At 44.9% G+C, this 144,179-nt stretch overlaps 2 protein-coding genes across 4 annotated transcripts; both read left to right on the top strand.

Moving 5' to 3' along the window:
• The first annotated feature begins 66,066 nt into the window (after positions 1–66,066).
• On the top strand, positions 66,067–77,978 carry ASNSD1 (asparagine synthetase domain containing 1). Of its 3 annotated transcripts, none has more exons than XM_054971631.1 (7): positions 66,067–66,192; positions 67,217–67,423; positions 70,808–70,861; positions 72,048–72,119; positions 73,542–75,094; positions 76,220–76,401; positions 76,881–77,978. In XM_054971631.1, the coding sequence occupies exons 5-7, from the start codon at positions 73,637–73,639 to the stop codon at positions 77,164–77,166; spliced, it is 1,926 nt and encodes a 641-aa protein (XP_054827606.1). In that variant the 5' UTR covers positions 66,067–66,192; positions 67,217–67,423; positions 70,808–70,861; positions 72,048–72,119; positions 73,542–73,636; the 3' UTR covers positions 77,167–77,978. The 3 variants fall into 3 exon arrangements, with proteins under 3 accessions (XP_054827606.1, XP_054827604.1, XP_054827605.1); XM_054971629.1 differs by having other exon boundaries at positions 72,044–72,119; XM_054971630.1 differs by lacking the exon at positions 66,067–66,192 and adding an exon at positions 66,252–66,293 and having other exon boundaries at positions 72,044–72,119.
• A 3,241-nt stretch (positions 77,979–81,219) lies between these two features.
• ANKAR (ankyrin and armadillo repeat containing) lies at positions 81,220–143,299 on the top strand. The gene is made up of 22 exons (XM_054970134.1): positions 81,220–81,817; positions 83,944–84,381; positions 86,853–87,016; positions 88,413–88,528; positions 89,534–89,711; positions 91,688–91,907; positions 100,814–101,015; positions 102,143–102,351; positions 105,728–105,832; positions 109,423–109,667; positions 112,262–112,430; positions 116,353–116,594; positions 116,814–116,967; positions 117,074–117,235; positions 120,048–120,154; positions 122,691–122,813; positions 124,763–124,921; positions 127,350–127,467; positions 129,934–130,043; positions 135,691–135,887; positions 141,448–141,494; positions 143,055–143,299. Exons 1-22 carry the CDS (start codon positions 81,220–81,222, stop codon positions 143,297–143,299), a joined length of 4,308 nt encoding a protein of 1,435 aa, XP_054826109.1.
• The last annotated feature ends 880 nt before the right edge of the window (positions 143,300–144,179 follow it).

Genomic DNA, 144,179 nt, shown 5'->3' with positions numbered 1-144,179 from the left:
GAACAGAGTACAATGAAAGAAGAAACATTAAATGTGTGTGAGTGCGTGTTAATCTGAGAGACTTTAGCAGTACCAGAGTGAAGAAGGGAGCCGTGGCTCGCGAAAGCTCACACCCTGCCACAAATTTTGTTAGTCTTGTAGTGCTACTGGACTCTTGCTTTTTTCTACAGTTACAGACTAACACAGCTACCCACCTTGAGACACTTTAGTTACTCCAGAACATAGCAAAGGTAGGTGGCATAAAGAGTGAGTAGCAGACCCCAAAATTCCCTAACACCCAGAGTCTTACACAGGGATACTCAAGTGAAAGGTCTGACACTTGTTCTCTCATTGTGGATACACCTGCACTGCTAGGGAGACAGAGTGCACTTGAATAGAAGACCACACAGAAAGGAAGTCACTTGAGTGTCCCTGATGTCTTGTGTAGAGAAACTCTTTGAAGGGGAGGTAGCCATTCTAGGAACAACAGCGATGCATTTCGTACCATTGGGTTGAACTCCCTTCCCTGCACCAATCCATATGCAAAAGAACCTCATCAGGATACAGTGAAGCCTCCCTCCATTAGCATTTCACACTGTGGGAAACTCTTACAGGATGACTCAGCCCAAACCCACCTTCCTGAGTAGATATAAATTACCTACCAACAACATCTCCACACTGTGACACTGAGAGATCTCTGTCTTTTGGTGCTACACCTCTGAAGATGCCAGCCACAGCTGCTGGCGAAACGTCAGGAACTACAATGCCAAGACCACGGCAATACAGCCCGGAAAACCCACAACAACCATCGTTCTCCGGCCGTGAAAGCCTTCGACAATACATATTGTATTTTGCTCAGTGAATGTTTTAATTGCCAATGATATTTATTCACTTACACTTTTTAATCCAGCTTGGGTCTCAGTGAGAAATTAGTATTATAATAATCCAGAAAAAGGTCATTGTGGACAGGGGCGGAGCAAGGGTTTACCTCGCTCACGGCCGGCCGGCCGGGCGCCCCCACGCACGCACGAGCGCGCGCGCGCACCGGCCTGCATGATGACGTCACGCGTGACGTTATCACGGGAGCGCACGCGCCGCCGCCGGCCCGATTGCTGCGGCAGGCGGCCTCCGAGCTCTCCCGCTCGGTTGCCTGCGCCGCCGCAGATGCCTGCCCGCGGTGGCTGTGCCTGGCCAGGGGCTTGTGCTGGCGGCGGCGGCGGCGCGGGGTGGGAGGGATAGGAGGCTGGTGCTTTGTGGCGCGCACTCCCACCCACTGAACCTCCTCCGGCGCTCCCTCCGGCATCCCGCGCTTGCGGCCACCGCCTACCTGGCCTCAATAGGCCCGCCGCCCCTGATTGTGGAGAGAAATCAGGCATGGGGTGGAGAGATTAGATAAAACTTGTTTTCCCTCCCTTTCCCACCAGCGCTCAAAGGCACCCAATGAAGTTGATGGTCAGTAGATTCAAGACGGACTAAAGCACTTTGTTACTGAACAAGGAGTTCATTTCATTGCGGGATTCACTGCCTGCTGATGGAATAGTGGTCACCGGGGCTTTTTTTCAGCTGGAACGTGGTGGAACGGAGTTCCGGCACCTCTTGAAAATGGTCACATGGCTGGTGGCCCCGCCCCCTGATCTCCAGACAGAGGGGAGTTTAGATTGCCCTACATGCTGCTCCAGCGGTGCAGAGGGCAATCTAAACTCCCCTCTGTCTGGAGATCAGGGGGCGGGGCCACCAGCCATGTGACCATTTTCTCCGAGGGCAACCCACTTAGTTCCACCACCTCTTTTCCCAGAAAAGAAGCCCTGGTAGTCACCAACATAAATGGCTTTCCAAAGGAGATTAATGGAAGAGAGGACCACTGATGACTGTGGTGGCTCAAGGAAACTCCACGTCCAGGGTCATCAAGCATCTAAATGCTGCTGCTAGGAGGCAACGTCAAGGGAAGGCCTGTACGCTCTGTTGTTGGCTCAGCTGGTTGGCTGCTGTGACAGGAGGTTGAATTAGATGGACTGCTGGTCTGATGCAGCAGGAAGCCTCTAATGTTCTTATGATCAGGCAAGCTTTTAGAGTTCCCTGGGCCTCTTTATCAGGACGGATGTCCAGTACCAAAAAACTAAAACAATAAGGGGGGGAGTAAAGAAAAAGATGCTTCAGGGCATGACGGAGAAGCCCACACGTTTTGCATGCAGAGTTTATGATGTCGACAACAAATTATTACTTGTTGAAAATATAGACGCTAGCAGCTAATCAGATCCTTCAAAACACTATTCCCTTGTGAGGCAGGGAGCTGAAGAAAAGCATATAAACCAAGCTGGAGATTAACTTTAAGTTAGAAAGATGGACTATAAATAAAATAAACAGTAGAAGCCACATTAGATAGCATTACCAAGGGATGGGAAGGGCAAATAACTGTAGAGGATCATTTCCAGTTGTAGAATGCCTTTTCTTGTAGATGGCTTCGCTGGTCTATTGGGGGGAAAAAGCTAAAAACGACCACAATGTAAAACTGTTTTTATTAGGAACAACCCAGTTGTCACAAAGTTGCAAGCAATGAGGGTTGCAAGCAATGAGTTGGGGGCGTTGAAAACTTGTGCATTCAGTTATGGCAAAGTTCCACACAGACATCTCATCTTTTCACTTATATCCTTCTCCAGAAATGTCTTATTCCCCTGGAGAAGAATTCTGCTGATTTGAATTTCCCACCGGGACTGTCTAGACCAGAGGCCCCAGTTGATGCCCGTAGGTGCCATTGGCCACCAACATCTTTGCTGGTGACTGCCAAGTGTTTTTAGGAAGTGGGCAGGGCCAGGTGAGGCTTTTGTTTGGCTAAGCTTCTGATTGGCCGTTGGAGATTTGATTGGCTGTGCAGATTTTTAAAAACGTTGCTTTGGCAGCAGCTGCCACAAGGATGAGCATGCTTCGAATACTTAACATCAGAGTCGTTCAGCCCTCTTAACTTTGTATTGAATGGTGGCGGCAGTGATCACTGAAGGTCCTTCTCATGGTTTTCAGCAGTCACTCCTGATCAGTTGACTCTTCTCCCTTATGAGAGGTCCTGTGGTGCTGGCAGTGTTGTAGGGTCTGCTCGGCTTTGACCTGGGCCACAGCAACAGCAGATGTAGGGCCAAGCTACACATGACGAATGACACTTGAACAGCAAGTGTATTTCTCCCTGTTCACTTGCCCTCCACTCAATCCACTTGCCGTTCAAGTGTCATTCGTCATGTGTAGCTTGGCCCGTAGGCCAGACTCATTGTCATGGTAGTTGCAGGGCAGATCCAAGCAGAGGGGGGCATGCGGCCCTGCTAGCACTGCAGTTTCTTTCAGGGCTGCCAGAGAAGAAATGGCCTACAGTTAAATGCTAGATCTCACCAAGGCTCAGTTTTGGAGTCTAGTCATCAGGAGTAAGGGAAACAACAATGAAGAAAAATGTTCCTCTAAGCACAGGGAAAGCGTCCTGACTATTGAGGAACAGCTACTTGTTCCACCCGTTCAGGTTTTGGAACTAGGCCTTCCAGTCAGAGGGCAGCCTTCCTTTATAAAGAAAGGGCACACTGGCCAAGCTGTGTGAGAATTTCTGTCAGCCACAAATGGGGCAAGATGTCGTGAGTTGGGAGTTTTCATTTCCTGGCTGGCAGGGCTTTTTTTCTGGGAAAAGAGGTGGTGGAACTCAGTGGGTTGCCCTTGGAGAAAATGGTCACATGGCTGGTGGCCCCGTCCCCTGATCTCCAGACAGAGGGGAGTTTAGATTGCCCTCCATGATGCAGCGCAGAGGGCAATCTAAACTCCCCTCTGTCTGGAGATCAGGGGGCGGGGCCACCAGCCATGTGACCATTTTCAAGAGGTTCCAGAACTCCGTTCCACCGCATTCCAGCTGAAAAAAAGCCCTGCTGGCTAGCATAGTTAGTGTCAGAACTGTGGCTAGATAATGTACTCATTCCAGACTACCTCCTGCAATCAGACAACAGTCCATTGTTTCCAAAAGGATTTTACTGGAGAAATAGTTCATTATAGTCCACTGGCCTGAATGCAATATTCAGGATGGTACATATACATTGTTACCAATGACAGGCAAAGCATAAGGTACAGAGTAACAGATCACAGCAGGCCCAACCTCCCCCCATAGTTCTCAAAACAACCCCTTTGAAGTCGGAAGAGTGGGAATCTCCCAAGGCCGGTTCTTGGTGGAACATCGGTAGCCAAAACAATCCTTTGCTGCGAGATAGCTGCCTGGGAACCTTGGCACCTGGAAGAGAGCACTTAAACACTGAAAGGATTAAAGATGGAGTCGGTTAAGCAAAGGCATATAAGAGGCATATGAGAAAGCAGTCTGGACCTGACAGTTAGCTCCTGAAAAAATGGGAAGTCGTGAAATAGTGGCCAGATTGTTTTCTTATTCTACAAGATACACAACAAACATGGCAGGCCGGGTACAATTGATAGAACCAGCATATTTATTGCTTGTGGCTAAAGGCCATACAATCAAGCAAGTAAAACACGTAAGCAAAACATAAACACCAAGCAATAAAGCTATGATGTTAAAAACACATAAAAATACATTAACACACACGAGCACTTTCATTATACATAGATGAAGGAGTCTCAATCATTAAGCACAACTTGAACCCTAATTTTCTTAGCTGCCAGGGCAAATTGTGCTATTCTATAAGACGTGTGTAGATCCAGGATGAAAGAATCAATGTTTCTAAAGATTTCACTAAAAATTTATTTCTGGGCTCTGTATACAAAGGGCAGAACAAAATATAGCGTGGGAGGTCTTCAGAGACAAGCTCCACAAATACCGAAACGGGCATTGATTGGTATTTGTGTGTAACGACCGTCTAGAATGGCTGAGGCATGGTTTGAAGCCCCAGAGAAGTTAAAGCCATTCTAAGACTAGGAAAGGAGGTTTGGAGCAGAGAGTTGTACTTCCATCCAATGCTGCACCCATCTTCAGGATCTAGTCTTGCATTTGAGACCAGGCAAGGGGGCACCCCGAAAGTCATCCACCAGGGAATAACGATGGAGGATATTGTTCGACAGTGGAGTGGATGGCATCTGAAGGCAACAGTGCATTGCTTAAGAGCAGATGAGCAGAGAGGTTCCTTTGCTTTCTCCAGAATCTAAATAAGGCCAAGTGCGAACAGGCTCTGATAGAAGGTAACTCAAGTTCAGCCCACACAAAAGCTGTTGGGAGTGCCACGAGGGAAAGCTAGAATCCTCTTTAAAAAGAGGTTTTGAATTGGTTCCAGGGACAAGCTCTGTTAGAATTTCTGTCAGCCCCAAATGAGGCAAGATGCCTTGAGTTGGGAGTTTTCATTTCCTGGCCAGCATAGTTAGCTTCTAATAAAGTGGGAAGTCGTGAAAGAGTGGCCAGGCTGTTTTCTTATTCTGCAAGATACACAGCAAACATGGCAGGCTGGGTATGATTTACATTTCCTGCAACACTGGAGACCAAGTAGAGTAAGTATTACAGTTGTCAGCTCCAGGTTGGGAAATTCCTGGAGATTTGGGGGAGTGGAACCTGGAGAGGGAAGGATTGGGGTAAAATGCCATAGAGCCCACTGTCCATAGAAGCCATTTTCTCTGGGAGAACTGGAGATCAGTTGTAATTCCAGGAGCTCTCTAGCCACCACCTAGAGTTTAACAACCCTAGTAGACAGGGCTTTTTTTCTGGGAAAAGAGGTGGTGGAACTCAGTGGGTTGCCCTCAGAGAAAATGGTCACATGGGTTGTGGCCCCGCCCCCTGATCTCCAGACAGAGGGGAGTTGAGATTGCCCTACATGCTGCTCTAGCGGAGCGGAGGGCAATCTCAACTCCCCTCTGTCTGGAGATCAGGGGGCGGGGCCACCAGCCATGTGTCCATTTTCAAGAGGTTCCGGAACTCCGTTCCACCGCGTTCCAACTGAAAAAAAGCCCTGCTAGTAGATATAGTTCAAGCAAAGAAAGAGAAACTAATTTCAAGGTAGGTCAAGACAAAACAGAAAAGATCACAGGGTGTGAGTTATGAAAGAATAAGTATGATTCTTGCTTAATTTGAGTGTTTTCCTGGATGCCCACTCTAAGAATCATTCAGGATCTCATTAAATTAAGGGCAGGAAGGAGGAGCAGCTGGTATTTCAGGAAATCCTTCAGGGTGTCCTTTGTTCATTTCTTATTGAACAGATTCCTGACAATTCAGAAGACAGCGTTTGATTAACCCGTTCTCTATCATTCCTGAGTAGTCATATTTATATAAATTCGTAATCTTTACCGTTGAAGTTAGGCTACAATGAGGAAAAAATACATTGCCACTGTAGAAAGGACAGACATATACATTATTACATCATGTGGTGCTTGAAAAGGAATGCTTTATCACAGCAACCTTGCATGAAAATATTGAGAGAGACAATTTACCAGAGTCTTGAGGCCCCTTACTAGTTGCGAGTTCATGACCAAGATATGATTAGTTCCAGATTTTTTTTCCTTTCATGACCAATGTGTGGGATGGGATCATGTGCCGGGTTAAAAGTTAGCATAGAGCCCAGAGATGCAAGGCATAAGGCATCTTACAATACAACCCTATGCCGAGATGCTGTACACTAAACCAATCAAAATCTATGGACTTAGACTGGAGTAACTGCATAGGATTGCATACTTTGAGCCATGACTCTACAATCAGGAACTTACTCACTTACTTTATTTATACCCTGCGTTTGCTTCCAAGTGGGGACCCAAAACATCTTACATCATTCTCCTTGATTGGTCGAAGGTCACTTAGTAAGTTTCCATGGCAGAGCAGGGATTCGAACTTGGGTCTCCCGGATCCTAGTAGAACACTCTAACCAGGGCTTTTTTTCAGCAGGAACGCGGTGGAATGGAGTTTCGGAACCTCTTGAAAATGGTCACATGGCTGGTGGCCCCGCCCCCTGATCTCCAGACAGAGGGGAATTGAGATTGCCTTCCGCGCCGCCAAGCAATCTAAGCTCCCCTCTGTCTGGAGATCAGGGGGCAGGGCCACCAGCCATGTGACCATTTTCTCCGAGGGCAACCCACTGAGTTCCACCACGTCTTTTCCCAGAAAAAAAGCCCAGACTCTAACCACTACACCACACTGGCTTTTGTTGTTAAGTCACAGCCAACGTATGGTCACCCGGTAGGGTTTTCAAGGCAAGAGATATTCAGAGGTGGTTTGTCATTGCTTTCCTCTGTGCAGCAACCCTGGACTTCCTTGGTGTTCTCCAGCCAAGAAAGTTTGGAAGAAAGTTCCACGGGAAATCCAGTGTATGGTAGGCTGCAAACTACCAGAAAATCATAGAATCTTTCAAATAAACCTCCTAAATGGACCATGCTCCATACATTCACAGAATATTTCTTGATTTCTTCACTGCTGCAAAATGTTGTGTAAGAAAAAATGTTTTTTGACCATCAAATCTTGTATTCAGAAGGTACGGCAGATAACAAAGATGTCAAAAATGACTGAATGAATTAATACAGACATGAATGAATTAATACAGACAGAGATACAGACATACTAAAAAGAACTTTATTTTTAAGAATGCTGGAAACCCATCTATGGTTTTTTAAATTGATTTATCTGACTGTGCAATGTTTTTGTAATTATTGCAATATTTTATATTAATGCGACTGAGCATCTTTTATGTCTTTAGTCACATATTTTCTTTCCCTCTTTTAGAGAATTAGAAGCAAGCATAAATAAAATGACTGTACATTACTTTAGACCAGGGCTTTTTTTCTGGGAAAAGAGGTGGTGGAACTCAGTGGGTTGCCAGCACAGGGGACAACTCTTGGCGGAAGGTGGTGCCCCTGGTACCATATGTGTGCGTGCAAAGTGCACACATGCTCCCAGGGCTAATGACATCACTTTGGGTCAGCTGGAACAAGGGGGGTTTAAAAAGTTTAAATTACCTTTGGTGAAAATGTTCACGACTTGTGGCCCCGCCCCCGGATCTCCAGACAGAGGGAGTTTAGATTGCCCTCCGCACCGGTGGCACGGAGGGCAATCTAAACTCCCCTCTGTCTGGAGATCCGGGGGCGGGGCCACCAGCCATGTGACCATTTTCAAGAGGTGCCAAAATGCCATTCCACCATATTCCAGCTGAAAAAAAGCCCTGCTTTAGACATAGATGTATAAAGTATAATTGTTAATTTTTTTTAATCATGGCTGATTCCGCACACGTTGGATGATGCACTTTCAATGCACTTTATCAATCGTTTGAGGTGGATTTTTTGTTCCGCACATGAAAAAGTCCGTTGCAAATGATCTATAAAGAGGATTGGAAGTGCATTATCCAACGTGTGTGGAATCACTCATTGTGGCCCATGAGTGTTTCCATTTGCTTTTTGCATCCCTCCTTGAAATAAAAAAATTATGGCACTTAAAAAGAAAAGACAATGTGAAATGCGCTATCAAGCATCCATTCCAATTAACTTTTCAATGTTCTGGCAAATAACAATGTCAGATACAACATTATATTTGAACTTGATAATAGTGCTCAGGTGACATCATTTGTTGTAGGGCATATTCTGTGCAATTTGTTATGTAGGCCATTGCCAGAGGCTAGCATACCAAACTGCAGACCAGTAATTTACTCAGTTGTGGATACTCGGGTTTAAAATATTTCTGGCATTAATGCGATGCCCACATTTTGAATCTGTGAGTCACACAGGTTGTCCTTCCTGAATTTAAACATCAGTAAGAACGCCAATAATATAACAATTGACTCCATTAATACTGATGTCAAATGGATGGAGTGAGATATATTACATACAAGCGCCTTCTCCCAGAGATGGGGATCAAATTCAAGAATGCTCATATCTTACTATTTGACAGTTTCCAAAACCAGACACATTTCTTGCATCAATACTTGTGTTTTATGCTTCAAATGGAAAATTGGTATATATCCCTACTATATAGATACTTTCCCCCAGGGCTTTTTTTCAGCGGGAATGCGGGGGAACGGAGTTCTGGCACCTCTTGAAAATGGTCACATGGCTGGTGGCCCCGCCCCCTGATCTCCAGACAGAGGGGAGTTGAGATTGCCCTCCGCGCCGCTGGCCATGTGACCATTTTTGCCGAGGGTGATTTAAACTTTAAAAACACTCCTCCCTTGTTCCAGCTGACCCAAAGTGACATCATTGTACAATCCCAGAAGCGTGCATGCGCATGTGGTACCGGGGACACCATCTCCTGCCAGGAGTTGCCCCCTGTGCTGGCAACCCACTGAGTTCCACCACCTCTTTTCCCAGAAAAAAACCCTGCTTTCCCCCCTTCCCCCCTTTTTATTTTAGTTTTTCATCCACTCTTCTGTTTTTCTTAATTTCTTTGATTCTTTTTTTCTTTTCTCTTTCTTTCTCTGTTTTTTTTAATTGTATGTTATATAAATACGTTGGAAATTTTAATAAAAGATTTTAAAAAAACAAGCAGAACTGCAATCCTGTTAATATATCCTCCAGTGTGACCAACAATCATATAGAAAGAGTGTTTTCAAGACCAAACTGCTAACCATACTAACAAAGTAGTCTGTAGTAATGATTAGATTAAAGGATGATTTACTGGTCCTTCAGTGAATAATATTCTATGAATTTCATCACAGGCTATGGGTATGATCCATTGATAAGCTGCACAAATGCTCTTCCCACCCCCAAACCAGTAGAGGTAGCTAAGCCCAGGCATAACTGTAAACTGGGATATTGCACAGCCTAGATGTTTGGCAACTTTGGTGTTGTTTTTGGTCATCAATCAGAGGAGCCACAACAGTTCTTGGCCCATTAATCCCTGACTCTCCTTCTCTGCTTCTCGGAGCTCTACATTTACAGTGTCTGACCAGCAGTTGTCATAACCTTTGCTACAGCAAACCTTGAGAAGAGATGTGCAACTGTACTAGCAGCCCAACAGTGCATACAGCTAGCAAGGGGTTAGATGTTTAGATTGGCACCCATGGTGTGTGTGTGAGAGAGAGAGAGAGGCAGGTGATCTTACCATAGTGCAAGCAGTTGGGGCTCTCTCCATGATTTCCTTACAAACAGCAAAATACTTCTGCTGGTCTCCGTATCTTAGGTTGCAGTCCTAAGCATGCCTCTACTCATAAGTAAATCCCATTGAAGTCAGTGCAAGAAAACATGTTCCCGATTGGTGCACAGGCAATGACAGCGCAGTGGAGGCTATACCAGAACACTCTTGATCTTTTGTATCGGAGGGATTGGGTGGTGCAGCGCTAAGCAGACTTGCGCCTTTCAAAGCCCGTTGACTTCAGTGGACCTAGAAGACTGTAACTCTGTTTTGGACTGCAGCTGTGAAAAACGGCAGATTTAGTGATATGATTTCTGTGTGTGTTTAATATAACATGCAAAACAATGAAATGGAACGACGTTAGAGCGACCCTCAACTTCTTTCAATTCCACCGTGCTGCACATTATACTTCCAATGTGGGCACCTGTGCACCCTGTTCCATGAGAATGTATACAGTCTTGCTTGGGGGGTAGACTCGGTTCTCTTCCTGGATAGCCACCAAGTGGTTTTATTGGGGATGTTTGACTGTGGGGCCAAAGTGGATGTCAAGCCACAAGTCAGGTTTCCCAAATGTTCTGGGACCCAATTCAGCTTGAGAACATTAGGTTATGACTGTCTGACAAATGGGTCAGGGAACCCTGACTCTACTTGTGTCTAAATTTGTCCTTGAGTTACACAATGATTAAACAAAGCTATTTCTTGGCTCCTGACTGACAAAAACAAAACCAAACAAATGGGAGAATAATCCAGTGTTCTCTGTGGCATCTTTGTGGGATGTGAGGTGGCCTGCTTCCTATAGTGATTATATGGTTTTGATCTGCATGTAAAACATTTCCCAAAATTCAGCATCTAAGCATTAACTACTGAGGAACTACACAATTTTAAAGTTGACAATGAGGACATTGAAATTGTTCAAGACTTTCTATTCCTTGGCTCAGTCATCAACCAAGAGGTAGACTGCAATGAAGAAATTAGAAGAAGATTGAGACTTGGAAGGGCAGCTGTGAAGGAACTAGAAAAGATCCTGAAAGATAAAGATGTCTATCTGGGGGCCAAGATCAAGATAATCCAAACTATGGTATTCCCCATTACTATGTATGGATGTGAAAGTTGGACAGTGAAGAAAGCTGACAGGAAGAAAACTGATTCATTTGAAATGTGGTGCTGGAGGAGAGTTTTGTGGATACCATGGATGGCCCAAAAGACAAATAAGTGGGTCCTAGATCAAGTCAAGCCTGAATTCTCCCTAGAAGCTAAAATGACAAAAATGAAGCTATCGTACTTTGGTCACATCATGAGAAGACAAGATTCTCTGGAAAAGTTAATAATGCTAGGAAAAGTGGGAGGCAGTAGGAAAAGAGGAAGACCTAAAATGAGATGGCTGGACTCAATAAAAGAAGCCACGTCCTCCAGTTTGCAGGATCTGAGCAAGGCTGTTAATGGTAGGATGTACTGGAGGTCTTTCATTCATAGGGTCGCCATAGGTGGGGTGACTTGACGGCACATCACACAAGCATCAACTGTCTGCATTGCTCCGTATGTCTGGAAATTATGCAGTCACATATGGGAACTGGAGCTACAAGCATTCCAGTGAAGGTGTTCAGGGAGCTTCCTTCATAATTTCACCATTGGCCAACGTAAGCATCATTAAGTATCATTGGCCAACTTAAGCATCGCTGCCCACATTGTATTTTCACTGCAGTTCTTTTCTGGAGATTATTTTCTAATGAGTACATCAACCACTGACAGCACGTTCCCTTTCTGACAGATCATATCAAATGGGGTAGGCAGACTATGGTTTAACTGACCCATTTCTAAGAGATACAGTAACTATTTTAGTGCCCACATGCTATACTATTTCTCAAGTTCTTCTTGTGCATTGTGCGTATTTCAGTTACCTATCCCTCCAACTGGATCTTAGCCTTGGATGTAGCTAGAACCAGGGCTTTTTTTCAGCTGGAACGCGGTGGAACAGAGTTCCAGAACCTCTTGAAAATGGTCACATGGCCGGTGGCTCTGCCCCCTGATCTCCAGACAGAGAGGAGTTTAGATTGCCCTCTGCGCCGCTGCAGTGGCGCGGAGGGCAATCTAAACTCCCCTCTGTCTGGAGATCAGGGGGCGGGGCCACCAGCCATGTGTCCATTTTCACAGAGGGCAATTTAAAATTTTAAAAACTCCCCCCTTGTTCCAGCTGACCCAAAATGACGTCATTGGCCTTGGGAGCATGCGTGCACTTTGCACGTGCACATGTGGTAACAGGGGCACCACCTCCCGCCAAGAGTTGCCCCCTGTGCTGGCAACCCACTGAGTTCCACCACCTCTTTTCCCAGAAAAAAAAGCCCTGGCTAGAACTATAGGGGAACCACTGCTGGATAGGACCAAGAAAGTCATTCAAGATACCTTTGCACAGGGCTAGCTTGGTCCTAGAACTAGACATGCTGCAAAGGCAGTTTAGAGGCCTAGAACAGAACAGCCTCGGAGAGGAACATACAAAAATAGAGTTACACAGTTGTATTGTCATGTGTATATTAAAAGAGCCATCTAACTCATATCAATATATACGTACCAAGGGCCAGGTGCAGGGAGTATATGAAAATGGCAGAAATGTCTAACTTCAGAGAAGCTGGCAAGATTATAGATGTATTGGTAGAGGGCCAAAAGATATTCAAATGTATGAGAAACTTGTAATCACTAATTCTACATAGACTTTGTTAAGACAAGAAATAGCAAGAATGAATTAACTATTGTTATATCTTTAAAGAAGATGTTTCAAATAGGGATAACTTGTTTGGCGTATGAAGTCATAAGATAATATGTTCGCCAAGAATCTGAGTCTTTGAAGCGGCTATTGTTAAGAGAGGATTCTGAAACCCTATAAATATGGCAGGCTAACTTGAATGAGAACTTCTAAGAAAGGGCTGCTTGCCTGTGGCCTTCGTATCTTTGAGTAAGATACTTTTGGACTCATGTAATTTATCTCCTTTAATGACCTATGGAGATAATGAACAGTATGATTTTCTGTTGAGTAAGTTGATATAAGACTACTGAATAATTATTTTGTAATAATAAAGACTTAAAATGGAAGCAGGGACTCCATAATTGTATGACTTGCGTACAATACCCAATAACAAACCTAAAACATTGGCCGTTTTCACACTACTTACTTGCTTCCGGAACATCGCGAAACGTAGTGCAAAAACCGCGGAAGATAGCGTCTTCTCGTGAGAGTTTTGCACAATGTCGCGCAAAACTCTCGCGAGAAGACGCTATCGTCCGCAATTTTTGTGCTACGTTTCGCAATGTTCCGGAAGCAAGTAAGTAGTGTGAAAACGGCCATTATCTGTTGTGAACCTCTAGCAAGGGTATATGATTTGATATAGGAAAGCTAATTAGATGCTCAAGGCTTCTTAACTGCACGCCTATGTCTTAATCAGACCTAACTAGAGTCATCCAGACCACTTGATTGCAAGTAGGGTTCTGGACCAGTCAGTGGTTCTGATTTCAGGCCCATCCCCTTCCTCCAAAAGCAAGACCCCTCCATTTTGATGTACAGAGAAAGGGGAGGGATCTTCAACCAGAAGTCTTAGAAGTCGTAACTGCCCTCCCCAACTGGCAACCTGGAGACAAAATTGTCCACGGAAGTTATCAGCACAGTCCTAAGCAGAGTTACATCATGGACTTCAATGGACTTAGAAGGGTGTAACTAGGGTTGCACTATAAATGTGGCTGCCCTGTTACTGAGCTGCCATTTTCCTTCGTATGAGTCTGTGGAATGGTTGCATTGATTTTGTACTGAGAAAGAGTCATAGAAATAATGAATTATTTAATTTAATTTATTGAGAGCTTTTATGTATCCCTCCAGGACCCTAGTGTGTGGATGTGCCATCAAGTCTCAATCAACTGATGGCAACCCCAGCAGGGCAAGTGAGGGCCAGAGGTGGTTTTCCATTGCCTTCCTCTGCAGAATCTTCCTTCCCCCACTCAAATACTGACCCTGCTTAGCTTCTGACATCTGACGAGATTGGGCTATACCATTCCACCTTCCCTCCCACAGGACCTTAATAACAATCAATATAATATTATTTTATTTATTTAATTTTTACCCCACCTTGGTTGTTTCTACATGACTTAACTGGCCTCTGGAGCATTGCGCAAAGCATGCAGAAGATAGCATCTTCTCGCGCGAAATTGCGCCAGGAAAACGCTATCATCTGGGAGTTTTCTGCGACATCGCGTCTTCCTGGTGCGATTTCACTTGAGAAGACGCTATCTTCTATGTGTTTTACACAACGCTCCGGAGGCTGGTAAGTCGTGTGGAAACGGCCCTTTCTTCCCAACAAGGACCAGAAGCAGCTTATGTTGTCTTCCTCTCCTCCATTTTATCCACACACCAACCCTGAGGGCTAGGTTAGGCTGTGTCTGCATGACTGGCCCAAAGTCCCTCAGAAAGCTTCCGTGGACTAGTGGGTGTTCGAGCCTGGGTCTCCCAGATTCTAGTCCGAGACTTCAACCACTTCACCACACTGGCCCTCACATTATGCACAAATAATCCCCTGTTAAATTAATTAAAACACATAATTAAAATCAGATAATTATATCATTACAACAGTTAAGCCAGAGACGATTCAAGCTCCCCCATCAGCTCCTTTAATTTGTTCTGTCCAGGGCTTTTTTTCAGCTGCAACGCGGTGGAAGGGAGTTCCAGAACCGCTTGAAAATGGTCACATGGCTGGTGGCCCCTCCCCCTGATCTCCAGACAGAGGGGAGTCCAGATTGCCCTCCGCACCGCTCGAGGGCTGTCATGGTCCAGTCTGGGCTCAGTGAGAGTGAGGACTCCTCTTCTGGAGGAGAGGGGCTTTGTGTAGCCAGCCAGGACTCCTCAGGAGAAGAGGAGCTCCATGTAGCCAGCCCTGACTCAGCAGAGGCTGGTAATCAGGAGCCACAGCTGCTGGCTAATTGGAGCCTACAGCCAGCAGCTGAAGCAGAGCCATCAGTACTCTCCAGCCCCAGCACCACAGGGGAAGCTCAGCCAGGGACTTCCACAGGGAAAGCCCAGCCAGGGGCTTCCACCCCCCCAGGTTCGCCCACTCATAAAGAACACCGCAGACAAAGGCTGAGGCTGGAACTGCAGGAGAGACGGCGCAGTGCTCGTCTCCTGAGCCGACGCCAGCTGCTGGAGAGTGACGATGAGCAGCATCAGGATGGAGCCCCAGCAGCTGGCTGAAAACCACACCTGGCTATAAAAGCCAGTCAGGAGTGACAGCCAGGCGTGGAAGCAATGTGTCTACTGCCTGCAACCGCTCTGTGTTCTGTGGACCTTGCCTGTGCCTGCTTTTGGACCCGACACTATCGGTAACTGACCTTGGACTGTGCCTGACCTTCCTCTTGGACTCTGGACTCACTTCTGGCATTAGCTCATGCTCTGACCACTGCTTTGACTTGGCTTTTGGCTCCTGAAACTCCCCCTGGACTTGGTGTTGAGGTTTGGACTTGAACCACCCTGCTTGGGCTGGCCCAGCCCACGACAAGGGCAATCTAAACTCCCCTCTGTCTGGAGATGAGGGGGCGGGGCCACCAGCCATGTGACCATTTTCAAGAGGTTCCGGAACTCCGTTCCACCACGTTCCAGCTGAAAAAAAGCCCTGGTCTCACCAGAAGTCCACAAGAGTAGGCTCCTATGTCACCCCTTCCAGGATGCTGTTCCACAGACAAGGCCCTGTGTCATTACTGACACTATCCTTGAGAGTGAGGGGCCTGTTAGGAAGCCCTCTTATGAGGAGAGAAATTGCCACATGGGTTCATAAAAATATTTTAGGTCCACTCTAATGATGACCTCTGCAGTGTCTTATTTTCTCTGATTTCTGCAGGCATTCCATTCTTCTGGCCTTCTGGTCTTCTCAGAATACAGATTTTGTCCCTGTATTTGAATATGTATATTACTTTACTATTTTAGATACCATTTTCCTATGGACATGTTTGCAGATATACACTGTCTCCTAATGTTGTCTGTGTGTGCCGTTATCAGAGCAGCTTAGTCAGTGCAGCTAGGCATGTGAATGTGTGCTGATAATAAACTTACACAGAGCCTGTTTACTTTAGTTAAGAAAATAAGTGGCCTTTTATTTTAGGAACTCGATTTAGAATAGGACAGAAAAGAGATAGAATCTAAGCTAATCAATCTAAGCTATCGTGTAGCCAATCTTCAGGTGGTAGTTGGAGATTTCCTGGAATTACATTTGATCTCCAGGCTACAGAGATCATTTCCCCTGGAGAAAAAGGGCCTCTTTGAGGGTATACTCAAAAGAATTATACCCAGATGAGGTCCTTCCCCTCCCCAAACCCCATTGTCTCCAGGCTCCATCCTCAAAATCTCCAGGAATTTCCCAACTTGGAGCTGGCAATCCTACTAAGCTGGGATGCTTACATGTGCTCATTTGGCCAGTTTGGTGTAGTGGTTAAGAATGGCAGGACTCCAGTCTAGAGAACCGGGTTTGATTCCCCAGTCCTCTGCTTGAAGCCAGCTTGGTGACCTAGGGTCAGTCACAGCTCTCTGAGCCCCACCCACCTCACAGAGTGATTGTTGTGAGGATAATAATAACACAATGGTTGTTGTGGATTTTCCGGGCTGTATAGCCGTGGTCTTGGGACCAAGACCACGGCTATACAGCCCAGAAAATCCACAACAACCATTGTTCTCCGGCCATGAAAGCCTTCAACAATACATCAATAATAACACACTTTGTAAGCCGCTCTGAGTGGGCATTAAGTTGTTCTGTAGGGCGGTATATAAATCAAATGTTGTTGTTGTTGGGGTGGAAGAGACAGGAAACACAAAATCTGGACCTCCGAATTCACCCATTGCTCCCTTGACTGCGCACTAGTGTTTCCATGCATTCAGACCCAGCATCTGGGGCACCAAAGAATGTTGCAGAGCTCGCCACATATTAAACAATCGTTTTGTAGGCAGCAAAATCAGGGGAGTGGGGAAAATTGGGGTCCATTTTGATGTATCGTGCCAACACGTGGACCAGTTTGATGTGGAAGCAGGAAATGTGGTGAGCATTTGTAGCCGACACTTGCCCCTGGACTTTAGTTCCTATAGGGGAAAGAATGTGATTCTGCCATCAATGGCCTTATTCCTGCTACTTGCTGCTGCTAGGGCTGCCAGATCTGGAACATTCCTGTAGATTTAGGGTTACAGCCTGGGGCGGGGGGTAGTGCCATGTCCGTCACCCATCCATGCCATTATTTCCAGCTGATGTGTTGCTATGAACCAGTGTTTTGTGCTGAACCACTGTTCTATGCTGTGTCTTGATATCATATTGCTGACACCATAACTTGCCTTGTATTCACAGGCCTTCTGTATCCAGGGTGTCTTATCTCTTGTGCTTTGAAGCTCTGTGTCTCTGAACTTGCAAACCTGCTAGTTCTCAGGGGGAAGAAGAATACACGTTTCATCCTTAATCTGTTGCCTCTCTCCTGTCTAGACGAAGCAGGTAAACTATTTAGGGAGTTCTCAGGACTGGTTCACGCCAAAAGTTATTTTTTCCTGTTGGGAGCGGGGGGGATGAGTGCTTGGGACCTATATGAGCCATAGTTTACAGAACTTGTTATTCCTGTCAACTTTTTGAGGAAAACATAACTTTTGGCGCGAACCAGTCCTGAGAATTCCCTAAATAGTTTACATGCTTTGTCTAGACAGGAGAGAGGCAACAGATTAAGGGTGAACCGCTGTATTCTTCTTCCCCCTGAGAACTAGCAGGTTTGAAAGGTCAGAGACACTGAGCTTCAAAGCACAAGAGATAAGACACCCTGGATACAGCAGGTCTGTGAATACAAGGCAAGTTATGTCGTCAGTAATATGATATCAAGGCACAGCATAGAACAATGGTTCAGCACAAAACACTGGTTCATAGCAACACATCAGCTGGAAATAATGGCATGGATGGGTGACAGACATGACAGCTAGATTTTGGGGAGAGCCTTAGCAAGGTATAATGCCACAGAGTCCACCCTCCGAAGCTGTAATTTTCTCTAGGGGAACTGATGTCTGGAGTCCCAGAATCTGTTGTAATTCTGGGAGAATGCCAGACCCTGCCCGGAGGTTGACAACCCTACTTCCTCCTCTCGGTGAAATAAGCAGAACTATGCCGCTTTCAGCCCATTGAAGTCAGTGGGCTTAGAATGGTTTAACTGTGTTAACTGCCACTCCATTCCTCCTTCCTGCTCCTCCACCTCTTTGTTTAACCTTTTTGTTGAATCCACACTTTATTGTAGCCCCCATACCTCAGTGGTATGTTAGCTGCTGCCTTTGAGAAACCTTCTAGAGCAAAACATATTGCTATCCACCTGCCCACTAATCCTATGAAGAATTAAAGACAGTCTAAACCCGTTTAAAACTAGATTAGTCTGCATAGGATTGTACCAGTAGATTTTGAAAAATTGCCATGTCAACACAGTGCATTCTTTGTCAACTCATTGGAAATATTTTTACGGAAGCACCCCTAGTTGCCGGGTCATTTGTTCATATTATGTTCTGTATAATTTGCAACTGATTTTGTGTCTGAGAATAAGTCGGAATAGCTGGAAGTTATACAAGATGAACTTCCTGTTTTGCTAAACACTACTTAGGCTGAGAAATCTTGCAACCATCATTTGCACAATATTCGAAGGCCACAACATCAGATGACAGGGTGGATCCGTGTGTGATAGCTCCAGGGCTTTCATTGTACGTCCGACCACAAGCATGCAAAAGAAGCTGAGAAGTCATCCCAAAGTTTACAAGTGAGAGAACTCTCCTGAGTAGAACACACCATTTGACTTGATGTATTGTCGAAGGCTTTCACGGCCGGAGAACGATGGTTGTTGTGGGTTTGTAAAACGATGGAACCTTCGGTGTATGATAGGAATTGAATTGCTTGACTTCATGTATATTGTGGCCTGAGGAAAGATATGTTGGTCTGAAACGAGCGAAGAGGAAATTTGCCGGCTCGTGCTCGTTGCCACTTACCTTCTTTAGCGCTGTCTTCTCTTGACAACGCTACTAATTTACAACAGATATTTTCACGGCTCAATTCTCAACAGCTGTGAAGCTTGCTACTACTCAACAACGCCGGAGAATTATTACAATACGGCTGGACTTTGAAAAGTATTATCATACTGATTGTGGACTTTTCACCAATATTTCACTTTGTATTACTTTGGTAGTGAATATACACAATTATAATTGAATTTAGACTCTTTAGTGCCTTGGTTCACTTCCTTTTTTTCTTGATGCGGATCTTCAGAGGTGTAGCACCAAAAGACAGAGATCTCTCAGTGTCACTGAGAGATCTCTGTCTTTCGGTGCTACACCTCTGAAGATGCCAGCCACAGCTGCTGGCGAAACGTCAGGAACTACAATGCCAAGACCACGGCAATACAGCCCGGAAAACCCACAACAACCATCACACCATTTGACTGTTTGAGTCAAAAAAACTGTAACGCATATCGGTGTTTTGTCATGGTTTGGTTCCGATCAGTCAATCCTTTTGATTATAATATCCTAAAAATCACTAGGGCCCCATCTGTGAAAGCAAAGGTCTTGCTTTCAGCGGCAACAAAGCAGCCACACAAGTGCTGGGTGCGCATGTTCCCTTGTCAGCCCTAATTCTTTCTGCGTTATCCCCCTCTAGATCTGATGAAGAGCTTTCGTAGGAAGTTTCACTAATTGGTCCCTGCTATTGAACAATAGCACAATAATAACCATCTATTGCCACGACCTACTAGTTGCCACGACCTACTGAATTACCTGCTTTTTGGTGTACAGCCAGTTTGTTATAGTGGTTAAGAGAGGCAGGACTTTAATCTGGAGAACCGGGTTTGATTCCTCCCTCCTCCGCTTGAAGCCAACTGGGTGACCTTGGGTCAGTCACAGCTTCTCAGAGCTCTCTCAGCCCCACCCACCTCACAGGGTGATTGTTGTGGGGATAATAACAACACATTTTGTAAGCTGCTCTGAGTGGGTGTTAAGTTGTCCCGGAGGGCAGTGTATAAATCAAAGGTTGTTGTTGTTGTTGTTTTATTCTTTAAAAAAGCCCCAAAGCTGTTCATTCAGAGGAATTGGCTAGCGACAACAGATCATTATAACATTACTGCAATATTGTACAAGGACAATTACCATTTTGTTAAAGCCCTAAAAAATCATCTGCTGGAGCAGCAGGGAAAACAGTGGTCACGAAGGGCTGATGGCAGGAAAATGGTACTGGGGTGAGGATGCCTGTGGAGCAAGTAAGGCTGCCAACTTCCAGGTGAGGCCTGGAAATCTCCTGGAATTACAGAGATCAGTTCCCCTAGAGAAAATGGCTGCTTCGGAGGGTAGACTATATGGCATTATACCCCACTGAGGTACCTCCCCTCCCCAAATCCTGCCCTCCCCAGAGTCCACCCAAATATCCAGGAATTTCCCAGCCCAGAGTTGGCATCCCTAATCTTTCCAGTTCAAGTCTAACATTCTTCCCAATACATCACATTGTTATACCTAGGGGTGACATTCCTCAACCTGGGGCAGGGGATCCCCTGCTCCCACTCTCCATCCCCTGCCCCCACTTACCTGACCAGCAGGGTAGTATGGGGGGGCATGCTTCCCAGGCCACACCCCTGGGCAGCACAGCATGCCATCAGTGGCCTGATTCAGGCCAAATCGCACCTGATTTGGCCCCCTGGTGAGAGCATTAGCACTCCCAAGCCACCCCTTGACCTGCGCGATGACATCATTTCCAGGAAGTGACATCATTGCGCCAGCTGGGAGCACGTGCATGCACGCACAGCAAGGTAAGTGCCGGACCCCTGATCTCCCACCGGGAGAGTCGGGGGACCTGGTGACCCTAGTTATACCTACCCAGGAGTTGACGTTGCATGAATGCAAATCATAGTTGGTGACTCCACTAGAATGTCAAACTCTGGTTTGAGTTCAAGCAGAAGTCATTCATTAACTTTGACCATACAAGCAGAAGTTGGAGGGCAGGATAGGACTCAGCTGTGGAATTCTTATGAAGGTTGTTTGCTATAAACAAAATATGAAGAAACATGGCAGTGCATTTTTAAACACCTAGATTTAACCTAATAAATGACATCATCTTTTGTGACACAAACACCCAGAGAAACAAAATCAGCGTCCCAGGTAGGAAAGCAACAAACAATGACATGTTTATTGAGTGATCCCCCAGATGGGAACCAAACACCTGGCAAATCCTATCTCTTTGGTACCATCCTATGGATTTTCACTTAAGCAGGACTGCTTATCTTTTCTGTTGTTCTCTTATTCATGGGATAAAAGCCATGTGCCACAAAACCAGAGTTCCCAGCAGCCAGCAAAACTCCCTTGGAATCCCTGTTTAATTCTTGAGCCTGTATTAGTCAAGGTTGGCTTTAAAAACAAGTAACGTTTCTTTCCATTCTCTACATATGTCAGAACTGTATCATAACAGACACAAAACACTTAGAAAATGTGATGAATCTTTCTTTATTCTTTATTGGTTGGATCAACTTCAAAGTCATTGTGACCTCCTGTTCCATTCATATCAAACAACAATATAGTTGTTTTTCCAGTTCATCACATGTTCAAGATCTTATTTCACAGCCTTATCATCTGATATCTTATTCATATTTTTGGTCATAACTTGTGCAATATGATTGGGCCAACCAATACAAATTATAGTTCTTGTTGCAATTCTGTTTTCACTCTCCCTAGGCATTTTTTATATATATGGCTTGCATATGAAACCATAAAAGAGCCAGTGTGGTAAAGTTGTTAGAGTGTCAGAGCCAAGCTACAAGTGACGCCTTACACAGGTTGGACACTTGCCAGCTTACCTCAAGTTTTGATGGAAAATGTAGGCGTCCTGGTTTTACAGCTTGGCTCTCCATTACAACTGCAAGACCAGGATGCCTACATTTCCCATCAGAACTTGAGGGAAGCTGACAAGTGTCCAACCTGTGTCAGGCATCACTTGTAGCTTGGCTTTCAGACTAAGATCTTGAAGAACCAGGTTTGAATCCCCACTGGGCCATGAAAGCTTGCTGGGTCAGTCACGTATTCTCATCCTAACCTACCTCACAAGGTTGTTAAGGAGATGAAATGGAGGAGAGAACTATGGCCATTTCCACACAGTTGGTCATTCCCACCCTGTTCCCACTTATTGTGTGTTTTATTGAGTTGCTCTGAAAACTCAGCCTCCACACACACTCCCCCAAAGTGCTTACCTTGCACTCTGAGGTCTCAGGACTGCCTCCACAGTTCGTACAAAAAGCAATTTGGGAGGTGAGATTGGGCACTTTTGTCATAGCTGTCCGCCTCTCTTTCAATTTATTTTTTACTCTGCACATGCGCGATCGCATGCTGAGACGTTTGGGGGGCGTATTTGCACAGTGATCTGAGGATTCCTCAGAGAGCTTTAACCAATCACATGCCAAAGAACGCAGAAGATATGCTCCGTCAACCCACAGCAAAAGAAAATACCAGAGAAAATGCAGTCCCAGAAAAAACACCTAAACACGCTAGGAAAACAGCCTGCAAATGTTTTGCAAACTGAGATGTGTGGAACCCTGGGGAAAAGCCACCAGAATTCTGTGGGTGGGCCGTGCCTATAAGGATGTGTGGAAACAACCTATGTAAGCCACCTTGGTTTCCTGTTGGGGAGAAAAGTGGGGTATAAATGAAGTACATAAATAAATACCATATTTTGGATATTTTTAAGGCTGCAGGAGAAAGACTAAACCGTACTTCATAAGCAAAGCCCAACAACTCCATTTTTCATCAAAACCCCATACTCATTGCGATGACAGCACCTCTGCTACTCCAAATCTGCATAAAATTAAAGTGCTAGCCAAAGCAGTAGTTTCCAAAACATTTTATTTAATTCAGTTAGGTGTGGTGATGGTGACAAAGAACGCATATGTACATGCGCATATATTCAGCATGACAGCAGACATAAAAACAGATTCTTGTTTGCTGAAAAATACAGAGTGCATCTGATTTTTTAAAGTCCCGAGGGGCCAACTTTTAATTTGAACCCTGTTTGGTCTTTGAAAGGAACTTTTTGCTTACCGATTTAGCAGGAGGAACCTAGATATAGTGGTGCGATGCCGAGAGGGCTAGGTTAGAACAAGGGAGAGCCAAATTCAAATCCTGCCCAACCCTGAAATAAATAGGGTGAACTTGGGCCACAGAGCCAATTCTCTGTCTATTCATGTTTGCCATGCTCTGCTTCCAAAGAGCTCGAGTCAAATGGTTCTCCTATTCCTCTTCTTATTTCCTCTCATTCTAACCCTACTGCACGAGCAGAGTTGGGGATGTATTGTTACTCCTTGGAAGAAGGAGGGGATACAATTGTAACAAATAGTGTTCTGTTTCATTCAAGAAGGAAAGAATAGAAAGCTAACATTGCAGTCCTAAGAAGAGTTACTCCACTCTAAGCCCATTGAAGTCAATGGTCTGAGACTGGAATAAATCTTTTTGGGATTGCACTGTAATTCTATGAATTGCAGAAGGGGCCCAATGCAGAAACTGCTTATTTGAGTATGGCTGCACTGGTGAAAACATGTGGATTGTGGTTATTATTGGATATTGCTATTGGACTGGAATAATATAAGTATTGGGGTTTGTGTATTTGCATAAGCTTCTCTCAGGTCTCTTCGCTTTATGGTTGTTGCCGTAATTTTATCAGGACTGATGTTGATTTTTCATTCATTTCCAGGAGACTTTTCCATATTGCCGTCTTTGTGAGGGACGACCTGAACAAAAAAATTATTTTCATTGGAAGAAATATGTAAACTGTAAATAAGAGTTGATATATTATATAACTCCCTCAGAATGGCCTTTAGACGTACGCAAGGACCAGCCTCATGTGATATGAACAACTTTCCATTTACTATAAATGTGTTGATACTTGGAGCATCTGTACATGCTGGAAACAATATGGAAACTGCTTTCTTCACTTACCACTTCACATACCACAGTTCTCCTTTTTTGGCTTCAAGAGGAACTACACAGGAAATGTTAATGTTCATCACTGATGACTGTCTCATTCGGGTCTAAGTAAGGTTGGCAACCTCCACGTGGGGCCTAGAGAAGAGATCTCCCAGAATACTAACAGATCCCCAGACGACAGAGTTCAGTTCCCCTGCTTTGGAGGGTGGACTTCATGGCATTATAACTTGCCCGAGACGGTGCCACTTTGCCTAGGCTTGCCAACTACCAGGTGGGGCAATCTTTTTGTCCCGCTGGATGGTTTGAAGGACTTGTATTTCCATAACTGTGATATTAGATGTATTCAGGGCTTTTTTTCAGCTGGAACGCGGTGGAATGGTGTTCCGGAACCTCTTGAAAATGGTCACATGGCTGGTGGCCCCGCCCCCTGATCTCCAGACAGAGGGGAGTTTAGACTGACCTGAGCGGCACGGAGGGCAATCTAAACTCCCCTCTGTCTGGAGATCAGGGGGCGGGGCCACCAGCCATGTGACCATTTTCTCCGAGGGCAACCCACTGAGTTCCACCACCTCTTTTCCCAGAAAAAAAGCCCTGGATGTATTTATTGACTATTGTGCTGAGAGGAGATGTTTATGTGAAGTATAGTATTTATTGTTATTTATGAGTGGGTATTTATTAGATCTCACAATTGAGAACTTTTGCACTTTATAAACGATTTATTGTATCTATACTGAATTCGATGTGAATCATTGTTTTCCCACGGGGGATTCTTATCCTATTTTCCTGGTTCTGTTTACCCGTGGGGGCTTCTTTAGACGCATGTAACCTCCAGGTCACATGTATCTAACTGCAAAAATACACAACTTCCCATCCATACAGCATCCAAAGGCATTTTGATTGCAGTATTTCCAGAAAGAGAGGACCAAACCATGTTTGCAAAAGATTTCAGCAAAGGAGGGGGGGAGTCACAAAAGCAGGATTAATAGAGGATGATGTTATGTGGATGCACCACGTTAAGGAACAGCACCACGTTAAGGAAGCAGAGGCACAGCAAAACGTCCATGTGGAAATAGCATGTTTTATCTTACCCCGGAGTTCCATCCATGCCAGGCAGTATTGGCATTGGCAACCCAAAGCTAGCCTTCCAACTCACTGGAAGGCTGGGCCTCCAGCTAGATTCTTACTCTGTCGCTCAGCTAGTTGGCTCACCTTCTGCCTGCTGTGCGTCTGCTTTCTGGTGAGTGGCGGGAGGGAGGGAGGTCTCATCTTGTCACAAGGGTAGCATATGATAAACAACTCAAATGCTGGAGGTTGAGCAATTGGCATCTAAATGACTGGTTATGGCAGAGACAGTACATTTATGTGGAGAATTCCAGAGGAAGAGCAATGTCGTTTAATAGCAGCAATATTAAACAGGCACACAGAGGACATTTACGAGGGTACCTTTGTTACAAATAAACACGTTGGTTGTTGTATGGCTGCTTTTTGCTGAGTGGAAAAGTGGTTCCAGTGTGGCATGGAGAGCCAGTGTGGTATATTGGTTTGAACATTGGACAAACGTGTAGGAAACCCAGGTTCAACTCCCTACTCTGCCACGGAAGCTCACGGGGTGACCTTGGGCCAGTCATGCACATTACACTCCATCTATCTCACAGGGTTGTTGTAAAAATGGAGACGTGAATCATGTAAGCTGATAGATAGATAGATAGATAGATAGATAGATAGATAGATAGATAGATAGATAGATAGATAGATAGATAGATAGATAGATAGATAGATAGATAGATAGATAGATAGATAGATAGATAGATAGATAGATAGATAGATAGATAGATGTCAACAAACTGTCACTAACAGAAACAAGCAGATGTTTTGCTGCCAAATAACTACAATCAGGGCTTTTTTCTGGGAAAAGAGGTGGTGGAACTCAGTGGGTTGCTTTTGGAGAAAATGGTCACATGGCTGGTGGTCCCGCCCCCTGATCTCCAGACAGAGGGGAATTGAGATTGCCCTCTGCACCGCTGGAGCAGCATGTAGGGCAATCTAAACTCCCCTCTGTCTGGAGATCAGGGGGCGGGGCCACCAGCCATGTGACCATTTTCAAGAGGTTCTGGAACTCCGTTCCACAGCGTTCCAGCTGAAAAAAAGCCCTGACTACAATAATCATTTTGCAAGTGGGCGCTTTTATTAAGACATCCTGAGATGTAACATGAATGAGAACATGCCGTCCTTCAGATTCCATTAAACTTTCCTTAGAATGCTGATGGGAGTCCAGGTGCACTTTATTTTTAATTTTTTAAAAAATGTTGTTTATTCCACCTCACTGCAGTTTGTTGCCTCAAGGGCATAATTGTTTCATAGCCCTGAGCAATACAAAGCACGTTAAAAGGCCCAATGCTGAAAGCCTTTTTCTTCATGAGTGCTTCTATACAAGCAATAGGAATATTTTCAGGATTTTGAGTGGGACTTTAAAAATAGCTGGCAAGGTTGGAATCTGCATTGCAAAAACAGAGACGCTGTCATTCCCTTCTTGCATCCAGCTTTATTTTAAATAAAGAGAGACAACTGTCTACTTTTAAATACTAATTAATTTGTTCAGGGTCTTGTGTGCTAATCAAAACTTGATTTCAAGCTCTTCTTTTGTCAATAAATTAGGAAGGCCAGCTGCTCTGTATAGTAAGGGGTATTGTCCTTTCCCTTCTCAAGGGAAGGCCAGGGCTAGCTAGTCTACCTCTTAGACAGAGCTGATGCTTTACAGAGCACCAAACTCAAATAATAATTATAAACACCTTGTGACTTCCTGTCAGATTCCTTTGAGCACTACAACTGAGGTGCTGCTAACACTGCCTGAGTAGCAGATCTCACATGCCATTCCAAGTAACACCTGCATCTTTGAGTCTCTCTACACAAGACATCTTACACAGGGATGCTCAAGTGTAGGGAGATGCAATGTTAGCCGAGAAGCGTAGTTTAAAAAGACAGAACCTGAAGAGATCGCTCCTCAGAGGGTTTGTCTATTTTTTGTTTGTCTCCCTGAAAGGGAGGTGAAATTGACAGGGCCTTCCCTTTGGGGAGGTGAAGATGAAATTAGCAAATGCTCTGAGGAGTGATCTCCACTGGCTTTGTCTTTTTACACTACACTTATCGGCTAACATTGCATCTCCTAGTCCCTACACTTGAGCATCCCGGTATAAGATGTCTTGTATAGAGAGACTCTTTGACCCAATGGGTTCAGTGGACCATATGGTTAAGTGACACATAGAACAAGATGAGTTGGATATCCTGACACTGACAGAAAGTGCAAACAGTTAGTTAGTTAGTTAGTTAGTTAGTTAGTTAGTTAGTTAGTTAGTTAGTTAGTTAGTTAGTTAGTTAGTTAGTTTAATCCTGCTTTTCTCCTCAGCTGAGATTCAAAGTGGGTTACAAAGAATACAAACAAATGTCAATAAAAGACAGCATAAAAACAAAAAGTACGCAAAACACCCTGCACTGGTTGTTAGGGTTGCCATCTTCTAGATGGGGCCTGGAGATCTCCCAGATTTACAACTGATCTACAGAGATCAGTTCCCTCAGAGAAAATGGCTGCTTTGAAAGGTGGACTCTATGGAATCAAATTCTTGCTGATTTTCCTCCCCTCCCCAAGCCCTGTTCCCCAGGCTCCACCCCCAATTTTCCAGGAATTTCCCAACCTGGAGTTGGCCACCTCAGCTGACATCCAATGGTGTCATTTAATTCCAAGGTGAAGGTCTGTGAGGCATAGGGTTGCCAGCCTCCAGGTGGTGGCTGGAGATCTCCCAGAATTACAACTGATCTCCAGGTGACAGAGATCAGTTCACCTGGAGAAAATGCTGCTTTAGAGGGTGGACTTTATGGCATTATACCATTCTGAGGCCCCTCCCCAAACTCCACCCTCTCCAGCCTCCACCCCCAAATCTCCAGAAACTTCCATGCCTGGATCGGGCAACTCTACGTGAGCCAAAGGCCAAATGCCCTTAGGTTCTTGCCTTTCACTTGAGCACTTGGCCATACCCAGGATTTCGATACCTGCAGAAGGAGAAAGAAACAGCCTGGATGTTACAAGCTGGCAGCCATCTTCCCACAATTCTCTCTCCAGATGAAGCAATATAGAAACATAGAGTAATGAGACCTGGAGTTCTCCCAGAATTACAACTGATCTCCAGAGTTCGGAAACCATTTTCCCTGGGGGAAACTGCTGCTCTAGAAGGTGGACTTTATGGTTTTACATCCCTCCTTTCCCCAAACTCCATCATCCCAAGACTTCACCCCCATGTCTCTCTGGGAATTTCCCAATCCGGTGCTGGCAACCCCGGATACAACAGCTGCATCTGTCTCATATTGAGTGAAAGGAGAAGGGCTTTTTTTCTGGGAAAAGAGCTGGTGGAACTCAGTGGGTTGCCATCAAGGAAAATGGTCACATGGCTGTTGGCCCCGCCCCCTGATCTCCAGACAGAGGGGAGTTGAGATTGCCCTCCTGCATTCTGTCTTCTTGTGATTTATGCCCCCTTCTCTCTCTTTCCCCCTCCTCTTCTGTATCTGCCCAGTTTTTGATCAGGCATCTGATGAAGAGAACTCGATTCTCGAAAGCTTGTGCTATAATAAAATTGGTTAGTCTTAAAGGTGCTACTGGACTCTTTTTGATTTTCCTCCCTCACTGGAAATTCACCTCTGTCTTCCAGGTGTCCTTCCTGCACTAAGGCCCGTCCCAGGTTAAGAACTTGATATTTTAATTCCACCCATCCCACAAGGCACTCATGGCGTTCTACAGAGCTGTTCCCTAATCCATTTTATCTTCACAATAGCCATGTCAGGGATGCTGAAAGAGAATGACTGGCTGAAGGTCATTCAGTGAGCATCCACAGCTCTACGGTGCTTTGAATCTGGGACTCCCTGGGGCGATGCAACTCCCTAACCATTACCCTACACTACTTCTCAAGATTCAAGAGGCATAAATTCCAGTTGTTGTTTCTGGTTAAAGGTAGGTATAAACAAGCATTCCACTCCTGGTTATCTCCTTCCAGGGGTAAAAGAGAGCCTGCCATTATTGGTAATCTTCAGCATGTAATCCTTCTCATTTTCCTTGGGGATTAAAAAAATAAATACTTATTTCATTATTTTATGCAGATTAAATTAAACTTACTTCCTGAGATTTTCTTGATCTTGAGGGAGGTTCACAGGATGAATACTGTCCAGGAAAAAGATCACCATTGTTTTCTTCCAGTGGAAGAAAGTGGGTTTTGGAGGGTTTGGGGGAGGGTACCAGTGATTTGATTTAACTGAGGCTTTTCTTGGCTATACTTTCTGCATTTTTAATGTTGTGATTGTATTGTATTCTTGAGGACCGGTGGGTTGATGAGGTAGAGTATAAGTATTTCAAAATACGTTGAGTTTTGGATCTCTTTTAGAACAAAAATAACTAGTGGTTTGAAAGCTCCTTTGGAACTAGCCCGGTGTTGGATTTTTTTAATGATACATGAGGCCTAGTTGACATTTCACTACCCAAAGGCACTGTTTGATTTCCTTACAGTTCCACAAGAACAGCTCAGCCCAAGTTACCAGCCTGGCCTATGACATAGATAGATGTCAATTGTTCCGTGAGTTGTGCATAGACCTGCTAATTAGCTAGTATATTCTCCAAACCAGATATAACAATCTGCTTTGTGCTGCCTGACTGTGGTGTTTATCTACCTTGTCATTACCTGTAGGGCTGTCCAAAAGAGGACGCTGCTATTAGCCTGGCCAGCCAGCAACACAACTGACTGATGAAATATTTAATGCTCCTTGACCCCTATTGAGCTGTAATTAATTTTACACATGTGCACTCTCACCCCCAAAGTGCTGTTTATATCCAGCAAAGTATGGGCAAAGACAACTAGAGTTGCCAACAGGTCTGGATAAACATGTTGTAACCCTTTAATAGAGAGTTAACAAAATGCTATTTACTAAGGGCCAAGCTACAAGTGACGAATGACACTTGAACGGCAAGTGGATTGAGTGGAGCGCAAGTGAACAGGGATAAATACACTTGCCGTTCAAGTGTCATTCGTCACTTGTAGCTTCACCCTAAGTCAGGGGTCCCTGACCTTTTTGAGCCTGCTGTCATTTTGAATTAGGGTTGCCAGGCCCCCTCAACCTCCCGGTAGGGGGATAAGGGCCTGGCACTTACTGTGGGGGAGAGGGGGTGCGCGTGCGCAAAGTGCCCCCCCCACAAACACAATAACATCACTTCAGGAGTGATGTCATTGCACGGCCCCTGGGAGTGCGCCCACGCTCCGCAGGGGCTCAAAAGGGGCCTGATCTGTGCCAAAACGCTCCTGCGCTCCGCAGCGCCCAAAACCGGGCCCGTTTTCCACGGATCGGGCCTGTTTTGAGGCGCTGCGGAGTGCAGGAGCGCTCCTATGCTCCGCAGCACCTCAAAACGGGCCCAATCCATGGCAAAACGGGCCTGAAATGAGCCCGATTTCGGCCAAAACGGGTCCATTTTGAAGCACTGCGGAGCGCAGGAGCACTCCCACACTCTGCAGCGGCCCCGATCAGGGCCAAAATAGGCCAGATCCCAGCGGCTGCTGCGCACGGGAGCATGCAGCGCCACGGGGGAGAGCTCACAGAAGGTGCATGCCCCCCACTGGTTAGGTAAGTGGGGGCGGGGTGTGGGGAGTGGTGGTGGGGGATCCCCCACTGGGGGTCTGGCATCCCTATTTGGAATTCTGACACAGGGTGGTGGGTGCAGTCACAAACTGGTTGCCACAAAATGGCTGCTGCAGGAGGAGGAGCCAGCCACAAAATGGCTGTTGCAATGTACCTTAAATCACACACTGAAAATCCTTGTGCTGTGGTAGCTGCTGCTACAAAAGCAATGTTTTAAAAAATCTTCACAGCCAATCAAATCTCCAAGAGCCAATAAGAAGCCTGCTGGGCAACAGCCCCATCTGGCCCTGTCCACTTCCTAAAAACACAGGGCAGATGTCAGGAAAGCTGTTGGCAGGCTCTCTGGCACCCATAGGCACTATGTTGGGGACCCCTGTACTAAGCGATGCTATTTACCTTCATGCCGTGGAAAACTATTGTCTTTTTCTGCACATTAAGCCTCTCTCTAAGGGACAGGACATTTTTCTCCACGAGGTTTCTGGAGGAGGTTGCCTTTTTAGAATTGCTATGAAGACGAAACTGCTTAAGTGCATGGGGGTCCCCCCCCATTGCAATAGCAGCCATTGAGGGCTCCTTGATCTAATCAGGAGCTTAAGAAAAGTTAACCACTTAACCAGCTCAGCTAATGGAACTATCATCCGGGAACATGTGCGATCCTTTTTGAAAGACACGAAAGGAACTCTGGCTTGCAAGCAACAGGTAGGGTTAGGGTTAGAAGCATGTGATGCAGCAGCATTATTGAAATGCAGCAGGTCTGGGTCTCACCCGTATTTGAATACAAGGCTTTCTAGGAGCCCTGTGCATTGGTTTTCCGAAATGTTAAAAATAAAGTTAATAACTAGTGGGACAGAGATCCTTCCTCACGGATGCATTCTAGTTTTCCTGACATCCTTCTAAGCAGTCACAAAGAGGCTAATGCTGCTGGTCTCTGGGCGAGAATTCCCGGAAAGCAGGGCCAGAGGAGATCAGGGACTTTACCTTGCCACTTTACGCTTACAACTATATAAAAACTATATAAAAATGATTTATATACAATAGTTGCTATATATCTTCCCCTAGACCTTGGGTTTCTGTTTTGGTTACAGGCTTTTGTTCAGGGTGGCTTTGTTGTGGTAGGCCGCTCCCGATCCCAGCTGGGTAAAGACAGGGGTCTGGCTTTGCCCCCTCTCTGCTCCTGATCTCAGCTGGGTAAAGCCGGAAGGCAAGCATTGCCACCTGCTCTGCTCCTGATCCCGGCTGGGTGAAGATGGAGGGCAGGCATTGCAACCTGCTTCGCACCTGATTCCAGCTGGGTGAAGACAGGGAGTGGGCATTGTCACCTGCTCCCCTCCTGCTCCCAGCTGGGTGAAGGGCAGGCGGGCATTGCCACCTGCTCCGCTCCTGATCCCAGCTATGTGAAGGTGGGGGGCAGGCATTGCTGCCTGTTCCATGCCTGATCCCGGTCTGTGCTTCCCTCCGTGATGCACTCTTTGGAGGTCTGGCTGCCTTGTTTGGGCTTCCCTCCACAGCAGCGCCCTCTGGTGGCGCACCAGGATAGTAAGTGAGTTGTCTTGAATACGCTTAGCCTTTTATATAGCAGGATATTATGGCTTAGATCCCCTGGAGTTTTTCCATGGGCAGAAGGATTTAGGCTTCTGGAGTGCAACTTTCTCATTTTCTTCATCCTGCAACAGCCTAAAATGCACCTCCCTCCAATTCCTATTCCTAGGGGGTCCCCGTCAGAAACAAGATTTGAGGTGTCATTTCAGGCTTCTGCGGGGAGGGTAAGGCAAGGTTTTTTGGTTTGGGGGGGGGGTGTTACTTGGTTTTGTAGTATAATAGCATAGTACCCGAGCATCACAAAGGTGTTTGAATAAAGCGAAGCATGTTGATGCTGAAAACTGATGAAGTGAATTTCAAAATGTAACATTTATTGAAGAGATTTTAAAAGGAAAAGATGGCAGTGCAATAAATAAAGTGAAAAATATGTACAACTGGGTTTTTTCTACTGAAGGACCTCTTTGTAGACCACATTGGTGGTTTTCCCCTCAGGTGCTAGGATCACCAGGCTGCTGGGTGAGCTCACTTTGGGACAGGCCAGGTAGAACAGCCCATGTGAGAAGCAGTCCTCCCTCAAGGCAATTCCTGCCACCTTCAGTATCTGCTCCCGGGACTTGTTGCTCGTCATAGCTAAGCAGGCCTTGAGGGGAACTGCAGTCTCTTGAACTTGAAAAGGTCATCAGATGGTATGAATGGTAAGCGTGGAATGAACACCGACTCTCCCCCCGCCCCCGCCCCGAGCACTGCCGGTGAACAATGTGGCCTTGATGACATTCCTGTGGAGGGCTTTCACTCACAGTCTGGTGCCATTGCAGAGTTTGGGTGGGCTGAGGTTCTGGAGCAGCATCACTGGAGCCCCCACTTTGAGGAGAAGCTTGTGGGCTGGGAAGCCAGTAGGGCTGAGCATGTTGAGGAACTCCACAGGGTAGTGGACTGCATCATCCATTTGCACCACTGAGTTCACAGATCTGTACTCCATTTCTACCCCTTCAAGAGAGTTAAGTTGTGTTTTATTAATGATGGCAGCCTTGTCATTCTTGGGGGTCAGAATGGCACGCTTGCACAGCCAGTCCAAGGACTTCTCCATGATAGTGACGATATCAGGGTATATCGTGGCTGTTGGGTCTGCTGGGGTCTTCGCTACTGTGCCCAGGCCTGCAGGGACCTTTCCCTTGGATTCGGGATCCTCTCCATTCCCTATTTTTAGTAGGAGTTCAGAGAATTCCCCAGCAGACACCTCGCCTCTCAAGTGGACCCTCATGTTCTTTCTTAGTGAGAGTTTCCTGATGAGGGGCCACAGATACGATGCCTTGACACACATGGTAACCTCATCAGCTCAAGTTCCCCTTGGACTACTGGCAGAGTCTGCCAGAAGTCTCCAGCCAGCAGCACGGTGACTCCCCCCATTACTCTCTCGTTGCCCCTGACATCTTTGAGGGTTATGCTCAGTACCTCAAAACACCCCTTGTGCGCCATGGTGCTCTCATCCCAAACAATGAGCTTACAGTTCCACAGCACTTGGGCCATGTTGCTTTGTTTTGAGATGCTGAACAGGGGTGTTTCTGCATGGATGAGGTTAAGAGGCAGCTTGAAGGTAGCGAAGGATCATATGCCATGCCTGAGTGAGCCTTGACCTTCCATGGAAGTGAGCGCCTCTCTAGTCGTCTTCCAGGATTGCTTTGCTCATAGAGAGACTCTGCGTCTCTGTCACCTCGGGGTGATCTTGCTGGTACTTGGCCACTGCTGCTGGAGTAGGATGTGTGTATTTCTTTGCTGCATCTCTAAGTTGCTTCCTTCTTTTAGCATCGGTGTATCTTGCATGACGTCTGCCAGAAGGCTTCATGGTGGCAGTAAGGGGTGATGGCTGCAAGAGGTGTGAGGTGGAGTTGGACTGAAGGAGGGGTGGAGTGGTGGGCACTTCAGCAGGTTCACGCGAGAGGTTCACATTGACATGGCCCCTAGAAAGGTCGTCCACCATCTCCTCATGAACATTTAAAAACTTAGTTGCCATACTGACTTTTATATGAAATTCCTATTCAGGAGTCTTGTACTGTCTTTCTTCAACTGTCTGCAGTTTCCTCAGACCAATTTTGGTGGGGGGGGGGGGGAGTGTGAGCAGGCAGGAGCCTGCCAGCCACACAGGAAAGCCAGGCTCTACAGGGAGACTGGCAACCCTAGAGGGGAAGACTGGGAGGAGGACACATTCAATAACTCCCAACAGCAACTGCATACTGTTTAGAATGTTGGGGTGATGACCAATCAGGCCGCATATGTAAATGACCTCAGGGAAGAGTGGCCAAGTTGGCAGTTGTCAGGGGGGGGAGCAGCCTGCCAGCCACACAGGGAAGCTGTATCCCTATGGGAAAACACATTTGACCCCTTTTTACCCTCTTAGGGAGCGAATTTCTTAAAATCTCTTCTTAGTGAGTCTTTACACCATGAAAAGAATGTTCTCCCCAAATTTCACGTTTCTGGGTCCAGGGGTTTGGGCTGGGCATTGATGAGTCAGTCAGGATGGCAGGCTTGTCGTAGGGCCAACTTCGATGAACTCAGAGGCTTGATGAGAGTCATTCCATGGGGGAGTGTGCTAGAAGGAAAAGGAGCGAGTGAAGGGTGGGCCATTCTCAAACATGAGCTTTTGCAAGCTCAAGCCTTCACTATCCCAGCAAGACGGAAACATGGTAAGGGCTCCAAGAAACCGATGTGGATGCACAGAGAGCTCCAGAATAAGCTAAGGGAGAAAAAGGACATGTTCAGGAAATGGAGAGAAGGACAGACCTCTAAAGAGGAGTATATGAGGGTTACTAGGTACTGCAGATCAGCCATGAGAGGCCAAAGCTCAGTACGAGCTGGGTCTGGCCAGGAGGGCTCGCTACAATAAGAAAAACTTCTACAGATATGTGAGAAGCAAACACAAGGTAAAAGAGGCAATTGGACCACTGTTGGGAGTAGATGGAGAAACTCTGATGCAGGACAGAGAAAAAGCAGACAGGCTTAATGACTTTTTTGCCTCTGTTTTCTCCCTGAAGAACTCAGGCACATCTAGAGATAGTAGAAAATGTGGCAGGACACCTGACTGGCTAATTGACATTGACAGAGAGGTAGTGGAGAGGCATCTGGCTGCACTGGATGAATACAAATCCCCTGGGCCGGATGGGGTGCACCCAAGAGTGCTGAAAGAACTTTCCAGAGAACTTGCAAAACCCCTGTCCATCATCTTCAAGGCCTCCTGGAGGACTGGGGATGTGCCACAAGATTGGAGAAGAGCGAATGTTATCCCAATCTTTAAGAAAGGGAGGAAGGATGACCCGGGAAACTACAGGCCGGTCAGTCTGACTTCGGTTGCTGTGAAGATATTAGAACAGATTTTGAAGGGATCAATCTGTAAGCATCTGAAGGACCGCTCAGTGATCCGGGGAAGTCAGCATGGTTTTGTTCCTAACAGATCCTGCCAGACCAACCTGGTTTCCTTCTTTGATCGAGTGACCAGCTTACTGGATCGGGAGAACTCTGTTGACGTGATTTATCTGGATTTCAGTAAAGCTTTTGATAAGGTCCCCCATGACATTCTGATGGGCAAACTGGAAGACTGTGGAGTAGACTATAGGACAGTTCGGTGGATAGGGAACTGGTTGGAGGACCGCACTCAAAGAGTGGTGGTCAACGGCGTTTCATCAGATTGGAGGGAGGTGTCCAGTGGGGTGCCGCAGGGCTCGGTTTTGGGCCCGGTACTTTTCAATATTTTTATCAATGATCTGGATGAAGGAGTGGAAGGGCTGCTCATTAAATTTGCTGATGATACCAAATTGGGAGCGGTAGCAAACACCCAAGAAGATAGAATTAAAATTCAACAAGACCTGAATACTCTGGAGAAGTGGGCAGCTGTGAATAGGATGCAATTCAACAAAGACAAGTGCACAGTATTACATCTGGGCCACAAAAATGAGAAGCACAAATACTGGATGGGGGATACACTTCTGGGCAGTAGTATATGTGAAAGGGATCTTGGGGTAAGAGTGGACTGTAAACTGAATATGAGCAGTCAGTGTGATGCGGTGGCAAAAAAGGCTAATTCAATCTTGGGTTGTATCAAAGGGGCCATAGCATCGAAATCGCAGGAGGTCATAGCCCCTCTCTATACTGCCTTGGTCAGGCCACACCTGGAGTATTGTGTGCAGTTCTGGAGGCCTCACTTCAAAAAGGATGTGGACAAAATCGAGAGGGTGCAGAGGAGAGCGACGAGGATGATCAGGAGTCTGGAGACTGAGCCTTACAAGGAAAGGCTGAGGGCCTTGGGAATGTTTAGTTTGGAGAAGAGGAGGTTGAGGGGGGACATGATTGCTCTCTTTAAATATTTGAAAGGCTGTCATTTGGAGGAGGGCAAGGAGCTGTTGGCAGCAGAGGGTAGGACGCGAAGCAATGGGCTAAAACTACATGCACAAAGGTACCGACTGGATATTAGGAAAAACTTTTTCACCGTCAGAGTAGTTCAAAAGTGGAATCAGCTGCCTAGGGAGGTGGTGAGCTCCCCCTCACTGGCAGTTTTCAAGAAGAGGCTGGATGAATACTTGTCAGAGATGCTTTAGGCTGATCCTGCACTGGGCAGGGGGTTGGACTAGATGGTCTGTATGGCCCCTTCCAACTCTATGATTCTAGGATTCTAGGATTCTAGGATACTTGTCTTTCTATTATATTATATTATATTATATTATATTATATTATATTATATTATATTATATTATATTATATTATATTATATTGCATTGCATTGCATTGCATTGCATTGCATTGCATTGCATTGCATTGCAATAAGTAGATTAACTTGTTACCACCAATCACAGATGTTGTGCTTATCTTGTCTATTTTTGCATGGAAATGTCTAGAAACGACCCATTTCCCAGCATTTTAACCTCACTGTTCACAATAGACTGAGCTCAACATGCCTGTTTTGGTTTTATTGTACTCATTTAAGATGGTGCAGCATTCATAAGGATAATCATGCCTGGAAAATCTCTGCCAAGTGATTCTGCTGAATGTATCCCTCGGCCAAAGTTCCCAAGAATGTGCATGTAGGACTGCAGAATTAATTTCTCCATATTTTAATTTCTTCACCCACAAACTACAATATAAGGAATAATGAAGGCATTAATATTTGTGCCTAAGTGATGCCTACAACAATTAACTATGTTTTAAAGATTGCGACTACCCATCCACAGCTATATAAAACATATAATAGAGCCAAAGGGGTATGAGATAAGTTCTTCCACAGACATCGAGATACGCAGGCACACCGTAATTTGAGCTGCTATTAAGCAGTTAGTTGTCATTTAGAAATTACTGATACATAGACAGTATCCGTCAGTCAGGTGGATTATTATAGGGTTGGTCCTAAAAGGGAAGGGACTGTTCCAGAGCGGTTAGAGGAAAGGGAGGAAATTAATGAATGATGCAACTTTGCACTTCTGGATGGATTTGCATTGGCAGCCAGTCGGAATTAGTGGGGAAATCAGTTGAGAAAATATTTTCTCTTATAATTATATGTTGCTTTAAGCTTTGTGTTTGCTTGAGGTTAAATGCATGACAGAGTCTTGGCTTGAAGTCTGGCATGCTGGATGTAGAATTACCTGATAAACACCCCCTGTTTATCACCCTCAGCCACATGCGAAGGAAGACAGGCTGGAGAACAGCAAAACCACGCACGTGAATAAACCATAAACAAATGTGTCTTCCCAGTGAGTAAAATGACACGTATGTTTTGCAGAGATCAAACTACTGCTTGTTCCAGCATTCCACACACTTTTCATAAGCAGAAACTGCAGGTTGCTACATCGGTTCATGGGAAAAATTATATTGCTGCCTTTGGACATTTAATAAGAGCGTCTTTGGTTTCATAAAGGTAACTCTTCAGCTCTAGGAGCCAACAATTTTAAGCAAATAAATGGTTTGTTTTAATGGGTGATATTTTGGAACTTAGCAATATAAAATTGTTCAGCTTTAGTTTAGCTAAAGTCCCAGTGAGTCAGGAAACAAAGACACTAAGAGGGTGAGCCTAAGCAGTTTTCCTCAAAAGCAAGGCCCATTTTATACAATGGGCCTTATTCCCAGGTAAATATTGTTAGAATTGCAGTGCTATAAGAATCTTTCTAGTGGAATTGGACATCACTTGTACACTAACCGTTTAGGAGGGCAAAGCGAAAGTACAAAGTCATCTTAAGATTAGAAAGCAGGTAACTGTGGAAATGCCCTACCCTCTAATATTTCATATTGTCATACAAAGAATGTGCATGGGTTGAAAATCCAAGAGGATGTTTGTTCTTCAGGCTTAAAAATACACTGACAAAACATCACTGTCCTTCAATCTGTTGCCAGCATATGAAATGCATACTAGTAACATTAATGCATGTGTATTTATATGGATGTGCGTTATCGATAATATGCATCCACCCGCCTCTTTATAAATTTAACTTCTAGAGACAGAAACCCACAACCCAAGCATCTCACACTCACAACCAGGGCTTTTTTTCAGAGGGAACGCGGGGGAACGGAGTTCCGGAACCTCTTGAAAATGGTCACGTGGCTGGTGGCCCCACCCCCTGATCTCCAGACAGAGGGGAGTTGAAATTGCCCTCTGCGCCGCTCCAGCGGCGTGGAGGGCGATCTCAACTCCCCTCTGTCTGGAGATCAGGGGGCGGGGCCACCAGCCATGTGACCATTTTCTCCGAGGGCAACCCAGTGAGTTCCACCACCTCTTTCCCCAGAAAAAAAGCCCTGCTAACAACATTTTAACAAACCAAACTCAAAAGGTAAAAAGGGGACAAAATCCATTTAGCGGCGACTTGACCAAGAAAACTATGGTTTGACTTAAATTTAAAAAAGGGACAACTGGAGCACAAATGATTCAGAGTGTAGGAGGTAACGGAAGGGAGAGAAGAGGGAGGATAAGAAAGGTGGTTCAAGGAAAGAGCAGGTAGGAGGCTAGGGCCCTCCTTTCCCACCCTGAAACTCCTGGGCTGATACTGGGAATTGTACAAGAAATACAAGCCACAGCAGTGAAATGTGTTGGTCATAATCCAACCAAGAGTTCAGCATGACCATTGAAAGCATTGCTTGGATTTTAACAGTCCATTTGCATATCTGCCCCACTGTCCTTTCCCCCTGCAGCCCCCTGTGACCTTGAAAAGGTGGCGCTGAACTTTAGTGGGACCCTCCTCGACAAGATGCTGCATAACACAGGCTGCGGCTATAAAGCAGGGGATTCGGGGGAAAGCGCTTTTTGAACTAGCAGCGCAGTAGCACAACGGGGGGCTATTTGGAAATTTCTTCTTCCTTACTGACTTTCCCCTTGTTTCCTGGCATTTTGCCCAGGAGGGGCTTCCTGCCCTCGGAGTTAGTTTGGAGGTGGGTGGGTTACAGAAGGCTGAGAAACGAAGGAGAAAGGTCCACCTTTGGAAACTTCTTAGCTTGCCTATGGTAAGATCTCGTCTGCTGGACTTGGGCATGCTTAAATGTGCAGGATTGTGGCCACTGCTCATTGGCCAACCTCAGTAGCCAAAGGCAGGCTTACCCAGTATTCACTATGGAAAATCTTGTGGACCGATTTAGTGCAGTACAACAGGACCTGGTTTCATGTACGGTTTGAAAAATGCCAGTGATATAGTACATGGTTGTTGTAGACCGCACAGTAGTACATATTATAGTTTATGGCTGTTCCACACATCCTTAAAGGAACAGCCCACTCACTGAACACTGTCAGCTTTCCCCGTTCACTCCACACGTCTCCGATTTCAAAACGGTAGCAGGCTGTTTGGCTTTCGGTTTTTTGGCCATGTGGAAATGGCCTATATTACTTGGAGGGACCCTAAGATTTTCCAGGTTAATTCAAATCAGTATGTGAAATTCAGCTCTCCTATTACATCGCTAGTCCTGCCACAACTGTGGCCGCTTCCACATGGCAACAACTCTGTGTTTATTTCTCATTGCTTCTGCAAATTAGTGATAAAACATCCACGTGCAAGGCCTTAAACACTGACTTTCCTCATCGTTTTAACTTTCCCGTCCTCAGGCTGAATATAGAGCACCAAACCACAGTTGTGAGGGAGCCGATAGCAACTGAGAAGGAAGTCTCCTTCACCCCCACTCTTACATTGGTTGCTTTTTAATGTCAAAGAAAACATCAACCAATCTGTCCATGAATATTGCATATAGTTTGCATATAGCTTTTTGATCTCCTAGATATCCTTCCAATCTATAGGCATCCTGTTTCTATTACACTGAGCTTGACATGTTCAGTAAGGATGTTTGTGAATATTCCGTGACATCACAGCACCTCAACTAATTGCAACTAATTTTAGCCTTATACATATGTGTAGTAACAGAATATTATATTATTATTTTGTTATGCTCTTTCAGTCATTTTCCAATCTGTAAAAGCAAACACTTAAAAGAGCATACAATTTAAACCGGCACTCTGAATAATCAAATTAATTATACAAAACGCATTTCATTTCCTCACTGCACGTGAAGCATAATAATATTTGATACAGTAAAGGAAATGCCAAAAGAATGGTCAGCAAGGTCAGAATACCAAATGTCCCGTAAGGATCAGTCAATGGTGTTAAGGACAGCAGGGAGATGGAGGAGAACGAAATGAAATCATTATGACAAGAAACATTAAGAAACGAAAGAAAAGTGTACTATTGAACCAGAACAGCAAAGATGGGAAGTGGACTGGAATGGACTGAAAAAGCACCGAAAGATAGAGGAAGGAAGGTCCTGGGAATATCAAGAAAGAGGAAGAAGGCATTTAGGAGGTTTGGCCTAATGACAGGCCAAGGGACACTCAACCGGGCACTGCCCAAAGTATAATCCACTGACTCACTGGGGTTGCCTTGAGAGACTCACTCATCTTTCTCCTGCTATTAAATTTTGTAAACAAATGTACTTACCCAGCCAAATTCACATCATCTCAGCTTCCTAGAATCCTGCTTGTAAAGCTCATTTTGGTTGAGAGTTGAAATTCACTCAGGATAGCGGAGTAACACAGCCCCTGGCCCCAGTACTCACCGAGGGCCGAAGTTTGCGGGCTGCTGGTGAGGGGGACAAGGTGCAGCCACCATCTCCTTCTCCAGCTGGTCCTTCATGGGCAGCTCCCGCAGCCAGTACAGCAAGCCATGAAATTCAAATTCTGACCAGCCAATCAGTGCTTGGCTGGCCAGGATTGGGGGGGGGGTCACTGGTTGCCAGACATGAGGGGCAAGGTTTCCTCTCAGGTCCACTGGCCAGCTACTTAAGGAGGGGCCAGCCAGGCTGAGCAGCAGCTTGGCTCTTACCGGCTTCACTCAGGATAGTGGAGTATCACAGTTCTTTCAGTTCATTGGCACCATATATACATACGTGAGTAAAATAATCCATGAGCGCTGACTAGACATAAACACGAACCACAAAAAAAAGAACCATGGGGTTCGTGGTTTGTGGCGTTTTCACGAACCAGGAACCCCACGAACTGGGGCAAGTTCATGAACCAGTTCATGGTTCATGGTTCGTGGGGTTTAAATGCCCCTTTCCGGCTGCTTAGCAGTGGGAGGTAAAGGGGCATTTGATAGTTTAAAGGGCCCTTTCCTGCAAGCGGCAGGTCCCTTTAAAAGCCTCATAGCCCACAAGCCCCAGTCCCCCACCCCTCCAGCCCCAGCCCCCCACTTACCTTGGCTCTGCTGCTGGGGTGGTGGAGGCCACAGCCCAGCAGCAGCGGCTCCAGCCTTTTCTGCCGCCCTGCAGACCCGTGGCCGCCTCCTCCTCCTCCAGCGAGGGGTGGGAAGGCCCTTTTCGGCCTCCTCCGCCGTTGCGTGGGACTACAGGGTGGTGGAGGAGGCCAAAAAGGACCTTCCCACCCCTCAAATGGCCACCGCAGATCCCCCCTGCCGCCTGCCAGCTGATAGTTTAAAGGGACCTGCTGCGGCAGGAAAAGTTTAAATGGCCATTTCCCTGCCGCTCCAAGTGGTGGGGAAATGGCCATTTAAACTGCCCCTTTCCCTGCCACTTTGCAGCGGCACGGAAAGGGGCATTGCCCTTTAAAACGAACCAAATGGAACCAGTAGACCAATTCCGTGGAAGTTCATGGAAATGAGCTTCCACGAACCACTGGTTCACGACCCATGAACCGGGTTGGTTGGTGGGGTTTTTTGGTTCGTATTCAGGTTCGTGCCCATCTCTAGCACTGACCTTGTGAGGAGTATTTTGTGCTATGCAAAGTGCATCCTGCTTTACCCTTATCATTTCCCCAAATTGTGAAACTGTCTCCTGCAAACCATTCATCCATGCCAATGTTAAGTCAGAGGTTTATGGTCATGAGTTAACTCAGGATTGTAACAGATCTAATGTTGTAACTGGTAGGTACATTTCTGGTTGGTTCCATAGCTTTTGGAATCACTTTCGTTTTCTCCCTCTCACAGCATAACCCTGCAGCTGGCAGGGCTGAGGACAATCTCTCCTGTTGATGTTCTTTGAACTGACCTTGGGTGTCTGAAATGTTGCAGCTCTCAGTATCTTGTCCAACTAGTTTATGAACTCCAAATATGTTTCCCAGACTGCTTCTGAACGTGGTTTAGGAGGGAGGGGGTTGTTTGAGTATATAGTTCAGTAACTGCTTTGAAACTTATTCCTTTTTACTTTCATATACTCCTATGGACCTGTGTATGTAGGAAAAGGCTGATTTTCTGAATAAAATTCATTTAACCAAGGACCTGCGTCTTGCTGAAATGATCCAGGATTCTACCTGCCATATCCTGTCATCCATCGTCTGACACCCTTTGAATGTGTTTACTTAGGGCTGAATTCATCATTGCACTAAAGATCTGACACATGAAGGCCCCTCTCAAATCTAGGTGGTGCACGCCAGACTATTTTAAGGACTGTACTCTCGATCTCTTGACATGAACTAGATGACCTCAGCACCTTCTAACTGCCATACTCACAACTAGGGTGTTTCAAGCTTCATGAATGCTGTTTTTTGCCACTTCACTGCATATTTCTGGCTAACACAAAGATTCTAAAACTTGTGCGGATAAAGAGCAAGAACAGAAACCAGTTTACTATATGATACTATCAGGGCCTTTTTTCTGGGAAAAGAGATGATGGAACTCAGTGGGTTGCCCTCAGAGAAAACGGTCACATGGCTGGTGGCCCCACCCCCTGATCTCCAGACAGAGGCGAGTTTAGATTGACCTCCGCGCCGGGCCATCTAAACTCCCCTCTGTCTGGAGATCAGGGGGCGGGGCCACCAGCCATGTGACCATTTTCAAGAGGTTCCGGAACTCTGTTCCACCGTGTTCCAGCTGAAAAAAAGCCCTGGATACTATTACTACAAAGGTGGTGTGTTCTGCCTTGCATTCATATATGTGATAAAAACTAGAGTCTTTGTTCAAGGGTCATCTGTAATAAGCTCATGAATAGTCTTTGGGGGTTTTCAGATTTCACTATACAAAGCAGGTTTGGGCTCAGTAACCTGATTCCATCATTATACAAAAGTTAAGAATGTAATGTTACAAAAGTTAAGAATATTATTAACCGGCCAACATGGCCGTAGAACGTCCCATGTGGGAAAATCCCCTTTAAGTATTGCCTGTCACACGTAGACATTGAAGGAGACTTCCTCTCTGGATGCTCTTTGGAGGATTGTGTATAAACTCCTTTAAGTAGTAGCAGTGTACTTTGTGGGGTGAATCTTCACAAGACTGTGTATACCCATGGTAAGCATCTTTATCTAAAATGACAGCCCAAATTGACAGCAGAGAAGCAGCAGCAACAGCAACCTTTATTGGCATTACATCCATGTTAACACAAACACTTGATGCAACCAGAACTCAGTCTACAAATACACAACTCGCCTCATAGATGCAAGATACAAAAATTTAGCTACAGTTTCGATAACTTTTTTGTTCTGAGTAGTCAATAGGAAGATAACTTTACATTTATCGGATTTTCCAATTTGCTCTCTCAACAGCGGGTCAATGAGTGTGGCATGTATATCATAGTAATAAGTACAATACAAAAAAACATGTTCCAGGGTTTCTATGTCTCGCTGAGTACAAGTGCATAACCTGTTAGCATATGGCGTTTTATGGAATCTCCCATAAAGTATCGCAGAAGGTAGCACATTAAACCGAGCTAACGAATAAGCTCTGCGATAATGTGGGGCCACTAAACAGGTGAGATATTCTGCCCTATACCCATGGGGTAAAACCCCCAAAACTATATTATGCAAGATGAAAAGGAAATAAACAAATCCTCTGAGGAGCGATCTTTGCCGGCTCTGTAGAGAGGTGAAATCAACAGAGCCGTCTTTCTAAACTACGCTTACCAGCTTCTCCCTACACTTGAGCATCCCCGTGTAAGAGGTCTCATGTGGAGAGACTCTGAATCTCTCTTCTACTGTTTGTATACTGTGTGAATATTGTTGGGCTTTTTTTCAGGGGGAACGAGGGGGAACGGAGTTCTGGAACCTCTTGAAAATGGTCACATGGCTGGTGGCCCCACCCCCTGATCTCCAGACAGAGGGGAGTTAAGATTGCCCTCCGCGCCGCTCAGCGGCACAGAGGGCCATCTCAACTCCCCTCTGTCTGGAGATCAGGGGCGGGGCCACCAGCCATGTGACCATTTTCTCCGAGGGCAACCCACTGAGTTCCTCCACCTCTTTTCCCAGAAAAAAGCCCTGGTTAGATATATACTTCATTAGGTCCCTGAATACTTACATTTTAAAGAAAAAACATAGGCACCCATTCATAGATCTCCCAGTGTCACATGCAGTGTGGATCTCTTTTGACCCCAGAATCTTGTTCCTAAGAACTCACAGCCAATTCAGCCTCCTCCTCATCTGTAGTTTGTCCTTTTGCCCCATTAGGCATCACTTCAGACTTGTTTACACTTATTTCATTTATTTCTCCCCTTGCTCAGTTTGGAAAGATTCTCCTGGAGTTCTTCGTTGTCTCCTTTGAAAATCACTATTTGAAACAACTTGATATCATCCACCAACTCGGCTCCTTCATTGGTCTGTCAGCCCAGAGAATTTATGAATATCCCCTGTTTCAAAAGAGGGGCCCCATGGTTTCTGTTCCTTCCATTGTGAAAGCTGTTATTTCTTTCCTTGTCTTCTTGTTTTTAATAGCTTTTTTTCTTATACTAGGATTGTGTTGTTTGTTTAGGAACTCTTGGTGAGGGACTTTGTCAAAAGCAATCTGGGAGTTCAAATATATAAAGTCTTAATCACTCCTGTCTCTATGAGGCAAACATACATTTAACCCAGTAGGAAAAAGCAGCTTGAGGTAGGGATTTGAAACAGGTAAACAGGGCACAGAGAGAAAACTCAGAAGAAAACCCTTGAAATGCAGCATTGAAATCTAAAGGGGGAATTAATCATCTGGAATTCAGAAGAAAACTCAAAGAGGCACGGCCATATTATTCATAAGACTGACTAGGTTGAAGCCTAGGGACCCGTCAATTTTTGTGGCTGAGACACCCCCCCCACATAAATTACAATTAATTGTTTCTCTTATATAACCTCTATTAATAAGACAATTAACTGCTTCCTTATTGAAGTGGAACAAATTGTCTCTTATATTAAAACGATTATCCATAAATTATATATTTTTAATAAATAATAGAAATTGTATCCACTTCAAAATATTACAGTATTGAACAATTATACCCCCAAAATGAAAAGTTATACCCCCTGAAGAGTTCTACTTGCACAATAAAAATATTTTTAAAATTGTGAATAGAATTCTTCAGGAGACCCTTCAAATGGATATAGGGCTACATACTGCAGTCTACTACCTATTGTACCGGGGTCAGGCTGTCACCTGAAAGCCTAGGGGCCTGGCCATGGGTTAATACAGCCCCACAATGAAGTGTGGAGCCAAACGTGGCAAAAATCGCCTGTGCTAAAAAGGCCACTGGGTAGGAAGGAGGTTGGTATAACGTCACTTCTCTGATTTCCATTACTCTCTCCAATATGGCTCTTCTTTTTTTAAACTGATGTCAGAGATTTAATAAGTGCGTTTGGGTGCAAAACCTCGACTGAGACGGGTGCAACATAAACCAGAACATCCACACCAGTACAAGAAACCTGGGAGAAATATCAGGAGAAGAAAAATTGCTCTAAAATAGACAGCACTACAGAGCTTTTGATTTTCTAAGGGAATCACACATATGCAGTAAAGGGGAGGGGGCAAAGTGGAGGGAAAGCCACTGAGGCAGCATATAAACAATTACGGAGGAGTTTTCAGAGTTATATTTGCAACTGGCAGGCAACTGAGCAGGATAAACTTGCCTGATCTGACAAACACAGGACTCTTGGCCCAACCAGTTACAACGGTGCAGCAATCTGAGATTGGTTTGAAAGATAATCCACCTTTAGAGTCCTTTCAGGTCAGAGCAAAGAGCGTGAGAGTATGAGGAAAGACAGGCAGAGTTGAAAAGAGGTGGGGGAAACTCCCCTGAAACTGGAGACAGAATGGAAAGGTGAGGTTGTGAGCCCAAAAGCCACACCAGTGTTTACTATTCTGTTCTGGGAGGTTCAGCACCCTGGATGAAGGCTGTCCTGGACGGGAAGCCACAGTCAGTTTCTGTTACTTCCTTGCCAATGCTGCATATCTGGCAACTCATTCCAGCAGAAGGAGCTGATGAACCTAATTCGGAAAATAACAACCTGGCCAGGTCATTTCCACAACTGAGAAACTCTCTATGTAGGCTTGCCAAAGTCCAGGAGCGGAAATTCTTGGAGATCTGGGAGTGGAGTCTGGGAGGGGAGATATTTCAGCTGGGATGTAAAGTCATAGAATCCACAATCCACCCTCCAAAGCCACCATTTTCTCCGGAGAAACTGATCTCTGCCATCTAGGCAGAGTTGTAGTTCTGGGAGATCTCCAGACCCCTCCAGGAGGTTGGCGACCCTATTGAATGTGGCTACCCGTTTCGGCTTCTGTACGATGTTTTCCCCCATACACTTTCTAACTACAGTAGGTAATTAAGGTAATTCTAATGCCAATCAGTAAATTCCTTAGGATAAAACCCCATGCTAGCATAATTGGGAAGTGTGGTGGCAGGTCATACATGAACGCATGAAATGAAACTGCCTCATACTGAATCAAACCCAGGGCTTTTTTTCAGCTGGAACGCGGTGGAACGGAGTCCCGGAACCTCTTGAAAATGGTCACATGGCTGGTGGCCCCGCCCCCTGATCTCCAGACAGGGGGAGTTGAGATTGCCCTACATGCTGGTCCAGCGGCGTGGAGGGCAATCTCAACTCCTCTCTGTCTGGAGATCAGGGGGCGGGGCCACCAGCCATGTGACCATTTTCTCCGAGGGCAACCCACTGAGTTCCACCACCTCTTTTCCCAGAAAAAAAGCCCTGATCAAACCCATTGGTCCATCAAGGTCAGCGTTGCCTACTGAGAATGGCAGCCACTCTCCAAGGTCTCAGGGAGAGGTCTTTCACATCACCTACTACCTGGTCCCCCCCCAGTATTATTTTATTAATTTTCCATATAAATTATATAAATAAATAGTTAAACAGAAATATAAGCTATAGGTTAAGTAGTTCTTCACCAAAAAACAAAGAGAGATTCAGGTTATAAATGAATAACTGTAGCACCATAATCAGTGAGTTATACGTGATTTTTTTTTCTTTTTTTTAGCTGGGGAGGCCAGGCATCGAACCAGGGATCTTCTACATGCCAAGCAGATGTTCTGTCACTAGGCCATAGGCCATCCTGACACAGCCTGATGTCAAACCAGCATAAGGATCAGAAATGGATGGCACCAGCGTCCAGGGAAGAGCAGGGTGTAGGAAATATTCTGCAATTCCTCAAGCCTCTTCCCACACCGGGGCTCTGGTGTAAGGTTACACTTGTGGAAAAGGTTTTGTGCAACTAAATATGCTACCCTTAAGCTCAATAGGAATGGGGAAAAACACCCTGCACATGGGCGAAATAGGCAGCAGCCCATACATGGGCCTTCTCTCTGGTGGCCCCTACCCTGTGGAACGGCCTGCCTGAGGAGATCAGGGGAGCCCCTACCCTCCTAGCTTTCTGCAAACGATGCAAAACCAAATTATTCAAAAAGGGGTTTGTATTGTAGGGAGGGCGTTTCAGATGCTTCGCTAATGAGTTAAGGACCATAGACTTCACCACTATGTTGCCTTATGTTGCCTTAAATATGTGCTCCTAAGAGCTGCCTGTACTTCATGTTGGTTAATGTCAACCCTAGAATTGCTTATGTTCTGTTCCAGCATTTCTTCAACTCTGTATTGGATTCTTGCTATTGCTCTGTCTTTGTAAACTTGTGTTTATTTACCCTATGGCATTGTTTATGGAAAGGTCCTTGACACCAACTGTACTAATCTCACACTGCATAATCTGCCTTGAGTCTCAAGTGAGAAAGGTGGACTATAAATGACATACATACATACATACATACATACATACATATGCAGTGCTTTTTTTCTGGGGGTACGCAGGGGTACGCATACCCCTAAACATTTTGTGAATCTAACAGGAGAAAGTAAAAATTTTAAAATGTTGGAATTCCCGTGAAACCAACTCCAAACGTATTATTATGGATATTTATGTGATTTGTTAAGTTTTATGTAGCGTATGTTGGCAACAAAGATGTTTAGTTATATTTAAACTCACTAGGAGTGCTGTTTGTCTTACGAAAAATGGAACGTCTTTGAGCATCGAACACGCCACCGAGATCGCTGGCATAATCGGTGATCGTCAGGGTGCAGACAAATACAAGCAAGTCTTCTCTAAGCCGCTTGGAGCTCTGGTAGTTGGAATCCAGCACGGTGATTGGTCAGTTTTGTTGCTACCCCCGATGGCGGCAACCAATTTGCGTACATTTTGCGCAGAGTGTCTATACCGAAACTCTTTGGTTGTGCGCACATGTCAATATAGAGGCCCTCCTTTGAGTTTATTTAAGCCTTCAGTGTATGTAAATTCATGGTTTTTGGAAGGACGACATCTGGCGACGGACACCAAAAGCAAGCAGAGGAATCGGGAAGATGTTAGTGAACACAACCTCATGCCAATCTGGAAGTTATTTTGAGCTGCGTAATATGAGGTAATGCATGTTCTTGGTAATTTTGTCCATTGACGGCATTTATTTTTTCCGATTTGAACTATAAAATGGTGATGTTCTTGAGTCAAACTGAAAGTACCCCTAAACATTTTTTTAGGAAAAAAAATTATTGTACGTACATATGTACATACGTACCAGCCAGGCCTGCAGCTAACATCAGCTCCCTAAACACCACTGCATGAGCTCCCAGGACATGCGTATGTCAGACGATAGGGCACAATGTATGGCTACATCTCTCTGTCCTTTTGTTACACCCTTCTCAGCCTGTTAAGCATTGGCCTGGATGACCCAGAGCAGCCTGATCTCGTCAGATCTCAGAAGCTAAGCAGGGTCAGCTCTGGTCAGTATTTGGCGGGAAACCATCAAGGAAGTCCATGTCTGCTACACAGAGGCAGACAATGGAAAACCGCTTCTCTTAGAGCGGGACCACAAGTGACGCCTGACACAGGTTGGACACTAGTCAGCGTCCCTCAAATTTTGATGGGAAATGTAGGCGTCCTGGTCTTGCAGCTTGGCTCTCCGACTGCTGTCCAGTGGACTTTTCAACTGTCACTTGTCCAACATTCCGCCAAGCTGCCTACATTTCCCATCAAAACATGAGGGAAGCTGGCAAGTGTCCAACCTGTGTCAGGCGTCACTTGTGGTCCCGCTCTTAGTCTCTTGCCTTGAAAACACTACAGGGGCCACCATAAGTTGACTGTGACTTGACAGCATTTTACATTAACAAACCCATTGATTTCAAAGGACTTAGAAGGAGACAACTCTGTTTAGGATGGTATTGTTAGAATGTTTTGTACATTAGGGGTAAGAATATGGCGAATACCTCGTAATCTGTATTCTGGTTGCCTACGGATGAATTTGCATGTCCTCTTGTCTTATAGTGGCCCCTATTTTTCAACCTGTGTTGACTCATGGAAAGGGTGTACACGCCACCATCAGTGAGATCACCTTCTTCATCTTTTAAGGCCCTCTCCATAAATAGGTGTTGAGATGGTAAAATCCATACACAGTTACTTCAGAATCTCCGTTTCTCATGTACTGTATAAAACTGTTTGTATAGTTCATTTTGCAGGCATTTTCTCTGATATGACAACTCTTGAGCCTTCGTGGAAGGTCATCATTTCACATAAACATTTCCCCATGAAAATGAGATGATAGAGTCACCCCATGCAGGCATGGCTACCTCAGAATGAAAAGTATAAATCACCCACACTTCTACCACTCTCTAATCATCCAGGTGATGTGATCTAAAAGGTAGTTAACACAGACATTAAGGCATAAATCATTCATATTACAATATATTCCAGAACATTCTCCAGAAGTTCATGCCCCATCACACCTACCAAAGAATGAGAAAGCTGTCATCACTAAAGTGCATTCACACACATTTTTCCCCACCCTGATTTCACATTAAGCAGGAATTTGGCTAAAACTCACATTACACATCCACAGAAAGCTGCCTTATACTGAATCAAACTATCGGTCCATCAAGATCAGTCTAAGACTGGCACAACTCTCCAGGGTCATGTTGGTGTGGTTTGTCAATCAATAACGTTTTTGCAAACCTAAATTTCTTTACAGTTGTTGAACTCATCTTTTTTTTTAAAAGAAATTTTTATTGGATGGGTTCACATACATTCCAAAAACTTTTTACAACAAATATACCCCTTTTTGCAATATATGCTATCCCACCGCCTCCCCTTCCCCCTTTTCCATATTGACTCCCAATAGCCCTCTGACCCCTTTTCCCCTAGTAACTAAAGCTAGTCTAAGTAGCTTTTCTCCTAACATTTAAGGCAAAGTTTTGTCTTATATTTCTAATTCTCTCATACTCAATAATTATCAAGAGACCACAACTGATCTTTCACATCCCATTTCTTTTCTACATATTTTTTAAATTTACTCCAATCTTCTGCAAATTCCTTTGGATTTTGTTCTCTCAATTTCCTTGTTAATTTGTCCATTTCTGCCATGTGCAACAATTTCTGGATCCAATCTTGAATTTCTGGTAGCTCCTCCTGTCTCCAATGTTGAGCATAGAGTAGTCTTGCAGCCACCGTCATATAATATACCAAAACTCTATTACTGAACTCATCTTGGCCTGCTTTCCATGTTGTTTTCTGTAAGAAGCTGGCTGCAAAACCATACCTTCCCCTTAGGTATTGTTTAGAGTGGTGAACAGGACATAGAGTAGCCAGTCTCCACATGGGGCCTGGAGTTCTACCAGAATTACAATTGTTCTCCAGACAACAGAGATCAGCTCCCCTGGAGAAAAAGGCTGCTTTGGAGGGTGAAATATGGTGCCATACCCCCAAGCCCCACCCTCTCCAAGCTCCACCCCAAAAATCTCCAGGAATTTCCTACCCCAGAGTTGGCAACCTGAGAATCACAGATGGTTAATAATTTTTCTGACTTTTATGGTGTTCCACACTTTTCATGCTCCTAACCACCGACCACTAGATTGCCTACTCTGTACCTTTTTGCTTTGCTTTATTTCACTGATAATCTGGAAATCAATAACTGGACTTTCGTCTTTAGAAAACTCACAACCATAATACAGAAAAAGAATTGCAGTGAGAAAATCTTTTTTTAAGGCATTGTTTGATTAACTTTTGCTATGCAACCATATTAGAAAATGTGAAAGGGGTAGAACTCACACAATGTTTTCCTTTACAAGTTTTATTTAAAACAAAAAATTACAACAGACTTTTAATGTTAAATGTAGATAATAATTTGGTTTCCGAAACAGGGAGTCACTCCGCAAACTTTTTAAAATGAAGCTGTATCTCTAAGTACTTGACATTTCTTTTAGGTGACTACAAACTGTTTGGCAAAGCGCTCAGTTATTAAATTCAAGAGGATTCCTTTTATGCTACTTGGATTTGAAAATAAAACAGGTGAACAAAAACTAAAATCAAGCAGGAGTTCAGGGACAGTTTGTTTCAGGCCTACTCATTGCAAGACCTGTGTTGTTTTCCTGACAGTATAGCTCTAAAGAAATACCTCACAGGAAGACTGAGGGCCAAACTACAAGTGACACCTGACACAGGTTGGACACTTGTCAGCTTCCCTCAAGTTTGGATGGGAAATGTAGGCAGCTTGGCGGAATGTTGGACAAGTGACCGTTGAAAAGTCCACTGGACAGCAGTCGGAGAGCCAAGCTGCAAGACCAGGACGCCTACATTTCCCATCAAAACTTGAGGGAAGCAGACAAGTGTCCAACCTGTGTCATTCATCACTTGTAGCTTGGCCCTGAGTTTGTCAAAGGCTCTTGAATGTATGGAGAGTTGAAAAGTTCTCCCTTGCTCCGCTACTTCTCATCTTCTTCTGAAACTCTCTCCCTGCTTGCTATGTTTCCTGGACCCCACAAAATATGTAAGATATAAAAATGAAATATGAAGAATCTCAGAACAGCAACCCCAGATGCTATAAGTGGAGCCAAGGTTGTCTAGTGATTTCCCTTTCCATGTGCCACCTCAGAAGAATGAGAGGGAATTTTTGTGGGGAGGGAAGAATGGAAATGTGTAGGCTCAAGATAACCAGAGTACATTCTTAAACTATAGTGGATCCACATCCTTATCCTAGCCACCTCTCCACAGTGTTCAATTTACAGAAGTCCAAATTAAATGATATTTCGGGCAGGGTTAGGGAGATGGTGGCCTGGTGGCTTTCACATACATACGCTCGTACATAAAATCTCCTCCCCCATAGTTTCGGCTGACTGAGTGGTTTCAAACCACATATGCCAAAGACTCCCACAGCTCCAAACCAGGCGACCTGCCTGAGCCATGTGGGAGGAAGTTTTATGAACAACATTAATGGCTTCGGAACAGCTGTGGGAGCGGCCACTCGCACACCACCAAGTAGTATTTAAATCAGGCCTCCAGGGCACTTTATGCAGCTACTTTGGAGGAGGCCCTGTCTCACTCTCTTTCCCTCCCACTGGGTGGCTGTTTTGAATGGCTTATCTAAATTGTACATTGCAAGCAACAAATAAACGGTGGTTCCATATTGCTACCAATAATGGTTCACAACAGCAGCGATTTGGGGCGTCTGAGAAACCACACGAACTTCCTGTTTGCACCCAACTGTGTGCAAATGGTGGCGGCCATGTGATCTGGCATTGAGGTAGATTGTGAAGGGTTTGCAACTCTGGGTCTGCTCCAGTTTGGTAAAAGGTAGAGAAGAAAGCAGGGAAGAAAGGGCAGTAGAGAGAGACGGAAGCACTGGTCCCATCTAGAAGGGAGAAGGACTGTAAATATCCATTATTCTCCTTGGCAATGACTTCTTCTGTCATTTGAAACAAGTCACCTGGACATAATTCCTCCAACTGAAATGTACAGGTAAAAGACAACTTCCTCTGGAAGGGTTACTCACCTTCACTGTAAAGTGCTTTGAGATAAAATGGACAAAATGGGTGAAATCCGTTCAATAAATGAATTTTCATTCGATTTGTGGGTTGGAGTCCACAGCCTGTCTTCAGCCCTCTCAACTTCTTTGCGATTGTGTCAGTGGCCTTAAGCGGTGCAGCAGTTTAACATGCAGAAATTTAACTGTGTCCGTAACCACAGCTCAAAACTCTGTCTATATAATTTTTTAAACCTCACCCTTCCTTTACGTAAATACACATGGTTCTCTCCTCCACCAAACTAGAGTTGCCAACCTTCAGGTGGGACCTAGGGATCCCCAGTCACCCAATGGGGGCAGGGGATCCTCTGCCCCTCGTCACCATTCACCTAACTGGTGGGGGGAAAGGCAGAGGAATGGGTCTCCAAGGTGTGCTCCTGGAGCAGCACGATGACGTCACTTCCTGGGAGTGAGGTTATCGTGCGACCCCCAAGAGTGCTCCCACGCTTCACGGCGGGCTGATTTGGGCCCCAAACAGAATGAATCAGGGCCCACTTGGGGGCGAAATTGGCCGTCTTTGAGAGCGCAAGGAGCAAAGACAAAGTGAGTACCACCCCTCCCCCCCGCCAGGAGGGAAAGGGGATCTTGCAACCCTAGTGGGGCCTGGCCTTCTCCTGGAATTAAAACTGATCTCTTCTGCAGAAAAGAGCAGCTTTGGAGGGCAGACTGTATGGCAATACGTCTCTGCTGAGCTCCCTCTTCTCCCTAAACTCCACCCTATCCAGGCTCCACCCGAAATCTCCAGGAATTTCCCTGCCTGGTGTTGACAGCCCTAACCACAGTGCCCTGCTTTGCCTGCCACGGCCTAGGCCACCAACTAGGGCATGACGGGCCAGGGTGTGGTGCGGTAGGAAGGGCTTGGACACTAAGGCATGTGGAATCCTCAGTCATCATCACCCCATCTGACGCGGCCAAAGAACCAGCTGGAGGGAGAGTCGGACCTCTTCTTGGCCTTGCCGCCACCCCAGCAACCGCTTGAGCAGACTGAGGGATACGTATTTTATTTATTTATTTCATTTGTAGCCCACCTATCCCCCATCTGGGTTGATGCCAGGATGAAAGTTGTTCTGAGGGAAGGTGGAAGGGGTGGAACTTCAGCCCTGCCAACCCCACAGGCACATCTTGGGTCTCCAGCTCATCCCAAGAGGTTGCCAGGGCACCGACTGAGCTGAAAAGCGTGCTTCCCGCTTCTCCATTTGGCTTTTCCAATGCATCGCACCAGGGCGATAGACCTTCTCAGACCAATTGGGACTGCTTGGCCCTCCAAATGCCTTGGCTCCAGAGCCCTTAGGTTGGTGAGGAGTGGAGGAAGGTGGCTACTATGATGCCCTTTCCCAGGGGCTGTTTTAGCTCCCGGCTCTGCTCCAATATAAACGCACACACGAAGTGGAAATACACTGGGGATGCTCAAGTGCAGGATTTTATGTATGGTCCTCAACTCACGTGCAGGCTGTTCTTGCTCGGCGCAGGTGAATGCCACTTTCACGGGAGCTCCCTTTGTGTGACTGCATCTGCATGCGAGTCCAGAGGGCAAAGCGTCAATTCCGCTCTGTTTTTGGTGTGACAACAAGTACCGTAGGCTCCTCTGACTTGCCACTTTGTATTTCTTTGAGGTGTGAGAAATTATCAAGATCTGCATTTCAATGAATGAATGACGGGGAAACTGGGATACTTTTAGCAGTTGAGGAGGAACTGATATCGAACACATGAATGTACTCATGTGGAGCAAATGGAAGTGTGACTTTGTGTGTAAGTGCATGGGAAGTTGGAGGGGGGAAACACATGAAGTGAGCCCTAGGTACTTAGTAACGTGTATTTCCATCCATGGACACAAAGGGTAGATCCATACATTGTGTGCTACACAGTAATCATCTAGAACTGGATTTTCCTGTATGGACAAGACAATCCGATAGGCGAAAGGTTGCTGCAGAGTGAAGATCAGGGCTTTTTTTCAGCGGGAACGCGGTGGAACGGAGTTCTGGCACCTCTTGAAAATGGTCACATGGCTGGTGGCCCCGCCCCCTGATCTCCAGACAGAGGGGAGTTTTGATTGCCCTCCACGCCGCTCAGCAGTGCAGAGGGCAATCTCAACTCCCCTCTGTCTGGAGATCAGGGGGCAAGGCCACCAGCCATGTGACCATTTTCTCCGAGGACAACCCACTGAGTTCCACCACCTCTTTCCCCAGAAAAAAAGCCCTGGTGAGGATAGAGCAATATCTAACGATGTGTGAATTCAGACGCACCCTGCTTCACTCGTTGCTTTCCACTTGGTCCCCTTTTGCCACGGAATGTGTACGAGCTGCACCTTTTTGTCATGAACACAACCAGATAATAGTGACAATAACACTCATAGGTATCACAGGCGAACTGTTAGGATCCGTTTACCAGTACATCCTCTGTAAACCATGGAGGGGCTACACAGGGCAAAGTATACAAATACCTTGCATAATGGGTGAAGAAGAGCAGATTTCATTACTCTGTAACTGGAGTGGGAACTCAGATCACAATCCTTGTTGAAGGAATATGGTGTGTTGTGTGTCATCAAGTCACTTCCGACTTATGGCAACCCTATGAACAAATGTTGACCGAAACTTCCCATCGTTGACAGCCTTGCTTACAAATCTTCTTCCGTGAAATTCCAGAGGATATGTTACTCATGCAAGTGGTATCACCAGAGGGCGACAGACTCACAGGACATTACGGCTCTATCTCTGTAAAAAAAGAAATATGAAAAGGAACAGAGAAAATGGCTTGCATTCATGGCTCCCATAATGTTCAACCCGTCACGTTTTTTTTACGAACAATTCAGTTGTTAGCAGTACAGTGTAACTCTCTTCAGCACCATGACATGTAGGCTGATTCCGCACACGTTGGATAATGCACTTTCAATGCACTTTATCAATTGTTTGAGGTGGATTTTTTGTTCTGCACATGAAAAAATCCGTTCCAAAAGGTCTATAAAGAGGATTGGAAGTGCATTATCCAACATGTGCGGAATCACTTGTAGTCTGGAATGCTAAGCTTGCCCAGAGTTATACCTCTCTACAATAAGGTAGAGAGAGAGGGAGAATTAGGGCCAAGCTACTAGTGACGGATTACACTTGAATGGCAAGTGAACAGACTCACGTGTATTCCTTCCTGTTCACTTGCGTTCCACTTGCACTCCACTCGATCACATAGTGATCACGTAGGATCGAGTGGAGTGCAAGTGGAGCGCAAGTGAACAGGAAGGAATACACGTGAGTCTGTTCACTTGCCATTCAAGTGTCATTCGTCACTTGTAGCTTGGCCCTTAGTAGCGTAGCAGCAAGCAGACTATACAAATTCACAGCCACCTAAATGTAGGCCATTTTCGTCTAACAACCTCCTGTAACTTATCAACAGTTCATTTGATCATATGCATGCAGACAAGAAGGAACAAAGCATGGTTTGGGGCTGTTAGCTTATCGGGGATATTTAAGGTGTGGTGATTTATTACATCTAATCATTCATTAGGAATGCATTTATTTTCAAAACTCATTCAAACCTTCGCTCCGCACTGAGAACTTCTGGAAATATCAATAAAGGGGAAAATGACAGATGCTTAAAACAGCCACTTCTCAAGTCCAGAGTCTTTGCCACTGTTGGGGTTCGATCGCTTATCAGCAATTATTTACCAATTAATAAACACAAGTGATGTTTATTGCCGCACAGGCAAGGGATAATTACTTGAGAAATTGTACGCTATCGCCTCAGTCACCCGATGGGTAACCTTTGTCGTTTTCTGATGCAATCGAAGCAGTCAGAATAAGCTACAGGCAAGTTGTGTCTGACAGTACCTTTGATGATACTTTTGACTATGATACCAAATCAGAGACCCATGACAAAGATATAAACATAAAGGTGTCCCCACATGCGTAGGTCACAGACCCGGGCTCTAGGGATCATTTGAGTCTTTGTTTACAGACATGGCTTAACTTTAATGTCCTCATAGACAGAGAAAAATGCTTTAACCAACTTTTATTTTATTGACATAACCTGAGATGCAGATGAGAAATGGGGAGAAATAGGCCGTTCTAAATTCAGAAGCATTTTAAAAAACTTCTGAGTGTGGAGGCAGTCTGGAAAGGACAATTTGAAGCAGTTCAACCGTAGAAATTGCCTTAGAGTTGAAGAATAAAGCAGCAATACTTCATCACAAATCCCTGCTTTCCAGTTTAGAGTTGACTCCAAAAAAGATGTATTCCACATACAGTTAGTTCAAGGCAAAGGAGGATTGTGTGTCTGTTCGAAGTGTAACAGAGAAGAATAGAGGGAGAAGAGTAAAAGCAGTATTTAGGGTGGAAGGGAGCGTTGAGGGAACAGAGGGAGGCATGGGGCATTGTGGAAAGCGAGGGATAGAGGAATCAATTCGTTAAAAGCAAAGAAAGGGAGAGAAGGTGCTACGGAACAAAAGAGAGAAGATGCGGAGGTAAAGTAGGAAACAGGAGGCAGAATAGGAAAAGATGAGTCAGACCCTCCCTTTCTTGAAGAGCGAGCATATTTTTGTGGGGGAAGGAGATGTGGGTGGAAAACCTACTCAAAATGTCAGAGCCAAAGAAACATCCTTTATACCATAAATTCTGGCAGTGGCAGCCAAACAAAACTCAAAGTATTTTTGTTATTCTAAGGGAGATGCTAATCAGGCAGGAGTTGAGGTTATTCTCCTGATAAAGGGTTTAACTAGTTTTCCAGGCCATTGTGATGTTCCTGAGGACTTGGAGTGTGGAGAGTGCCGTCAAGTCATAGCTGACTTACGGCGACCCCTGGTGGGGTTTTCATGGCAAGAGACTAACAGAGGTGGTTTGCCATTGCCTGCCTCTGCAGCCCTGGTCTTCTCGGGAGGTCTCCCATCCAATTAATAACCAAGGCCAACCCTGCTTAGCTTCTGTGATCTAATGAGATCAGGCTCACCTGGGCTATCCCGGTCAGGACTCTGAGGACTGGAACGTTATGTTATTATTCTTCAAACACTGGTCATCCATCATGGCTTGGGTGTGTACAGTCACAAGGTGTGTCCTTGATTAAGACATTCACATAGGGTTGCCAGGCCCCCTCAATCTCCCAGCAGGGGACAGGGGCCTGGCACGTATGTTTAGGGAGAGGGGGTGCGCGTGCATGCGCGCGCCCCCACAGGCGCGATGACATCACGGGGGGGGCCGCAAAACACGCCTGAAACGGGCCGTTCTGCCACGGATCGGGCCTAGTTTTGAGGTGCTCCGCAGCGCCTCAAAATGGGCCCGATCTGTGGCAGAAGGGCCCATTTTGGGCACTGCGGAGTGCAGGAGCGCTCCACAGCTGCTGAAAACGGGCCTGGTTTGCCGTGGATCGGCCCCTTTTTGAGCACTGCGGCGCTCCTGCACGCTGCAGCGGCCCCAATCTGGCCAAAATGGGCCCGATCCTGGCGGCTGTGGTGCATGGGAGCGCGCTGCGCCGCAGGGGAATGTGCAAGGAAGGTGCGCACCCCCCGCTGCTCAGGTAAGTGAGGCAGGGTGGGGGGAGCAGGGGTGGGAGATCCTCCGCCCCCACCGGGGGTCTGGGATTCCTACATTCACAGCTTTCCTATGAGAACCCAACTGTCTTACCAAGATTATCCTGATCATGATAGAAGATGGAATCTCCCTATGCCCCCAGGGACCTAAGGGGGTTCTGGGGGAATCCTGGATCCCAGCAGCAAGGTAATTTATGAGTAACAAATGCTCAAAGATAGTGATCGAGAATGTAGCTGCTGCCTCTCCCATCTGACCTTGATAGACTATATCCGTGCATGCTTAGATATATTTCACTGCTGTTATACTATAGTGATCATTTACAAGTGGAATGGTTTGTCCAATTAGGAATTATTGTTACAGCACAACAACAGCATAATAATCCTGTTGAGAATATTTGTTAGTCAAGGCCGCAAAGTTGCACAGTCAGATCACAGTTAATACTTTCCAAGCCAATATACAGCAACAGATGAAACTTACTTTTATTGAAGTTGATTCACATTCACTCACCTTTTTGTAGCAGCAGAACAGAAACCAAATCTAAATAACACTATTCGCTGTTACAAGTGGTCAACTAATCCAGCTGCATGTGAGCAGTAGAATGGGTGTGTGTGTCTTGCAAGCTTGCGCCAGAGAGGTCCACATAAGCATCTTGCTTCTTGAAAGACCACAAGGAGAGAAAGAACAGGGCAGAGAAAGAGGAGTCAGAAGCTTCCATATCAGACAAAGAGAGGCATCACACAAACAAGCAGCCTGCTTCTAAGGGGAAAATAGCACCCCCTAGTGCCTAGGCGTGCTGAAACGCCTCTACTCCAACAAATCCTATGACGTGCAAATGAAGCCTTTGAAATCTCTTCCCCTGCCTAAGCAAACAGGGCTGTGGTTTTGCTCCACACCAAGTAGGAGAGTAGAGGAACTTTTAAAAAACGTATGGAAAGAATGTTATATTTATTAATCTCGTAATATAAAATGTATTTAAAACCACCATCCAGGGATCCATTTAAATATTTTGCCTCTACTGAGTCACATTTTAAGGGCCTACATCCTGAGGATATTTGAGTGCCTGAAGGAAAATATTTAAATCTTTTAAGTCTTTAACGTCTTTTAAATTTCTGTTGTCTTTTTGTTGGAGGATAAACACCTGAGTCAGTGCTTAAAATTCAAGGGAAGTGCTTCATTATGGTATTTAAAATGTATTGTCCTCTCAGAGCTGTGAAAAATCCCTTATAAATACGGTATTAAAGACAAGTTCCTTTGCTGAGATGTTTTCTTCCACTTGACTTAAGAAAATAGACTGCAGATTAGCAGTCAGCTGCTGACTCATTTGATTCCCAATTTGCCTCCAACAATATTAGCTCTATCGGCAAATCAGCTGCAGTGTCAGGCAAAGTCTATAATAATCCACACAACAACAGCCCAATCAGCCACAATAATTCCATTTGCGAATAACATTGTCAGAAAACCTCAAAGAATATAAATGGATTCATTATCGCGTTCTCCTGGATCCAGTTACAGAACCACAGCACAAAAGGTTAAGAAAATATTTATTGTTAACATTTTTGCTGTTTTGAGTGACTGTTTAAGTGAACATTAGCTGAGATCTCAGGTTTGGAAAAAAGGCTATTTTTATTTGCAACATGTCCAAAAACAAACAAAACAAACACCAGAATGAAAATCTGTAATTCTCCTTTCCTTGGCTGACTGAATTTTATGTTTTAGCTATTTGCAAAGAGTAGCTGTATTAGTTGCAGAACAAAACAAAATTCCAGTGGCACCATAAGGACTAAAAGAAATAAAAATTTTAAAAACATCATTAAGACTTTATGGTTTAGATAGAAATCCATTTTAAAAGTTGTAACAAAATATATTATATTGAATTGACCTTTAATGATGCCAAATAAAGGAAAATCTTCTCCCCAAACAATATACGTTTATATATGAGAATTCCACAATCATTGTTTTTTACATATCTCACATATATTAAACTTCAGGACAAAATTCTGCATGTGGGAAACTGATTTAAATGACAAAAAGTGTGTCTCTGTGTGTGTCTGAGAGAGAGGCAGGGTGGAATTCTGGCCAATAAATCTTTTTGTTCAGGGTAGAGAAAAATTGCACCTGCTGAAATCCACTCTGCTACCATTAACAATTTATTAATTTAAGGATCTGATTACTTGATTTATACTCTGCCTTTCTCCCAAAAACAGTTTTGAAAAGCTTTTCTCCCCAATACACGATCCCATTGTGGAATCATGGTTTGGACATACATCATTCTTCATCAAGCTCAGAGGAAATTGATTGGCCGCTGAAAGGACTGAGCACAACATTGATTGGCTGGTCCTTGTGTCAGTCACAAAGCCATCTCCTCCCACCTTCTCAGAGCAGTTTTTCCAAGGTTAAAAAAAAACACTGCAAAAAAACTTTGTAAGAAGCAGACGACAGTTTGATAAGTGCACAAGGCAGGTTATCTCACAAAGGAAGGTGGTGAGTCAGCAAAGCGAATGTTCTTTGAGGAAAGGAAGCATGTTTTACCCTCTGGACCCAAGATCTCTCCCTATCTCTGTTCACACATACAGACTCATACACATAGATACACACTCCCTTCCCATAAACAAAAAGGATTCACGTTAAGTGTTATCTGAAATACCTGAAGAAAGGTTGCTTAGTCCCCAAATCTTATCCTACTATGTAAAAGGCTAAGCGTATTCAAGACAACTCACTTCCTACCCTGGTGTGCCACCAGAGGGCGCTGCTGTGGAGGGAAGCCCAGATGAGGCAACCAGACCTCCAGAGAGCGCACCACGGTGGGGAGCCCAGGCAGGGATCAGGTGTGGAACAGGCAGCAATGCCTACCCCCTGCCTTCATACAGCTTGGATCAGGAGCGGAGCAGGTGGCAAGGCCCACCTCCCACCTTCACCCAGCTGGAATCAGGAGTGGACTAAAAGGAAGGGCACTGCCTATCGGAGGGACTACGATATATAATTTTTACAATTTTAATGTTATATAAAGTGCAAAAAGTGCTCAATAATGCAAACCATCACAATAATTCAATATATTCAGTACATATTACACACAATAAATATATTCAGAAGAGGTCTCGACAGACATTTGCCGAGAGAACTACACCAACTGGAAACCGTTTGATATAGTGATTGATGTAAGCACATGGGTGATTATCGTGGTCAAAATGAGCTTTTGAAAAAGTGTTTAGCACGAAATGGGATTATAATGCTGGCACATGCCTGGCAAGCTCCACCTCTTTTGAAAATCTCAAATACTGCCATATTTGTGATTTGAACAAAGGCTTTATTGACTTTTTATACATCTTGGTCAGAAGGTGCACTTGCTGGCCTTCCTGTAAATACTGGACAACAGAAGCACTTTTCTACATCTGCAAAAAGAAAAATAAAGAAAATACAAGATTAAAAACTGTTCAAGGATTGTAAACTTACTTTACTTGACCTTTACCAGTTATGTGTGATTGATTGTTGAACCTCTTCTGACTATATTTAGTGTTTAATATGTAATGAATGTATTTATTGAATTATTGTGATGGTTTGCATTATTGAGCACTATATATTGCAGTCCCTCCAATAGGCGGTGCCCTTCCTTTTTGGCTATATTCGGAGGAGTCCCTTATCCTGGCTCGGAATCATGAGTGGAGCATGTGGCAATGCCCACCTGCCCTTCACCCAGCTGGGCTCAGGAGCGAAGCAAGTTGCAATGCCTGCCCTCCACCTCCACCCAGCTGGAATCAGGAGTGGAGCAGGTGGCAATGCTTGCCCTCCACTTTCAACCAGCTGGGATCTGGAGCAGAGATGGGGCAATGTCCACTCCCCCGTCTTCACCCAGCTGGGATCAGGAGCGGAGCAGATGGCAATGCTCACCCTCCACTTTCACCCAGCTGGGATAAGTGGAGCAGGTGGCAAAGCCCAGCCTGCCTTCACCCAGCTGGGATCAGGTGCAGAGCAGGGGACCATGCCTGCCCTCCACCTTTACCCAGCTGCAATCAGGAGCGGAGCAATTGGAAATGCCCATCCCCTCTTCGCCCAGCTCAGATCAGGAGCAAAGCAGGTGGCAATGCCTGCTCCCCCCTTCACCTGGTCGAGATCAGGAGCAGAGCAGCTGGCAATGTCCACACCCCACCTTCACCCAGCTGGTATCAGGTGTGGAGCAGGTGGCAATGCCCGCCCCCTGCCTTCACCCAGCTGGTATCAGGAGCGCAGCAGGTGGCAATTCGCTTTGGATCAAAAGCGGGGCAGGTGACAATGCCCACCCTGCTTCACCTGGCCAGGATCCAGCAAGGAGCAGGTGACAATGCCCACCCCTTCACCCTCCTTGGATCAATAGCAGAGCATGAGGCAATGCCCACCCCCCTTCACCCAGCCTGGATCAGGTGCAGAGCAGGAGGTAATGCCCGCCCCCTGTTCAACCTGCTGGAATCAGGTGTGGAGCAGGCAGCAATGCCCCCCCCCACTTCACCCAGCCGGAATCTGGCGCAGAGTAGGAAGCAACGCCTGTCCCTTCTTCACCCAGCCAGGATCAGGAGCAGAGCAGGTGGCAATGCCCACCCCCACTCACTTGGCCGGGATCAGGTGCAGAGGAGGGGGGAATGCCTGCCTGCTTGCCCTCCCCTTTCTATATCCTGTTGTATTTTTTCCCACAACGGGCTTTGTTGCTAGTACCAGAATAAAGTAATTGTTAACCTTCTAGGTGCCTGTACAGTATTTACTGTTAGTCCTAGAACGAACTCAGCAACCCTCACACGAGGCTGGGTTCATAACAAAACCTATTTTATTGAGTAACAAACACGGGAGGTAAAACATAGTTGAAGTCCACGGAAGAGCAGCTTCAGCACAGCCTATTACGAAATGAAACGTAAGTGCAGAGTCACTGGACCATCGAAAGCAGAAGCCTGCCACGTGGCTCCCGAGCATGTTCTCCCACGCATATAATCTCATGAGTCAGGAAAGAACATTTTCAGTTTTGATTCTGCAGGCAGAACTAGACCATACCATCGTAGTAAGGTGACAGCTCTGGCAGAAGATATCTCAACTCCCCGTACGTGGTTTCTCCTGGCCCCACAGCACAAAAGCGGCACCCACTCCTGTTGCGTGTGCATCAGTGTGCAGCTTGAAAGTAAGATTTGATGTAAGAAATGGGAAAGGAAACTGAATAGGTGGGTAAAAAAGCACGGAAACTAAAAAGTGCTTGGAGAGATCTAAATGGACTGTGTACTGTACAAAGAGAGAACGAAGGAGGGTATTCGGTTATTCAGTTTTTCTATGGATTGATGTATGTATTGCAAATTTTCTGAAATATTGATCATATAATGACTATCTTGTACACGAATCTGATACTAAAAAGTTCCTTTCATTTTTATCTTTGAAAAACCTAATAAAATTTATGTTATAAAAAAAGAGAAAGATTTGAGAATCCAGTGGCACCTTAAAGACCAAGTAGATTTCCAGAGTATAAGTTTTCAAGAGCCAAAGCTCCCTTCCTCAAAGCTTTGATTCTTGAAAGTTTATACCCTGGAAAACTTGTTGGCCTTTAAAGGTGCTACTGGATTCTCGAATCTTGCTCTTCTTCTACAGACCAAGGCTGATTCCGCACCCGTTGGATAATGCACTTTCAATGCACTTTATCAATCGTTTGAGGTGGATTTTTTGTTCCGCACACAAAAAAATCCGTTCCAAATAATCTATAAAGAGGATTGGAAGTGCATTATCCAACGTGTGCGGAATCACTCCAACATGGCTATCCCCCGAAACCAGCTTGAGAGCCTCTGTCCCTCCTACGATGCCCACGAGAGGGCAGCACTCACCCATCCAAGAAATAGAAACCTCCTCTCCAAAATGCTATTGACCCACCCACCATTCCAGACGTGCATTTTGTTTTTCCAAGAGGATTTCCTGCTCTGTTCGGAATCCTTTCCCCAGACTTTCATCTCATTACACAGCTCTCTAAACTACTCCAGTTGGCCTTCCGATTAACCTGCACCTGTTGTTTGCACATCGGTTAAAAATAATAAGCGCAGAATCGTTTTTTAAATGTTTCCAAAGGGAAACGAAAGGAAGCGCTGCGCCCCCGGGGGAAATCACTCTCGGGTCTACATTATAACCAAATTTCATCGAGGCAGCGCGGGGTAGAAAGGTCTCCTCGTGTGCAAATAAGGACAATCGTGGAGGAGCCATTTCCCTGCTTGGGACGCAGTGAACTGATGGAACTTGATCCCGGAATAGATTGGGCTAGCCCCGAAGAAGCCACCGAGCCCCCTTTTTCCCTCGCCACTGCACGACCCGCGGGGGCTCCTCGAAAGGACAGGGCCCCCGACTGCACCGATGCCCCTGGGGAAAATAGGTGAAAATCGCAGGGAGTCGCGTCGGTCCAAGAAAAATGCAAAAAAAAAAAAGGTTATATATTTTGCTATTTCCATTCTATGTTCCTCCGTGCTGGTCAGCCGCACAGAACCACTTTGTTCCATTCTCTATAATCTACTCCAGTTCCTGCATTTAGGTAACTATTAATCGTTCCTTTTTGTTAAGTGTTTCAAAAATTTGAAAACTAAAATTAAAAGCTTTTAAAAAAATGCAAACCGGCCCAGCTCCAGCGTTTGGCGTTTTGCAGCTTCCCAGCTTCCATGGATCGTTACAGAAACTCTCTTTAATTTTTTTTTTTATGTATTTACATGGCATCGCGGGAATCAAACGCGGCGCAAGAAAGATCGCCAGCCTTTGCCTCCAGCCCCGCCTTTGCTTGGCTATTATGGGCTGGCCTAGGCCGGCATCCCTTCTGGGATTGGAGGCTCCACCGCTGCTTCCGCCTCCTCCTCCTCTCCCAATTGCACGCGAAATGTGCCCATCTCCGGCAGAGCCAACGGGGATGACCCGTGTCATCGGATTCCGGGCTGGCGGAGGAAGCGCGTGGGAACGCGGCCGGCGAGCGTTGCAAGGGGTGCGCGTGTCGAGTGCAGGTAGGCGCGCGTTGCAAAGCAGCCGACGCGCGTCTCTTTGCTGCGCAGTTCCTCGCGTGCCGGACCCAAAGGGCTCAATGGGAGGCGCAGTCCGGCTCTGGGTGTGTTTACTCCCGCTGTGCTTAACGGAGTTGATCGAGTGCTAGGGCTGCCAGCTCCAGGTTGGGAAATTCCTGGAAACTTTGGGGGTGGAGCCTGGAGAGGGCAGAGTCTAGGGAGGAGCTCAACAGGAGATAACACCGTAGAGTCCACTCTCCAAAGCTGGCATTTTCTCCAGGGGAGATTATATCCGTGGCCTGGAGATCAGTTGTAATTCCAGGAGCTCTCCAGCCACCACCTGGAGATTGCCAACCTTGAATCCCAGGCGTGAGGATTGGAGCTCAGGAACTGCCCCTGAGTTTTAAAAGCAAAGGGGAGGGGCAATATTCACATTATTGGCCCTTGGTGTTTTGGGGGGGAACAAAGATGGGGTTGTGTTACAGATCCAGCTGGCTCATCTAACTTGGTTGATCTAATGCCCTTTTTATTATCTTGCCCTTTCTTCAAGAAACTCAGGGTATCAAAAATGCTGGTTTGCACACCAGCCCTGTGAGGAAGGTGAGGCAGGGAGTGTGTGTGTGACTGAACTTGGGTTGCCAGCCTTCAAGGGAGGCCTGCAGATCTCCCAGAGTTACAGCTGATCTTGAGCAAATGGCTCTTTTGGAAGGTGGGCTGTCATGACACTACCGTACAGAGATAAGCCCCCAAATCTCCAGGAATTTCCAAACCTGGAGTTGGCAGTCGAACGAACTGGCCCAATCCATCCAGTGGGGGATTTGAACTCTAGTTTCCCAGATCCTAATCCAACGTTTTAACCACACTGGCTTTCGCCTCTCCTGGATGAACCCCCCCCCCTCCAAGTCCCCACTCTGCTACTTAATATAGAGATCTGAATGCCTTAATCCCCCCCCCCCACACACACACACATTGTGTGTTGGGAGAAATTACATAAGGTTTTTTTACCTTTTTTCCTTGCTTTTCTCAGATCTGTCTAGTTTGATGGCGCACCTTAAAACCAATTGAAGGAGCAGCCAAGGGCTGGTCACACTGGCTGGAAAAAAAGGCCTATAAGGTGACTTCGGCCCATTGACAGCAAGGTCAAGGTACGTCAGCACGAATGTCTGGCCAGGCGCTCCAACGGGAAGAAGGGGACGGAGCGAAAGCGCAGGATAAAGACGAGCTGAATCGGAAGGTGGGTGAAAAAGCCCATGTGTGACGTTGATCAGCTGAAGGAATCGTTCTAGGTCAGCCCCGTTGAATATAGTGGGACTGACAAGTCAGCTTGCACGGAACTGCGCTGTAAATGGCTGCTTCCACATACGTTGGATAATCCACTTTCAATACTCTTTAGTGAACATTTGGAACTGCTTTTTCATGTGTGGAACAGAAAATCCACTTCCAAAGGATCGCGAAAGTGCGTTGAAAGTGCATTATTCAACGTGTGTGGAGATGGCCAATGTCTCTTTCTTCTGTATCTTTCCTGGGGAAAGAGTTTTGAGAACGAGAGGAGGAGAATCTGGCAGGGAGACAGATGGGGAGAGGCAAGCAGGCGGGGTTATGCAGTGAGTGAGTGGCTAACTCGTTATTACCAACAGCTAAATCCAAAAAACATGCTATTAAATATTTTACCAAATAATGTTGCCAAAGAACAGGGACACCTCTCTCGTTACATGGTGACGGCAGCAGGAGTGTTATAAGCAGCAAAATGGAGAACCGATCCGTGCATTGATGTGTCGGAGTGGCGAGATAAGATTTATGAATGGCCAAATTAACTACTTATGTACATAATAGACCAATATCTGAATTTTGGGGGAAATGGAAGGATTTCTGTGACTGCTTAGGTTAAAATTAATATTAACTTAAGGCAACTTGATGCAAAGATAAGATAAAACACAGGGAAATGATTAATTAAAATAGTTGAAATCAAGTCTGGGTATAAGTAACCAAGGAAAGGGAAGGAGAGTTATTATACAATTAACTTGTGTTGTTATAGATTCTGATTGCATTTTCCTATCAGTTTAATCTTGTTTTAAATGTAGTGCTTGTATCCGTTTTTATGTACTCTCAACTGTTACATCTTTTAAAGTAAAATTTCTATATTAAAATAAAGGATTGCCCACAGCTCGAAGGAACAACGCCTTGCCTTTTCAGCAGAGACGAGATGGGAAGTGGGCAGGTGAAACTTTTTATGGCCTGGCAACACCTCCCATTGAGCCTCTGTTAAAAGGGAGGACTTTTTTTTTCCTCTCGGCCTGTTGGCAACCACGCTTGTTATCCCAGAGCAATTTTTCAGTGTTTGCCATGGGCAAACAGTGAGGTCAGGGTCATTGCCTTTCAGGGAGAGGTTGGCCCCAACCCCTTGACACAGAGGTGCGAAAGGCAGACTGGAAATGACCTAAATAAAAAATAAACAAGAGGCGCATGTGTGCAAAGAGGCCGAAATGATGTTTCAGCTGCTCAAAGCAGTTTAATCAGAGGAGAGTATTTTTGTAAAATGCTCCAGGGACTGCAGACCTGTAGAAAACCCTAAAGAGTGTACTCGTAGATGAGTTTGTGCGTCTGGTAAATATTCACAATCATGTTATGACATCATGATTCATGTCTTGTGAGGAAAGACCCTCCGGGGTCTGTGCTGGAAGCCTTTCACATCAGCGGCTACCGGATCCTTGATTTAAGATGGAAAACAATCTCAGATTGCAACCCGGGACTTCCTGCGTGGAAAGAAAGCGCCCGACTCCTGAGCCACAGACCCGTGGATTTATTTTTCTTCATTGTAAAAGTTGGTAGCGCCAGGTGAAATGATTTTTAGGAAATGTTTGGTCTACTAAGAGTTTGCAGTTAGCGTAATACTGGAAGTGGGTCAAAGTGTTGGCTGTCTGAACCAAACAAGGTTTGACAAATCGGTCATTTTAATTGAAAAACTTGCTGTTGTGTTTCATTAGCCCATGACAGCTTCCGCACAGAGATGATTCCCTGTTGGGCTCTTGTTACTGCTGCGGCATTCACAGCTGCCACGGAACGTCCACCCGTGGCAGCTGTGAATGCCACACCTTCCGGTCCACATGATGAAAAAAATCTGCTTTGAGTACGATGTTTCTTGAAAGACCGTGCCAGATCTTTGGCACCTTTTGGAAAGAACAGTCCAAAGCAGAGGAAACCACCGAAGTAGATGATGGGAGGGTTTAGGGGGTGCAGTCGTATGGTGTCCCCTTCCCCAAGTTTTAGACCAAAGACAGCCAGATGGCAGACTGGGGATTTGAACCCAGGTTTCCCAAATCCAAAACCTTTTTAGACCCAAGACAGCCAAATGCTAGTGTGGGGGTGTTCTATATCAATGGCTTTGTTGACAATCAGCTTTAGTACAGAGTAGCATGAAAGTGTGCATGTAACGTGTTTGTATGTGCTCTGAGTTGGATTCTGTTATTTCATGGGGGAGTTGTGAATTCGGTGATGTTCCTTTATTGTATTGTAACATGATCCCTTAAGAAAAAAACCCCTTTGTTTTAGTTTCACTTTTTTGGTTGGTTGTGGCCTATGGCTGGTTATGGCGTAGAAGGCGCAGCTCAGGCCTTGCCTATGTTCAATAAAGTTCTGAATCGCTTTGGTACGGGACGCTATGGAGTAATTACAGATTCCAAGTAGACTTGCTTAGGAGTTCTGTCTCAGTGGCCTTACTTTATTTATTTATTTATTTGTGCCATTTATAGTCCGCTTTTCTCACTGATGCAGAGGAGTTAGCCGTGTTAGTCTGTAGTAGCAAAATCAAAAAGAGTCCAGTAGCACCTTTAAGACTAACCAACTTTATTGGAGCATAAGACGAAGAGAACTGTGATTCTCGAAAGCTTATGCTGCAATAAAGTTGGTTAGTCTTAAAGGTGCTACTGGACTCTTTTTGATTTTTCTCACTGAGACTCAAGGCGGATTACATAGTGTGAGATAAGTACAATCAGTATCAAGGACATTGCCATAAACTATGCCATAAGGTAAATAAATACACTACAAAGAGACAGCTTTAGTAGGAATCCAATACAGAGTTGAAGAAATGCTGAAACAGGATATAAGCAATTCTAGGACTGACGTTAGACCACATGAAGCACAGGTAGCTCCTAGGAGCACATATTTAAAGCAACAGATAGTATGTAAAGCAACACAGTGGTGAAGTTTATGGTCTCTAACTCATTAACGAAGCATCTGAGACTCCTTCCTACAATACAGCCCTCCTATCTGAGTAGAAAGCCTTTTTGAATAATTCGGTTTTGCATTGTTTGTGGAAAGCCAGGAGAGTGGGGGCTCTTCTGACCTCCTCAGGCAGGCCGTTCCACAGGATAGGGGCCACCACAGAGAAAGAGAACAAAATGTTTATACTTAATTGCATTGCCTGTCTTTATTTTCATTATTTAAATTGATTAGGCCAAAAATAGTTGCCCATATATTGATGTAAAAACCATGACCTGAATTTAATAGTGATCTTTGTGTATTTTTATACAATTGAAGAACTTCTCTCTCTCTCTCTCTCTCTCTCTCTCTCTCTCTCTCTCTCTCTCTCTCTCTCTCTCTCTCTCTCTCTCTCTTGTAGATAAAAGAGCAGAAAGTTGTAGTTGATGAACTTTCCAACTTGAAGAAAAACCGCGTAAGTGGCTGCCAAGATGTTATGGAAAGATGGTTACTGACCATAGGTGGTGGTGGGAGGGGGAAACAGGGAAGTTTGAGGAATAGAACAGAAGATAAGATGGCACCCAGAACCAGGCATAACATATGCAGTTGACAAAATGGATTGGAGCTGAAGCAGCCCCATCATCTGTCTCTCGGCATCTTTATTTATCCCTTTTGTTAGTCTGTACTTGCAAAATAGTAAAGAGTCCAGTAGCACCTTCAGGACTAACCAACTTTATTATAGCATAAGCTTTCGAGAACCACAGCTCTCTTCGTCATTGCTCCAGTTTTATCATGGCAGTTGCCCACCCCTTACTACACTCCCCCCCCCAAAAAACCCTACCATCAGCCATGAGACAAGCATAGCTTCTCCTGGAACATACAGAAGGGCTTTCTCTTTGTGGTTGGAAGGGGGAGGTTGTAGTTAGGGGTGTGCACCTGGAAAAAATTCGTTTTTCTTTGTGTTTACCTGAAGTGGGGAAATGATCTGTAATACTGTGCAGAGCAGCACAGAAAGGGGCATTTAAACTCCTTGACCTGGAGCTTCCCGAAGCTATACGAATTGCTTTGGGAAGCTTTGATTCGGGGTTTCCGATTCGGAAATCCCAAATCATTGTGAATCAGGTTAGATTCGGGTATTTTACCTGAATCCGAAATCTGAATCACCCACCCCTAGTTGTAGTATCTTGGCTTCTGTATCCTGGTCTGTTCCAGTACAGCCATGGTATGGAGGTTGGTAATCTTGTGTCACAGATTTGTGGTCCTCACACAAGATCTCTAGAATGAGATTCTTAATAGCATTTGCAAGTGGGGCTGTAGCACATGGCAGAGTAGAAGCCAGGGCAGCTGCAGTGCCGTAATATTTGAAAGAATTTAACAGAGTGGATCAGTACTGTTGAAACCAGGATATGTTATCCATAGTTAATTACAGAGTGCCTCAGAAGTATTGAACAAAAATTAAAACCAAAGAAGGGTCCTGCCAACGTACTTACAGTTTAATAAGGCAAAAAGAAATAGGAGGCTTTCTGATTAATAAATATATGGTCTCCCATGTTGCAGAGGAATTGTTGCTTTCTAATACAGCTAGATTTTTTCTTAAAATGGACTTTAATCTTTCTTGACAGAGTATATTTAAGTCTTATTTCTTCTTATTTTGTAGAAAGTGTTCAAGCAGCAGCCCAACAGCTATATATTTTTTCTAGCAGACAGAACCCACGCGCTCTCAGAAAGCAAAAGTATGTGTTATTTACCTTATTTGAAAGCTGTTTCTTTTGGGAAAACAAATTCAAATGTGCCATGTTGTGTCTCATATTCTGTGGCTGCTACTTGTGCTAATGACACTTTTTAAAAGTATTGCGATATATGTTTTAGGATAAGCTTTGTGATACATGTTGTAGGATAAGGTTGTGTAGCCTAAAGCTCTCCTGTCTGTGGTGGAATAATTGGGCTATTCCTCCAAAAATGAGTATACTTTATGTTTCCTGGGGGCCGCTTTGTTATGATCTTTATGCTACACAGACCACTGCCGCAAAAGATCTTCCTAATTGTATATACCTAGCGAAGACGCTTGGAACGTAGCTGTGATCTAGAGAACTTGTCTAACTGCTTCCACACATTTTAGAGAGATGCATCTAGGTGGCTGGCCAGCAGAGCAAACTACATTTGAACCTCGGGAGTTTAAAAGTGGGGCCTTTTTATATACAACATTTTCCTCAGAACCACAAGAATAAAAGCCTTGGAAAAGCCTAGTATAGTTCTCGGGGTCGGATCCACATCAGCACCGGTGGAGTGAAGCTCACTGGGCGGGGCTTTTCAGCCTCCCCACAGAGCCCCTTCTGAGGGTCAAGAGACCCTCGGGGCAGCATGGGGAGCCACGGTGGCGGGTCGCAGAGGGAGGGGGAAGTCACCACCCCCTCCTTTGTCAGCAGTGGCGCCATTCCATTAGAGCAACTTCCAGCGTGCTGGTTGCTCAGCACCTGTGGATCTAGCCCTTGGCGTCTTCTTTGGTCCCCAGCTTCTCAGTTGCCTAGAGAGGATAATTAGTCATTTGTGACCTTGTAAGGAGGAAAAACTATAGCTAGAGACTTAAAAAAATGTCAGGAAACTGTAGGAAGGATCAACAGTTTGGGGTAATGGTTAAGAGCGGCAGGACTGTAATCTGGAGAACCGGATTTTATTCCCCACTCCTCCGCTTGAAGCCAACTAGGTAACCTTGGGTCAGTCACAGCTCTCTCAGAGCTCTCTCAGCCCCACCCACCTCACAGGGTGATTGTTGTGAGGATAATAATAACATACTTTGTAAACAGCTCTGAGTGTGGCATTAAGTTGTCCTGAAGGGCAGTATATAAGCTTGCCTGGGCTGTCCAGGTCAGGCCTGGCCACTGAGCTATGGCCCCATTTCCTCTGCTCCTGCCCTGTCTGTGTGAGGAATGGGCCTGTTCCTTGACTGGACTCATTTCTGTATTTAATATCTTATATTTTATATATGCCAATAAAGGCTTGCTTGCTTGCTTATTCTGGTTTGTAGCTATTATTTATACTTCTGTTGAAAACACACAGAGATTGGACCAGAATGGACAGTTGTGGGCGCTTTAGAATACATTGTTTGACAGTTTAGGTAATAAGCTAAAAGATTTTTTTTTCTCTTTTCTACATAGATACGTTAGATGAATTGAGGAAGGCATACCAGGAAATGGAAAATTCAGAGAAAGCCAAACTCAAGAAATAGATAAATTAAACTGTAGTTTTTGCGATGTGTGGCATTTGTTGTGTGGTCAGCTTGTCCCTTCAGACTCCTGATGGTTGGCTCTTGAAAGAGGGTATCCTGGACAGTCTTAGAAGAAGAGGGCCGAACTGCAGCCATCAGCTGGTCAAGTCTGGTCTCCATCCACCATATCAGTGCTTATTTTCTGGCCATGTCCTTCACTTAAGAGGGCGAATGACTCTCCAACCCCTGGAAGATCCTGCAAGTGGAAACGTATTCCTTTGGAATGGAGAAATCTTTGGTGGAATCCACGTAGAGGCTGAAGAGAATGACGCTCAAGTTCTGTTCCGCCATCTTTGCTCATGCAGTAGCGAATCGGACATTTTGTCGGTGCTGTCGTCCGTTCAGGGTCCGTGGTCATTTGTGTTTTATCAGGCGTCCAGACATTGCTTGTGGTTTGGAAGAGATTACTTTGGTCGTCGCAGTTTGCTGTGGCAGTTTAATAAGGACCGTGACAAGATCCTTGCTCTCTCTTCTGTGAGTGCTGGTTCTGAAAATGACAGCCCGTGGCAGGAAGTTCCAGCATCTGGAATCTTCAAACTGGATCTCCAAATTTGTGCTACATTCAAAGGTGTATTTTTAACATTGCATCCATGGAAGTGTCCGTCTGGTGAAAATATAACCGAAGAAGCAATGATCGGTGATCGAAACCCAGCTCTGAAAGACTTGCCAAGTCATGTATCCCTCACAGTGAATGAATCCCATTTGTTGGTTGTGCCTGTAGTTCCATTAAATACGAAGCAGCCAGAGGAGTCCCGCTTTTCCGATTTCACTGGTAATGTCGCCGATGTTGGAATTCTTCGGAGATTTCTTGCAGAAGACCGCAAGAAGAAACTAGTCCACCAGTTTATTGATGTTTTGAGCAGAGCCGTAAAGAAGCGAGTCATATGTCCGGCTAGAGATACTGATCAGTTCGAAGGAGAAATGTTGAAGGCCGCGCCAAGGAGACCCCAGATTGCTGTACTGTTTTCCGGTGGTGTCGACTCCATTCTTCTGGCACGCCTAGCTGACAGACACGTGCCTTTGGACGAACCTATTGATCTTCTCAACGTGGCCTTCGCAAATCCCAACCAAGCTGGACGAAACGATTCCACTCAGAAATGCAGCAAAAAGAAAAGACAGCTGCCTAGTCTGGAATGCCTTAACAATGCCAATACGGCAAAACTCGATCCTCTGTCCTCCTTTAACGTGCCAGATAGAATCACCGGCAGGGCAGGCCTGGGCGAATTGAAAGCGACTAATCCTTCCAGATCTTGGAATTTTGTGGAAATCAATGTAACACTCGAGGAACTGAAAGCAATGAGACGGCAACAAATCAGCCAACTAGTTTACCCGCTGGACACCGTTTTGGATGACAGCATTGGCTGCGCGGTGTGGTTTGCGGCCAAAGGAGAAGGCTTGGTTACTAATCAGGGAGATACAGGACCGTATAAAAGTCCCGCAAAGGTAGGAAGCCATTTATTGGCTGGCCAGTATAAGTAAGCATAAAGCTGCTTAAAGCATATGGACATTTTGATAAAACCATAATTATGTCTGTTAAGTTCAGTCCCAAGTGCTGCTTGCTCGCTAAGGAGGGCTTCCCCGACCCCCCCCCTTTTCCACTGGAATCCTGTTCTTGGGAGCCAAGGGACCCTCCGAGTGGGAGGGCAGAGTGGAAGTCAGCGGGGGGAGGTGAGAAATCACCCTCTCCACGTCCACCGGAGGCCGTGCAGTTCCACTGGTAGAGCAGCACCACTGGATTCAATCCTGCGCGAGCGCAAACTGAAAGTATGAGCCTGCACACACTCAGGCTGCAGTGATTAGTCGAAGTAGCTGCCGGGACTTTATTTGGCTTTATGTCCATTGAAATCAATGGGCTAAGCAGGGTGCCACTCTGCGTAGGACCGCACTGTAGGGTGCCAGCTGCAGAATAAATTGTAAAAATCTGCTCTTTATTACTTCCCTTCGGCTGTACAGAAGGATGCCAAGATCATAACAGTCAAGAAATAATGTGTTGGCACTTATGAACCATGCGTGTTTGTTTCCATCATCTCCCATTCAGTGCAGTTGGGGGGGGGGTGAAAGTCACCCCAACATATTACAGAGTGCACAGAAACTTACAAAGATTACAAAGGGAAGGGGGCATGTAGCATCACAGCTGAGGGAGGGAAGGGGCCATAGTTCAGTGGTAGAGCCTTTGCTTGGCTTTCAGAAGGACCAGGCAGTCGGTGACGTGGAAGGACCTCCCCCTGAGACCCTGGAGAGCCGCTGCTAGTCTTGAGTAGCCACTAATGACCACGATAGGCTGATTAGGTATAAGGCAGCTTCATGTGTTCAAGGATACATGGAGGGTTGTTTTTTCAAAAAAAATGTTTCCCACTTTTCTGGGTCAATTGGAGCTCTCTTTTTAGTCTTCAAGAGATTTTAGTTTGGATGCATCTGGGGCTAGATTTACTAACGTTAATATCAGCTGCGTAAAATAACATTTTCTATTCGGACCTTGCTTTGATATGCTTTGAACAATTTTTGGAAGGCAGGCTGATCCATGGTTTAATTAAAGTGCTAACACCCCCTTTTTGTATTCCATTCTAGGTTGTGCTTACAGGAATTGGAGCCGATGAGCAGCTTGCCGGTTATTCCCGACACCGTGTTTGCTTTCAAAAATACGGGTTTGAGGGCTTGAACAAAGAATTAAGAATGGAGCTGGGCCGTATTTCTTCTAGAAATCTTGGCCGAGATGACAGAGTGATTGGAGATCATGGCAAGGAAGCTCGGTAAGGAAGCAGCTGAAAAGCCTTTGTGCTAGGGATAATATAGGAATATTAATATATAATATAATATAGGAATATTAATTCAAGGCTATTGTGGTCTTTTTATTGCATTTCTGTTTAAACGAGAGCTCTAGCCGAAATGAAAATGTTGCCTTGGATCCAAACCAACGTTTGTACATCTGACGCATAACTCTGCCATCATAATTTGGAGGTTTTATCACACATTTCCTCTTAAAAGCAGAGAGTCCAGTAGCACCTTTAAAACTAACCAACTTTATTGTAGCATAAGCTTTCGAGAGCCATAGCTCTCTTTGTCAGAGCGATTTTGCTACTACAGACTTAACACGGCTAACTCCCCTTCCTCTTAAAAGCACACACACGATTTAAAAACCACATCATTCAGATAATAAAATCATTCTCAAGATTTGTTTTTAACTTGTCTTAAAAATTAACCATCACGTTTGGCGGCGTTTTCGTTCTAGATTTCCGTTTCTTGACGAGGAGGTCGTGTCTTTTCTGAACTCTCTCCCAGTGTCGGAAAAAGCAGACCTGACTCTTCCTCGAGGAATTGGAGAGAAATTGCTTCTGCGCCTTGCAGCTGCGGAGCTCGGCCTAACAGCCTCATCAGTTCTGCCCAAGAGAGCCATGCAGTTTGGTTCCAGGATTGCAAAGCTGGAAAGCAGCCATGAAAAGGCATCAGACAAATGCATGCGGCTCCGGTCGGTTTCCGTAGAGGAACTTCCTCTAATGGACCCAAAGCTGCTTTAAAACAGTGAACTGCACAGTGAACAATTCCAGCAGACTCCATTCGCGTCAGGAGGAAGCCCCGCTGGCTTCAGTGGGGACTTACTTTCCATTACTTAGGTAGGCTCCAAAGCTGTATGGGTCACTGAACATGATAAAACAGAAGCCAGCTTGCTACTGAGTTTCCAGTTTATTCCATGGTGGTAAGCTAGAATATAGCCTGGCAAAGCCTGAGAGGTTGTTCATGCACTCCTCTCACAGCTCTCAGTCCTACCTCCAACCCTGGTTCCCATCTGATTGCCCTTTTTAGATCTTGCTCTGACATCCACAGTTGTCCATCCGGATGAGTCCCCGCCCCTGTGGAGCTTCTCTGTGTTTTGGCCCTGCAGAAGGGAGTATTGACGTGTACTCGGCAGAGTAGTCCGAGCTAACCAGCCATGTCCAAACCATGTCTAGCAAGGCCACATCACAGCCACAGGTTTTCTTTCTGTATCCCTGGCTTGCCTCCCAATGATCTCTCAGCCACCAGGCCTTTCTACCTATCCCTGCTCTGATGGCTTGTTGGTGGGGGGAAAGTGGCCAGTAAACTGCTCTCAACACAAGCTCGCTAAAATGCCATTGGTGACAAATTGACATCTCAAAGGGATTTAGGACTTACTTCAACTGGATTGGGCCTGCTTTGTTCCAAAAGGTGTTTGTCATCTGCAAAATAAAGGAGTGGGGTTTTTGCCTCAGAGTTTGTGTATTCTGTAAAGATAAAATTTTCAATAAATGTATGTTTGTCGTTGTTAGAAGGAGCCGCAAAAATCTTAGCGTATGGATCTAGAATGCTACTGGCTCTGATTAAAATCCGTAATTTCTGGTTCTAATGTGTGAGTGTATAGATGAGTATCTGATGCACCCAAACTCTAGATCTGAGCAAATGAACATGATTTTTTACCTCTGCAGTCCCTTTGAGCATTGATAATAAGCACCCTTAATTTTCTTCTGTGTAAACAGTACAGCGTATGTGGGAGAATTTCCCGTTCTGAAACAGCGTGTGATACGTAGTCATGATTTAGCACGTGTGGATTATTTGTTTCAAAGTGCGCCTGTGTTAATGTTGAGGATGATACTATGTAGTTTCTGGATGATCCAGCTCTTTACTTGAAGTGGGGACTGCCAGAGAGAAAGTAATCCAACAGGGTTGGGAAATCCGTGAAGTTGGAACCGGGAGAGGGTAGGGTTTAGGGAGGGGAGACCTCAACAGGGTATAATGCTATAAAGTCCAGCCTCCAAAGCAGCCATCTTCTCCAGGAGAACTGATCTCTGGAGATCAGTTATAATTCCAGGAGATATCCAGGTGCCACCTGGAGGTTGGCATGCCTAGAGCCCACACCACCTGCCGTCTCCTTGCCCCTCAGACTTCCTCACAGTTGACCTTCCTCATTGTTCTAGAATATCCATAGCAACAACAACGAGATTCTAATCCTGTAGCATTCAGTAGGCAAATGCAGTGGGGGAATGCAAAGGGGTTTTGTAATCCTGAGGGAAGAAGGATGCTTCCCAGCGGATGAGCGTAGTACATGCATGAGTTGAGTTTTAGAGAACGCTGCTTAGATGCGTGGCAAAGTCTTTCCAGCGGTACTTTTTGCTTCTGGAAACCCCTCGGTGAGATTGCTATCCCGTTGTGGACTTCCTCGGTTTATGCCAACTGTAACTGAACACACAATTGGGGTGGAGCTTCAAGATTGCCCAGTGCTGATTGAAGGTATTGGTTTTGACTTCCAGTGGTGACATTGGGCCAGAAACTGAGGCCAGTTGACTCTTTGACCGCTAATGGCTGGGATGGAGTTGAGTCCCTGAGGTGCCTTCCCGATTATGCTGCCCTACCCAGTTGCCTGGTTGGCCTAGCCAGAGAAGCAGGCCTGTCAAAGCCTATAACCCCTTTGGACTTCCAGGCACAGAAGAGTAAAGGTGCCGGAAACGACCATCAGGGCACGCAGGGATGTTAGCGTTAGTAACTGAATAATTACAATAGTACTGAATGCAATGAAGTGAATGGGGGGCGGTATAATGTGACATTCAGACTCTAGCGCACTGCTCACCACAAAGCAGCCTGCAACTTTCCAGGCCGTTCCAGCTTAACTTGTATTGTAATAATAAACAACTCTGCCTGTATCCCTCACCATACCTCTGTTGCTGCTGGAATGGCGGAACTTGGTTTTCGGTGATAGTAAAGTTGTCTTCATGCAGCTGAAGAAAGCTGACAGGAAGAAAATTGATTTATTCAGAATGTGGTGTTGGAGAAGAGTTTGACATACCATGGACGGCCAAAAAGACAAATAAGTGGGTTCTAGATCAAGTCACGCCTGAATTCTCCTTAGAAGTTAAAATGACTAAACGGAGTCTGTCATACTTTGGTCACATCATGAGAGGACAAGACTCACTGGAAAAGACGATGCTAGGAAAAGTGGAAAGCAGTAAACGAAGAGGAAGACCTAACTTGAGATGGCTTGACTCAATAAAGGTGTCCATGGCCTCCAGTTTCCTTGAGCAAGGCTGTTGATTAGAAGACATTTTAGAGGTCATTAAGTCATAGGGTCACCATAAATTGGAAGTGACTTGATGGCACATAACTCACACAGTTGCCGTTGGCCAAATTTCTATTTGTTGCAATGGGTAAAGCTGTTGTCTTTTACAAACAACCATGATTCCGTTCATTCTGTCCCAGAGAAGCATTAGATTGAGGTGTTCCTCATGAACTTCAGATATGGCAAGAGAGGCTTTCAAGATGTGGAGTTTGCCGTTTGGGGCTTTAAAAACTTAAATTCTCCCCAAATCAAATTTCAGTTAGAATGTGAAAGACCTTGCCTCCAAGCTCTGCTGATTCAAAAAGCACGTTGGCTGGCCCTGGGTCTAAGTTTCAGCCTAAACTGTCCCAGATGGTTATTCAGACAACATGAATTAACATGCGGTAAAATTCCTGGATTCTTGAACTATGCTGGAGAAAAAATAAATACTATTCTTCCGTGCCAATAACCTAATTGATGTATATGCCGTTTCCTCACCAAGAACCATAGAATCTTAATTTTGCTTTAAGGTAAACTAACAAGATCTTGGGATATCTGTGGTTGGATGATCTTGCTGGCATCTTGGTAAGGTAAATTTCATATGTGGGGAGCCCTAGTGCAGGTTAGAGGAAGGAAGAAGGGGGTTTGGGGGGACAGAGAGCTGCTGTCATTGACTCTCTTTCCAAGCTAATGGGAACACAGGTGTTATGGAGGGTGGTAATCTTAACAGAAGTTTTAAACTCCATCTCCCCTACTCTTGTGGTCAGGATATGACTCCAGATAAAATGTGCCTGAAATTTACAGCCATATTTAAGCCTTAAAATTTGGGAATTCATGATAGGGGGTCAGGCTTGAATCAAAGCCCCTAGGGGCTTAGTTCTTTCTCTCCTGTGGATTTTCTGAGCTGAGATAGCTCTAGCAAGCTGCTATGTGCTCCTTTGTTACTGAAAGATAACGTGTAAACACATGCAGGCTACATTTAAGTGGCTCCCTGAGGCTGTTTCAGGTAGAGGAAATGGCCTGGGGAAAGACCCCTCTGCCCATGCTCCGCAGGCCTGATCCGAATTATGTCCTCACATACCTAAGAATCAACAAGAAACTTCTGTCATGTCTCCACTTGACAAGACCCAGGTGGGCCTGTAAACAGTGTAATGTGTAGACAGGCCCAGGCTAAGTTTCTCCCCAACCCAGTGCCTCGATGTTTTAGAAACCTTATAGAGAAGGTTTCCACAAAACTGGTAAGGTATTTAATTAATTGAAGCCAGTTTGGTGTAGTGGTAACAGCACAGGACTTCAATCTGGAGAGCCGGGTTTGATTCCCCACTCCTCCAATTGCTCTCTGGAGCTCTCTCAGCCCCACACACCTCACAGGGTGTTTTGTTGTGGGGATAATAACATTGTAAACCGCTCTGAGTGGGCATTAAGTTGTCCTGAAGGACGGTATATAAATCAAATGTTGTTGTTATGATGATTATTATGTTTAAAAAATTGTATTTTGAAACGGCAGAACCGAAGAGGCTGAAGAATGCTGAGGCAGATCAAGAAGCAGGCCCCTCGGAATGAGCAAGCGGATGAGGCCGCTTACTTAGCACACTTGGCAGCCCAGAGGAATGCCAGCGCCTTCTTTGAGAAATACGAGCGGAGTGAACTCCAGGAGTTACTTACCACGTCCTTCTGCAGCTGGTTGTCCTCCAAAGAAGACCTACGCCATCCCTTAGAGTTCCCCAGTGGACTTGTGACTCAGATGAAAAGTGTAACGGACCCCACAGTGATTCTGCTGACACCAGTGGAGCCAGGAATCGACTTGGATGCTAAGGAGATCCATCAGATGATCAGGGAGTTGGCTGTCGGGGTTTATTGCCTGAACCAAATTCCTTCTATCAGTTTAGACGCAAACTATGACCAAAGTACTTCCTGTTCCCTTCCTCCAGCATACTATGACACAAGAATCGGTCAAATGTTGATCAGCGTTGACTACATGCTGAAAGCTTTATGGCATGGGGCGTACATGCCCAAAGAGAAACGGGTGAGATTCTCTGAACTGTGGCGTGCTAGTATGGATATCGATGCTGACGGGGTCCCCCAGACAGAGAAAACAGCCTGTGCAGAGTTTTGTTCAGCAGGTAAGAACAACAGTTGTGTGGGTGGCCTTGCACATTAATGCATTTTATACATGGAAAACTCTGTAGGTAAAAGCCTTCAACATTTGTGTTGAACATAATGCACAATTATTGAACACATCATTGTTTTACTGATAGGAAAGTTTCAGCCAATTGCAGTTTCCAGGCTGTGATATAAACTAGGTATACATGTGTGGCATCCCTACTTAGGGCAAGATCAAAGGAGCACTGAAAAGCCCTTGTAAAGATAGCATTGCCTATTCTTGATGTAGAGACTGTCCAACATTCCACATTGTAAAAACTAGTGGTAGGTGATAGCTGGTGGTCTTATACAGTGATCAAACGGCGTCAAAAATGCACCACCACCCCATTCAACAGAGATCTGAAGAGACTGTGGAGTAAAAGGAAATGTATATCCAGATGGGCATTTGCACCAGCAAGGCATTCAAGAAGCTGTCTGCACATGGAGATATTACTTGTGGATCCGGATGCATGTATATATCTTCTGAAACATGATTACAGTGCAGTAGATCACATGGTGTAATGTTCTAATGTTGCCATTCACAAACTTAAACCAAGGCTCAAACTGCTCAAGGATCACATCTGTAACTATGAGAGAAGGGGTGTTTTAATATGGAAGTGTAGTCTATTAAAATGCACTTCTCAATACTTCAGGCACTTATTGCACAATATTTGTATCTGTTTTATTTGCAGAGAGACATTTTTGCATAAGGCACTTAAAGCTGTCAGGCCCTATATAAGCTTGTTGACTTGCAAGTGGTTCAGTCTGAAGGGAAGAATTGAGGGAGTAGAATCTCCAGATAGAAGTAACTGTCAGTCCCTGGCAGGTAGACCCCTCAAGCCCCTCCACAGTGAACTCACGTTGGTTCCAGCAGAATCAGCTTTATTAGGATCTATGCAGTTCAGGTCTGTTCTCCATCACGGAGCTGGGCAGAAGTGACAATTCAAATCAAGCAGTCTAGGTTATAGCTGATTTTCCCACGCTCCAAATGACAGTGAAGGTTTTGGCACGCAAGCCTACAAGAGTTCTGTGAGAATCTATTCAGTCATGACTTTGTATTAGGTACACAATGCCTACTTCCCAGCATCTGGGAACAGGAGAGAAAACTGGAATCCAGACACATCAAGGTCATGGCTAGCCGAGATGCACATATTTCTCTAAGATAACAAGAGAGGCCCTTTCTGGGTCCTAAGTGCAATATGGTTCCAGATGATCAGAGAGAGTTGCACAGCATTAATAAAGCAATATAACTTCAGCATATTGTGGTACAAGCAATATAACAAACGATCATTGCATGGCTGTACACAGACGTGACAGTAACAGTTGAAAGTAGTTGTCAAACAGGATGAGTGTGATAATGTTCTTCTGGGTCTGCTGAATTCCAGGAACAATATTTTGGGAGACTTGGGCTGCAGTGGGAAGGTTGCTGTATGAAGTCAATGGACGATTGGATTCACTGGGATTTAGTTTATTAATTTATTAAAAAGTTCCTACTACCTTTCCCAGAGCTAAGAGTCAAGGCACTTATAAGACTATTCCAGCATGTTTTACATTTGTCTCAGCTGTGTGAACCAAAGTGAGCTTCAGGGCTATTAGCCCAGTTTGCCCCAACCCGCATAACGTCGAGGTGGCTCCAAGTGTGTTGAGGGTGGGGCCAAGGGGTCTCAGCCAATCCAAACGGGGGCGGAAAGGGATGGGTCTAATCTGCCTTTTTCCCTCAGCGGGCATTCGCCGCAGAGATGGGCACCCAAGGAGGGCTGGTTTTGTGCAACCAGCCCTCAAAATAGTTGCCTTATAGTACAAGTGTTTGACAGAGATGAGAAGTTTAGAGTTTGTTAATAAAGAAACTAGTTAAACCCATATAATTTGTGTCTGTCTTTATTGCCTTGTGTCCTATGTGGGGTTCTGGGGCAAATGCTTTAGACAGCTTGAAATATGGGGGAATTCGAGCCATTTCTTATCCCATGTATCAAACCTGACTAATTTTAGTGCTGTTGAACCTACAGTAAATGGTTAACACATGTATGACAGGAAATATCTGCTTCTTAATGTATTTATTTTGATGTCATATATTTAAAGATCTTTTATGTGCCTGTGTATAATATAGGTCTAACTGATATTTCAAGAGATCCAGATTTTAAAGGAATCTATCAGGAAAACTTCAATGAAGATCCAACATACAACCCTAACAGTGCAGAGGAGAAGGCATTCTTTATGCAGTTTGCAGACTATATTTTGCTTAAATTGGTTTTTGCTACCATCGAGGTTCAACAGAATGATAATGTGTTCATGTTCGAGGCAGCGTATACCCTTTCGAATGCCATCAGAATGACGGAGGACCACTTGCACACGGCCGCGTACCAGAGGTTGCAACAGAGGCTAGCTCTGCAACAGAAGCTTATAAAGAAATACCTAGAAAGAAAAGCAGAAATCCGCAAGAACATAGCGTACCTTAAAGTGATGAGCTTTCTCATTCCATTTATGACCACCTTGAAAAGAAAAAATAAAATTCCCAATTTAAATCGACTTCTTCAGCCATACTCCGGTAAGAAGAGTACGTTCTACCAAGGGGTAGCCAGGTTTCTCTGAATCCATGAACAAGAATGGGGGTTATCTTAGACTGTCATGATGATGTCATTGGAGGACCAGGTGATGTCACATGACATAGCAGTATTAATTGTAGTACTTTTACACACCACTAAGTATGTACCACATGGTAGATGTGTTCCATCTACACTGGCTCCCAATTTGTTTCCAGGCTCAGTTCAAAGTGTATTTACCTAGCCAGCTAGGGTTGCCAGGCCCCTCAAGCTTCCAGCGGGGGATCGGGGCCTGGCTCTTACCTCTGTCCTGCTGGGGGATGCATGCTCCCGCAAAGCATGATGATGTCACTTCTGGGAAGTGATGTCATCACTCTGCACACGCCTCAGCTCTGCAGGGGCTTGCGTTGGGGGCTGCTGTGGAGCGGATCGGGCCTGTTTTGAGGTGCTGCGGAGCTGTTTTGGCATGGATCGGGCCCATTTTGGGATGCTGCCACGCACAGGAGAGCTCCCGCGCTCTGCAGCTGCTCAAAATGGGCCCAATCCGGGCCAAAATGGGAGCGCGGCCTGATCCGTGGGAGCGCGCTGCTCCGCAGGGGAGTGTGCACAGAGGATGCGCCCCCCCCCCCGCTGGCCAGGTAAGTGGGAGTGGGATGTGGGGGATGAGGGTGGGGGATCCCCTGCCCCCACCGGGTGTCTGGCACCCCTACAGCCAGCATACTTTAAGGACCACTTTCTCCCATACTCCATCTTCAGTTTCCACCCACCCATCTGAGCCTAGATGGCTGGCAACTCAAGACGGGGCCTTCTCAGTCACGGTACAGAAACTTTGGATTTCTTTCCTCAGGGAGATTTATCTATCTCCTTCTGTCTTTGTCTTTCACCAGTGGGTGAAGACTTTTTTGTTTTGTTTCGTGTATCCCTAATAATTTTTATGGGCCCTCACCCTCCTCCCTGGTTGTGTTGTTGTGTGTGTTGTATGTTTATATATATTTTATTGAATTGTTTAAATATTTTATATATACTTGATTTTAAATGCTATTTTAAAGTTTTAGCGTGCTGATGTTCACCACCTTGGACACCCTATTTGGATTAAAAGGTGGCATAGAAATATTTTAGACAGACTGACAGACAGACAGACAGATAGATAAAATAATGTGTAGGGAAGGAAAGGCACTCTGCTCACGTACAGAATGTTTGCAATCTAGGCATTCAGAGCAGAGATTATTCTGGCACAGGTTATTTAGATCCTTGCTAACACCTCCTTTTTCTGCAGTGAGAGGTTTTGGGGCTTCAGAGGGCCTGGAAACTGTATGGCCTCAGCCCTTTGTGATGCTTTTTCTGCAGTGAGAGGTCCTGGAATTTAATCCTAGCTGAGCGTTACACCTTCTTTAGCTCTCGTCCCAGATTCAGGAGGAGTTCAGAAAAGCAGTTATTTGCTGAAGAGTAAAAAGCATTTTGCACATGTTCAGAGGAACATACTTTTATGCATGCAAGGTGCAATGAATGATTAAAAGCAGATATCCACCCTGAGCCAGGAAGAAAGGCAGGGTTAAAATGTTTTATTAAAATCAGACATGTACAGATTATAATTATTTTATAATTAGAGGTTCCAAGTATGTCTTCTCACGGCATTGTCCATCTGATTCTACACCAACTGGGTGATGTGTGATTTGTACTTGTCTGATTTTGGATATTATGAGCCTTTGAAAAAGTGGAATACAAAATGGGGTACTCCAAGTCGGCGAGGTCCATTAGGCTCGATCTGATCTTCTCGTCCACTGTTAATTCCTTTGAGGACTGACATTTTCAAGAAGAGACTCTATCTAGAAGAAACAGATATATGGTTTATGATTACATTGTTGAAAGACATTTATTCTTACCTGGTGCTTACCTGTTGGATGTATCTTCACTGGTTCGACTGTGTAATAGTGTACTGAAATTATATTTCTCATTGTATTAGGAAGGATTTTGGATGTATTTCATATTAGTATTGTAGTTATTGTATTTATGACTCTATTCTATTTATTATTGTTCTAGCACTTTCAGCACATTGCACTTTCTAAATACTATAAAATTTATATAAAAATTATTTAGCGTTGGTAATTTTTATGATACTTTTGTAAACCTCCAGACAGTGCCTGGAGATCTCCCAGAATTACAACTGATCTCCAGATGACAGAGATCAGTTCTCCTGGAGAAAATGACTGCTTTGGAGGTTGGACTCTACGGCATTATACCCTTTTGAGGTCCCTCCCCAAATCCTATTCTTCCTAGTATCTAACCCCCCTCCCCAACATCTCCAAGGATTTCCCAACCCAGAGTTGGCAACACTAATTGCTCCTTAAATTATGTGATATCATTTCAATGAAATAAGCAGCTTTGTGAATTTAGTGTAATGCTATTCAACGACAGCAGTGATTAGTAATCTCCTATCTCCTGTTAAATGAAATCCTGTTTTCCTTTTCCTTTGTAGATGACAAAGTTAAAACGGAACGTGAACTCCCCCCTATTTTGTTTGGGCCCGATTTTAAGTGCCAGCACTTCACTTACGCTCAGAATCAGTATTTCCATCTCCACGGTGGCATTGAATTTGATATTGGCACACCTTCAGTGGAAGATATCTCTGATGAGATAAAGGTATTTATTCCCATATTTTGAAGTAATTTAGTGCATACACATATTTATTGGTGTGAATAAGTGAACATTCGATGGCAGGGCTTTTTTCTGGGAGAAGAGGTGGTGGAACTTAATGGGTTGCCCTCGGTGAAAATGGTCACATGGCCGGTGGCCCCGCCCCCTAATATAAACTCCCCTCTGTCTGGAGATCAGGGGGCGGGGCCAACGGCCATGTGACCATTTTCGAGAGGTGCCGGAACTCCGTTCCATCGCGTTCCTGCTGAAAAAAAGCCCTGTTCGATGGTAATATATAATATCCTTTTTGGAAGAAACTATTATCCTCATGTAATGCTTTCATAACGGCAAGAAGAGTAAAGTAGTAAGGTCACATTTTCTTGTCATTTGAGAAATGCTCAGCTATCTTCATGCCTTTAAGGGAGATTTGGATTTCCATTTCTCTACTAATAAAGCTCCCCTTTTCTGTGTCACATAGCAAGCCATTACAGAAACTGAAGGGATTTTTAAAAGCAGTCGGTAGACATGGCTTGGATATGTATCTAGTGTCTACAGTTCAAACAAGAAAAATCTAAAATCCCCTTGGATGCAACCAAGCACTTGAGTGCATTTAAAATAGCTCTCTTTGGATCCCAGCTACGATGTGCTAACATATTCCAGTGGTGCAGGGAACACTTATAAATACAGTCAATAGCCAAGATACTGCGATGTCAGGAAAATTGCTGCTATTTGATCTCAGAATAGACTTTCATTCTTTTTCTGATTCAGAATGGTTTCGCGCGAGGGCCGTTTCCACATGGCTTACCTTCCCTCGGAATGACCCGGAACATCGCGCAAAAAACACGGAAGATCGCATTTTCTTGCATGAGATTTGTGTGACGTCGCGCAAATCTCGCACGAGAAAACACGATCATCCACGGTTTTTGCACGATGTTCCGGGTCGTTCCGAGGGAAGGTAAGCCATGTGGAAACAGCCCATGTTCCAACATATCATGGCTTGCTTTCTGCGATGTGGAAAAGTTCTGAAGAACCTTCAGGTTCACATATACGATCTCCTGCTGCTTCCTGCCCTGCCCCGCCAGCCTCGCGCTGCTCTCCTGCAGTGGTGTGGAACTTGGCTTCATTCAAAGGAGCGTGACTCCATTCGCGCCACTCGCTCTGAGCTGCTTGGCTCTGCTGCAGCTGACTCTGCCTACAACCGGATAATTCAACCCAGCAGAATTTAGCTGCCTAGATCAGATCCAGAGTTCATCCAGCACAGCGCAATTATTCTGGATTAGCACGAATCCAGGGGTTTTGCTGGTTTCCAGACCTGCATTGCACAGCCCTAATTGTGGCACAGCTAATATAAATATTTTGTAAGTATTAATATAGCCAGGTTTTTAAATGTGTCTTGTTGTAGGCTGCCTATGATGATATGCATGCATGTGCAACGAACCACATTGCTCAGCTGTTGGACCCAGACTTACCCTATAAAGAACATTATCCCATCCCAGTAATGGAGTTTGGCGGCAAGAGGTAAAGCAAGCGCAGAATGTTTTCTATTCCATTGCAAGAAAGTTGGCTGGGTAATGTTCAAAGCTGGGTTTCAAAAAGTTCCTCCGGTGTACCCAAACAGTTCCCTGTGTGACCCAGACTGTATCACCTATTTGTATGTTTAAAAAATACTCATTCAAAATAAAAGTTGTCAGCTATACTAACAATTCCAACAAATACATTATTATTGATGGTGAAAACACATCAAAGATTTCAAATTTGGTTTTGCTGGAGATTTGTAAGAAAGAACTCTGGACAGAATCCCATATGATATATAACACACAGCTGGGCTGACGTTTTCTGTGTTGCTTCTTGTGGTTAAGTGGTTCGACTGTGAATCAGCACTCTACTGGTTTGAATCCCGCTACTGCCATGAGGCTCAGTAAGAGGTCTTGGGGAAGCCCCTCCTCTCAGCCCCAGCTCTCCGGCTGTATTGAGGGGATAATAATAACACTAACTTGTTCACCACCCTGGGTGAGGCACTAGAATCCAGGTTCTTGCAGTCCCATGAAATCAAGCAGCAAAATAGGCTCTAGTGGGACACCATGCTTGACTATTGGGCTGTGTTTCATTTAAAGGTAAAGGTAGTCCCCCTGTGCAAGCACCGAGTCATTACTGACCCATGGGGGACATCACATCATGACATTTTCTTGGCAGACTTTTTACGGGGTGGTTTGCCATTGCCTTCCCCAGTCATCTACACTTTACCCCCAGGAATCTGGTACTCATTTTACCGACCTTGGAAGGATGGAAGGCTGAGTCAACCTTGAGCCTGCTACCTGAACCCGGCTTCCACCGGGATCGAACTCAGGTCGTGAGCAGAGCTTGGACTGCAGTACTGCAGCTTACCACTCTGCGCCACGGGGCTGTGTTTCATTTAGTGCCTCATAAATTGCACAGGCCTGACCTAAACACATCACGAAGTGGAGGCTGCAACGTAACGTTTTAACATTTTGTGGTGTGTTCTTTTCTCCCTGTTTGTTCCAGCTACTATGTCATCTCCCTTGAACTCGAAGCTTTTTATCTGCTTTTCAAGACTCAGTGGTGGGGAGCCATCAATGAACTCATAAGCACACTTAAGCCAAAACGACTCCCATTAACTGACATTCAAGCGATGGAGCAATTCAAGAAAAAATTTGGCTACAAGAAAGCTATTAAATGCAAGGTATATTAGTTACCGCAAACCTCTCTTTTTGAGGATTTGAGCCCAGGTGGTCTCACAAAGTCTTATTCTGGCTGCTTCGATGTGGTGACAGTTCTCCGTGTAGTAGAAGTATTTACAGTGGCAACGGAGCACCTATCTAGTAGTTTTCCCCGCACCTTCAATGTCTTAACTTCCTGGGGCCATCATTTACTCCCCGCACCACTAGAGGGCTTTGGGGGGGATTTTGTTTATGAATTGTCACCTGACAGTTCACTATAACACAGTAACTATAGAAGTAAATCTAGCTGTTTTTGTTGCAGAGGAAAGGGCTAGAAACTTTTTAAAAAATGAAAGCTAGCAATTCAGAGGAGCTAATAGATTGTGGCAATAGATGACTGTAATGTTACTGCTGTACTAGTAACATAGCCTGTTTGGGGGAAAAAATACAACAGGGTCTAGAAAGGGGAGGGCGGGCAGGCAGGCATTGTCTCTTCTACCGTGACTGATCCCGGACAGGTGAAGGCAGAGGGTGGGCATTGCCACCTACTCTGCTCATGATCCCCACCGGCTGAAGGGGGGCGGGCATTACCTCCTGCTCCGCTCCTGATGCCATATGGAAGGTGGTAGTGGTGGAGAGTGCCCCCGAGTCATAGCTGACTTATGGTAACACCTGGTGGGGTTTTCATGGCAAGAGACCAGAAGAAGTGGTTTGCCATTGGCTGCCTCTGCAACCCTGGTATTCGCTGGAGGTCTCCCATCCAATTACTAACCAAGGTCAACCTTGCTTAGGTTCTGAGATCTGAAGCATATAAAATTCCTTAGAACATTTGGTTGACCAGTCAGAGAGTGAGCATTAAGTTAGATTAATCATCAAGTGGTCCAGCATGACCATTCTTATATTCTTCTGTTGGTACCTGAAAGGAAAACTCCTATTGCTGTTGCAGCAAGAGTGCAGTTGCTAGACCGTCTTGCCTACAGCAAATGACTGGCTTTTCCTCCCACTAAGGCTGATTCTGCAAGCTGATGATGGACGCAGAAGGCCTTAAACTACTGCATCGAAGCTGAGTTTCATATAAGAAGAAGAGGGCATAAATACCTGTTTTTACTTGCTTATGAGTGTGGTAAATGCTTAATACTTTTTGCAGAGATACAGGGCCATGGGAATGCCATTAGTTCCACACAAACACTGGAAAAGTATCAGTACAGAATTTCGACATCAATTGTTTTAGAAAGCCCTTTTTGGTTTGTGTGATTCTGAAGATATGCTTGGAAGTGCATGAACAATGGTTGCTGAAATCCAGGGGTCATTTCATAGAAAAAGAGCTGCAGGAACTCATTAGCATATGCCATGCCCCCTTGCCATCACCGGCAGTGTGTCATTAGCATAACTGATTTGCATATGCCACACCCCTGACCTCACCTATCCTGGCTGTTTCGGACCCAATCCTGGCAATTCAGGGCCAAAATTGGGCCCAAAATGGCAAAAAGGGGCTGAAAATGGCTGAAAAGGGGCCCAAAATGGTCAGAATTGGGCCGCTGCTGAGCAGGAGAGTGATCCACCACCCGTAAGAGGCACGATCCTTGCCATTTTGGGACCAATCCTGCCTGTTTTAGGCCCAATCCTGGCCCCAAATGGCGAAAAATCAGGTGGGCAGGGCCACCTGACGTGACCTCTTTGGAGAACTACCGGAACTGTGTTCCTGCACATTCCCCCTCAAAATGAGCCCTGCTGAAATCCCAGAAGCCAGTAAAATGGATGAAAAAAATTGGGGGGGGGGCGCGGAGTGGGGCTCCAGATCCTTCTCGCTAACAAAGCAGGAAATTTGCAAAATTGAATTATTAGTGTCGGATTTCAGGGTGTTTTTTTTTTGTAGAACTGAATATTTTAGCTCAGACATACCTAGTCTTGAATCAAAGCAGTATCTGTTGTTACGACTGGTGGGCGATGAGAAACCACTCTTCTTTATCCAGTTTGTATTTTTCTTATGTGGTTTTAGAGCCTGCCCTTTGGTATGAAATCTGCAGCGGAAAGAGGGTTAGCTGCCATTTTCCTGACATTCTGTCGTAAGACATCGATCTCCAGCCTTGGTCTCACAGATGACCATGGTTACGCTCTTATACACCATGCTGCTATCCACAACCGTGTGCCAATCATCTGCCAGTTGATTAAATCGACTTTGACTATCAATCAAAAGCGCCACATACCGTATAGCCAAGGTAAGTAGCACAGTCGGATGGGACAGGACAATCATGATACTCACTTCAGTGGGACTTTGAAATTGGTCAACAGAGAGATGTGGAAAAAGTGGAAGGAGAAAACATCCCCCACCATGGCATATCTGCAAGTCTCTCTGCAACCATTAGATGGAGCTAAATGAGCAATCTCAGATTGGTTTGTCTTCTAGGGTTGTTGGGGGGAGGGTGTTGAGGATTTCCTTTTTCTGACATTCGCTTTTTTAGATATGGCCATTGTTTCCTCTGCTTCTCTTTTTTCTTTTTTTAAGAGCAGGATTTCTCTTTCATTTCTCTTCAAAGAGAAATCAAGGCGTCCTTTTGTAACTTCAGCCCTTGCAGTTGTTTATATTATGTTACCCAAGGGTGGTGGGTGCTCTAGACTGAAGACAGAAAAGCTTGGGAAGACATTGCCTGCCTCTGAGCACCTACGTTCTGAAATTCTTCAGATCCTCCCTTCCTGCCCCTCCTCTCTTCAAATTTATCTTTGCTCAAAAAGAATTTGATTAGAAACAGACTCCAAATTCCGAAAAAAGAGGAAAAGAAAACGATTCTTGGATTTCAGGGAGAATCGAGGTAAAGAGGAATGAAGAGAAAGTCTCTCACCAACCTCCTTATCTCCTCAAAATGTTTGAGGTATCTTCTTATTCTTTTTACAGTCTGAGATCATATTAATTCATTGAATCATCATGGCTTTGCTGGGACAAGCGGTAGTTGGGGCAGAACCCCTTCCGATTGGCAAAGTGACCCCAAGAGAAAGGGGACAAACAGAAACTAAGGTCATTGTTCCGTTTTGTCAATTACACTGATGAGGAAAGCACCATGCCGTCTTGTAGATCTCCATCTGCCACAATGAGTAATGGCGGTCAAACTCTGGATGGCGGCGTCAGTATCTAGATTGGTATCTCACCCGTGGATTACAAGATTCTTGAGGGCGCTAACAGAGACCTTGTTATTTCAAAGGAGGCACCTCCCTTCCTTTAATTCCTTTAGAAACTCATTGATTCCTAAACCCCGAGTCCCAGAAAATACTTGTCCCTTATTTTTTAGATACAAGGGCTAAAAAGACTGAGACATATTTTGCAATTGCTAAAGTAAATTTAGGATCCCTCTCTCTAAGCAAAAGAGCCAGGGTTTCTTTTTAATACCTTTTATTTTATTAATAAGATTAAAAGCCCAATAAAAGGGCAGAGAAATAGAAAAAGAAAGTAAAGGGAAACGAATGCAAAAGGAGAAAAAGCAGAAAAGAATCAGGGTTTCTGAAGTATCAAAGGACAGTTGGTTAATTAAAGGCTTAATATAATAGTCCCTTATATTTTCAATGAACCTACGTTTGAGCAAGGCATGAAAGGATGTATCAATCCTATTACAGCCACAAGAGCAAATTCTGTTGGAATAGGGCCTATTCAAAAAATCTCCTCTGTAAAACTATTGTGGGAATAATCAGAGCTCATTTCGAGGGGGAACGCGCAGGAATGCAGTTCCGTCAGTTGCCCAAAGAGGTCACATGTCAGGTGGCCCCGCCCACCTGACTGTCAGCCATTTTGGGCCTGTTTCAGCCTGGATTGGGGCTGAAACGGCCCGGATTGGGCCTCTGGCGGGTGGTGGATCGCTCTCCCACTCAGCAGCAGCCCGATCCTGACCATTTGGGGCCCCTTTTCAGCCCAATTTCTGCCCTGAATGGCCAGGATTGGGTCCAAAACAGCCAGGATAGGTGATGTCAGGGGGTGTGGCATATGCAAATCAGTTATGCTAATGACACACTTCCAGTGATGTCAAGGGGCGTGGTATATGCTAATGAGCTATGCTAATGAGTTCCTCCAGCTCTTTTTCTTCGAAATGACCCCTGCGAATAATATTCAGTCTTGCACTAGTCCCAGCTGATCAGACAACTTGCATTTAAGCCAGAGAATTATACCTTTTCAACCAGCACCAGAGAGTAAAATAACAATTACAATAACCACAAACTAGAACAAATGAGAAAGACATTGGATTGGATGATTTGGAGTAAATTGGCAATTTCCAGATTCCTCCTCCATGCCATTCATTCCTCAGGGCCCCCCACTCCCCCTCCTCACCCGAGCGCCATTTTGTGGTAATCGGTGAGGAGGCAGGAAAGTTCCATTCTGCCATTATTAGATACTTTAATGTGGAACCAGCCAATTGGTTTTCAACCTCAAAAAGCCTCATGGAAGGTGTATTTCTATCATTCTCGATGAGTAGATAGTTACATTTCCAAAACAAGTAGATGCGATAGCTAAAACATTAGTATATTTTGTTTTAGGAAAGCGTTTACAGAAAGGAGATACAAAGGGCTTCAGAACTGGTAGGTTTATAAATAATTTATTGTCCCTTAATTTTTTTCCCAATACACAATATATAACAAAGAAAGCAGTGCAAGTTCCAGAAATAATATGGGTTATAATATTATAGAATGTGTTTCACAAGCTCTGTACTTTAGAAGCCATTCCTCACAAGGTAGCTAGAGTCTGTAGGTCTGAATTAGGGAAAACTTTAGTCGGGATTTTAGTCTGTGGCCGCTTCCACACATTCCAATTTTGGGGGGGTTTCCCTGTCCTAAAGCCATGTCTTCCTGATCCGCTTTGAGAACTCACCTTTCACGTGCATCATGCTTATGCATGTTTTCTGGGTGTTTGTCATGGGGGAAAAAATCGTTCCAAAACAGAAAATGCATTCTTTATCTGCACCTTGTCACAAATGGCATTGGCGCTTTCCCGCCCAACTTTCCCTTTTTAAAAAAAAAGTGTATTCAGGATTGACTTTCAGCTTCTGTAGAAACTGGGCGTGTGTAGTACTCCATTTTCTACCGTTGATTTCCCACACAAAATTTTAAATGCAAAAGTGTTTAATAAATACGCGAACAATAGAGTCGCGTGATCACACGATTCCATATCCTACTACTATATAAAATGCAAACTATGTTCCCCACCATTCATTCCTTTTCCCCGCAGAGGCACAGTACGCAGGGATAAGAAGCAAGTGGGGGGCAAATGGTTTGCCTCTCCACTGCCTCCTTGGGGCCTCCAGAGACCCAGAAGGGCCCAGGGTGGCTCTGGGAAGGCTCAGCGCAGTGGCGAGGCCCTCCCCAAGTCCCACAGCAGCAGGGGCAGGGCTCCCCGCTGCCTCCATGGGGAAGGCCATGCGCAAACCAAGTGGCAGCTGAGGGGCTGGAGAAGGAGGGAGCCCCCACTCTCTTCCTCGACCCCCCCTTCGACTGATGTTGTGGGGGGAAATGCTGCTAGGGCCCGATGTATTTTCCTAAACAATGGGCCTTATTGCTAGTTTAAAATAAAATCAGAAATGGTATTCCGTTCTCAATGTTCCTAGACTGATATTCAGATTGCTGAGCAATCCAGTGTAGCAAGCACTGCAGTATGAGTCCCTTTGTATACACAGATATCGTAATAGCGCAAGGACCATTCAAAAAAGTTTAAAAGGGGGTGGGTGGGAATTAGACAATGGTGTATGCAAGTGTGGGAGGGGGTAATGGCGAGAGGAAGAGTTGGAGATTTGTATAAGGGCAATTCAAAAGCACAAAAAAGCCTCCACGTGCATTGATACGGTAGATAACCGTGTGGAAAAAGCGGTATCAAAAATAAAGACGGACCAAAATAGGTATCACAAGAAACGCTTAAAAACCGGGATCATCGTGACCTGTTCGTGCTTGGGAAACGATGACGTGTGTAGTAAGTGAGATAACCCACCAAAGTTCCATTGGCAGGCCGTCCCATTAAGGACGTGTGGAAGTGACCAGTGTGGAATCAAGCCCGATGTAGAAAAACCCGTTCAGAAATCATTAGACTAGTACATTTTCATGATTTTGCTCTAGAACAGCTCCAATTTGATATGTGGAGGGGTTTGTTTATTTATTTACTGACTTCATTTATACCCCACCTTTCTCCCCAATGTGGACTCAGGGTGGCGTCCATAATTTTCCTCTCCTTCATTTTATCCCCATGACAACCTGTGAGGTAGATTAGGCCAGGATATATCTGTATATAATATATAATATATAATTCTATATAACTGGCCAGGATATATAACTGTATAACTGGCCCAAGTTCAGCCATCCAGCTTCCATGGCAGAGTGGGGATTACAATCTGTTCTCCAAGAGCCTAGGCCGACACTCTAACCACTGTACTATGCTGTCTGTCTGCTCCAAAGTATTGTAAATTCTATGTTGTTGAGATCAAACTTTGGATATTATGACAAAGTGAACATTAGGATAAGGGCAGGGCTTTTTTTCAGCTGGAACACGGTGGAACGGAGTTCCGGAACTTCTTGAAAATGGTCACATGGCTGGTGGCCCCGCCCCCTGATCTCCAGACAGAGGGGAGTTGAGATTGCCCGCGTGGTGGGCAATCTCAACTCCCCTCTGTCTGGAGATCAGGGGGCGGGGCCACCAACCATGTGACCATTTTTTTCCGAGGGCAACCCACTGAGTTCCACCACCTCTTTCCCCAGAAAAAAAGCCCTGGATAAGGGTAATACAGTTTTCCTTTTTATGCAATTGTTGCGTTTGCTATCATGCTACTGTGCAGGATATCATATGCCATATGTTTGGGCTAATAATAAATTTGTTTAGTTTCAGGACCAATGAGTTTCCTAGAAAAGGACGGAGAACGAAGTTGTGAGTTGCAAATAAATCCGCATTCCCTTCTTTATATGTCATCCAGCCGCATTAAAGCATTAGTACCCCATCCTGAGAGCTTGCTGGCCTCAGAACTGCTATGTTGGTTCCACCACATCACAGGTGCTGCCATCTGGCATCCTAGGGCCACTCGGCAGAGGGGGAAAGAAAGAAACTCTCCTGCAAGGTCCAGACTACACAGCCCCCTGGTGACACGCTGCCTTTGCCCCAAAGCAGGAGGAAAGAACCACAACTCCCACAGGCACCAACGGCATGAGTGGCGGAAGCCCTCGAGCTAATTCATTGCAGGAGCTGCACAGATGGAGGGTTAAATTCCCTGCCTGCAGCCAAGTTCCCTGTTGCTAAGCAGAGGGAACCCAGACATGTGCATGTGAAAATGATCTAGGGCTCCTAGAGTGGAAACACACAAGACAAATTATACGTGAAGAGCACTTGATTGGTCCTGCAAGCTTTCCTGGGAATGGTAGTCTTACCCCCCCCCCTTCCAAGCAACTGGAGAAAAACTGAGCAAAGTGTATTTTCTTGCAAAGAACAGCCTCTTGACTGGAGAGATTCTCTATTTCAAAAATCCAATCTGCTGGTTTTCCTTTAGGAGCTGAGATGGGAGGCAGGGGGTGGGGGATGTAACAGGACCCTGCCGGGAGAAGGAGAATGGGAGGGGCTGGGTTTCTCACTCGCTCACAAAACACCTCAGGTTTATTTCTTACATCTTGTTACATCATTCCCCACCCCCCTTCTGAGCTCTCCAGAGGATTTTTGAAAGAGAGAGAGAGAGTGTGTGTGTGTGAGAGAGAGAAAGTCCCTCTTCACATTGAACGATTGAACGGCTGTTTTTTTTAAACTGCAATTCCCAGGGATCCTTGCAGGATCCGACACTCGCCCGTGCGTGTTTTGACCTTTAGTAGATCAAACACCGAACATGAGCCAGCAGTGTGATGAAGCAGCTAAAAAGGCAAATGTGATTTTGGCTGCATCAACAGACATACGGTGTCCAGATCACGCAAAGTGATGGTATCTGTTTACTCTGCTCTGGTTAGACCTGACTCGGAGTACAGTGTTCAGTTTGGGACATCACAGTTTTAGCAAAACAACAGACTAGCTGGAACATGTTGTCTGATGTCAGCCCTAAAATTGCTTATGTTCTGTTTCAGCATTTCTTCAACTCTGTATTGGATTCTGACTAATGCTATGTCTTTGGCCCTTTTCGCACTTACGGTTTAAACCGCCATTTATGAGCATTCGCCCCGATCGCAGTGGCTTCGGCATTGCACCTGTTCATTTCACACTGTCCACTGCAATTTCGATTTGGTGTCTATGCTTCATTTCAAAACCTCGGTGCAATTTTGGGCTTTTGGGGCCTTGCAATTCACGTCACACTTTTTAAAAAAAAATTGAGCATGCATAGTAACGTTGCAATGTTGGAACCCTTCCCCAGTTTTTGCTGATTGGGCTGTCCCCTGCCCACAGGAGAGGCAATTGGTGGCAGAGTTCTGGGGGAAAACATGTACCACTCTCATTTTTTTAAATCAAGCCAGGAAAGGGTTAAAATGCTGCCGATTAATCTCCTCCCAGGAAGCAGAGGCTTGTTTCCAAAGGGCTGGGCAAAATGCTTGGGGTTTTCCCCCCTCTTTGGCAAAGTCTGAAACATGCCTGGGAGGGAGGGAAAAGCAGCCATTTAATCCTTTTCTGGCTTTTAAAGCCAGGAAGAAAGTGCAGGAACATTACAACGTTGCAACCCATTCTTGTCTTTAAAAAAAAAAAAAGAATGTGTGTGCATACCCTAAGGGAGGAAGGAGAAAGCAGCTATTTAACACTTTCCTTGATTTTAAAGCTAGCAGGGAATTAGCAGCAAGCTTACGAATCATTCCTGGCTTTTGAAAAAAAATAAAACAGCATGCATACCGGGAGGAAGGAAACCAACGGAGAAGCAGCCTTATGACCCTCACCTCGCTTTACTAAAAAAAAATGGTGGACAAGGAGTTCAGAGAGCTGAGGAGGGTGGGAGTGGTTAATTCTGCACAAACCAATCAGCTCCCAGGGAAAAGGAGAGGGGGGGAGAGAAGCAAAAAGGGGGCAAAAGTGTTCACATTAGCAAAATGCGGGCCAGCTGCCAGTCGGCAGCGAACTTAAAAAAACATCGGGGTATGTCCGCAGGGGGAAAAATCGGGGATACAGCGGACAAAAAGCGGGACTGCATCCCATGACTGCTTTTAAGTGTGAAAATCTTGCAAACATGGGATGTGGAACAGGTACAAACGCGCTCTAAAAACCGAGTGCGAAATGTACCTTTGTAAACTTGTGTTTATTTATGGCATTGTTCATGAAAATGTCCTTGAAACTGACTGTACTAATCTCACACTGTGTAATCCGCCTTGAGTCTCAGTGAGAAAGGCAGACTATAAGTCACATAAATAAATACAATAAATAAATAAACATGTCCAAAGGAGGACAACAAAGATGGTGAGGGGTTGATGCATCTGATGAAGAGAACTGTGATTCTCGAAAGCTTATGCTACAGTAAAGTTGGTTAGTCTTAAAGGTGCTACTGGACTCTTTTCGATTTTGCTACTACAGACTGACACAGCTAACTCCTCTGGTGAGGGGTCGGGAGACCAAGTCCTATGAGGACAGGTTGAAGGAGCTGGGTATGTTTAGACTGGAGGAGAAGAGGCCACTAAGTGGTGATGTGATAGCCCTCTTCAAGTATTTGAAGGGCTGTCACATAGAGGATGCAGCAGAGTTGTTTTCTGTTGCCCTAGAGAGTCAGACCAGAACAACAGATTAAAATTAAAGCAAAAGAGTTTGGGGGTAAACATTTTCCACGTTCCTCAATGGAAAAGTCTTCCATGGGTGGTGGAGGGCTCTCCTTCCTTGGAAGTATTCAAGAAGAGGCTAGATGGCCACCTGACAGCAATGATGATTCTATGACTCAATATGAACGTGTGCTGACTGAGAGAGGGAGGGCTTGAATGGAGGAGCTGGTGCTTGGCTCTTGTGGCCCTGTCTTACATGCCCAGAGTAATACCGATTGCCACTTTGGGATCAGGAAGGAATGTTCCTCCAGGCCAGATTGACAAGGGATCTCGGAGGGTTTTTGTTGTCCTCTAGGCATAAGGCAAGGGTCACTGGAGGAGGTGAATTTCCTACATTAGGCAGGGGGTTGGACTAGATGACCCCTTGGTTCCCTTCCCGCTCTATTTTTCTATGTTTCTATGATAAATATGTTGGGACAGCAACAAGGGAACATACAATGGCACCCTCAACAAAGGTCACCCCGCTCCCCAGTAGCTCACTGTGGAAGGGCACCCCTGTTGGAAACGGGAGGTATGGCTATGGGTTGTCCCAGGATGTTTGCCAAAAGCCATTGCCCACATTTTGCCCAGCAATGGGGTGAATGGCAACAAAACACAAGGCCAGTCTTGAACCCATGGTTCCCCCACACAAGAACAGATCCTTAAGCACCAAGCCAGTCAAACAGAGACAAACAAACAATTGTATAGGCCATTAGGCATTCCTCAGTAGCCGTGATCACCAGCAGGAGTGGGACAGAGAGCATTTTGCAAAAGGAAGCATTGCCTGGCAGGAAAGCACTTGGCTTTTGGCTTGTCTCCCATGTGGAGACATGGGGAAGTTTATCCCCTTGGAGATGTAGTTTTGCTTCCACAAACAGCATAATGAGGAATGAGTCAGCCCACGTATCCATCGTTTTGGCTGACATGACCCTACACACCATCTCCCTCAAGCAAGAAGTAGGGTGTGACCAGAGTATGAACCTAAAACTACGAAATGACTGTTAAACTCAGTCTCTCTCTAAACAAGACATCTTACATGGGGACGCTCAAGTGTAAGGAGATGCAATGTTAGCTAGGAAGTGTAGTTTAATGCCGCTACCAGTCACATTAGTAAGAGCAGAGATCACTCCTCAGAGGGTTTGTCAATTTCAAATTGACCAAGCCTTGGGGAGGCAAAGATGAAATTAACAAACCCTCTGAGGAGCGATCTCCGCCCATTCTATCTTTTCAAACTACGCTCTTGTAGAGAGATGAAATTTTTAAACTGCTCTTCCAGGCTAACACTGCATCTCCCTACACTTGAGCACCCCCTTTTAAGATGTCTTATGTGGGGAGACTCTCAGCAGAGGCCTTGCTTTGACCTTACAAGCGAAGGGGCACCCAGTCTTGGTGGTTGATTCTCTTGCATTTTATCTATTAGTTTTAGGTCCTGCTGCTATGCACTTCGCAGCCCAGTCGTGCTCTCTCGAGTCTCTTCATTTCCTCCTGGCCCTCAAAGCAGATTACAGGTTGCCCGACAATCGAGGGTGGCTGCCCATTCATTTCGCCGCATATTACGACAACATTGCCTGCTTCACTGTTCTGTATCGAAAGGACCCAGATCTTCTAGAGAGTGAAACACGTAGTGGGTAAGTGGAAATGTGCATAGCATTTTGTAAGACCCTATTTCTTTGAGAGGTCAAGTAAAGAACCAGAGTGTACAAAGGCATCTGTCAGTCCTTGGCAGGTAGCAGGGCTTTTTTTCAGGGGGAATGTGGGGGTTCGGAGTTCCTGAACCTCTTGAAAATGGTCACTTGGCTGGTGGCCCCACCCCCTGATCTCCAGACAGAGGAGAGTTGAGATTGCCCTCCGCGCTGCTGAGTGGCGCGGAGGGCAATCTCAACTCCCCTCTGTCTGGAGATCAGGGGGCGGGGCCGCCAGCCATGTGACCATTTTCTCTGAGGGCAACCCACTGAGTTCCACCACCTCTTTTCTCAGAAAAAAAGCCCTGGCAGGTAGAATCCCCAAGTTCTCCACAGCAAACACACAGGTGTATTGGTTGAAGTAACTTTATTAGAGATCCATCAAGTTCAAGGTGCTCAGACAAGTGAATTGGCAGAAGTGACGTGGATGGGGTCAGTAGTATTAGTTATAGGGAAGTTTCCCGCCATCAGGATAGGGACTGTTAAAGTTTGAGCGTGAAGGAGCCAGGGGGGTGAAGAGGAGAGGCTAGGTTTAGGCTAGACAGAACAAAGAATGAAATCATCTGAGTTCCCAAGAAGGATACATTTCGAGTCGGCTCCAGCCAGCCTCCAAGGACACTTGCTGGAAGCAGCTGGGAAATAGAAAGTAAATACTTGCAAGATAACCTACTGCCTTAACATCAATAAGAAACTTTTCATGCCCTCAGAGGACCAGTACATAACACAGAATACATTCATGGCAGATATGCAGACAGGCGTATATGACAGCATCTTTCTGATGCACGCTATCGCAGACATAGTCGATCCCATCAACATACATACTAAAACAATACGTACTGAAAACTGGGAATTTTGTGGGGGAGGGAGAGTGAGGGTAGGTATTGAAGTGAATTCTCAAAGGGTTGCTGCTCGCCATACTTTGGCTTTTGGGATGATGTCAAGGTGAATTGAATAGGCAGGGCTGACCCAAGGATTTTTGGTGAATGAGGAAGAATGTCACCCCACCCCGGGACAGAAGGAAGAAAGGAGCAGCTTCCACAAAACATTTTTTCCTCTCTCTCTTTCTCCGACAGATATCACTCCACCCCTCTTTTGCTTGCAGCTACATCTGGAGCATTAGATACTATTCAGTATTTGTTTTCTCTCGATGTCAACTGGCTCAAAAAAGATAGCGAAGGAAATAATATAATTCATTTAGCGGTGCTGAATTTTCATACAGAAGTTCTGAAGCATCTAATCGAACGAAATGTTCCCGATCTCCCAGTATGGAAAACTGTGGTTGGTAAGCCAGTATATTTTCTTCTCATTAAAAAATTCAGGTTGACCCACTGGAATTTGTCAGCCTAACAGTGACAGCCTAAGTAGAGTTATAACTAGGATTACCAGCCCATGACATCACTTCCAGGTCAGGCAAGAAGTGATGTCATAGTGTTGGTGCAGCGGTGATCACCCCCTCCATTTCCCCCCAGCTGGCCCAGTGAGTGACAGCAGGATGAATAGGTCTGCCAGAGGGAGGTCTCTCTCCAAAGCAGGGCACCTGGCAACCCACATTACATCCTTCTAGGTCTATTGAAGTGGGCTCGGAAAGACATAACTGCTTAGGTTAGCACAGTCATTATACATAGTCTACAGCCTTCTTCATATCCCCACAGAATAATTCCGTGATGAAAATGATATTGCTGTCCTCCCTGGAAGAGTGGGGCAATTTGCAAGGGGAAGCAGAGAACAACGTGGCTTCTTGTGTTGTCAGAGGAAGCCACATGGCACGGATCAGGGCTTTTTTTTCTGGGAAAAGAGGTGGTGGAACTCAGTGGGTTGCCCTCAGAGAAAATGGTCACATGGCTGGTGGCCCTGCCCCCTTATCTCCAGACAGAGGGGAGTTGAGATTGCCCTCCGCAGAAGTCAATCTCAACTCCCCTATGTCTGGAGATCAGGGGGTGGGGCCACCAGCCATGTGACCATTTTCAAGAGGTTCCGGAACTCCGTTCCCCCGTGTACCCCCTGAAAAAAAGCCCTGCCCATTATACCATGTCAGAATGTGGAAGCACAGAACAATGTAGGAAAAGGGGCAAATCTCAGCTGCCAGATAATCTGTATTCAATATTTTATCAAGTAAAATGACTAAGTGCTATAAAAGTGTAAACTTAGAACCCGTCATTCAGAAAACATTATTCTACAGACACTTCCAGATTATTGCATCTATACAATTATTCATAAGGGAACAAAATAGTTATCATTCAAGTACTAATATCATACAATAAATATATCAATACAATAAATATGTTCAAGAAATACTAATACAAAAATATACTCTCTAAGAACAGCCGTCTCGTGTTCTATGTGCCCATAACTGGATGAGTTAATGTTAGTTGTCAATGGTGATTAATTTATTTTTTCAGATAGGTTTGTGGTGGAAGACACTTGAGCCCCTGAGGAAGTTTGAAAACAAAACCTGTTAGTTCTAGCCGGCCCCTGGTTGGGCTTTTGGGGTGTTCATTTTTTCATCCCCTTACTTCTCCACCCGGAAAAGAATAAAGAACAAACATTACTTCAGAAATTATACAGCTTCTATTAAATAACTTACCTGTAGTTTGGCTTCCTTCCCAGAGTTACATTATCCAGCAGATTCAAGAGAGATTTATTTGAACTACTATTTCCATCTAGCAAATTTAAGAGAGTTATATGGACTGTTGCTGGTGACACAATGGATTTTTGCGGCTATTGGATATTTTACACCTCTTCTACAAAATAGGGGAAGAGGTTCAAAATGTATGCCAGATGAGACACTTTAGACTCTCAGAAACATAAAATCAATCTCATGCCATCTAGATTGCCAATACCCCAAACCCAGAGCCATGTAAAAGCTGCTGTTAAGATTTCCTGAAATACCATGACAGGCACTTCGTGCAAACTGTCGGGGGTTTTCAGAACTCTTCATTGGGCTGCGTGTTTCAAAGCAGAAGAAAGGGGGAAGGTCTAGGCTTTGATCTTAAGACTTTTCTGTCTGTGCCCTGAGTAGGATGTTGCATAGGATGCCCAATGGGGGCAGGGGGTACGGCTAGCTGGGATCAAGTAGCACCCTCTGAAAGAGAAGCACATACAATGATTGCTAGAATTGGGTGGAAGAGATTAAGGTCCTTCCAGGCCACCCAGAAAGCTAAAATATGCTATGCAGCAGTGAGTAGCAACAGAAGTGTGTGTGAGGTGGGTGGTGGGTGGGGAGACACCCTGTTCCTACAGACTCCTGCTGTCAGGCTTTGCCAGGGGATTCTCCTAGACGACTCCGCTTCATCTAACCAGGCTGGATGAGTTAAAGGTCTTTATTAAGAGATTACCACCATTACAGCAATACCAGGGCAAGGCCTAGTGGGCTAGTGATATCTTCTTATCTCCTCCCCCTTTTCCAAGCAGAAGTCCGTTAGTCTCGGCACGCAGTCTCTCGCGGGAAAAGCTGGAAGGGGGAAGAGATGCAAGCGCCACGGCTTGAAGGACATTTGGTTGGTTCTCAGGCGCCTCGTTCCATCCATCCCCACCTTCCTAGATAAGACAGCGGAATGTGGTAGCAATAGCAGAGAAGTGGCAAGAGAACAGCAAAACTACAAGCTATTTATTCCCCCCTCCCCCATAGTAGAAGACATCATTGAGTATGGCAGGCAGAGCGCAGGCCTGCATGGCACCTGCTTCCCTTGCTGCTGCCGCCATGGCAGTGCCCCCCGTCCCCGGCAGCCTTCCAGTCTCTCGTGGCCTGCCTCTGGCTGATTCCACACCCGTTGGATAATGCACTTCCAATCCTCTTTATAGATCATTTGGAACGGATTTTGTCATGTGCGGAACAAAAAATCTACCTCAAACGATTAATAAAGTGCATTGAAAGTGCATTATCCAACGGGTGCAGAATCAACCTCTCTCTTCCCAAACCGGGAAACTGCTGTGGTTTTTTCCAGATGTGTTCATACATCTGCCTTTTCTCTCAGCTGAAGGACAACTGTCTTTCCCCTCAGCTGAAGGACAACTGTCTTTCCCCTCAGCTGAAGGACAACTGCCTTTTCTCTCAGCTGAAGGACAACTGCCTTTTCCCTCAGCTGAAGGACAACTGTCTTTTCCCTCAGCTGAAGGACAACTGTCTTTCCCCTCAGCTGAAGGAGTAAGGGGATAACTATGTTTGTTTATTTACTTCATTTATACCCCACCTTTCTTCCCAAGGGGGACCCAAGGGGGCTTACATAATTCTCCTCTTCGTTTTATCCTCACAACAACCTTGTGAAGTAGGTTCGACTGAGTATGTGTGACAAGCCTGGAACTTTCAAGGCATAGTGGGGATTCGAACCTAGTTCGCCCAGATACTCGTTGAGCACACTAGCCATTACATTATGCTGGCTCTTTTGGACCTTTGCAACAAAACCAGAAATGAATCTTGTGGCATTTGAAAGACTAACCAATATTCTGAAGAATAAGATTTCATGGTAATGAGATGCTTTGTAAACTCCTACAAAGGAAGCGCGCTCAGTGACTAAATCCCTCCATCAGGGGTCACTGCAGGCAAAACTATGGTGCTGGAATTATTCGTGCTGGTTAGGCAGCAAACTCCTAATATTATTGCTGGAAAACAACCTTTGGATACTACCAGCGAGTGACTTCAGTTTACATTTTTTCAATAGGGATGCTAGACTGTGCCGACAATGCAAGGAGAGAAATGGCAATACGGTGTTTAGAAGTTCTTTGTCTTGCCAAAGATCACTACTGGAAGTTCATTTTGGATGCAGGTGAGACACTCGGAATACCTGTACAGTGCCTTCCATTCTATACGTTACTAATGCTAGAGGAAGTTATCTCAGGGTCAAGCTACAAGTGACAAATGACACTTGAATGGCAAGTGAACAGACTCACGTGTATCAAGTGATCAAGTGGAGCGCAAGTGGAGTGCAAGTGAATAGGGAGGAATACACGTGTCTGTTCACTTGCCATTCAAGTGTCATTCGTCACTTGTAGCTTGGCTCTCAGGAACAAGGAAACTAAAGGGTTGGATCCAGACCCAATTTTCCATGGGCAGAATGCAGCTTTCCTGCCTCTCCTTTCCCACGGCAACACCCTGACCTCCATGAAATGCTGCTATCTGTGGGACAGAGGATTCCAAGAAACAACACAAGGAGGTTCTGCAGTGGAAAGGGAGAATCAGTGGAAATTGCAAATTTAGCCTGAATCCAACCCAGTATGAAACAGGAGGAGATTAATGCCATTTAGACTAGAAGATAGGCAAGCCTAGATGGATGTACAGGAAGTGACATCAGCAGGGATTTTTTTCAGGGGGAACATGGGGGAACGGAGTTCCGGAACCTCTTGGAAATGGTCACATGGCTGGTGGCCCCACCCCCTGATCTCCAGACAGAGGGGAGTTTAGATTGCCCTCCGCACCAAGTGGTGCAGAGGGCAATCTCCACTCCCCTCTGTCTGAAGATCAGGGGGCGGGGCCACCAGCCATGTGACCATTTTCTCTGAGGGCAACCCACTGAGTTCCACCACCTCTTTTCCCAGAAAAAAAGCCCTGGACATCAGTGGGTCGCAGGTGACATGTCAATGTTGTCAGTAAGAGCCTGCACTCTTCCTGTACCCAGCTGGTGCCCCCTGCCACTACTCAGCTGGCCGGGGGCGGGGGGGAGAAATGATGGGAAAAGGGGGGGGGTTACTGGAGGTGCAGCCCCTTGCTGGCAATATCATCATGTCACCAGCAATGCACTGACATCACTTCCTGTACACCATCACTTCCTATATGCCACCGAGTTTTTGCCCAAATACCAGAGTGGTTCCAGTGGGCCAGCAATGTGATGTCACTTCCAGAAGTGATAGTGTTGAGTTGCTGGTGATGTCATTACATTGCTTGCAAGCCCCTTGGCAGCCAGTAAGTAGCTTCCCCTGCGCCCCTCCCCCCTGCCAGTTGCCAAGGGGGACCAGGCAACTCTCGATGTGAGGGACCATCCACATGGGGCCCACATAATTGATCCTAATATTGATCTTTTAGGCCATACACAGCTGGTACTGTGCAGGCCCATGAGGGCTGCTTCTTTTCCAATGTTCCTCTCAGCCTCCTCAAGTATCTAGATAAGGCTTGGCATCATGTTAAGGTTTGTTTCTGCAAGAATCCATCTCCTTTTAGCTTGGGGCCATCCAGCCTCCTTAGGTGTGTCAGTAAAATGCTTCTACTTTAAGGCTTCTGCCAAATCGTAAAGACATACCTTTTCCCCTAGAGCCTTTTAGCTTAATGTTTTCAGATGTTCTATTTTCATTTTGGCTAGGATAACCAGTGTATACGTCGGGTTAGATCCAACCAGCCAGCTTTTTTCACTCAACCTCACCAAATTTCTCTCCCCACTACAGAGCTAGTCCTACATGAGTTTTGGCCCTGCACACTCCATAATCCCCAGCACAGGTTTTTTTGGTGGTGAAAGGGAATTTATCTTCCCTTTTTCACCAGCAGAAAAGCTGGTTGGATCCAACCCATCGGCTTGACTCACCTTATAATTCTGATACTGTGTAGATGATAATTTGTGATTGTTTCCTAGTTTAGCTTGCATAAATTCTATGGAAAGGCAATTAAGAAATTTTATAACAACAAATAAAATCACTATGGGTCAATCCTACACATGCGTGAATGTAAGGAGGTCACCCCACCTTCCCCCTCCCTCTTCAGCTTTCTGCATGCCACAAAAACCTTCTGAGGAGGGGCTGGGAGACCCCATAAACAACGGGCACACATCACAGGGACAACAGTGTGGAGGGAGAGTTAGACAAACTCAAGAGCTGGGGGGGGGGGCAATTTTGCCCCATTCTCCTTCCCCTCTGCAGCCCCTGTGTGGTGTAGCACTTGGTTTGTGGAGGTCCCTCAACCCAGGGAGGCCTGGATTCGAATCTTTACTCATGCCGTAAAGTTTGCTGGAAGACTTTAGTTATCTAATTTTTCTCCATTCACAACAGGCCAGTCAGGACCATAAGAGGCCAAGGTTCTCCCTTGATGTTGGCCCCTAGCATTGGGTGTGCTGCCATTGATGGAGCTCTCCTCCATGAATCTAAGTTACTTACTTACTTATTTATTTACTAGCAACAAAGCCCGTTGTGGGAAAAAATACAACGGGCTCTAGAAAGGGGAGGGCAAGCAGGTGGCCATTCCCTCCTCCTCTGTCACTGATCCCAGCTGAATGAAGGCAGGGGAGGTGGGCATGGCTCCTGATCCAGCTGGGTGAAGAAGGGACAGGCATTGCCTCCTACTCTGCATCTTATTCTATCTGGGCGAAGTGGTGGTGGGGCATTGCCGCCTGCTCCACGCCTGATTCAGCAGGTTGAACAGGGGTGGGTGGGCATTGCCTCATGCTGCACTCCTGATCCCAGCCAGGTGAAGGGGGTGGGCATTGTCACCTTTTCCTTGCTTGATCCTGGCCGGGTTAAGGAGGGTGGGCATTGCCACCTGCTCCACTCCTGATCCCTGCTGAGTGAAGTTGGAGGTGAGAATTACCTCTTGCTCTGCACCTGATCAAGGCTGAGTGAAGGGGGATGGGCATTGCCTTATGCTCCGCTCCTGATCCTGGCTAGGTGAAGGGGGCGGGCATTGCCACCTACTCTGATTTTGATCCTGGCTGGGTGAGGGTGGGTGGGCATTTCCTCCTGCTCCGCTCCTGATCCTGCAGAACCACAAGGGCTGCTCCAGAAACAAAAGACTAACCACTACAACCTGTACTTCCCGGAGTATAAAGTTAACACTAGTCAATCAATTAATGTAAATATATTTAAAGTTACATGGTGCAAAAAGGTGCAACAATAATAAATACATCAATCTACATACAAGCAATCAATTATCTGTCCATTCAATAAATATATCAATAAATACAACAATAAATAATTCAATAACCTTTTGAGTATTTATTGTAGTATTCATTGGTGTATTTATTAAATTATTTATTGTTGCCTTTCAGTCAACTGTAACTTATATGGGGGGGGGCAGATGATCACATGGCCCCCTGACAGGAGGCCGGTTGGGTGGCTTTCCGATGACTATTGGACCAGCCTCAACCATATGCCTGGCGGAACATCTCACGGCCAGGCTACAAGTGACGAATGACACAGGTTGGACACTTGTCAGCTTCCCTCATGTTTTGATGGGAAATGTAGGCAGCTTGGCGGAATGTTGGACAAGTGACAGTTGAAAAGTCCATGGGACAGCAGACAGAGAGCCAAGCTGCAAGACCAGGACGCCTACATTTCCTGTTCTAAGCAAATCAGAAACTGGAGGCAATTGCAGCAGAATGCTTCCCAGGACAGTGTGTCAAACTCTTAAGTGGGACCCTTCCATCCTTCTGCTTTGCAGATACAATCCCGTCGCTCATCAGCTTGTTGAAAAGCCAGTCGGTCAAGTTGGAGTGCATCTCTGCAGGGGTGCTGAGCAACATCACAACACACCACGCCATCGCTCGAGCCTTTGTGGACGCAGGTGGCATTGCGGTGTTAATAAAATTATTTGCCAGTGACGAACCAGAGCTGTTGTCCCGTTGTGCGGTCATTTTATACGACATTGCTCAGTTGGATAATAATCAGACAGTCATTGCTGAATTGGTAAGTCTCATATATTTATTTATAAATATTTAGAAATAAATAAATATATGCTGTTGCGTCTCCCCCTCCAATTCTTCTCTTTAAAAATAGGGGGGAAAGAAAAGGAAATTTGTTTGCTTTTGCATTCTCTTTTCATAAGCGTTCAAAGGCTGATACGTGCTGCACATGAAATTGGCAACTTTTGATGCACATTAAGGAGAGAGAATTCCCTCCAAGAAGGGGAGAAGACTGCAGAGAGGGATTCTGTATTGTCATGGTGGACTCCTGCTTTGTTCCCATGGTTACCTCCAGGCACTGGCTCCCTGGTAACCATGGTTGACAGGCCCAGAGCCAGTCTTAACATGCACAGAGAAAGAACATCCAGTCTTTCTCTGCAGTCTCACCCCCTTCATTAACTGGGTATCAAAGTGTATATTGCAACTCGTGTTTTTCTTTTAACCTGCCTTTTACCTTTATTACAGCTCCTCCTTACATTACTATGACGCCCTTTCACACTGCCACCTACCATAAACCTCCTTATACAGTTTGAGGTTTCACAGGCAGTTAAGGGCAGCCACAACTAGCCACCCATCAAACCTCTATTTTTCAAGTAGAGAATCCTGACCCAAATCCACACTGGGTCCTCTCTCTCCTTTTCCCAGAGGCTCCACTGGACAGGTAGTCCATTACCTATATTTACTTCCCCTCACCCAGCTACTACTCAGGGCCATTGGGGAAAGGGGGCTTAGTGTTTACTTTCCCTATATACACTGCCGCCATATATTAACTTTGGCCTATTTGTCATGCCAAGAGTGTTTGAAGTTTGTATGTGCGCATGTCTTATTTCCCCTCAGCCAACAACTTCAAGCCAGCCAGCATTAAAACAGAAACAAGAATGAATTTTATTTACAACATAAAACACTGGAATGAATGATTTTAAAACGTACGGATATATTGTAGTTAAACAGGGAATGATTACTCTATATCAGAACAGGTGTCAACAGCCAGCTATATCCCTGCTGCCTTTTCTCAGCAGCTTCCAAACCTTCTTTCCTTTTCTAACTGCCTTAAACTGAACTTCCAACGGACTTTTCAACTGTCACCAGTCCAGTATTCTGCTAGCTCTCATTGGCTGTTCCCTGGGAGGGGCAGAGCTGGAACCAGTTCTGTCCATCACAGTTACCTTAAACTTTTAACTCACAAGGGTTACAACCAACACTGCCCCCCCACACACACACACACAGAGCTTCAGGTGTTCTCTATCCAGGCTTTTACCTTGAGAACACCTTCCCTTTGGGTTTGAATCCTACCACTAACACAACCCCCTGTGTTTTGCCCCTGGGTGTGACCTATATATTGTCGCCTCCATGATTTCCTCAGTGTTCCCATATGGTTTTTGATGCCACCAAAGGCTTTCACCTTAGATCTCTTCAGTTTAACTGTTATTATAGGAAAGCTTAGTTATAGATGGTAATATGGTCAGTGTGTGAGGGTCACTGTAGGGTAAAAAAGGGGGATTCTGTATTCCAGATGAAATAGGTGTTTTGCTTAACCAGAAGTAGAATTTAATTATAAATGCATATGCGTGATGGTTGCAGCAGAGTAATGATAAGCATAGTGGTTTCAGATCAGGTTCATAAGCTTAGTGGTTTCAAAAATAGTTATACATTCTTAAAGGTATATTCACAGACCCAGTTACAAAGACTAATTTTCCACACAGTTCTTTACTCACAGAATAATTCTCTCCTCTCACCCACACAGATGCAGACTTTTAGGTTTCCACACAGATTGCCTGACTGAACTAGACTTTCCCTGTGTGGTTACTTAGGCTGTTTTCATCCACAAAGTAGACTTCCACACAGATTGACCGAACTAGATAGAATCACTGAATTAGACAAAATAAACTCTCTCTGAGATATACAGATTTAAAAACTTTTCCTTTGCATTCTCCCCTAAACTGCAGTTCTCTCTGCCCCCTAGGGTACAGTCAGCGACTACCACTCAATCATATCACACTCCATTCACCCATCTAGTCTCTCTCTCACATCAGAGGCCTGCACGTCTAACCACAGTAAACTTAATATTTTTTAAAAACCACACCGAAACCAGTAAAATACAAACTATTTACATTGCAAAACATTATAGCAACTAGCATGAAATGTGATTAAAGTGAAGTTGGACTCCCCTTAGCCCAGGGTATGAATCTCAGGGCTTATCTTCACCAGGTTTTTGCTCCAGCTTGGCCTCTTAACTATCAGTTTTTCTCCTTCCTCACACACAGTATTGCAAAAGTGGTCTGGAAAAACTCCATGAAAAACCAGCAGAGCAAGGATGCTGTTTCTAACAAAGGGGAAAAAACAATACATTTAAGTAGCCAAACCTAGATAAAAAGACCCCAGTGCAGAAAAGCCCACGCTTCAAAACCCCGTTCCTTATAGCAGGAATGATTGTACTATCATAGTGCTAAATGGGAGTAAGCAGAAAAGGAGAAACTGCTGATTTGTTAACTGTGATTCGTTAACTGGCGTTCCCTATGCAGTAGCCAGCAGTCTGGCAGTAATAAGTATAGTTGTTTTCTTCAATGCTATCCATAGATTTCTGTGCTCTTCCTCTAGGGTGGCATTCCAGCCCTTGTCAATCTGTTGCACTATGACATCGAAGATCTGCTTGTGAATGTGATCAACTGCATCCGAGTTTTGTGCATGAACAACAAAGAAAATCAGTTGAAAGTGAAAGAAAGCAGGGGCATCAAACCGCTTGTTCAGTTCCTGACATCAGAGTCGGGTAATAAAACAAAAACAAAACCAGGGCTGTTTCCACACAGCTTACCTTTTGCCGGAACACAGTGTGAAATCGCGCGAAATCGTGCAATAACAGCATGGTCTCGCGTGAAATCGCGCGATAACAGCATCTTCCTGGCGTGATTTCGCTCATGAAGACACTGTGTTCTGGCAAAAGGTAAGCCGTGTGGGAACGGCCCGACATAATCCAGCAAGAATCTGTCATGACTGACTATACCCATTCTGTCATGCCAATGATTTTGCTGTCAAGTGTATGCTTTATTCTGTATGCCTGGAGATATCCTCGTTGCTAACATTCCAATAAGTTCTCACCTGTTCCCAGGTGGCTGGATGTTTACCAGTTTCAAGCTTCCTGCGGGTGCTATGTCTACTCTTTCTCTGTGCAGCTTGATAACCCAAATATGCATACCGTTCTCACAGATCAAACTTGTTTGGAAGATGGGAGGGGGGATGGAACAGAGGGTCGAAGAGAGATGTAATTTTCCTATGTAGTCATTCTGGTCAACTTTCTACTAGAACTGCCTAGGGGCTTACCTTGTTCTTAGGTAGACCTTTGGATCTGATTATGGAAAGAACTGATTTCTGAATAAAAGCCATTTAACCAAGCACCAGTGTCTTGTTACAATGAACCAGGGATCTGTCTGCTGTAGTCTATCATCCAGAGTCTGACAGAATCTACCGGCTAGGGATTTTAACTGAATTGTCACAGCCCCTCTTCTGTGAGATGCCAAGATAGTTAATGTGTAGTCAATAGTTCATTAAAATATTAAATGAATTGTGTGTGCCACTTTGAGAAGGCCTTTGACCACAAAAAGTGGGGTATGTATTCTTTAAAGAAAAGTCTACTGAACCGCTGTGGACTTTGTGAAATGGGACTTTCCCACTTCCCTCTCTCATTTCAGTCCATAGATATACACACCCAAGTTTGTTCCTGGGGCCGACAGATCCTCAGGAAGAGTAGTAGGGGGTACAAAGTGGGTGTCTGCAATGGGAAGGGGGATTCAGTGGAAATCACTGCCCTCTCTTCCAAACACACAAGTGGAACTGCATGGTCTGAACCATGTCATAGATATTTTCCTTCCTTTCAGGATATTTGTTTTGTACAGTCGATCAAGGTGAGTTACAAGGCTGTTATACTAACCCAGCTTAGAAACAAGCACCTCTGTATTTAGCAGCATTGACAACACATAGCTCCATCCAGTACAGTTCCAAAGAATGTGGGTATACTTGAGAGAAGCACTACAAAAGTTGCCCTTTTCAGTTGGATATGTGCAGTTTTATTTCATTACATACATGCATACGAGATGTATATAGAACCATCCGTGCCATAAAGCTGTCATTTGGGAGTCAATTGCAACAACGTTAGATATTAAGGGCAAAGAGAAAACCAACAATTTCCAGTTTCGATAAGTTGCAAAAATAATTTATTTTGGAAATAAATATTATTTTAAATATTTTAAATATTTTTTACTTTGCAATGCAATTCTTATAAAAATTGAAGTCATTTTGCTTCTGTATTGCCATTATCGATTATTAGGAGGCATCTGAGGACAGTTTCAGTTAGAACTGCATTTGATTGATAGTTTCGGATTGCGATTTTAAATTGAGTTTTAATGTATTTTTATGTCTGTTGTAAGCTGTCTTGAGTGCTGTAAGGTAGAAAGGCAGCTAATTAACATTTTAAAAAAATCATAACTATATATCTACTTCATGTACTTTCGGGAAGAGCCATGGTGCTGTGGCAGAACATCTACTTGACATGAAGAAGGTCCCAGGTTCAATCTCTGCCACTTCCAGTTAAAAGGACCAGGCAGTAAATGAAGTGAAGAACTTCACCTGACACCCTGGAGAGTGGCTGCCAGTTCAAGTAGAGTCCAGTAGCACCTTTAAGACTAACCAACTTTATTGTAGCATAGGCTTTCGAGAATCACAGTTCTCTTCGTCAGATGCATGCGTCACATGCATCTGACGAAGAGAACTGTGATTCTCGAAAGCTTATGCTACAATAAAGTTGGTTAGTCTTAAAGGTGCTACTGGACTCTTTTTGATTTTGCTACTACAGACTAACATGACTAACTTCTCTCCAGTTCAAGTAGACAATCCTGACATATGGATAGACCAATGGTTTGATTCAGTATAAGGCAGCTTAATGTATTCATATGTTCCTCCACAAAGCTGCTTAAATCCTTCTCCATATCTAATGAGATTATAAAATCCTTTTAAAAACAATGACAGAAGTTCAACTAGTGTACTATTAACCCTTTGATCGGCTTGCATATGTATTAATCCTCCTTGAGAAATACCCATAACCAGGGGGGTTTTTCAGCTGGAACATGGTGGAACGGAGTTCCGGAACCTCTTGAAAATGGTCACATGGCTGGTGGCCCCGCCTCCTGATCTCCAGACAGAGGGGAGTTTAGATTGCCCTCCGTGCTGCTGGAGCGGCACGGAGGGCAATCTAAACTCCCCTCTGTCTGGAGATCAGGGGCAGGGCTACCAGCCATGTGACCATTATCTCCGAGGGCAACCCACTGAGTTCCACCACCTCTTTTCCCAGAAAAAAAGCCCTAGCCGTAACTAAAACTAACCTCTTAAGAGACCAAGGACATCTGAGTCTCTTAAGTCCTGTTATTTTACACGAAGAGGTTTGTGTGTATAAGAGAGATCGTGCTCCAGTTAATAGGGGGGGGAGTGTTCTATGGGATACAGGGTTGATTGTTCATTGATTCCTCTCCCCTGCAAGGAATGACAAGTTTTTCTCCATCCTCTTTCACAAGGGGGAGGTAGGCAACACATAGCATACCTTTGGGGGATGCCATGTCCCCCCCCCCCACCGCCAGAGCCTTTCTGTGAGCAGTTAACCCAGCAGATGTCTTTAGCAGGTCACTTCAGGAAGAAACAACGTCAAGAACTTAGCTGAACTCATATAGAAATGCCAAATGAGAGTAGATGAAGATGCTGAGTGTGTATTGGCTGGAATAGTTGAGGGTGAATTAATTAATCAACGATGATTTATAGTGCAATCCTATTCAGAATTACTCCAATCCAAACCTATTAAAATCAACGTGCTTAGGCTGGAGTAATGTTAATGTCCTATCATCGGTGAGATAAATTGTTTTGTACTTACAGGGCTGTTAATTAATTAATTAAGTTAGCATATTTGGGGAGCCTAATTCACCACCAATATTTGTTGAATAAAGTTTATGTTACTCTCTTCTGCATTGTAACTGTGATAATTTAATTTACTGGAAAAATTCTGATGTATTGTTGAGATAGGAGAAACTAATCTATAGCCAATGGATTAATCTTCTGTTGATGAACTAGTCTGTAGACTGATGAATTAATCTGTATTGTTCCCCTTATTAATTTAGGAAATGCCCCTGTGGCCCGGATGTCATTGAATCTGTCTCTCACATTTTATTAAACTGTTTATTTTATGCTAAGATCCCAGACAAATTTCTGAACTCCCTTCTTTATCCATGGTGTGGCCTTTCTGATAATGCGTCCAGCGTCTATTATCTGGTCACAATTTTTCTATAACCTCCAACGTTGCTTGTTTTCTTCAGTCTGCAATTGGTATCAGGGAAGCTATTAATTAATTTTTACAACTTTGGTTTTTAATGCCTTTTCCCTCCCATTTTTAATGTATCCCCTTTTGCTTCTGACATGCCAATAAAGGGTGTGTGTGTGTGTGTATTGTTAATCTATTTTGTGTTTTAAACTATGGTTCATCTATTCATTCGTAAGTAACTGGTGGGAATCTGACTTGCGACTATGCATAGGAAAAAGCAGGATAGGAAGGTTTTTATTAGAAGAATGAATGAATGAATGCATGCATGCATGAATCACTACAGTAATGTCCTGTGGCTGACTTCATGTCATTTGGATGCTTTCTCTGCTTCCAGATGTGCTGCTGGCAGTGGCTTCCGCAGCCCTTGCAGAACTTGCTCGTGGGAATACTAAGATGCAGAACGCAATTGTGGAAGCGCACGTGATAGGTCCCCTTGTGGAGCTTCTTAGGGGAAGGAAAATCAGTGTCCAGGTGAAAGGCGCGATGGCCATCCAGACACTATGCGAAAAGAACACGTATATCCAGATGAGGTTTCTAGCCAAGTCCGTAACCAAGTTCCTCTTAAAGCTCTTGAAGGCAAGTACTGATGCGATTCCGCTATTCCGATGCGGTTCGTTTGCATCGCAGTTTAATAAGATGCGGGCAGCTCTGGCAGGCTTGTATCCCCTGGCCCTACAGATGTCAGAGGAGAAGAAGGCTCTGCTGAGGTTGGTGGAACTCACTGTTAATGGTTATAGTCCTGTTTCATTGCAAGCCTTAAGGTAAAAGTAGTTTTTTTTCTGGCCCGTGCTCCAGGCTTTTCATCTGAAAGTTAAAGAACAAGGTGCCGTGACGCTCTGGGCGCTGGCAGGGCAAACCTTGAAGCAGCAGAAATACATGGCAGAGCAAATTGGATACAACCTTATTATAGATATGCTTCTGTCCCCCTCGGATAAAATGCAGTGTGTCGGTAAGCCATCTCTTTTTGGAGGGGGAGGGTATGATTCTGCAAAACAAACAAACAAAACCCCATTAAGACATCCCAAAAATGTGTGCTGTTTTGGTTGTTTCGGAAGGAGGTGAAGCCGTCATTGCTCTTAGCAAGGAGAGCCAAATGCATCAAAACCAAATATGTGAAGGGAATGGAATCGCCCCGTTAGTTCGGCTGCTGAGGAGCTCGAGAATAGCCGAAGGAACTCTGCTTAGTATCATCCGAGCCTTGGGGACAATGTGTGTGGGTTAGTAGCCTCTTCTCTGTTGCCTAATGGTTAAGAAAAAAATTATGAGATTTTGGATACAAGGAATGCAAGCACTTTGGAAACGTGGGCTTGTTTCCTATCACTCCACTAAGCAAAGGCTGAAGCTTTCCTCTAGTCTAAGAAGCCCTCCTCTAACCTAAGTGGCTCTTCTGCTGGAGGAAGAATAACTTGTGTGGAGAGGGCTAGAGGAACTTCCTCCAGCCAAAGTAAGGTTGCCACCAAGCCAACTTATAACTCATCTCCAGACTACAGAGATCAATTCCATTGGAGAAAATGGCTGCTTTGAAGGGTGGACTCTATAGCATTGTATCTCGCTGAGATCCCCCCCCCCTCAAAACCCTGGCCTCTCCAGGCTCTACTCCCCAAATATCCAGGAATTTCCCATCCAGAGTTGGCAATCTTATGCAGAAGTAATGTGAACCAATACAGTTTATTGATACAGAAATACCATTGCTGTACATGAAATTTCCGCATCATTGACTCATCAAAGCATTTCTGACTCTTGAGCAGGGCTGTGCAGCTAATGTTCCACCAAACCAAATGCTGGCCACTATTGAAGCCCACCAGGGGCTCAGTCAACTTCCTGTTCTTGCTGTCTGCCTAACACAGCAGCGAGGTTTCCAGTAGCATGTTTTGGGTCATGTTTGTAGATGTCAATCATGCACAGACTGGGCTCCATTACAAAGATCTCCACCAATGAAGATCAAGGAATAAACTTTTCCAATGCAGATGGTTAATGCTGGAGGATGAAATGAATGCTATGTGCTAACTTTTGCTATTACGCCTGATGAGTGCTCTGATAAACTCAGAAGTCCACCGAATTTCTTCCACTGATAGATAGCCACTAGCAAATGAAATCAATCAGTGCCTCCAATCAATGAAATCAATCAGTGCCTCCAGTGGTAATGGAAAGGGCTGTCAACTTGCAGTTATGGTGACCTTGGGAGGTTTTCAAGGCAAGAGACATTCATAGGCAGTTTGCCATTGTCTGCCTCTACTAACACACTTCCAGGGATATCCAGTCAAGAATATTACACAGATACCAATCAATACATTTTATAAAGTGCTTCTAGTGCATACATTGCTCAATTTCATGACAATAAAAACAATTTAAAGCAGTATCAATATCAAACAGTCATCTGATACCACATATGAACCAATAGTATCCAAAATGGTGGGAAGAACATACAAAAATATTTCAGAGAAAATACATTCATACGAGTGCACTCAGGCACTCCAATTTGATGAGTCAACAATCAATCACAAAGTCTGTAATCAAGTATAGTATCCAGCTGTGAAGTTGCTTGAAGGATGAAAACGGAGCAAAAGTGCCATGCCTACGGGGTTTGCCGGCATAAGTGTCCCAACCCGTTTCGTGAATTCACTTCTTCACAGGCATTTCTTTCAAATAGCAAATGCTCTTGTCAATTTCACACCACCATATTGCCAATTCCCTGTCGGTCTAACACCGCTACGCAGCACCTCCAAGCTTCTTTGATAGTCTCCCTTCCAAGTACTAATCAGTGTTGACTCTGCTAAGCTTCTGAGATCTGATGAAATTGGGCTAGTCTGTGCCATACAGGTGAGTGCCTCCAATATATTTCTACCATTCATTCTGGATTTTTATTCCAGTACATTTGTCAGCATCAATTTATACATGATGAATCAAAATAGCAGGACAAACATGCCCAACCTGTGATCCATTAAACTGAATACAATCCACTAGCCACATATGGCAGACCTCTAGAGGCTGGATAAATCTCTTGCTTTTGCTTGTCAGAACCTACAAAAATGAGGCAGGAGTTGGCTGGTGTCCTTTGATTGGCTTGTTGGGTCATGAAATTGTAGAAACCTCCCATAAGGATACCACAGGTGCATTGATATTTGGGCCGTTTCTGCTGGCAGAACTTTACAATGTTTGAGTCTTATGAAGTTTGAAAAGTTAACACTGTCTAACCAATAGTAGTTGCTGTCTTTGGAGTAATGCACAGAAACAAGCAACCACATAAAAGCCACCTAAAATTGGTTCTCGTGACAATAACCAACTTAACAGCTGCAATAACACTGTATTCCCTGAATGATGTTCTCCTCCAATCCTATCCCTACTATGACCGTTTCCCCACCGTCTAAAAATAGCACAATACTCACGGAAGGCTGCCGGCTTCTTCGTGTGATTTTCGACACCATCTGCTTACAAAACACCACAAACGTGATTTGTGGTGTTTTATAAACGGATGGCATCAAAAATCGTGCAAGGAAGCCAACAGCCTTCTGTGAGTATCTCACTATTTTTAAATCATGAGGAAATGGCCATAGTCCTCTTCCATGTCATTTTTGCATCCTCGTGGGTTGGATCCAGACTAGATTTTCCACTTACGGAAGAAACTTCTGTCGGTGGAACACAACTTTCCTTCCTCATCTCCTCCTTCAGCAGCCCCAAAATATGGCTCCTGGGGAACGGGGGGCAGAGGACCCTAAGGAATGGCCTGAGGGGCAAATCAGGGATCTACCCTCAAAGAGAGAATTGGAGGAAATTACACCTCCTCTTCTTACTCTGGATCCAACCCCATGTGTTCAAGGCCAAACTAGAGATTACACTCAAAAGCAGGCTCGATTTAGGACACCCAGACCCATAAAGCCATGTTTTAAGGTAACTCTTCCTGCAGACTAGTCATCTTGAGCATGTGTTAACTTAAGAATAAGTAACCGTTATGAAGTTTGCTTGCACGGACATTACATTTTCCTTCTCATTTATTTACATGGGACTGTGCCTCACACGATGGCTCTTCAGGCGAAGCTAGCATCAGCAATCCAGTCAGTCAAGAGAACATCGTTGATGAAGGGGCCTTGCCAATACTGGTTAATTTACTTAAGACTCATCATTCTCTTCAGATAAAGGTGGGCATTGAGTAGTAGCCCTATAGAACGGAACACTTTAGCTATCATTAGCAGATGGTGGCTTTGGAGATATCTTCACTTGCTTGGTACCTCCTGTCGCTTACCTCCCTTTTCCTCATTTTGTTTTCTTTTGTTCCTAGCAGCCCCTTCTCGCCTCCTGGCACTTTTCTGGGTGCCTCTTGCCCATATAGTCCCTGGCAGCTGGGTCCCCAAGTTCTCCACAGTTAACACACAGGTGTTCCAGTTGAAGTAACTTGATTAGAGATCCATTCAGTACAAGGTGCATAGACAGTGGAATTGGCAGAAGTGACGTAGGTAGGGCTAGCAGTGTTAGTTAGAGGGCATCTTCCCGCCTTAACCTGGACCGTTAACCTGGGGTGGTGGTGGAGTGAGACATTATTTAGAGCAGGCAATGAGAAAGATGGACCTATTTGGGTCTCAGGAACAGCACACCACGAGCCAGCTTCGGCTGGCTGTCAAGGACACTAGCTCAGTGGAGTGAGAAGGAAAAAGTAAACAGTTGCAAGATAACCCACTGGCATGGAGCAATAAAGAACTTCCCACACTCTCAGGAGCCAGAGGCAGAACCCACATACATTCATGGCAGATATGCAGGAGGCATATATGACAGGATCCTTGAAGAGAGAAGTCTTTCACAACATCAGCTGCTAAATCCAGTTGCGACAAAGCATTTTGTTTGAATGTTTCTGGCAACATATTATTCACAAACTCCTGAGTGCATCTCATTGAAAGCGAGTTTAGTTGTATGCCATTTAAAGGGGTTATTGTTGGGAGAGGAGAATGAGGAATCTAAGGATTCAAATCAGTGGACCTTGAAGGATGTTCATTCAGACATTATGTGGATCATTAGAGGAAATTAGTTCCTTTTTAATGAGGTATTATTGTCTCACAAAGACCTCTTCCACTGAGGGAAGAGTCTTCTCAGAGGAAGGAAGTCATGGAATCCAAACCGTGTGTGAAATTGGGTGTGTGTCCATGCACACGCATAGATATTGAACAAAAAATCCCTCATTCTGCCGACAGATCCTGCGAGTCCTGCCAATAGTGCCAGCATAACCCGATTCACACGTTCAGAGCAGAATGAGGTGGTATAAAGGAGAAATCACTGTGTTTTATTCTAGCCGTGTCAAAACCGGCTGATGAATATCATGCGGTTCTTATGCAGCTCAGGGGAAGGAAAGAAATGAGATTTAAAAGAGGATCTAACTAATAGGTCTTTGTGTGATGGATGCAATGGAAACTCGGTCTAATTTTAGCAATTATATGTGTTGTGTGTTATGTGCTGTCAAGTCGCCTCCGACCTATGGTGACCCTATGAAGGAAAGATCTCCAAAACGTCCTATCATTAACAGACTTGCTCAGATCATGCAAACTGGAAGATGTGGCTTCTTTTATTGCAATTATATTGCATTTTATTGCATTCTTAAACGTAAAAGGGGAGCTGTGTTCCCGACAACTCGCCCTTTTATGTGGCGCAGGCATAATTTGCGCACCTGCAAGAGGGACGACCTGCCTCCCTTCCCTTTGCCGTGGCAGTAGGCCAGTGGAGGGAAGGGCCCACTCGCTCGCCTGTTAAGCCGCCAGCCCTGAACCGGGGCGGCCAGGTGGCCTGATGGGCAGGCACGCCTCCCTTCCCTTCGCCGCCAGGATCAGCTGGCGAAGGGAAGGGCTCACCCACCTGTCAAGCTGCCGGCCCCAAATCAGGCCAGCCAGGTGGCCTGGCAGGTGGGCGCGCCTCTCTTCCCTTTGCCACCAGGATCAGATGGCAGAGGGAAGAGCCCGCCTACCTGTCTCGGCTGCCCCGTGCTCCCTCTACCTAGGGTCACAAAGAGGGGGCCATAGCCCTGCACTCCCCCTGCACAGAAGGGGCATGGGGGAGGGGGCCATAGCCCCACCCAGCCTCCCTGTCTTCCTCCCACTACCCAGATCAGGGCATTGGGGAGGGGGCAATTCCCAGCCCAGCTGCCCTCCTGCCCCCCTGCCCAGATTGGAGCACTGGGCAAGGGGCAATGCCTGGCCTGCCTACCCTGCTCTTTCTAGAGCCTGTTTTATTTATTCCCACAATGGGCTTTGTTGCTAGTTTATAATAAAAGTACACTTTCATGGAGCTTACAAATCCTGTTTCTACTGTGACAAGAATGCGACTTACATTGTTGAGTTTCATATGTTCTGCCATTTGCAGAAGAGCTGAGGCAAAAATTCGAGAGCTGCGGTACTCCCTCTCTCAGGAGTGGCTTCGTGCACAAAGAGGTTGTGTGAACTCCCCTCTGTTCGCATTACTTAGATTTCAACCCAGGGCTGAGAGATAGGGGCAGGCAGTATTAATCGGTGCCCACTTTGCAGAGAACACATTTTCCACATTGCTAGACACCAGCATCCGCTTCTATGACACATAATATTACTAGCATCAGATTTCTTAAAGACAGGACAAACGTTCCAGCTTCTTTGCTACATGAAATGATATTTTCTCCCCTTTTAAAAATTATTTTGTGTTTCTGTTCAACTCAACATTTAGGTTGAAGTTGCTGTTTCTTTGGCTTGCATTGTCTTAAAGAACAGTCGCCTGCAGACCGTGTTGCTAAAGGTGGAAGGTTTTTCTTATTCTGATGTCCTTCATCTTCTTTATTCATCAGAGAAGGTACCAGGTTTACTGGAGTATGTGGCAGTATGCCTTTGCCCATTTAAGAAAACACACGAGACGTTCTTCATATTTCTCCTGTGGGCTTAAAACACGAACAGCAACACCCCAGTCCACAAACTGTTCACAAGAGACAGAGTTACATAGAGAGGCCTCCTATCTCCATTGTGTGTGAAGCGTTGTCAAGTCACTGCCAACTTATGGTGACCTCGTAGGGTTTCCAAGGCAAGAGGTGGTTTGCCATTGCCTGCCTCTGTGTAGCAGCCTTGCACTTCCTTGACAGTCTCCCATTCAAGTACTAACCAGGGCCGACCCTGCTTAGCAGCCAAGATCGGACAAGAGCGGGCTAGCCTGGGCCATTTAGGACAGGACTTCTAGCTCTGTTATGGGAGATTCACATGCCAGCCCAAGCCAAGCATGCATGTCAGACTCTAGTTTTATAACACACCTACAGAACAATGTACAGAGTTGGCCTGAATCCAGAGATAATGCTAAGCATTTGTAAATGAGCTTGGAAGTATCTTCAAGCTTGAAAGCTTCCTTCGCCCCCTTCCTTCCCATGCTGTGACTCCTTCTGCCTTCATGGCTTGAAGCAAACCATAGCTTCCAATCATACCTGAGTCAGCAAAGAACAATTTGCACTTTTCTTGCAAGAGAGAGCGCTAAACCATGGTTTGATTGCCAGGGAAGGAGGGTGGGTGTGAGCTTGAGGCAGAGCAGCGCCTGGCTTTTCCTTCCTTGACTCTCAGGAGCTCTCGTCCTGGAAGAGGGACAAGAGAGCCCCCATCTAAGTACCGTCTGTTCTCCCAGTGGAGGCAGAGTAACACTTGTCTCCTCCCTGCTCATAAGCTGCTTTGAGATCTTCAAGAATGATATAAATCTAAGGGAAAAAACTTATTCCAGACTCATGCTCATATATACAAACACATGGTTTGTCGCTTTGTCTGAACCAAGCCACTGCCTAGTTCTGTAGGCTGTTTCGGTAAGTTTTGAGTGCTGAGTTTATTCAGCGTGGTGAACCAAATATACCATGAGCTGGAGGGCCAATGTAGACATGCAGAGCTGAGACAAGCTCCCGTAGGCCACAAAGGAAGTGTCCCCAAGGCTTCGTGAGTCCCACACTATGCAGTGTCTGATGCAGTGTAATATATACCTGATGTGTGAATTCAAGGCAATGGAAGATGCTCCAAGAGCAGTTCATAAATTAAGAGATACCTGACTTTTTAAAAAAAAACTAGGGATGATACACAGCTTTTGGCTGCGAACATCACATTTGCTGAGTCCCAGAGCTCTGACTCCTGTCTCATGCAGTCCTTGAACGACCCCTTGTCCTGATCTACAGATTCCCTTTCTGTGAGACAGCTTCAGGGTTGCCAAGTACCCTCTATTAAAAACTGGAGTGAGGGGGATGCGGGAGGGAGGCAGCAGGTACCTACCTCTGTGCATGCTCAAAGCTTGCGCCCCCCCAGTGATTACATCATTTCTGGGTTGCACTGGAGATGACGTAATCACTGGGGGGATGTTGAGGCGTGCATGCCCATTTTGGCCACGTGCCTGCCAGCCGGCTTCCATTCATTCCTGAAGCCTCTGCCCCTACTGACCAGGTCAGCAGTGGCCGGAAGGTGGTAGCTGGGGGCGGGGGATCCTCTGCCCCCTGCAGAAGGCTGGCAACCATGAGCAGCTTTAAGGTACTCAAAGAGCAACCTGTCTTGCAAGGGCTCCCCCATTCAGTTCAGCAATTTGAGGGGGAAAGGTACACTCACACAGCTTTTCCTCTCTACCAAAGGGAATAGGAAAGCCTGCTTATGTGGAGTTCTGCCGCTCTGCCTATAATAGCATGAAAATAAAACAGAAACTAATCAAATGCTGTTTTTTGAAACTATGCGATTTAATACAAATCTATTCTTATGCATGTTGTCAAGTATGTTTATGTACTTCTCTGTTGTAAGGATATCCGTTTACGGGCAGGCTACGCAATTTCTCTTTTTGCCTATAATAATCCTGCCCAGCAGTACGTGATACTGGAGACGGGACCAGTATCGCTGTCTACATTTGAACCTTTTCTGGAATCGCCAATAGAGACAGAGAGAGCGATGGCTGCTTTTCAGGTACAAAATCAAGAGATTACACTCATAGCGTGCACAAATAGATCTTTGCATATGCTTTAAGCAGACCATTCAAAAACAAGCAGACAGGAATTTTCCAGGAAGGGCTCCTTGGGTGATATACCTTCAACTGGACTCCAGAGAGTCACACACCAATTGCCATGAACACCAGGGCTTTTCAGCCCCCGTCTCCCAATAGCAACCCTTTTGTGCTCCCCTCCTGAAGTATGGGGGCACACCAACTGGATGGGAAAGAGAAGGAAATAATCAACTGCATTGATAGCTGAGTTCTCCAAAGTTCTAAAAAGAAAAGGTTTAAAAATTGCATTTTTTAGACAGACAAGGAGAAAACTCCTTTAGAAAGAAAGCCCTCCCCTTACAGTCCAGTCTAGCTAGAGCTTGCTGCCCCTTGCAGGATCTTTTTCACCTCTTATTTTTACACAACACGTTTCTTACTCCACCAATAACCGCCACTACCCTGTGTGTACATTGAAACACTTTAGTGTGTATGGATGGACTTTTTAAAAAGATCTCTTCCAGTAGAGGTTTGTATGTGATATATGTTCCAAGGGCACTTGTGGGTGGTAGGCAGGGCTTTTTTTCAGCTGGAATGCGGGGGAACGGAGTTCCGGAACCTCTTGAAAATGGTCACATGGCTGGTGGCCCCGCCCCCTGATCTCCAGACAGAGGGGAGCTTAGATTGCCCTCCGTGCCGCTCAGTGGCATGGAGGGCAATCTCAACTCCCCTCTGTCTGGAGATCAGGGGGCGGGGCCACCAGCCATGTGACCATTTTCGCCAAGGGCAACCCACTGAGTTCCACCACCTCTTTCCCCAGAAAAAAGCCCTGGTGGTAGGCCTGTTCTTTCAGACAGATGTACTCTTCTCCTTTGTCGGTCCATCCCTTCCCTCAGGTCAAGACAGAGGCCTTCCAGTTTTCATCATTTCTATCTTACCTAGATTCATCTTCATCTAGTTTATTATGGTCACCAAACACTGGTTCAGGAACCACACTGCTGCTCCCAGGTGTTTAATGGTGCTGGATCTCATCAACATATCCAAATTTTGGGACGATCTCTTCCCAACATGTTACAATTGACGACAACTGCAAGAATTCACAGCTTTCCCCCCTGTAGTAGTGAACAACAGTGTCCAGTTCTACTCTCTCATGGAACCTGAACAACAATTGGAATCCCTGAGTAGTACCATGAATTCCTCGGTATCTGTCTATAGCTATCCAATTTTATGCAGCCAAGATATCATAACAATAAACAGACAAAGCGATAGGGATACACTCCATCTGTAGATAAAAATTGTCCACCAGAGCACCCAATCAAGGCTTCATCATAATATTCACAGGTAAATTTTTGAGTTGTTGTCTCAAAGTGAGCTAGTTTTCCTTCCCCAGAAGTTCCTTTCCCTTAAAGAAAAATAGTTTTGGATTTAAATGTGTTGGGCTATAATAATCTAGTTTTGAATCCCCTTGGACTTTTTATTTTGCATCTTCTTATTTTGTTTTTTCCCCCTACTACAACCAAAAATCTGATTTGAAATGTTTTCCTGAGATGCCCTTTCTATAAGGAAGCACGTATGAGATTTAATACTCCCTTTCTGGATGGTACCTCAGAACATTCGGATAAGAAAAAATTAGAGAAACTGCTGTCAAACTCAGATTTTACTGCACTACACCAGATAGCGACATTTTGTGCTCTGGTCGTTAAAGCCCATTAGAGTGTAGGCCTCCATTTCGGTTGCTTGCTTAGAACTATGCTGACTTCCTGGTTTTTACAAATTTTGATAGATATTAGGAAATTATGTTTTTAAATTGTATATACTTATATGCTTCTTGTTTCAAATGGTTGTAAAATGTGCACTTAAATTTTATGGTTAACGTACTGGCTAAGTGCTGTAATAATAATAAAGAAAGAAAGATTTGAAATGGATCTAGAAAACCAACTTGATCCAGGAGTACTAGAATTCAGATGCATCTGTATGGTCAAATGTCTTGCTCAAAAAATAAGATTTGAACTGGCATTTATTTATTACAAGGTTGATATATTTGAGTCGTCCAACCAACATTTTTGATGAGTAATTGTTTTCCAAAATGGAAGAAGCCTGAAACAGTCGCTCTATATACTTCTTTAACAGTCCAGTCCTAAGCAAAGTTATTCCAGTCTAGGACCATTGAAATCAACGGGCTTAGACTGGAGTATCTCTCATTAGGATTGCGCTGTAACTGTCTTATATGCAACTTTAGATAATTTCTCTCTTTGATCTTTTAATAATTGAGCTGCAGTCCTGTTAAAAAGCTGTTGTATAGTACTGAAATAAAACTGGTAAGATTTGTGTATGCTGGAAAGTAGGAAATAGAAGTAGAACAATATGCGAGAGGATTAATTCATGTGCAGTGTCAACATTTCTCTTTAATTCCAGATTGTTGTACTAGCTAGAATTATTGTTGATAAGGACCAGGTTAGTTTGTCTGCACGAGGAGTTTCTATTCTGGTGGACCTTCTGTGTTCAGAAGAGGCATCCACATTGGTGGTGACAGGTAAGAAATACTATGAAGGAGCAAAGCAAAAGGCGAGTCCAGTAGCACCGTAGAAACCAATAAGCAGAGTACGGAGAGTCAATCTCCCTTTGTCAGATAAGTGGGAAGGGTATCTGATGAGTGGAGTTCATCAGTAAACCTGGGTCTCCCAGATCCTAGTTCAATGCTCTAACCACTACACCACACTGAAAAATCATTTTATATTTGGAGAGAATTATTTTTTGTATAATAGATCGTTAAATCATAGATAAGGTTGCTCAGCCTGTCACTTTGGCAGATGTTCCACCAATAGGGTTGCCAGGTGGGGTCCAGAGTAATACCGGAGAGACGGGGGGGGGGCTTTTTTCTTTGAACATCACACACGCACACAGTATGCACATGCTCCCAGGGCAGCATGATGACATGACAGGAAGTGACATCATTACACTGAGCCCCCTCCCTACTTCTGGGCGCCATTTCAGGGTGGCTCTGCATAGCAGCAGGCGGCCACTTGGGCGCCTGGGCTAGTGGGCTGCTCCTGGGTGATGCCATGCAAACCAGGAGGCCACCTGGGTGCCCGGGCTGACTGGTCTGCTTAACTGCAGGAGGCTGCCCAGTAGCTCAGGCTGACTTGCTACTTCTTCAGCTGGCAGCAGCATGGTGCCTCTGGAGGAGGGGAAAGGAGAGGGGCCAAGTGTCTGTTTTGGGGAGAATGTTTTTCTTGGACAGTCCCCCAAAATACCAGACTGTCCAGGACAAAATCAGACACCTGGTAACCCTATCCACCAGCAACCCATGTTGCTGGCCACCACTCTAAGCAATGGCAGGAGAAGAATGTTTTAAAAACTGGTGTTACATATGGTGTGACATCACTTCTGGGTTTTCCTGGAAGAGCAGAAGGAAGGTGACCAGTCCCCTAGCGGAAGCAGTGGTGGGGATCACCTGCTCCTGGCTTCCATTTTCTGCCACTGCTCTGAAGAGAAAAATAAAAAAAATGTCTTTGGGGTCCATGGCTTGATGTGATTAGCAGTGGCCTCTCCATGTCCCCCACCGCAAGTTTCTGCCCGTTGCCAGGGACGGCCTGGTGACCCCGATATATAACCCCCCCCATACACACATCCTTGTAACTGATGTGGTAAAATCCAGTTATAAGTTTGCCCCCTGAATGAGAACTTGTGCTGGATTGAGGCCCTGGTCAGCACCACCATTGCAAAATGGTGGCACAGAATGGTAAGCGGCAGTACTGCAGCCCAAGCTCTGCTCATGACCTGAGTTCAATCCTGACGGAAGCTGGGTTCAGGTAGCCGGCTCAAGGTTGACTCAGCCTTCCAGCCTTCTGAGGTTGGTAAAATGAGTGCCCAGTTTCCTGGGGGTAAAGTGTAGATGACTGGGCAAACCACCCCGTAAAAAGTCTGCCAAGAAAACATCGTGATGCAATGTCCCCCCATGGGTCAGTAATGACTCGGTGCTTGCACAGGGGACTACTTTTACCTTAAGTTTGCCCCATGAATGAGAACTTGTGCTGGATTGAGGCCCTGGTCAGTACCACCATTGCAAAATATACTTCTTAGTGCAATGGGGAAAGTATTCTGCACCAGATTATCTTTTCACAGACATATTTTCCTTTTTTGAGTGAAAGAAACAAAAGACCAGACTGTAGCAAGAAGTTGCTACTGAAACTTTGGCCTCTACCTTAACTGTCCAGTTGCTTTATGTCATTGTGGTGGAAATGACCCCTGCTGGGGGTTTCATGGCAAGAGAGACGAACAGAAGAGGTTTGCCATGGCCTGCCTCTGCATAGCAACCCTGGTCTTCTTTGGAGGTCTCCCATCCAATTACTAACCAAGGCCTACCCTGGCTTAGCTTCTAAGATCTGGCAATATCAGGCTTTCCTGGGCTTTCCAAGTCAGCATTGTCATACTGGTCACAATTGTAGCAGGTGTTGTGTACAGTATTTTGGACCCAATTCTTGTACAGGAAACATTTCCCCAGATGCCAGTAGAAAAATTGATCCATTGACAAAGAATGAGACTTCTACAAAGGATTATAAAAGTTTTCAATTTTACAAACATAGTTTTCTTTTGCAAAGAGAATTTGTTGACAGCAAAGATCCAGTATAATTGTCCCCTTGCAATCATGGGTTCAGGGACTTTCATGTTCCCTTACTCACAAAGAATTCTCCGTTCACTTCTGTAGAGGAGGCACCTCTACCGGTTGGCTTCCCACTTCCTTTAAGTAAACAGGGGCAGCTGATTTCACAAGCGCTCCATGAACACACTGGAGCACACATTGGGCTCTAGTTCTTGCATCATAAGTGTACACCATAAGAGAAATATTGATAAATATTATGGCTATGGAAACCTCATTACTATTAAAACATGTAATTGTTCGATACACTGGAAACTATAAGCCATACTAAAAAAAACTTTATATCCTTCTAGTGCAATTTATAATTTATTTATAATGTTTATATCTATTTCTCCATAGGAAAATTATTGGCTAGCCTAGCACACACAAGAGCAGGTATTCCTGAAGCAATCACAAGTCTGGGAACTGTTCAACGTCTTTGTTATCATTTGTATGCACAGGAAGAAGAGGTGGGCAATTGGGGGGGGCGTGTTCTTTGATTTTGTTGTTTGTTTTCCTTTAGGCCATTTCTACACTCCTTAAAGAGACGAACACTGGTGGCTTTTCATTTTCACCGAACACTGGTGGCTTTTCACCTTCATTCCAGATATCTCTGTTTTCAAAATGGTTGCAAGTGGTTTGGCTTCTGTTTTTTTGGTGCCTTTTCTGGGAACGCACTTTCCCATCGATAGAAGTGAATTTAACGAAACATAATATTTTACGTGCCTTTACTATTTCTATGCAACTTTGCTTTATTCTCAGGTACTATTGAAGTATGTTGATGCATTATGCAAAAGAATTAACACTGGAGACACATGAATGTATACTAGGCACTGGGAAGGCTGAGACCAATCATTGTGAAGTGTCTGCTGTTTTGCAGAAACTATTAGATATGTTTATCAAGCAAGCTTACAGCCAGGAAGATGCACCTGCATTCACTATGCGCTATGCGATGCTTATATGCTGATAAGAGAAATCTCCTTCTGAACTATTCATGCTAAATGTATCCATAGAATAGTCAAAGATAGACACGAGAAGCCAGCTGCAAATGGGAGGATTTGAATGGCTACTTTCAGACAGGCAAGTGCTGGACGAGGAATGGGCAATAAACCACTCAGCAAATGAACTGAGCTGGCTTCAAGTTAATTAGATTAACAAAACTCTTCAAGGCTGCAAGAAGCCCCAAGTAATAGAGAAAGGGGGCACCCGACACCCAATGTAGTCTCTACTAAATTCCTGAGGAGGGGAAAGCACTCCCCTCCCACGGTACTCGAAGGGACAATCTCTGCCTGTAAAGTACAAGGTTGCTGAAGCGACACTAAGGCGCCCTTGGCGAAATGTTACATTGCCCGGGTAGCAGGAAATACTAAGAGATCTATGAATGGGAAAGTATAAGAGAGGAAGAGAGATGTTCCTTGAAAAGATAAAACAATGCTCTAATGTGATAAGCAATGCTAATTGGGAAATGTTGTAATTATGCAGTTAACCAGAGTTATTCTTCCAATAAGGGACCGCCAGATCATTGGAGGATGTCACCTACACAGACCAATGGGGGGGGGTGTCACAATTATGTTTGAGCCAATGGGACCCCCAATACTGTAATGAACCAAAGGGTATAAAATGCTTTGCACAGCTATTGTAGCTTTGATGAGCGTTGGGCACAAGTGATTTCTTTACTCTCCGTGTAACTGACGCTCCTCCACATTTAATAAATGTAGCAGACTTGCTTCTTTCACAGGACTCTGTGTCTGTCTCTTCTTTGAATTGGTTGAGGGACATTCGAACCACGGATTGCGTGGAACACTATGGTCCTGGAAAGGGCATCAAAAATGGAAGCCAAACCACCTGCAACCATTTTGAAAATGGAGATGTTTGGAGTGAAGGAGAAAATCCGCCAGCATTCAGTGAATGGGCCATCCCTTTAAGGACATGTGGAAATGGCCTTGGTCACTTCACATTAATTTTCTAATACAACTAACCAGCAAGGTTTTATCGAAGTGTTTGCACTGATCACATAAAAATAGTGTTAAAGTAATATACAATTATTATAAGACTACATGCGCATGATCATATCCAGGGCTCATTTCAAGGGGGAATGCACAGGAACGCAGTTCTGGCAGTTCCCCAAAGAGGTCACATGTCAGGTGACCCCGCCCACCTGACTCTTGGCCATTATGGGCTCGTTTCAGCCTGGATTGGGACCGAAACAGCCTGGATTGGGCCTCTGACGGGTGGTGGATCACTCTCCCACTCAGCAGCAGCCCGATCCTGACCATTTGGGGCCCTTTTTTGGCCATTTTCAGCTCCTTTTTGCCATTTTGGGCCCAATTTCAGCCCTGAATGACCAGGATTGGGTCCAAAACAGCCAGGATAGGTAATGCCAGGGGGTGTGGCATATGCAAATCAGTCATGCTAATGAACCACTTCCGGTGATGGCAAGGGGCATGACATATGCTAATGAGTTATGCTAATGAATTATGCTAATGAGTTCCTCCAGCTCTTTTTCTATGAAATGACCCCTGATCATACCCTTTACTACTGTAGTTAATCCCAAATACCTACTATTGTATTCTCAATCAACAGTACTATTTAGAAGCTGAAAGCATGCTGAAAGAAGGGGGTGGGGGTGGAGGTGGGTGGCGGAATCCATCCTGTTTCACATTCTTTAATCAACCTGATTATGGTCATGCTGGGTGTTAAGGAGTTTTTAATTCACATGAAATGATCTTGAGTATACGGATCCTAGTAAATGCCATTGACTGTAATAGACGTTTCCATTGAATGTCTAACGCTCCCCCGCCCCTGCCCTCTCCACTTCGTTTTTGTTTATTGGGGAGCTTCGCATACACAAAGAAATGTGGGGCTGCCCCCTCCATCAAAGGAACGCTCTAGATTTCTTTGTCTGTGTCATATAACGCAACACGCTCTGGGCTTTGAATTAGTATATCTGGCTGTAATTTTATGTGTGTTCAGTTTTATACACATTGAAGAGTATTTTAGAATGGAAAGGACAATATCCCCTGGTCCTTGAGTGTCAGCAAAAGTGTGATCCATTATTAATTCCAAATCCCTCTCTTCCCCATGCACAGTAGGAGAATTGGGGGGTTTTCGGTGTGGAAACTGGGAGCATGGGGAGCCACGGAGTCTAGATCGCCTTTACATGGTTTAGGCAGCATTGGACAAATGGCCACAGACCTTGCTTGGCTGGCCGGGCTGCTGGGCAGGGGTTAATTTAAGGCACGCATTTCCATCAGCCTTCACAATAGTAGAGCAGCTACCCATTATGTACAGGAGATTCTTGTCTAGGGCAGCAAGAGTGTAGTCTGGTGCATGCAAAAATCTCTATAGCAGTGTTAGCGCTAGTTTTCAGTTTGAAAGCAGCTAAGCCAAGCTAATTAGGACATGATCTAAATGTAATTAGGAGCCCCCGTGGCGCAAAGTGCTAAGCAGCAGTACTGCAGCCCAAGCTCTGCTCACAACCTGAATTCGATCCCGGCAGAAGTCGGGTTTAGGTAGCCGGCTCAAGGTTGACTCAGCCTTCCATCCTTCCGAGGTCGGTAAAATGAGTACCCAGTTTCCAGGGAGTAAAGTGTAGATGACTAGGGATGGCAATGGCAAACCACCCCATAAAAAGTCTGCCAAGAAAACGTCATGATACGACGTCCCCCCAGTAATGACTCGGTGCTTGCACAGGGGACTACCTTTACCTTTCCCTAAATGTAATTAGGATTCACACAATCCTAACTTCATTTGTGAGTTAATTTTATAAATATAGCTTTATCTTCCACCAACTTTATGGTACCAGCCAGTGAAAAACACGCTGTATTGATGACTCTGAAGGACGATGTAGTCAGGGTCTGGGAACGGTTTCCCACATTAAATCATTCTCAGCTTTTGAAATGAGGACTTTGCTGTGATTAAATAGCAACATGCAATCCTTAATTACCATTCCATGCTCTTTCACCAAGCTCTGGTTGGTAATATAGTTCTGTGTCAGCAATTTATTGCAGTGCATAAATTTAGCATACAGCAGTATATTGCATGCATGTGTGTATTTGCCAAATAGACATACACAGCAGAGAGTCCTCAATCCAGTTTCTCACTGGAACCCCCAAGCAGGATCAGAGGTGGCTCAATCTGCCAGTTGCATGTTTCAAAATGCAAGTGTGGACCTGATCCAGGATGGATCATGACATGTACAATCTTGGGAAGCAGAGCGCAGCCTTTTTGAGCCTGCATAGCTGAAGCTTAGTGGTTGGACTGTGAATCAGCACTCTGCTGGTTTGAATCCCACCACTTCCATAAACTCAATAAGTGGCCTTGGGTAAGCGACTCCTCTCTGCCCTAGTTGAATTGTGAAGAAAGTAACACCGAGTTTGTTCACTGATCTGAATGGAGCACTTACCTGTCCAGAAGAGCAGCATATAAGCAAAGTTATTATTTATGTGATACACCTTCTTCCTTGGAGGAAACATGGGATAAAAATGTACAAAATAATACATAAATAGAAGATAGCAATGTATGAGAACATTTACCCTGTATTGTTTTCATGACCTGGGCCGTTTCCACACGGCTCCCCGCTGCTCGTAACAACCTGGAAGATCACGCAAAAAACGCGGAAGATCGCGTTTTCTCGCGCGAGATATTGCGACGCGAGAAAACGCGATCTTCCGCATTTTTTGCGTGATCTTCCGGGTTGTTACGAGCAGCGGGGAGCCGTGTGGAAATGGCCCTGATTTCATAATTCTGCATACTGTATATTGTATGAAGAATCAGCCCTAATATAAAGATAAATAAACAAACACACATGTACTGGGGTGTATTCAACCAGCCAAAAGTGGAGTGCCACTGCAGAAAGGAACTTCCACACCTTCCTGCTCCAACTGCTGCCCACTGTGCCCCCTCCAAATCCAGGGTCATTTCCACACTACTCACCTTCATCTGGAACGCTGCAGATTGTCATGAAAAAAATGCGGAAGATAGCGTCTTCTCATGCGAGTTTTGTGTGACATTGTGCAAAACTTGCACGAGAAGACGCTATCTTCCACGTTTTTTTCACGACGTTCCACAGCATTCCGGATGAAGGTGAGTAGTGTGGAAACAGCCCATCTCTTAGCATTCAGGGGACCCCAGGAATAAGTGGCCAACAGATACTGAACATTATTTTGCTACATTCTTTTTAGCCATTTTATCAACATGCAAGTTAAGTCCAAACCTTTGTAGACATTACACTTTAAAGTATATCAAACTTCCTTCAAATAAAGAGAGCTTAAACCTAATTTGGGGAATATCCAGTCTTGGAAATCTGGAGTTTTATATTATGCAATATCTAACTGAAAGATGTAGTAGGTGACCAATTTTAATCAAATCTGGTTCTTCATTCTTTATCAGCATTTCTTGACTATTGGAAAACACCATTATAATTACTTAGGGAGTCATCCTAAGTAGTTCTACTTGAAAGTAAGCTTGATGTTATTGTGGGGTTTACCATCAGGAAAATGGTTTTGGTAGAAGAAATACCGAAAATTGAAGAATGGATAAGGAAGCTGTTGTATATGGCCAAAATGGACAAATTAACTAGAAACCTGAATGACCAAGATCCAGAAATGTTTTTGGAGGAATGGAAGAAGTTTAAGAAATATTTGGAAAAGAAATGCGATGTTAAAGGACAATTGTGGTCTTTGGAGGGATTTTAACTTTTATATAGAAAGACTTTATTGAAAAGAAAATATATTAAGATCTTTACCATGAGAAAATTGATAGCAATATAAAGTAACAATAATATCTATGGATAAACGGGAGGTTTGAGTGTTGTTGGAAGTCAACAGAGAAAAGGGGGAGGGGAGGGAGGTAGGGTTATATATTTACTCAGAGGGTCAATTTGAACAAGGTTTATGTATTAACCAATGATGTTATATTACCTCATCTAATAAAAATTATTTTTTAAAAAAAGGAAAATGGTTTTGGGATTGCAGCCCTAGACTTTCGTCAGGTCAAGTTCAGATGGGTCTGTCACAGTCCCTGACAGAGTCTTTTCTTCCTTAAACATACATCGTGAGATGATTACCTATGTCAGCCGTAAGCCACTCTTAAGGGTGCAGTATCTCTCTCTTCCAGGTTCGCACAGCCATGGCGTGTGCTCTGGGATACTTGACATATAACCGGACGGCATACCGCCACCTGTTAGTGCAATGCAGAAATAAGCCCAAGCTGTTCAAGAGGCTAATAAATAATCTTAGCAGAGACGCAAAAATCAATAGAGACTTCCTGAAAGAATTCAGAAGACAAAAAAAAGTTGGACTTCCATCTCTCAGGTAGCATCAGTAACTTTGCTTTTTTACGTCAGAGATTTTGGTGGGGTTTTTAGATGGCTGTATGCCTAATTTTGGGAATATTGAAATTCTTGAAGATTTGTATTCAGTAGTAAGCACCCCATGCAAGTTCTGGTGGGGGAAAAAATCTTTTTAGTATGTCTTCAAATGTAGAGCACCGAAACCTAATTTGGGGAATATCAAGTGTTGGAAATCTGGAACTTTGTATTCGGTTATATTGAAGTCTTGACGCCTAATTGAATTTGGGGATTATTTTTTATAATAAACTTGCACCAAAATTTAGGAGAAGGGAGGAATTCTCAATTATTTTCAGTCTTTTAAAATGTCTAGTTTAGGAGAAACGTCTTTGCAAAAGATAATGAAATACGAATGAAGTTTGCTGAAAATCTGTGGAATGCCATTATTAAAATCTTTAAAGCATTCCATAGTGAAAACCAAGTTATGCAAATTGAATTTATTGCCATCACAGTTTGACAATCCAGGGAGAAAGCTAGTTAATTGTAGGGCTCAAAATGTCTTTGTTTACCTACATTCCTAATTTGAATACTGTTCATTTAGTGTGCACAAATATTGATAATTCTCATGGGGTAGTTGTGTTAGTTTGTTGTAGCAAAACAAAAATCCATTGGCACCTTAACATCTAACAACATGAATTCCAGAGTGAGCTTTCATGGAATCTTTTTCTCACAAAAGCTCATAGTGGAATATGCGTTGTTAGACTTTAAGGTGCCTCTTGACTTGTACAAAAATGAAAGTCTAGAGATTTTTAAAAGTGATAGAGCTTCATCATCAACTAAGTCTAAAGATGTATCTTCATGATTTCCCTACCACGAGTCCCCCTTTAACAATTGTCTCAGAGCCAAGCTACAAGTGACGCCGGACACAGGTTGGACACTTGTCAGCTTCCCTCAAGTTTTGATGGGAAATGTAGGCGTCCTGGTTTTACAGCTTGGCTCTCCATTACAGCTGCAAGACATTTCCCATCCAAACTTGAAGGAAGCTGACAAGTGTCCAACCTGTGTCAGGCGTCACTTGTAGCTTGGCTCTCACTGTGCATTTGAGACAAATGCTCCAGGTAGGCATGACTGCTTTCTGACATGCTATTGAGGAGGTGTGTGCAGGGGTGGGTCAGAGTGTGCACATATGCAACTAGGATAAGGAGCAAGAATACCCCAATGTGCTGGCATAAGCAGGACTCCAGTGACACCTTAAAGAGTGTCACCTTAAAGAGAAGCAGAATGTTGTGTGGGATAAAGATCCCTTTGTAAGTGAGGGGCTCGGAAGCCTATACCACAAGAAAAATGTTGAGTGAATCTTTAACACACTGCTGAACTCTTTGTTGTAAAGAACGTACTGGGGGAGAAGCCCTATTAATTCTGATAATTTCAGACCAACAGTAAGCTTTGTTACACCTGTAAGTGTGATAGGCTTACCAGTTGCTTGCCTGTGGCTGCAACTTCCTGCCCCACTTCCCAATTGCCCATGTTTAATCTCTTGAGCAATAAAAAGTGAGAGGAGTGATGCTATGAACAGTGTTTTGTTAATTATGGTATCCAAAGTGCTCTATGAATTTTCCCAATCTCTTTGGTTGTTACCACAGAGATTGGGGAAATTCCTAGAGCACCACAAATGCTGTGTGATGTCACTTCCAGGTGATCATCTGGAAGTAACATTATGGCATCTGTATCATTCCCCCTCCTCAACTTCAACCCCCCAAAGCTCCTGTGGGTTGCAGCCACAGGGATGGTAACCCTAGCACACCTTTCTCTGACCAGCTCACCAATGAAACATTTTTGGCCATTATTACTTTAATAATTAAACGAATAGCCTACAATGTATTTAATAACATTATTTCTAGTCTGTCCTTTATGGTATGTTTTTTATGCTATGTTTTTTACTGTATTTATAGCTCATCTTTCCACAATGCCCAATGTCAAGTAACAAAATTTAAACAGTTAAAAATGTAGTTGAAAATATTGATATTATTGAGATCTAAAATAATCATAGTAAATCCTTTTATAACACACTCTTCCCTCAATGTCTCTAACTATATCCAAGAGTAGGACTTTAGCTCCTGCTGAATAGCCTGTAACACATGCAGAAATGTGAAATGTACCTAGAGTTCCTAGGTCCCTATATCCTTCCAGTGGGAGGGGAACCTGGGACTTACCTGCTCCAAGCTCCTCATGTGCCTGCGAAGTGCACATGTGCACCAGGCTGAGCGTGATGACATCACTTCCAAGAAGTGACATCATCATGCCAGCTACAGGAGTGCTCCTATGCTGGTGTGGGGCTAATTCTGGCCTGTTTGGGGCCAAAATTGGCCCCAGTGAAGTGTGTTAGCATTACCGCAGCTAGTGCGACAATGTCACTTCAGGAAGTGACATCATCATGCCGCACCAAGAGTGTTGCTAGTGCTCGCTTTCCTGAGTTGCCTGCTGGTGGCAAGAAATCTCTCAAGGGTTTGCTACCTCCTGCTGATCACCAGCAATCGGTGGGCAATGGGGCAAACCCCTAAGAGATTGCCTGCCATCAGCAGGCAACTGGGAAGCCTAAATGTACCACTGTTTGGAATACCGTAGTTTAAAGCTCCTTTCTAGGATCAGGTGGTCATTTGCCTAGTAGGGACCCTCTTTTGATCCTGTGGACACTTTTGGAAAGTTGAGAAAGGATAGTAGTCTCCACAACAAAATGCCTACCATCAGAAGCAAAATTAGTCACAAAATGGGCATTAGGGTGGGAGAATTACAAAATGTTCAGAGGTTCTAAGCCAAGCATCTTTCTACTTCTATTTCTATAGCTATTTCTAAATGAGCATCCTGCAGACTCAAAGGTGATGCACTCTAGGGTCTTCTGAAGCTCCTGCTGCTCTAGGTTATGGGGGGGGGGATCCCTAGCAACAACGTGACATCTCTGGTGGCACTCTAGCATTCAGCCAAAACTCTGTGGTTTAACCATAGAGTTTTAGTCAAATTGTAGAATGTTTCTGGCAATGTGATGGTGTCGCTTTCAGTCATGCCAGTTTGGTGTAGAGGTTAAGAGTGGCAGGACTCCAATCTGGGGAACCGGGTTTGAGTCCCCACTCTTCCACTTGAAGCCAGCTGGGTGACCTCGGGTCAGTCACAGCTCTTCCAGAACTCTCTCAGACCCACCCACCTCACAGGGTGTTTGCTGTTGTGGGGATAATAATGACATACTTTGTAAACCGCTCTGAGTGATTGTTAAGTTGTCCTGAATATATAAATCAAATGTATATATATATACATTTATAAATCAAATGTTATTGAATGTTGTGTTTTCAGCGTACTACTGACACTGTCAATTACCCCTCATCCCCCCATTTTTCTCCCACTGCCCATCTGGCAACCCTGTCCTGCTCTAATGAGATGGAGGAAAGCCAGGGTTAGCTCATAGCTTTGGAGTAGAGGTGTTTGAGGAAAGAAAGTAGTGGGTGGCAAGAAACCCATCACCAGGCATCGTGGCATTCATGGAAGCCTCTCTGGGCTAGGTTTTATATGTGGGGATGGAAAACTTCCAAAAAGTTAATAATTTAGGATTATGAGAAAATGTTCAACAGGACAAACAGACCCAAAAGTGATAATAGACAGAAGCTGGGTGTAGATGTCTCCGAAAAATCCACTTGTTCATAACTGGCATGAACCTGATTAATCGACAGAACATGCACTCTTTTGTTCCCTCTTCCCCTCACATGGCATACCAGGACTGACAGCCAGAGGTCTGATTAACTGTGAGGAGAAGTTGTACTTTCAAAATGAGAGCTGTTTGCCTACTAAGTGCCAGACTAGGTCTGCAGTCTGATTTGAGGCTCTCTCCTTCTCTCTCATCCTTTTGCTCATTCACCCATCCACAAGTAGATTAAAGTGAGGATTAAAGGAAGACAGCAAGCTCGCCCTGTGGCATGTCTTGAGAACATCTTCCTTATTCCCAAAGGACAGTTGTGGGCAGTGAAAGCCAATGGGCTACATATTTCCCCCGTTAGCTCAGCTCCACCTCTATTGTCCTGTACATAATAACAGATTAATCAAACGCTTGATCTTGAGTGTTAAGTAAACATAACAGATTATTTCTTGCTTGCAAGAGACTCCCCCTCTGATGACTCACCACCTTAAGGACAGTTCTTACACTCCCACTCTTCCAAAGAATAAGGTGTGATATCTTTCTCAACATGGCAGGATTATCGTTATGTACTTGCCTTAATAGCAGGGTGGAGAGTGCAGCTATGCCTATGGACCCACTCCATTTGTTTAGATGTGTGGCAAAGGCTATTGGCATCCCGTTGGCCACTGAGATGAAAACATCTATTTTTTCTGACTAGTGGCTCTGGAACCCCCATCTACAGAAGGCTCACCTTTGCAGTCTTGTGAGGTTTTTTTTTTAGCCAAGCATGCCACAAACTTATTTTATTTACTCCATTTATACTCCCCTTTTCTCCCTAACGGGGACCCAAAGTGGCTGACATTGTTCTCCATATTATCCTCATAACAACCCACTGGTTAGGTCGAGTGTGTGACTGGCCCAAGGTCACCCAGCGAGCTTCCATGACAGAGTGAGGAATTCAAATCCTGGATCTCCCAGTGGCCAGTCCAACTCTCTAACTACTACACCACATTGCTTGTTTCTCTGTGTTGTAATCCTTCTAGGTTTTATAGTTATTTTTATTAACTCTTTCTGAGCTTCTGTAGACGACTTTATGAAGGGGAGATAGGACAGATGTTTTATAGAACAAGGGAACTAAAAATATTGGGAAATGGTACACATTTTAGTTTATGGTAGCATTTCAGGGGATACTAACTGGTAGGACATTCAGCCTTCTCACTTGTCCCTCAGTGAGCATTAAGGCTGGGTCAATGAAAAATAGTCATCTGTTACAGCAAAAACAACACTGAATCTTGTCACATCTTAAAGACTCTGACAAAAACTTTAGAAAATAATAGCCTATGTCAGGGATCCCCACCCTTTTTCAGCCAGTAGGCACCTTTGGAATTCTGACACAGGGTGGTGGGTACAGCACAAAATGGCTGCCACAGGAGGTGGACTCAGTCACAAAATGGCTGCTGCAGCTTCAGTCACATAATGTTCTTTTACTTTGGTGGCAGCTGCAGTCAAAGCTATGTTTTTAAAAATCTGCACAGCCAATCCGATCTCCAATGGCCAATCAGAAGCCATGCTTGGCAAAAACCACACCAGGCCCTGCCAACTTTCTAAAAACACTTGGTGGGCACCAGGAAAGATGTTGACAACCACCATGGTGCCCACAGGCACCACACTGGAGGCCCCAGCCTACATTATGAGGTGTATGAAGAGGTACACTGAAGATGAATGCCAAACTTAGGAAACAAAAGGTGCTACTCTGATTTTGCATTTAATGTTCAAATTAAGAAATACAATATTTACCAGAATCCTGAAATGGCTTTCTTCTTGAGTAGGCCCGTGGACTTCAGCAGAAATATCCTAGAGCACTGCTTCTTAAGTGTTTTTGGGATTATGATCCAAATTCTGAATGTTTGCTTTGAATTTTCAGTTTGGAGATCAATGGAGGACCACCTGCGGTTCCTGTATACATACGAGGTAAATTATGTCCTCATGACCTCCTTAGACACCTCTAAATTAGTGCCGTCCTGCTAGCTGCTCAACTGCATAGGATGCAGCGCTGATACCAAATGCTAATAATGGGCTAATATGAAATGCTAAGAAAGGGGAATGTCAAAGGACGTTAAGCATGCTTCCGTCTCACTGGCTCCACTGGCCTGCGCATCTGTCTCTGAAAACATCAACCATCTGATCAAAAAGTGAACAAGGGATCATTTACTGGGGGCACATCTCTGGGCTTTCACACAGATGTGCGGGTGGCCAATGTTCCTATCCCATGGCAGTCCTTCCTGGAGTTCTGGTCTAGACAGCTCCTGACCTTAATGGGAGCTGGCACTGGAGGCACTGGGGGTGGGGGGAAAGTTCACACTCCCAGACTGTGCTGCCTCAGAGGAACAGAAGTCAGTGAATTTTCTGTACAATAAAGTATTTGTCCTATGGATTTCAGCAACTTAACTTGCTATAAATGAGACGCAGTCTGTTAATAATTCCTTTGTCTTAACTGTCTTTTTGAGAAGCAGTGTTTGTAGACTTCATCCAAAATTTAAACTTTCACTGCCGACATTACATTTACTCATACTAGGAGTATGAGTCTCTCTACACGAGACATCTGATAGTGAAGAACACGTGTTAGCTGGGAAGGGTAGTTTAAAAAGACAGAGCCAGCGGCGGGGCAGAGGCTTTGCTATACACTGGAGCTGTGTGAAGGGGCTGTGAAATGCCAGAAGGGAAACTTCAGCCCATTATAACCTCTCCAGGTCCAAGCCCGGCTCTAGAAAGCAGCTCGAGCCCATTTCCATTCCTTGCTGCCCTCTGGTTGCAATCCCACACAGTTTTAGACTGGTGAGGTGAAATTGACAGAGCCTTCCAAGAGGTGAAGATGAAATTAACAAACCCTCTGAGGGGCGCTCTCTGCTGGCTCTGTCTTTTAAAACTACGCTTCCCAACTAGCATTGCTTCTCCCTACACTTGACGAACACATACCGAGGTGTCTCGTGTACAGCATGCTCCACAGAATGCATAAAATTATGAGGTCTGCCTAGGATGGCATTGACCATTTTCTTTCATCTTGATTTTATGTACATATGAATAAATGTTGAATGTTGTCACTATGGATATAATCCATGATAGAAATAATCTTGTTCTCTGGGGGCCAAGCTACAAGTGACGAATGACACTTGAACAGCAAGTGTATTTCTCCCTGTTCACTTGCCCTCCACTCAATCCACTTGCTGTTCAAGTGTCATTTGTCACTTGTAGCTTGGACCTGAGCCCAAAGTGACATTAGATTTATTTTGCTCAGACAGCAGCCCAGCACACCATGTGCTTATGAAACGTACAGGTCTCTAGAAAGCAGTTTGTGATAGGGCACAGGAGCCAGCTGTCCAAAGAAAAACATTCTGTGAGTTAGCAAACTCCCTTTATGTCAGCCTTAGTGAAATGTAGCTACAGATTTTAGACACCGGCATCTGTTATGTCACACAACTCTCTGAAATGATCTGCTTAATGATGCTTAACCCCCGATTTTTCATTTTGCAGATAAATCACGGAGTGACGATGTCAAAAGGTACAAATCCAAGTTTCGTCCAAAGGATTCCCTCTTTTTAGTACCCACAACCACTCACCTTGTGGGAAGATTCAGAACTCCAGAGAAACCCCGTATTCCAGCCTCAGGACATTATCCAGCTCCACATACCACAACGTCAGACCTCATTGAAGTCATAAGACCCAGAATTGTTAACGTCTGTAGCCTCCGGAGTAGCACATCAGGAAAGAAATCTTAAGTGCAGCATATCAGTAGTTCCTATCCTTAAGATACAGTTTAATTAGGAGGGAAATTACTACTCTGTCTGTAACATATTTGTGTAAAGATGGAAGGGGAGTATCTGTCTATTATTAAAGTCAGAATTCACTGCAATTGTAAAAAATAAACGCACTGATAATGCATTTATACATTCGTGTCTGAAAATCAACTTATATGCAGCGAGTTTTTTTAAAAAAATTCATAGCACACAGTCTTGCCTACAGAAAGAGAAGGGAGTGTTCATCAGCACTGTATTTGATAGTAAAATGACTGGATTCTGTGAGGATGAAGACAAGTGCAAAAACCGGCTGACCAGAGATGATGGGTCTCTGTTTACGTGGGAGAATCCTTGAGTACGCAGAAGAATAGGATTTTAGATGTTCCGCAAAAGAATTTTTTAAAAAAAACTTTACATGGACCTCATGAGAACTAAAAATGCTCCAGAAAGGACAGAACCTGATAGGTAAGAGAGAAAGGAGACAAGAGGCAAGCTGCCCTTTCAAGCCACCGAGAAGTAAAGAATGCTTGAAAGGGAGCTTTCGGGAAAGGGGTGATGTGGAATTTCCAAATGGTTTCCCTTTCCTGGGGATTCCTTGCAGATTCCCAGACTGTCCGTCTCAAAACTGAAATATTTTAAACTATTTAGTCACTTTTATGCTAACTTTATCATAGGTGCTAATGTAGTAAGAGGTGTGAAGTTATAGTACTCTAGAAAATACCTGCATGTTAGATTATTATCAGCTGTTACAAACTGTGAAAATATTCCAACTGAGAATACCCAAATGAACATTATATGCACAGTTAATATTTGGGAAAACCTTGAAGATGGTTCCCCCTCAATATAGACCTTTGTGCACCAG

Source organism: Eublepharis macularius, chromosome 2 (genome assembly GCF_028583425.1).
Source record: "Eublepharis macularius isolate TG4126 chromosome 2, MPM_Emac_v1.0, whole genome shotgun sequence".
Lineage (NCBI taxonomy): Eukaryota > Metazoa > Chordata > Lepidosauria > Squamata > Eublepharidae > Eublepharis > Eublepharis macularius.
This window is presented reverse-complemented; position numbering and strand designations above follow the sequence as displayed.

Bases quoted from the DNA above. Each gene is read 5' to 3' on its own strand.
- ASNSD1 (XM_054971631.1), top strand. From the start codon at position 73,637: ATGTGTGGCATTTGTTGTGTGGTCAGCTTGTCCCTTCAGACTCCTGAT. The intron at 75,095-76,219 runs GTAGGAAGCCAT...ATTCCATTCTAG, and splicing joins CGTATAAAAGTCCCGCAAAG to GTTGTGCTTACAGGAATTGG. The intron at 76,402-76,880 runs GTAAGGAAGCAG...TTTTCGTTCTAG, and splicing joins GATCATGGCAAGGAAGCTCG to ATTTCCGTTTCTTGACGAGG.
- ANKAR (XM_054970134.1), top strand. From the start codon at position 81,220: ATGCTGAGGCAGATCAAGAAGCAGGCCCCTCGGAATGAGCAAGCGGAT. The intron at 89,712-91,687 runs GTATATTAGTTA...ATGTGGTTTTAG, and splicing joins AGAAAGCTATTAAATGCAAG to AGCCTGCCCTTTGGTATGAA. The intron at 135,888-141,447 runs GTAGCATCAGTA...TTGAATTTTCAG, and splicing joins GTTGGACTTCCATCTCTCAG to TTTGGAGATCAATGGAGGAC.